General features: G+C 45.6%; 1 protein-coding gene across 1 annotated transcript; it reads right to left on the bottom strand.

The window, feature by feature from the left end:
• Nucleotides 1-39,619: 39,619 nt before the first annotated feature.
• Nucleotides 39,620-138,129, bottom strand: FER1L6 (fer-1 like family member 6). Its single transcript, XM_079795808.1, has 40 exons — nt 138,052-138,129; nt 133,207-133,327; nt 130,492-130,546; nt 130,266-130,397; nt 127,008-127,070; nt 123,534-123,612; nt 122,191-122,347; nt 121,417-121,603; nt 120,247-120,439; nt 116,715-117,067; nt 111,494-111,602; nt 110,603-110,786; nt 105,976-106,096; nt 105,286-105,386; nt 101,346-101,436; nt 97,782-97,901; nt 95,260-95,412; nt 88,247-88,424; nt 86,086-86,210; nt 83,797-83,931; nt 79,875-80,024; nt 74,092-74,202; nt 73,703-73,864; nt 72,516-72,696; nt 71,355-71,572; nt 69,763-69,885; nt 67,566-67,605; nt 66,009-66,124; nt 64,628-64,759; nt 63,308-63,433; nt 59,403-59,530; nt 55,516-55,686; nt 52,920-53,080; nt 50,929-51,071; nt 49,495-49,583; nt 48,972-49,070; nt 46,677-46,918; nt 45,170-45,333; nt 41,353-41,453; nt 39,620-39,817 (listed from the first exon to the last, which is right to left on the bottom strand). The coding sequence occupies exons 1-40, from the start codon at nt 138,125-138,127 to the stop codon at nt 39,634-39,636; spliced, it is 5,574 nt and encodes a 1,857-aa protein (XP_079651934.1). The 5' UTR covers nt 138,128-138,129; the 3' UTR covers nt 39,620-39,633.
• Nucleotides 138,130-144,179: the final 6,050 nt, after the last annotated feature.

Genomic DNA, 144,179 nt, shown 5'->3' with positions numbered 1-144,179 from the left:
CCAGGCAGTGGCAGGATTCCCAGGTTCTTTTCCCAGAGAGACAGTGCCGTGTGAGGGAGTGCCTGGGAATCAGGAGAGCCGGGATCTGGTCCTTGCTCTGTTTCCCTGGCAACCATGGGCAGGCCATGCAACCATGCAGGGCCTCAGTCTCCCTCAGGGGAGGAGGTAAGAGTCCAGAGAACCTACTATGGTAAGGGGAGGCTAGAGAAGGGACAATGCCTGGAGTCCCATTGCCTCTGTTAGCAGGAGCACCCCCCTGGGATGTTGTCCTAATGGGACTTGCAACAGAGCCAGTTTGGGGCAAAGTCTCAGGTTTCCTCTTGGCCTGTGCACCAATAGGAGGGAGCTCCTGCAACAACAAAGGGAATAAATGGGACAGGGGGAGGAGGGCACCCTTGAGAAAGCAGGCCGCAGAGAATGAGTGTAGGAAAAGGCTAGGGGAGAGGACTCCCATCCATGAAGCACCTGCTGTGTGCGAGGCCATCGGCACGCCTGGTCTCACTCTGGCCCCACATCCACCACGATGAAGAGCGTTGGGAGCTAGTAAGGCAACTTATGGCCAACTGAGGGTCAGACAGACTCGGGATCAGGTCCCAAGTTTGACACTTATGAAGAGATGAACACCCTCCCACAAGATGTCTACCCTCACTGAGCCTCAGTTTCTCCTTTTGAAAAATAGAGCCACATCTCTCAAAATTTGCTGAGGGATGATACGTGGAAAGTGCATCCCACAGCTCCTGGCTCCTAAGGACTTCTAGATAAATGACAGCTATTATGAGCTGTAATGACGGGATTCTCATGGCTGAACATTAAGGAGATAGAGGGAAGACTTGTTTCTCCTTCCCTTTCAATTTCTCCCCTCCCCCCTCCCAAATACCAGTTTCAAATACCTTTCACGCCCCAGGCCTCAGTGACCTGTCCTCACAGGACTAGGTCAAGACCAAGTCCTGAGGCCAGACCCTCTCACCTCACTGCAGAGCCAGGACCAGCGGGAAGGCTCCCTAAGGAAGTGGCACTGGGTGGAGGGGCGGCAGGGGGCATTCCCTCTGCTCCTGAGGGTCAGCTTGTCCGCCTAGAAGACCAGATGGCCGAGCCCCGCTCCAGCCTTTCTGATGCAGCGAATGGGCATTTCTAGCGAGTTCCAGAGCTTTTGCCCTCTCGCTAAGCTGTGAGGACTCCTACAAGAACTGGGGCCTATTAAAGTAACATTGCTGAAGTGGTGTGATGGCAAAAGGCATTGATGCTGCTGGTCTGAGGACCACCCTTGGAGAATTGCTGAGCTAGAGAAATGGGGGAGGGGGCGGGAGACAGATCTGGATCCTTGTGGTGAATTTCTCTTTCTCTGCATGAGACAGCCCCCGAAGCAGAGCCCCACCTGGAGGGGGGCAGGCAAGGACCTGGGGTTACTTAGCAAGTGCTCCTTGTTCACGCAGCTGCAGGCCCTCCCCTGCCCGCTGGCCTCACCTGGGCCTGCTGCCCTCTGTGTGCCAAGCAGGACTTCCTTCAGAGTCACCTTCTAGGGCAGAGCCAGGCCAATCTCAGGTCATCTGACACCGGACTCAAATAGACACCTTGAACATAGACCATTTCCCCCCATGGTGGCTGTTGGCAGGACATCCGACCTGCTACGTGAGGGAACCCTGCTGAGGTCTGGACAGGGGCAGCCTGGGGTTTGGCCAGGGGCTCAGCTCCCTCGGATCCACGCACTGCCCACGCTCCCCTGGGCATGGCATTTGATGGCTCTTGTCAGCTCAGCATCAGATGTCAACGCTGTTTTGATTTCCCATTCCTCTGTCACCTCCTGTCCCAGGCTCAACCGACGTAGCCTGGCACTTCTGGAAATTTTCCGGAGATAACTCTGACTAACTGTGCCCCATCACCCCCTCCTAGCCCTCTGATCTGTATGCCAATCAGCGTGTGAGGACTGTGGGTTTTTTCCACTTTCCTCTTTGGCGGCCTTATTGTTGATACTAAGCCATTTGAGCAAGAGACATTCATTTCAGGAGAGAATTACGTGACATCCAGGAAGTATCAGGAGCGAGGAAAGATTCCATCGTGTGGAGCAGAGTTGGGGCCCCTCACATTTGTGGCAAACCCGCTGGAGTTCCGGGCACAGCCCTGCCATCGGCAGGAGAGCAGCAGGACTCTGCATCCGCAGGGTTCTGCTCTGCAGAGTCACAGATAAGCTGTTTCCATTTTTCCCCCAACTCTGCAGAGAAATGACAAGATCCAGGCCAGTTTGCGCACACTAACTAGAGTTGGACTCCAGCTGAGAGCTCCTCGGGCCAAAGGGGGGCAACTGAGTTTTATTGCATGCCAATTGCAGCTCCCCGAGAGTGGCTGCATGACACTGTGCTAGAAGTTGGAGCTCAGGGGAACTGGCGCCTCGATCTTATAGTCACATCTGTCTTGAATATAGGATGGGAAGATGGTCATTTGTGGGCCATATATTGTCATCACTGACCCAGCTCAATCCTCCCAGCTCAATGGAACAGGGAACTAAGTCCCCGTGAAATGAAAAGACCTTTCCCAGTTCACAAAACTTGTTAGTTGTAGATCTAAGGAGAGCATCCAGGTTTGTTTGTTGTTGTGTTTTTTTTTTCAACATGAATTCAATACATTTCCATTCTCCAAGGAATGGAGGCTTTGGAAATAAATAAGCCTGAATTCAAATCCCCAGCCCATCATTCACCCCCATCATTTACCAGCTGTGTGACCTTGGGCATGCCACTGAACTTCTCTGTGCTCGTTTCCTCCTTTGTAACTGCAATAAAAACACTCATCTCATTACTGGGAGAATTAAATGTGACAATAGCATATGTAATTCAGAGCCTCATGCATGAAATGTTAATTTTTTCATTTTTTAACAGAAAATAATATACATTATTAAGATAAACTCCTTGGGGGCAGTTTGCATGACAGAGCAATGATTTAATTGCATAATTACAGATCTGGTTTGTTCCCTTATGAACTAAGGGTTTGGGACCAGATTGTCTTCAAGATTCCCCCAGCTTTAAAATCGCTATGACTGTCAACAAGTAACTCCAAAGGATTTTTCTTTAATTGTTTCTGTGAGCTGGTACTTGATAAATGAGCCCTAGAGAATTTTTTGGAGTCACACCAAGGTCTTTCCAGGTGCAAAAGCCATTTGCGTTCTAACCTTTTCAACATTGTGCAATTCATGGCCTGAGACCTGGGTGCATCACACTCCATTGTAGTAATGACCCTCCTCTCAGCTGCCTGCTTCGAGCCTTGCAGGGTAGGAACTGGTCTTAGTCATCACAGTGCCCGAGTGTCCACACGGAGCCCAGGCGCTCAGCCCGTGGCGGCTGCCTTCATCTCTAGGGGTGAGGAGAGGGTCCAAGCCTTAGCTGTGGCTAGGGACTTGGAACTTGCAAGGCTTAGAACTGAGTTGGTCTGGACCTCTGGGCCAGTCACTGCCTCTCACAGCCTCTGGACCTTTCCATGCATTGAACAAGGAAGCTGCTAAGTGACCCTGCTGTCCTTGAAGCTGAGGCTAAACAGGCAATTGGGGAAGGCTGCCATCTTTGACGGAGCTGGATGGGGCCACAACACATTGGTATGAACAGCTGTCCCCCCTCTGAAAGCCATTTCGGGTTAACCAAAGCCCTGCCCCTGGGGGGAGGGAGGGGGGAGGGAAAGAGGGAGGAGAGAATCAGGCCCGAAGAGCTGGGCTCAAGTGAGATTTATAAATAGGAACATGGAAACTCATGGAAGAAGCCAAGCAAGGCAAAGGAGAATTGGCAAGTCTCGGCGAGATCATTCTAAGATGTAAATAAGTAACAAGAGAGAAGCCAAATTTCTTGGGGACTCTGAGGGCCATTATGTAAGTGTTTCCTCACACCAGGATCGCAGAAGCAGCTGAGAAGTGTGCAGCTGAGAAGCACCGGCAGGAATAAGAGAAAGCTGTGGTGCTCAGTGTCCACTTGCTGTAGGTAGTTAAACGACAGACGTGAGCAGAGGAGGGCCACGGGCCAGGTACGGGGGGGTCATCAGCCTGGGAAACCCCAGGTGCCTAGTAACGGACTATCAATCACAGGGAGGGACCTTGCCCCCAGGTGACCTTTCCTCCCCTTGCATATCACTGCTCCTGAGGTTTGGACCCCCGGACCTTTCCTCCCTAGAGATAATGTCTAGGCCAGTGGTTGGCAAACCCATTAGTCAACAGAGCCAAATATCAACAGTTCAACGATTGAAATTTCTTTTGAGAGCCAAATTTTTTAAACTTAAACTTCTTCTAACGCCACTTCTTCAAAATAGACTCGCCCAGGCCGTGGTATTTTGTGGAAGAGCCACACTCAAGGGGCCAAAGAGCCGCATGTGGCTCGCGAGCCGCATTTTACCGACCACGGATCTAGGCCTCAAGTTGTATTTCAGCTCCAGACCCAGATAAGCAACAAAACCAGCCATTGGCTGACCTCAGGACCAGCTGCATTGAATAATGGCACCCTGCCCTGGTGCTGGCCAATCAGTGGAGACCACAACCCTGAATGGCCACACCTGGAAAACTGCTGAATCTTCTGAGATCTTGCCCCTAAATCTCTGCCCTTAAAACCCTTGGGATGGAGGACCCAGTGCGCTCTCCCTCCTGGGAGCACACCCCTGCCTTCCCCTCTCTCTCCATGTCCCTTTCCTTCCCCTTCCCCCACCCCCAGGCACATTACCATTAGCTTCCTCACTCACAAGCTCCAAGGGCCCTTCCTTTAGCTCCATAGCTTGTTTCCTAAGCCCATTTCTTCTAGGAATCACTGCTTCTTCCTCTGTCATTTACCCAATACATGTTCTCTCACAGTTTGTGTCTTGGCTCTGAATTCTTTCCTAGCCAGAACCCAAGTACCGAGGTTGCTGAACCCAGGTTTGTTCTGACCCCACTGGCCAGACCCATGGTGCTGGTTCCTGCCGCCTACAACATAGTCATTTATTTAGGCAACAAACACCTATTCGTTGCCTGGTGGACACCTGACTGTGCTGGGGCGGGGAAAGAAGCATAACGAAGGCACTGTCTCTGCTGCCAGGAGGCTGGAAACAGCCAGGGAGAAAGACACATAACTAGGAGGCAGTTATAATTATCGCCGTGCCGTGGCACGCACTGTTTTGTATCACTTCGTGTTTCTCATGGTGGACATCCACTGTGTTGTCTGCCTGGGGATCTTGCACTCCTCTGCAGCAATGCAGCCCCTTTCTTTTGTGGGTATTGTCCCCCAGCCTATTCTGCTCTGAACAAGCTGGATGTCTCCACCTCCCTGGCCCTAGTGACTGACAGTCAGGGGAATGGGCACGTGACTCACTCAAGTCAGGCAATCAGCGTTCTCCCCTGGTGTCCCTCTACCTGGAGCTCAGAAAACGAAGCCCCATTTCTCTCCAGAAGGGAAGCGAAGGGGGAGGCCGAGCCTGCAGAGCTGAGTTTCCGCTTCAGAAAGGCAGGCAGTTTGAGAGAATAAAAGTGACGGCCACGAAGAAGCCGAGAGAAGATGCCACCCTCCCTGCTTTCACCGTCTGCCCTGCTTCTCCAGTTCAGAAACAGTAGCTAAAAGCTTCCCCCTTTTTGTCTCAACTAGTTCAAATTCAGTTTCTGTAGTTTCTGTCACTTACAATCAAGGTTCCTGACTTACATGCCCATGCCCTACCCTCAAGATAGAAAGGGAAGGGAACTGGCATGAAATACTAGGATGGGCCACGCATTATTCCTGACACCTTGCAATGAGCTCACTTAATTCTCAAAGTGACCTGTGAGCTATGGATCAGTGGCCCCGTTTATAGCTAAAAAGAGAGAGGCTAAATAGCTTGCTCAAAGCCACAGAGCTAAGAGCGGACACCTAGACGGGCAACGGTGCTAAGCAGTGGGGTAGGAGGCAATCAAGAATCCTTTCTTGTGCTCAAGTAGCTCGTGGGATTAAGCAGACAGTCACAAATAAATATTTATAGGTTATGGTAGGATTTTTGAAAATAAAGGGGAAGGAGGTAGAGAAAAGTACCAGCTTAAACTGAACGATAACGGATGAGGGTGAGCTGTCTGCAGAGCAGAGGGACGTCGGAAACAGGTGGGAAGAACAGACACTCAGAGGCCCGTTGGTTGGGAGCAGCGAGTCCAGTTAGGAGGAGGCTGCGACAATAGACCAGGCTGGAGGTGGCAACGGCTGGCACGGACTTGGACCATGAGCAACGGAAGGATTTGAGGGAAATGTCAGCGTTGAATGCAGCAGGATCTTCTCATGGATTAGACATGGTGGGGAGGAGAAATCAAGGCCGGCTCCCCAGTTCAGAGAAGTAGAGAGCCCTCCCCATGCCTGGGCTGACACCGTGGGGTGAAGAAGGGGACACAAGCGGGGGGTGCTGCAGCTGTTGGCAGTGGGGAAGGGGAAAAGAACTATGAAAATGTCTTGGCATTCTGATTGCCACCGGGGACCCTGGCTAAGTTGGTGCAGTGGGAAAGAAAGCCAAAGTAAAGGCAGTACAATTTATCCTGAAAATGGAATTCCTCAGCAGGTTGGATAACCCTGTTCCAACAGCAATAGCTGTGACAATAGCTCCCAGGAGGCATATTGTAGAGCACAACGCTTTGCACACATCTTTGGTACTTGGTCTCTTTTCAAAGGAGGGAGGATGGGAGGGAGAGGGAGAGAAATATTCTGCTTCTCAGAACTGTAATCAGCCAGCATCCTCCACTGAGAGCTCCACAGTTTGTGGAAGAGCAAAGCTCTTTTCTTTCCTTTCTCAAGGTCTTCTGAAAACTATGCTAGACAGCTTAATCCATTAGCTGTGATTTACTGCTTTCAACTAATAATAGAAATAAATAGAAATACCCTCCTATCTGTTCAGCCCAGACCCCAGAGCCTCCCCTGTCATGGCCTCAGCCAAAGAACAAAGGGCCATGCGGTAAGGATGTGAACTGAGTACCACACAGCCACTAGGAGTGCTCGGCACAACTCCAGGGGGCGTGGTTCACACTGTGCCTGCTGTCCCCGGGAGCTGTGTGTGCTTCACCTGCAGGATCACACCCTGGGGAGAACTTCCATTTGCGCTCCACGCTGGTTTCTTAATGGTTGTGAGAGTCTCTGAATGAGTCTCTGTGGACCTTAGTTCTGTTGGCTATCAAATGGGGAAGAAAAAATGGATCAGATCAATTTTTCCAAAAGCATGTGTGCTGGAAGGCTTAATTCTATAGGCTATGATTAGGACTTACGTGGAAAACGGGCTCCAAGGCAAACAAACAAACAAACAAACAAACAAACAAACAAGCAAACTGGATTTGAAAAGCTAACATGAGTTTTTCTAATGGGGCTGTAAGATAATAATGTACCATATGAAACAATGAAAGTGGAATTAAAATGACAGAGTTTGACATTTTGGGGCCAGGAGTGTACTTTTATTTTTCAAAGAATAACTGGTTATTCATCACTTTGTGGCCAGAGTGACAGTTTTTTAGACATTTTTTTCAACTATAGATTATTTTGCAGTTATTACACTAAAATTAGAAAATACAGATCAGTAAAAAGGAAAATTAAATCTACTCCAGGAGTAGAAATCTTGATAAAATACTTCATTTAAATGTAAAAACTGAAATCACCTGCCGTCCCACAGAAATCCACATGAGTAACATTTTGTGTATTTCCTTTCAGATATTTTTGTCTCTACATATCTGGGTATTGCCCAGATGGGATGATGGTGTTTGGCAGAGACCCATGATCACAAACTCCTGAGTCTTGGTGTCACAGGAAAATACATGCAGAGAGGACGAGGCCAGACAGCACAATTACACTGAGACTTTTGCTCTGAGTCCTATGATGCCCTGGTGAGCTGGTGGCCTTCTATCCAGGTTGCATGAGCCCCAAGTGGTGGACACAAGAGAAGGCTGGGAGACACTGTGGCCCTTCCCCTGTGCCACAACCACAGCTGAGTGCTTGGTGTCTTACTACTTCAATGGTGAGGAATATGTGTTCGGAGACAGCAGGAAGACCCAGACCGGAGTTGGCCAACCTCATCATCCGGGCCTCTCTAGAGAAGAGATGGGAACACCCCTCGCCCTGTTGCAGCAGCAACCTGGAGGAACACAGAGAATCCCCACAACTGAATCCAAGAGGGAGAACATGCATGTGGGCAAAAATGGGATCATGTCATTCAACAGTAGTCATCTTTTCCTGGTGTCATTTATCCTGACGATGGTGGAATGACCACTCTTGGCCTATTACCCTTTAGAAATATCCCCTTAACAAGCCTCAGAGACAGCCAGGCCGGCAGCAAAGAATGACAGAACTGTTTGGAAGGTCTCCCACATTCTAATCAAAGGGTGGGAGTGGGAAGTTGGCAGGGGGGTCAGGAAGAGGGGCTGCTCTCTGAGGGCCCTTGACAGTGTGGCCAATCTCTCTCTCTCTTTTTTTTTTTTAAATATATTTTATTGATTTTTTACAGAGAGGAAGAGAGTGGGATAGAGAGTTAGAAACATCGATGAGAGAGAAACATCGATCAGCTGCCTCTCGCACACCCCCTACTGGGGATGTGCCCGCAACCAAGGTACATGCCCTTGACCAGAATCGAACCTGGGACCCTTGAGTCCGCAGGCTGACGCTCTATCCACTGAGCCAAACCGGTTCCGGCTGGCCAATCTCTTTGAGGAGTAGGAGCTCCATCTCTTAAACCAGTGTCTCTGAGGCATAGAATACCCACTCCTGGTTCTATTTACCAGGATTTAAGATTATCTATAGGCAAGGCATGAAACAGAGTGAGGGAACAATTCCCTTTTCAATTTCCTTTCAGTCTCTCCAATTTTATCTAGAGAAAGTAGGCCTTAGGCGCTGTGTCTCCAGCACACCACACTATCTAATTAGAACTGAATAATATTGCTCAGGTTTCACAATCATTTTGAGCTGCCCCCAGTTGCTGCAAGGATTACAGCAACAGGGAAAAACCTTTTTCCATTTATAATAGTCATATACTGTTTCCTTTTTTAAAAAATCCTATATAATAAAAGGGTAATATACAAAACAACCAGGAACGACCAGTTGCTATGACACACACTGACCACCAGGGGGGCAGATGCTCAATGCAGGAGCTGCCCCCTGGTGGTCAGTGCGCTCCCACAGGGAGAGCTCTGCTCAGCCACAAGCCCGGCTGACAGCTGTGAGCGCAGCAGCGGTGGCGGGAGCCTCTCCCGCTTCCTTGGCAGCGCTAAGGATGTTCTACTGTGGCAGTTGGACATCCCCAAAGGGCTCCAGGGCTGCCAGAGGGATGTCTGACTGCCAGTTTAGGCCCGATCCCCTGGGGAGTGGACATCCCCCGAGCGGTCCTGGACTGTGAGAGGGGGCAGGCGGGGCTGAGGGACCACACTGAGTGCATGAATTTTTCATGCACCAGGCCTCTAGTGTGTGTGTGTGTGTATATATATAGATAGATAGATAGATAGATAGATAGATAGATAGATAGATATAGATATAGATATAGATATATAGATTTCAGAGAGGAAGGGAGAGGGAGAGAGAGATAGAAACATCAATGATGAGAGTGAACCATTGATCGGCTGCCTCCTGCACATCCCCTACTGGGGATTGAGCCTGCAACCTGGGCATGTGCCCTTGACCAGAACCAAACCCAGGACCCTTCAGTCCTCAGGCCAATGCTCTATCCACTGAGCCAAACTGGCTGGGGCTAATGTTTCATTTTAAAGTGAACTTAAGTTAAAACTTAAGTGACTAGACTTAAAGAAAATGACCGAGTAAACAATCATATGGGTGGCAGACGAATAGGACACAAATCATGAAGCAGGAACACAAACCACTGAAGGCCAGGAGAGACGGTTGAGGAAACAAACTTGAATGGAGAGAGGATGCACAAGCGGGGTGTTCTCTAAGAAGGAAAGGTCCTCCCTGCCCACCTCCCAAACGGACCTTTCCAGAAAGACAAGGATGCACATTGGAGCCAGGTGTGCTTTCCCAGGGGATGGATGAGACCCTTCTCCGTGATTCTCGGGTGCCGTGGGGCAGGAGAGAAGAGCTGGATCTGGGGGTAGAAAGAGAAAAGGCAGTGCTAATGGCTGGCGGAGCAGGAGTGGATTATTTGCGATGCAGCTTTGGGGAGAATCGGATCACTGAGGCGATGATCCTGTGCCTGTCCTGGGGAAGGCAGAGAAAACCAAGGGAGAGATGGGTGGGTGGATGTTTGCCCTTCCTTACACTCTCTCCAAAAATCAATGGAAAAAATGTCCTGGGGTGAGGATGAACAACAACAGAATGGTAGACACAGCCTGTAGATGCCACATCTTAGAAAGTCTGGCTGACTAACAACAACAGCAAAGATACCTTACAGAGAATGAGCTAGAACTTGACCATTTACCAGATATGACATTAGGCACAATGCATGGGTTACCTCATTCAACCTTTGAGGCAGACCTTTGAGACATATACCAAGCTCTGGCACCAGCAAACCTCGGTCTGCATGCAGGGTGACTTGGATAAGTTAGCTAACCTCTCTGGGCCTGAGTTTCCTCCTCACTTTTAAATGGAATAAGAATGCTGCCTTCCACAGTGCCTGGCACATGTCGATAGTAGTGTTTTGTTGAGTTGAACTGAATATTTGTTAGTCAAGGAGACTCCCAGCCCCTTTTCTCTTTGACAGACACTTGGTGCCACCCCAGCTCTGAAAGAGGCACCCCCGTTGTCAGATGTTAGCTGGGCATGTGGGACCCTTGGTGATGCTCCAGAGTAGGCCTTACTGGGTTGCAGGAGAGAAAGAAGGAATCAGACTTTCTAATTTGGAGTAATGAGCTAATTGACATTTCTCAAAATCATTGCTAAGTCATTATTGAAGAATCCAATGGTCTGTGTTAATGAAGAGAATGGACGTTACACAGTAATGACTTTGGCAGGAGCTTCAAACTCGTCCTGAACTTGGGCTTTGGGAGTGACCCAATTGCCTGGTAAACGTTGTCTCCTTTTCCTTCTTTCACTGCCTTGCTGTGGAGGGGCTAGGAAAGTCTCGAGAGGAAGAAGGAGACTCAAGTTGAGATCAGAGCAATTGGAAGACTTACCGTTATCCTGCTCTAGTTGTCAGGAAGCTTCCACGTTCTGATCATTACAATTTCTGCTTTCCTCCATGAGAGTCATGTTCATTGCTGTCTCCCGGGCACCAAGCACAGTGACTGGCCCACCAAAGCACATGCTCGATACATGTGTTGAATGAATTAATGAGTGACATCCTGATGTAGTCATTTTAAACTCTGGCTATAATTCAACAACACCATGGGCTTAAAAAAAAAAATCTAGTCCGACCAGTATGGCTCAGTGGTTGAGCATCAACCTATGAACCAGGAGGTCACAGTTTGAATCCCAATCAGGGCACATGCCCGGGTTGTGGCCTCAATCCCCAGTGTAGGATGTGCAGGAGACAGCTCATCAATGATTTTCTCTTATTATTGCTGTTTCTCTCTCTCTCTTGGGTCCCCTTCTTTTCCTCTCTGACATCAACTAAAATATATATTTTAAAAATCTAAGTTTTTAGATTCTCCATCCTGACAATTCTGATACAAAAAGTCTAGCCCGGAAAGGGCACGTCTTAAAATCTACCCTATCTCTGGAAGGATCCACAAGAAATGAGTGACATTGGTTGTTTCTGGGAGAATTGAGTGCTTGGGGGCCTCAGAGGAAGATTTTAAACTGAATATCCCTTTGCATTTTTATTATCTACTCAGAAAGGAAAATAAAATTTAAATTAAAGATGAAAAAACTGCCTAGATAATTCTGATGTGCATCTGGGGTTGGAAACTGATTGAAGACAAATTGTTATTTTTAAAAAGGAGCTGGGACAGGGCTGCACTGTTGACATGTGGACTGCCGGTGCTACTGAGTAATGAGTGGGCTGTTACTAGAGCAGACTAGTAGGAGAATTTACTCCCCCAGATGTATCGGGCCCCTAAATCAACTCGGGACAGTGCTGTCTGTCAGACCAGGTGCTCAGGGGCTTTGCAGGCCTGAGCAAAAGAGTAAAATGTGTTTGAATAAAATAGAAGTTTCCGGGGCTCTGAGACAGCCAAGCATTCAAGAAGCCAAAATGTCCACCCTTATTTGATAATGGAAAGCATACCCCCCCACCCCCAAATCAGGCACATTTTCTTTTCTGGCTTCAGAATGGCAAAGCTTAAGAGAATAATGTCTCGCATTGGGGAGGGCATAAGGAAATAGGAGTCTTATGCACTGCTTGTAGGAGAACACAGGGCTACAGTCTCCTGGGGAGCAATTTTGCAATTCAGACCCAAATCCTTAAAGTCATTCCATGCTACCTTTGGGCTCAGTATAATCCTGAATTTATCCTATGGAAGTATTTAACCAAGTGAGCAAGTTTATATACATAAAGATGTTTATCATAGTATTTATTATAGTGATTGCATTCGTTAAAAAACTATAAATAACAAAAATGCCCACCAATATAAGATTATTTAAATTATGGCACCTACACACAAAGAAATGCTTTGCTGCCATCAAAAATGTGAAAAGAGCCCCAGCTTGTTTGGCTCAATGGATAAAAGCATCAGCCTGCAGACTGAAGAGTCCTGGGTTCAATTCTAGTCAAGGGCACATGCCCAGGTTGCAGGCTCGATCTCTAGTATGGGGCGTGCAGGATTGATCAATGAGTCTCATCATTGATGTTTCTATCTTTCTATCCATCTCCCTTCCTCTCTGAAATCAATAAAAATATATTTTAAAAAAATGTGAAAAGAACATGATATAATATTAGACACTCATATTCACAGATACAAGATAGTTAACAAACTAGGGCCAGAGTATGGTGCCACTTTTATGAAATAAACGTATGTATATATGCTTGGGGAAGAAAGGATATAAAACTAAGACATAAGCTAGAATAGTAAAAATAATTTTATGGAGTATTATCATTTAACCCTTTGCACTCGCTTGCTTTTTTCTCGATTCCTTTATTCTACTCGGGATTTAATTTTTTAAATACCCCAGATTTTACAAAGCACGGCAGTAGAATAAATAACTGGAGTTTCTTTTCATACAAACTTATTTATTTGGATTTTTTTGTATTTCAAATTATTGATACGTTCAAAGAGTAATTTTAATCTCGACATCCGAGTGCAAAAGGTTAAGATGGACTTTTATATGCATTTTAATTTTTGCTTATGTTTTAATAATGGTCATGCAATGAATGTTAATTTTCAAGTAACCACTGACATTTTAAAACATAAAACCTGGATTCCTTTTCCTCATACCACGTAGAAGGGTTTTGGTTGCAAGCAACAGAATCCCTACGAAAAGATACTCAACAACTAGGATATTTACTGCTGTATGTGGTTAGTCTGGTGGTGGGTGGTTCCAGGGTTAGTTCATGGGTAAGGGTTCTGGGTCAGATTCTTAAGGGCATTTGTCCTCATAGTCACCACATGGTGGCCACTGCACCGGGCACCACATCTGTAACCAACCATGTCCTAGGCAGGCAGGAAGGGGCTTCTCCTTGATCTTCTGTTTGGACCAGAGGCAGGTTGTTTTCCAGAAACCCTCTAACAGGTTTGTCCTCAGCTCCTCTTGACCAGTTTTGAGTTATGTGCCCATACTCCAGCTACTCAAGAGGCGCCCACCATTGCAGTTCAGGTAACCTCTGTCAGGAAGGGAGGATAGGAATGCGGTTAGGGTGCGTCAGTGTTGTCACTGATGACTAGGGTAACCCTACAAATTGTCATCTAAAAGGGGACAACTTTGAGAATGAAAGGAGGGCACTCAATAATCACCCTGAGGCAACAGGTATAAACCAGGACCATCCCAGATGCCCCAGGACCCATGGTCTAATTACAACCAGAAGCTGTGTGACCGAGCCGATCCTTTCATCGTCTGGAGCCCCATTGAATCCTTTATAGGGTATGACTAATAGTGTCAACATCTTAGGGGTGTGGTGAGGATAAAAGAAATATCATCTGCAAAGCTCTTACACGATACAGAGCAATTAATTTCTCCCAGGCCCCAATACTAGCACCTTAGACTACCATAATTAAACAAAGGTCACTTCCTCCCGTGGCCTCATTTTCTGGTCTGTGTGGATATAAACAACCGTGAGGTAATTGCATTCAAACTTTTATAAGGTGCATATTAAATTCATTGCTTTCTTGTGCTGTGGGGAGACCAAGGAGGTATTGCATAGCCATTTTTCTTTTTAGTTTAATTTTTATTTTCTGAATAACTTACCCAGGTTAGCCCTCAATGATAGTTTTAGAGATTCTATTTTTATGCCTTTGGAATAGTTGTTGTATAGGACTTCGAAACTTTTAAATTTTAAGCTATGGATCAAAGTCAGTGGCAGAATCCTACATCAGCTCAAGTAGTATTCCCAAATCCAGGTGATCACCCAGAAATGGGCAGATCATGAAGCTGACTGACATATGTCACTTCTACCTTCCTCTATGCAAGGGTTTTGGGGTCTTTTCAGTCTAGATTCAAATCTCAGTCTCACCACCTAGAGAGCTGTGTGACTTTTGATAAGCCATTAAACTTCTCTGATCCTCAGACTCTTAAACTGAGAAATAGGAATCATAATAGTGTTCATCTCACAGGATTATAATGAAGGTCAAATGAGATATGCATTTGTTCCTTCCTAAGGTGGCTCCCAGGATAACAAATGTATATCCAAATGCTTGAAGAATAATGTGAGACTTAAGTCTCTTGAAAGAGGAGGCAGGAGAACAATGTTATAGCAGGCAACGCAGCAACTCTTCCTAAGCCCTTTTAGAATATGGCCCTCCCCAGAGTCCCACCTGTGCCGCGCCGGCACGGCCAAGGATGAACCTGAGTGGGGGCGGCTGAAAGGCTTAGAAAAGACAGACAAGAGAATGAAAGCTGGGTCTTGGTGGGACGCTGCTCCCTGAGAGACAGCGCCCCAACCCACAAGCCGTGTCTTTATTTTATAGCAGATGCCACGAGGCAAAGTAAGGGCATAATCAAGATGTTTACAACATTCTTGTGGGTTTCAATCCTACTCAATCACATGCACCTGAACTCTATCAAGCCCACCTCACTCAGGCACGTGGGGCCACGTGTTCGGACCGTAGGTTCAAGCTTACAACTACAGCTGTTGGCTATCATTGTGCTGGGAGGGCTCTGCCTCCAAGCTGGGACGTGCACGTGGCCACGAGAGGACTGTGCCCTCTCATCAGTCCAAGGCTTGAACCTGTGCAAACGCTGTAGCCGCGCCCCACACCCACCCATCACGGTACCTCTTCCCGTCGCCCTCCCCCATACTGCCTGCCTGGAACCCTCTTTCCAGACATTTCTTTTGCTTATTCTGTTATCTTGTTCCCACAAAAAGGTCTCAGGAGCTGAAGAGCACAAAGTAAGAATCCTCTTTAGGGCCCTGGCCGGGCAGCTCAGTCGGTTAGAGTTGCGGGTTTGATCTCCTGTTAGGGCACATACAAGAAGCAACCAATGAATGCATAAATAATGGAGCAACACATAGGTGTTGCTCTCTCCCCCTTCCTCTCGCTCTCTAAAATCAATAAATAACAACTTAAAGGAAGAATCCTCCTTAGAAAGGGGGAAGACCAGAAATGCTGCGGATATCCACCTTACACACATTTTGTTGTCCTTGGAGTTGTTCCAGCACAAGGCCATTGCTAGGAAATGCGAGTTCTTTTCTTTTTCCTCCCGATTCTCATTCGCTCCCTGCCTCTCCTTCTGCAGTCCCCTGATGAGCCCCCGTGCCCTCAATTTTCCTCTCTGTCACCCCACCAGGCCTGTCCATCCTGATGGGGTCCCAGGGTCCACAGTTCTCTTTCCAGGTGCTGTCAGGCCTTTATATCCCATTACTTCTCAGGAGGAAGGAAAATGGCTAATAAGACGTGAGTTTGAAGCGAATGCCTGACTGTGGACCCAGGAAAAAAAACTGAGTTTGGGAATCAAAAATCCAGTGAACGTTGGTCAAACAACAAAATCAACTCTTGCTGTTTTCAGCAAGGAAACTTATTTAAAGGTATGAGCAGGCGCAGTCTGGGGAGGCGCAGAGAGCTCTGAAGCTAAGCCAGGGTCAGTGCGGTGGGAGCTGCCTCAGTGAAGGGCCCGTGGCCCTCGCCACCCTGGCGGGACACGCCCCGCTCGGGACTAGTCCCCAGCACCAGGCCTCCTCCTCAGCGCTCACTTCTGACCCAGGCCTTGTGTGCATCTAGCTGGCGGGACCTAAGTCACCTGTGTGCAGTGAGCCGCAAAGGATTGTGGGCATGTGACCTATTTTGGAACGGGCAGGGCTCATAATGTGAAAAAAGGGGTAGATGAGAGGTTCAGAGATTGGAGAACCATAGAGACAAATGCCCCTAAGAACCTTCTCCCCTGACATTCATTGGTCATGCCACCATCAGATAGATCTCTGAACTTTCGTGTCCACACGTGTAAAATGATCAAAACCTGGTGAGGGCAGAAGGGATGAAGAATCTATCTCCCCCTTCCCCCCGCCCCCCCAAATCTGGTTCTAACCACTAAAATGCAGCCCAAAGAGCTGGACAGGGATGCAGTGCCAGCTTGGGAAATGACAGCTGAGCAGTGATGAATAGCCACCCGCGCAGAGCTCTCCCAGGCGACTTCCAGGGGGAAGAACGTGGTGGGCGGCACACCTCTGAGCAGGCACACTCATGTCCTGTGTACCTGGTACGCTGGGCATCCTCAGGATGCACCAGTCTCCGGTGGAACAGCCAGACACTGGCTGGCCTTACTTAGGCAGGAATCAGAAAATGTGAACTCCCACCATTCCTGGGCACCAGGTTTGAACAGCAGGTCGTAAGCCTTCAGGAATCCTTCAGCTGTCCACTGTGCCTGCCCAGCCACAGCGACACAGACAACAGAGCTAGAGGTCGTGGAGTTCAGAAACATGCCTTCCTGTGCTTGGCACGGGGTGAGTGGTGAAGGAAACACAAGGTTTGAAACAGAGCCAGAAGCTACCAGAGGCTACTCGGTGTTCAATTATTCCAGTCATCAAACGTCTAAAATTGTACCTGTGTATTCTGTTCTCATTAATGCCTATTCAAAACTAAGTACTCTCCTCCCAGGAATAAGTCATAATGCAATGCATACACTTAGGAATGCACCTTACATTTTCCTTTTATTGATGGGAACTGAACAAAATGGAACCGGTGGAATTTTCTGTGTTTGTAGGATCCAAATCTATAGCAATGAGTGTGTTTTTGTGTGAAGTCTCGTGTTCATGGACTTCCAAGTGTCAGATTGCCCCTTAGCACATCTGACACAACCAGTTCTGATCACATCTAAAGGCTCCAAATGACGTAGCCTCAAGAAGCAAGTGTATTTTGAAGGCATTGGGTGCTAGTTATCCTGGGACGCCAGCCATTACCAGCACAGGGGTTGGTCCCCGTTATGCCAGAGGCTAGACAACTCAACTTAATATAGTTTGATGGATCCAGTTCCGCAAGTTGAAATGAAGCAGTGATATGAGGTGGTCACTAGTTCAAGTTGGGGAAGTGGCACACTTGGAGAGTTCTTGCCTTCAAGGACTTGGAGTCAAAAATCCTTTGGAGACAAATGCAAATCACTGTCATTATTGTTCATCTGTTGAGCAGCAAGATGGTCAGTGATGAAATCTAAGGGGAACGACCGTGAAGAAAGCCCTCTCGTTCCTCCAGGTTCAACCCCTATCATCTTGCATTCATCCTACCCGTGACTCATTACAGCCCGACTGTAAAGTGAGTTAATTATAGTCTGACAGGGACTGATTTTGGCATGGAAGAGAAGGCCAGGATAAAAATAGGCCAGGGCGCGCGCGGTCTCTCTCTCTCTCTCTCTCTCTCTCTCTCTGAACTCTTATATTTGTGTATATATAAGGCTAGTACTTATAGAACAACAATTAAGTCATGCTTTCAGTCCAATCACTATAACAACCATGCATTTCTGATGGATGGCAGATGCTTTTTCAGGAAACAGGCTCAAAAATTCCAGAGATATTAAATGACCTTTTGAATGACTGAGGAAACCAGGTGTCAGTAAGATGAGAGCTGCCCCCCACATCCCCATCCTCTGCCTCTCTCAGTCTGGCCTGGTACCCAGGTCCTGCCCACTGGCTGCTGCCCTACAATGGTGCCACCTGCCATGCCTGCAGTCTACCTGGTGGACCCTTTCAAGCTTCTAATGATAGTGTTTTCCATCTTCCCTTGTACTGCCTAGAAATATAATACTAATAGACACCTATAATTGCTCTCTAAATGATGAGTTTCACAAGAAACTAAATAAAGGTAACTTTTGAAGAGCAAATACTGTGTTTAGTTTACTGGATTGTCAGTTTAAAAAATAATACCCAGCCCTAACCGGTTTGGCTCAGTGGATAGAGCATCAGCCTGCGGACTGAAGGGTCCCGGATGTGATTCTGGTCAAGGGCATGTACCTTGGTTGCGGGCACATCCCCAGTGGAGAGTGTGCAGAAGGCAGCTGATTGATGTTTCTCGCTCTCTGTCCCTCTCCCCTCCTCTCTGTAAAACAATCAATAAAATATATTTAAAAATAATAATAATACCCAGTACCATTGAAGGTACAGAGGGCTGCTGATAGTTTCATAATTATTGCAATCCTTCTGCCCTCTGGAGAGCAATCCGCTGCACTTTTTAAAAGAAGCTTTAACTTGTACCTATCCGTTAAGTTAGCAGTCCATAAATTTAGCCAAAGGAAATAATTGAGAATATGACACATATTTGGCTTCTTGAATGTTTACTCAGTGTTATTTGAATAGAAGAAATTCATTGGGAGAGGAGCAAAACAAAACACCTTTATATTCAACCACAGACGATTGAATGAATTTCGAAAGGCTGAGTGTGGACTAGTTTGAGAGGGATAAAATCCGGGGGGGCCACAGTCTTGAGGGGGGGGTCACATCTTCATGGGCTTTATTTCCAATAACCAGATATTCACAGTGAAAGTCAAGAATTTTCTCCTCCCCCTTGTGGCTCTAGCAGGGGGAGGAGAAAAGTAGCTATTTGGAAATATGCCAGAGCATTCTACATGCAAAGGCCTACCCAGAAAGGGAAAAGACTACCAGGCCCTTACTCCACCTGAGGGAAGGGCATTTGTCAGATGCCAGATCCCTGTAGCCCTCCTGTTTCACTCAAGGTGGGGGGATGGAGAGAGATTAAGAAACACTTGTGAAGGTCACAGTCCAGGGACATGGGCACACTAAGTAACTGAGATTTAATAAGGTTACAGGATACTCCACTCCTCACCACATCTTACTGTCACTCAACAGGACTCCAGTATAATAACAGTGGAGAACAGCTCAAAGAGTGGCCAGGTGCAGACTCCATTTAAGGAGGAGTCCTTAGGGAAACGTGAGGACAAGTACAGGGACTCTACAGGAGCTTGAAGGTTCTGGCACCCACAGCGATAGCAAATATTAACACAGGCTAATTCCTAAACAGCTTCGCATAGAACCTCACAGTAAAGGCCTATTGACTTCAGTTCCTCTTAGTCAATACACCATGTCCAGCCTTCAACAAAAGAATTATAAGGCATGCCAAAAGCCAAGACAAAGAACATAGTCTGAAGAGACAAAGTAAGCATCAGAACCTGACTCGGATACATTACAGATGTTGGAATTATCGGACCAGCAGTTTCCAATAACTACGATTAATATGTTGAAGGCTCTAATGGACAAGTGGGCCACGTACAAGAACAGGTGGGTAATGTAAGCAGAGAGATGGAAATCCTAAGCAAGAACCCAATGTCGGGCAGTGAGGGGGCAGGGAGGGCCTCAGTGGGAGTTCAGTAAGTCGACCCCAGTGTTGGTGGTGGAGTGGGCCGGTGCTGGACGGGGCAGTGAGGACAAGCAGAGGCCAAGAAGGCTGCCAGCTACGCCAGTAAGGGACAGTGAGCACCACCCGGGGGTGGGGCTGGAAGAAAGGGGGTGGGAGATTGAAGTTTAACTCACAAAGGAAAGTGGGTTTCGGAGCCAAATGACTTCAGGGAATTACCCAGGTCCTCACTGGGTATACAGAGGGTCCTGCTCGGGTCAGAAGAAAGCATTTGCACCTCCGTGCCCTCTGGCTACCTCGCTGCCTCCAGCTGGGGAAGGGGTTCTGTTTCCTGGGAGTCCGCCCGTTCCAGTGGGCGGAGAGCAGTTGGGACTCCACGAGGTTGTCAGAGAACAAAGCACTCCGCTTTCTCAGCAGGGGAGCTTCAACGCCCACTGCCTCCCAGGGGCAGGACTCAAACTCCCCAAATGCGCACACTGTAGGCGCAGACACGGGTCCGGGTGATGGGTAGTCTTGGGTTTCCGGGAGGTTCATGCTTTTTGTTTGAGTTGGTTGGCTGAAAAAAAAAAAAAAAAAAAGCCCAAATCTTCCTTTGCCACGCTCAGATATGGTAGAACCAGAATGAGCATGTTTTCTGTATTTTCCCTCTTTAGCCAATAAGGGTTTTTTAGTGGGATTTCTGAACCATTATTTAAATTTGTGTTTTAGACTTTCACGTAGATGTGCAGAAAAAGGCTTTTTTTTTTTTTTAAAGGAAACTCAAGCCCACAGGGCAGCCTTTTGTTTGAAGGCTGGTTCTGGAACATCACCAACAAGCCCTGGTGTGCCAACCCCAGGCTGCTTCTGAGTAGAGTCTTCAATTCTCAAGCATGTGGTTTTGTTTGTGGCATTTCTTAAAATGTTGAATAATTAACAAGACTTGGGCTTTGGGAAACCTAAACTTGTTGAGTGCAGAGCATTGTTAGAAAAGGATGCCGGTGCATTTAAACAGGCACCTGCTGGGGTTTTCCCATAAAGTCCTCTTCCATCGGCCAGATGGAAGGAAAAAGTTAAGAATTAGACCATGCCAATCATTTACTGAGCACCTACTATAAGCCAGTCACTTGAGATACGTCATTTCTAATCTTTACGTGACAGGATGTTAACAGGAGACTCGTTTGACTCGGTTTTCACAAAGGCAGCAGTATGTTGGTTATGAGGACAGGGAATGAGACCTCCCCACACGCAGGATTTACAGTGGAAACAAAGACAACCCGTTCTGTCGCTGCCTCCCTCGCCTGGTTGGAAATGATGGAAGGCTGGGGGAAGACTGGCAAAGAGAGTGGGGGCGTCACCTGCTGGCCTCAAGCCTCCAGGGACTCTCAGACCTTGGGTCTCAGCCCCCTCCAGACCAGAGAGCACAAATAACCTGCTAAGTGACAACTGTCCTCTTCTCCCACGTAGGTCCCACCTCCCCTGCGTGATCCTGGCGGCAGGTCAGAAAGGAGGAGCAGCTTGGGAGCAGGAGAAGGTGACTGTGAGACAGCAGAGAGCAGGAAGACAGCCTCTCCTTGCCCAGGTTCCCTGAAGCAGGCCTGAGTTCGAAAGGGAAGCTAAGTCACATTCAGAGTTTGGGATTACTAAAAAGGACTGGATTTTTGTCATTGCTGAATTGAGGCTGTATTTGTAGCCTTTAGACCATCAATTGTCTATGTGTGAGCAGAGTACATATGGGCCTGCAGGACTTATCACTCACAGGCGTGGGGAGACCACCCCCTCCTCCGTCCCTCACCCCCAAATCACATTTAAATAACAACTAAAGCATGTTTTGATCACAGTGCATCATCATGCTTGTGTAGCACACCAGTTACCACCAACTATGTGGGATTATGGTCCCCATTTTATAGATGGGAACATAAAGGCCAGCAAGGTTCAATACTAGAGCTGGGCCTCAGTTTTCGATTTCCCTGTCCTTCAATCTGCATTATGCTATACTGCTTTTGGTTATTATGCCAAAAGGGGGGAGTTATGATTTTTTTTTAAAGCTAGGGGTATTTTGTTTGTTTCATTCTCGTCTGCATGAAACCACATAGGAACGTACTGCTCCTTCTGCACCCACAGCCTCCCGGGCTCACACGGAGCACTGGGTCTCTTTCCATCTCGAGGGTCTATTCATCCACATCAAAACCTGAATTAATAAGTCAGAGAATTGAAGAGCCCAGGTTTTTTCATACATTACAATTATTTCTTATAACATTAAAACTGATAGATTCTGTCTGAAAAATATAATTTAAGACCAGCTACAAAATGAAAGCGTATTAATTGCAACCTTCATCAGCCAGAACGAAACAGTATCCAGCATATAGAAAAATTAATTTTTACCCATTCAAAGCAAAAAAGACAATCCACAATACATTGAAAAGAAATTGGGGGAAAAGAGACGAGTGTTTGCTTTAGAACATTAGTCACCGAGTTTTCTTTGTCTGTCTACAAGTAACAAGGGCACCAAGTCCATTTTCCATTCCATTTGATTTGCACAACTTGAGGTAAGAGACTTCTCAGCAACCCATCACCTCCCAGCACCTCAGTGTGTACCTGCAGTCTCTCTCACAGCTTCCCATGGATGTCACCTCCTGGTGGTGGGTGGATAACAGGGATGAAGAGTGGGGCTCAGCCACGCTAATCTGTATGGGGGGAAGCTATAGTTTTTTCCTCCTGTGAGTCTTTCTTTAAACTGCTCAGTCAGAACACTTCACTTCTGACACTTTTGGTCACCAAATGTGTAGGGGACCCCCCCACCCCCACTCCAAGCAGTTCTCCATGACACCAGCTGCCCTACAATTTAACTCAATTCAAACACTATGAATGGCAGATCCCACAGGGTAAGGGCTCCGTCCCACAAGGCTGCCCCCACTTCAGATGCCAGAGAGTACACGCAGTAGGTCCGAAGGGTACCCCCAACTTCTGTCAGACTTGGCCACAAACCTCAAATTCCCACAACGCCCTCGGGGTTTGATGAGTTTGCTACGGTGGCTCAGGGAACTCAGGGGAACATTTACATTTACCAGTTTATAAAGGATATGATAAAGGCTACAGAGGACAGCCAGATGGAGAGATATAATAGGGGGAGGTCCGGGAGGGTCCCCGGTGCAGGAGGTCTGTCCCTGTGGAGTTGAGCGTGTCCCCCGCCTGGTTCATGGATGTGTTCGCCAACCCGGGAGCTCCCTGAACCCCATACTTCTGGAACTTTATGGAGGCTTCATCACAGAGGCATGATCGATCAGTAACTTCATTTTCAGCCTTCCTCCCGCCTCAAGAGAACCGGGCGGGGGGAGGGGGCTGAAAATTCCAAGCATCTGGTTATGACTCAGTCTTTCCGGTGACCAGTCCTCATCCAAGAGCCATCCAGGAGCCCAGCCAGAGTCACATGCGGACAAAAGACACTCCCACCACCCAGGAATTCCAAGGGTTTCAGGGGCTCCATGCCAGGAACCGTGGGCAGAGACCAACATATACTTTCTCCGATCTCATACCCTTCTTGCACGTTCACTTGTGCCAGGGGCTCTACACACACGGGGAGCTGGAATCCTGCGGGAACCACGAATTGTTCCCATTTCCCAGAGCACAAGAAGCAAAGAGGCCGTGACTTGCCCATGCAAGGGACCCACCCTCACTGTGTCCACCAGTCACACTGCCTCCGGTGAGTCCTGGCATTCAAGTCACAGGCCTGCCGGCCCAGGTTGGATGAAGAGGAGGGAGGAATGTCATCAGCCTGCAGCCGTGTGACCACAGCACACCCAGCGTGCCCAGCGTCAGCACCTGGAGCACTGCCCCGCCCGCCCCCTTTCCGGACCTGCAACTGGGTCAGCCTCTCTCCTCCCCTCCACACTCCCAATCAAAGTTGTTCATGTACTAGAAATAAATGCAAAGTGAGCTAAAATTAGTTTGGCTTCATTCTCCAAAGGCCATCTTTCCCCTTCCTTGCAGCGAGTGGATTTACATAAATTTATTCTGAGAGGAAATAATCACTCAGCCTTCGAAAACAACAACAGCAGCCTCTTTAAATATGGATGTTTTGCCCTCTGTGTCATCTCCGGCAAACTGATCAGCAGCTCTGCTCTGGGCTCTTTGTTCTCCCATCCACAATGGGGGACAGAAATCTGTACAAAATGGGGAGCAGGTAGAACAGGAAACACGAGGGAGCTGGGAGCGTAGCAGCACAGAAAAGCAGTAGCGTCTTCTTCCATGGCCGCACCTTCCTAGTCTACTTGGCACCCATTAGACCAACTGGAATGAAAGGGGCCCCCAGATTATCTTCTAAACTTGCTGTGGAGGCAGGATTATACAACGTAAGACACCCTGGATCCATAGCCAGATGGGTCCGGTCTCTTTGCCCCTTTCTAACTGTGACCTTTCCCATGTGGAAAACGGAGATAATACAGAGCCTATTGTAGTGATCGCAAAGATATGGTTCCTTTGGGTTTTGTGTGTTTTTTTGCAGGGAGGAAATTGTTTTAGGATTGCATTGTGCCGTGAGAGCACGGCCAAGGGTGAACTTGAGTGGGGGCGGCTGAAAAGCTTAGAAAAGACAGACAAGAGAATGAAAGCTGGGTCTCGGTGGGACACTGGACACTGGACACTGCTCCCTGCTCCCCCCCCCCCCCCCCCCACAACCCGTGTCTTTATTTTATAGCCATATTCCACGAGGCAACGTAAGGGCATGGTCAAGATGTTTACAACATTCTCATGGGTTTCCATCCTACTCAACTACATGCACCTGAACTCTATCAAGCCTACATCACTCAGGCACGTGGGGTCACGTGTTCGGACCATAGGTTCAAGCTTACAACTACAGCTGTTGGCTATCATTGTGCTGGGAGGGCCCTGCCCACCAAGCTGGGACTTGCACGTGGCCACGAGAGGACTGTGCCCTCTCGTTAGTCCAAGGCTTGAACCTGTCCAAACACTGTAGCCGCGTCCCACATTGCATGAGTTCAGGAATGGTTGAGAAAACACAGTGGTAGTTCCAAGGACAGGCTCTCTTATCAAGTTACAACCTATGGGCTTGTTGGCTGGTTGATGTGCTCAGGATGTCCCACCTTCTCTGTTGCAGCTTAAACCTCATGGTGACTGAACTGGTTTTCTGTGTGAGCCAGATGCCAAGACTGTGTGTATGGGTTATAGGGTTTCTTTCCTGGACATGTACGTCCCCTCGCAGGAGTTGAATGTTCCCCAGGCGAGGCTCCAGAGGGGCAGTGGGTGCTCTGGGTGACTCTCTGGTGACCCCCTTTTCTCGAGGAGCATACTCAGCCCTCAGGCTCCGTCCCTGTGCCTCCCATCCTTACTGGCTATGGATGGTTTTTCTAGAAGTGTCTACCTGACCCAAGGTGGGCTAATAGAATATCTTCCCTGGAATTTGGAATTTTCAAGAAAGGGGCAGAGAATGGGGTTCATGTGCACGTAGCCCCAACAATGAAGGCCAGTGACCTGCTGCTGAGTCCTTGCCATTGTCTGACACACACTGCTTCCATTCCTTAAGTATTTGATGAAATTTGTCAGTGACACTATCTGGCTTTGTGTGAACATATTTTTAGATGATGGATTTAATTTCTTTAATAGATATAGCATATCTGGCCCAAAGAAGTTGTCTAGTTGCTGAGTTCTTCGCATAAAGTTCTTCATAATATTGCCTTATCCTAATGTCTTATCCCCTCATTTGTTCAAAATATTAGCCATTTTGTCTTCTCTGCCTTTTTATTTTTGGCTTTAACTTTTCTGTTTGTTTTCTATAGTTGTTAACTATTTCATTGATTCCCGATCTTTTGTTATTTTTCTTCCTTGTACATTGGGTTTATTTGCTTTTCCTTTTCTAACTTTTAAAGATGGATAATGGATAATTTATTTTAAAGCCTTTGATTTTTATTGATATATAATTATGATATAGCATTGTGTAAGTTTAAGGTGTACAACATTTTTTATTGCAATAGGATTACCACTTAACATTAGCTATCACCTCTACTACATTACAACATTCTTTTTTTGGTGAGAACAGTGAAGATTTAGTCTCTTAGCAACCTTGAAGTTTATAAAACAGGATGTTGACTGTACTCGAGATGCTGTGGATAAGATCTCCAGGACTTATTTATCTACCAGTTGCAAATCTATCCTCTCAATCATCTCCCCAATCCCCCCACCATAATATAATTGTGGATTTCTCTGCTTTTATGTTAGTTTTGACCAGGGTTTGCTTCAAGAATTTTGAACCTTTGTAATTAGGCACATACTCGTTTAGGATTGTTATATCTTAATGAATGGATACTTTAATTATTTAGAAGTGTCTTTTTATCTCTAGCAATACTCTTTATCTTGCCATCAACTTTGATATTAATACAACATACCAGATCTCTTGTGCTTAAATTTTTCATGGCGTAACCTTTTTCTATCATTTTGCTTTAAAAGTATCTGTGCCTTTTTATTTAAAATGCATCTTTTACAGAGAGCACCTAGTTGGATCTTGCTTTTTCATCCAGTTGGACAATAATCCCTGCCTTTTCATTGAAGTGCTCAGTCCATTTTCATTTAATGTAATTACTTATATGACTGGGTGTAAGTCTTGACATTTTGCTATTTGTTTTCTATGTTACATTTGTCTTTCATTCCTCTGTTGAAACTTCCCTAAACTAAGCTAAGGGCAGGTCACCTCATCAAAGCGGAGTGACATCATTAGGAGGCTCAGTTCTTGGGAGAAATGCCTTCTTCCCACTCACTGTTACTTCCCACTCACTGTTACTGCCCTCCCCATTGTCCAACTAAAAGCCCTGCACGTTTTCCCGAGCCCCTCCTCTTTGGAGGACTGTGAGCTTCACTTTATTCCCCGCTAGTCCTATGGGAACCCCAAAAGCTCTCCTCAGCTTCTTAGGCTCAGCTTTTGTTTTTGGTAATCAAGAGTCTGAGTAGTCAAGTGCTCCATTTCCTGACCTCACTCTCCTTGGCTTTGTCAATTCTCTGGCTCAGTGGCATCCTGATGCCTTTAAAGGGCCTTCTTTATACTTTAGGTCTTCTCATGGTCCTCAGGGGAAGGTCCCACACAACCTTGGCAGTGATTGCTGAAAGCAAAACTTATTTTCATTATTATTTAAAGAAAAACCGATTCAGGGATGTCGTGATCCCATCTGGAAATCTGCCCTGTATTACTTAACTGCTATATAACTTGGGAAAGTCAGCCCCCTGCCCTGAGACCTGGGTTCCACCACTGGCCAAACACTCAGAAATATCTTGTCCTTCATGTGTTTTGGGGACCTTGCAGGGGTTAACCCTGAAAAGGGTTTTCCCTTTTTCTGTTGTCAGATTCCCGCCCCCCCCCCCCCCAAATTTTATGGAATGAACCTGAGCCATCAGTCATTATGTAATTAAGTTTCCAAGGCAGTCACTGATTTTTGTTACCAGGAAGGGTCAATTCATTTGGTTTAACCATAGTGTGTTAGCAACAGCAAAACACAATTTTGTTCTGGGCCCATCTCTCTAAACAAATATATTTTATTTTTATTTATTTTAGTTAATCAAGGTTTATTGCCTAATCAGTGTGTTATATTTATGTTGTTGCTTTCTTGAGGTTGGAAGGAGTGACATGTCATGATTTATTTACTTCTAGAGTTTGGTTCCACTGGAAATATACAAGGGACTTTTTGTTTCCATCATCCGAATCAAGCTTTTTATCACTTTATGGATTGCAATTTTGATTTTTTTAATTACAAAAGGAATGTAATATAAGAAAGCAGCCAAAGCAAACAGAACCCAGAAGGAAGGGAGGGAGGAGAGAAGTTGGCTTGGAGGATGGAGAATGAGGTTTAAAGAGACTTTGAGGGACAGTGTGTTATGGGAAGGGCAATGGGCTGGGAGTTAGGAGACTGAGGTTCTAGAATCAGGGCTTCTCCTAACAAGCTGGGATGATCTGGGGGGGGGGGGGGGAGGGGGTCCCGGAAGCTCAGGGAGGTGACAGTGGGAGGGAGGACATTTCTGAGCGAAGTCCATGTCCAAAGAGGTGAGGGTCTCTTTCCCAGCTAAGTGAGGGGACTTCCAACGAGTAGACATCCCAAGCCTTCTTTGCACCTAATCTCAGATCAACCTACCAGTAACTTCCTATCTCTGGTCTTCAGTTTTATATTTGTGAAATGAGGACATTAAAATCCAATTTCTTTAAGGCCCCTTGTAAGGGCTAAAATTTCAAGATTTTTGAAGGGATTTTTAAGGTTTAACTCAGTTTTAGGAGCTCTGGGAACCCTTTGGAACTGATCTAAAATTTCATATTTGTGTACAAATGTACATTTTTGGGGATGAAAGTTTTCTTAAAGCTGTTATTTGATTTTAGGACGTTCCATTAGTGCAAAAGATTAAGAAAAAAATGAATATTTAGTCATAATTCATTTGATCATAGTAATAATCTAACAAGCATCTTAGTGATTATCTTTTGTGTGTTCATATGAGTATACATCTGAGAAATGTTTAGTTAGTAAATCAACAAAATTTATCTTGTTTCTCCTGGGATGGGTTGAATTGGGGCAAGTGTCAGAAATTCTGGGTTCGAGCCCTACCTCTGGTACCTGGCAGTGAATCTGACTCCCGTCTCCTCAACCAAGAAATCCAAGAAATAGCTTTAACAGAACGCACCCTGCTTTCTTCTCAGGATTGCTCCCTCCCTTGGTAAACAGATCACACACCGCCTGGATGTTCGGAACATGGGCTTCAGCTGTGAAGACACCAACAGCTGCTCCCCTGGAACGGCAGACCCGTCGGGAAGCTGTGCTTTCAGTTTTTCTGGGATAAAGGCTACAGTGGGGTTGAGAAGTGGGAGATATATACTGTGATGCACCTCAGATGGGAACCTGAACAAATGGCTTGATTTCCCCTCCATTTGTTTTTTAATATTTTTGTTGATTTCAGAGAGGAAGGGAGAAGAAGGGAGAAACACCAATGAGAGAGAATCATTGGCTGGCTGCCTCCTGCATACCCACCACTGGGATGGAGCCCCCAACATGGGCATGTGCCCTGAGTGGGAATTGAACCTCGGCCTCCTGGTTCATAGGTCGACGCTCAACCCCTGAGCCACCGTGGCCGGGCTCCTTTCCTTCCTTATGTATTAAATTGAACAAGGGAGTAAGAAGTGTTAGACAAACCATGTCTCACGGTGCTTCCTGAGTGCAGAGAGGGACAGAGGCCGGCCCGGTGGGGTTTCTCTAAAGGGAGCCGCGTGCATTTTGAAACCGACCTCTGGCTTTGGAGCCGCCTGAGACGGGCTCCCTGGAGGCCGCTGCGGAGACCTCGCACGCCAGGTGCCGGGTTGAGCACGGGAAACGTGCCCTCATTTCAAAAGCACAGAAAATAATAAAAATAAAAAAGTAAAAGCGTGTGACGGCATACTAAGGTGAGGCAGGGCAGTCTCTATAGACCAGAAACAGGGGCGCATCGCAAACAGCCCTAAACCCGCAGCAGTGCATGCATGGGGCCTGCGGGAGGCGGCACTCATAACCTCGGAGATGAAGGAACAATCAAATCCATGGGTTTTTATAAAGAACCGTGATTATGAAGCCAAAACAGGCATCGATTTGTTCTGTTAACAAGTGCAGCCTCTGGAGGCTGTGGTTAAATATGAAGCGATAAAGAGAGAAAATGAAAGGATAAGAAACAGAAGGGGACGAGAAGCACACTGCACGCCTAATAGGAATTAAAAAGGACAAATACACTGCTGGCGAGGGATGTGGGAAGATTTCTTACGTCAAAAATTTTCAGAACTGAAGAAAGACTTGAGCTCTCAATATGGGGGGGGGGGGGCGGGGGGAATTGACCAACTGGAATAAAAAAACACACCCACACAAAATCCCAAAGAAAACCAAACCAAACCTGGTCACAGCCAAGCAGTGCCTCAGAATAAGCAAATAAAGAGGAAATGTCACAGCCACCAGGAGAGGCGGATCACGCCAGCGTCTCAGTGGCCACACCCGAGGACAGGAGACAGGGAGGCCCAGCCTCCGCCAGCGGGCCGGCACCTTCGCACCTGAAGGCTGTTAGCGGGCCGCCTGCACGTGGGGCGGAGCCAGACTTCCTAACAAGCCTGCCGGGTGCGAGGGTGCCCTGAGGTTTGAGAACCCCCGGGCTGGAGCACTGTCTGGATAGATGTCCTGGGAAGGGCTTCTCCGTTCTAAATGGCTCCCTGTTAACCTCTTTCTTCCTGCAAAAGCTTGGAATATGACTTGCCTAATTTTGGCCATTTTTACCAAAACCTGGAGTGGCTTTTAGGGACAATATCTTTATATGTTTCTATTGATTTTTGCTGAGAGAGAGAAGGAGGGGGTGGGGGGAGAGAAATCATTGTGATAACCCCGTGGATGGCAAACTGCAGCTCTCCAGCCACATGCGGCTCTTTGGCCCCTTGAGTGTGGCTCTTCCACAAAATACCACGGCCTGGGCGAGTCTATTTTGAAGAAGTGGCGTTAGAAGAAGTTTAAGTTTAAAAAATTTGGCTCTCAAAAGAAATTTCAATCGTTGTGCTGTTGATATTTGGCTCTGTTGACTAATGAGTTTGCCGACCACTGTGATAACCCAACACTGATCAGCTGCCTCCTGCACACCCCCCACCTGGGGGGAATGAGCCCACAAGCCGGGCATGTGCCTTATCAGGAATAGAACCCGCAACCCTTTGGTGCCCGGGATGATGTCCAACCACCCGAGCCACACCGGCCAGGGCACAAGGACAATATCTTAACCCGGAAGAACAAAACGACAGTGGGGTTGAGTTGTAACTCGTAGGGCAGGTGGGGTGGAGCAGGAGGGGCTGAGCTAAGACGTGGTATTTGGGGAGCAGGTGGCTTTCCAGCAGCCACCACATTCCCCGGGTGCTGCCTGCGTGGGGGGTCCTCCAGGGGGGGAGGGGCCTCCGTCTGCGTGTGTCTGTGTGTTCAGGAATTCCTTGGCTCCAAGACAGAGCTTGGAATGGAGTTTGCAATAAACTGACCTGCAGCGGGGGATGAGCCCCGCCTGCCCGCCTCTCAGCCCCTCCCGTGACCACTCATCAGGGAGGAACTGGACTCCCTGCTGGCTCGAGTGTTTGCTGCCTGGCTTTTCTAGGTCCGAGTCCAGTTTCTTAACTGAGGGACTTTTGTCATTTGTAAAGTATTTTCCCCTTCGGCTAAAAAGAAAGAAAAAGTGAGTTTCTATCAGTCGCCAGAGGAGAAGCGGTTGGAAGCTTTGCTCTTCAGTCCTAGCAGAGATCAGAGTAAGAGGAGTGGGTGGAGGCGGCCTGGATGCCTACAGCAGCACCATACGCGTCGGTGCAAGTTCCTCAGCCAGGGACTTGGCCCCTCGGGGTGCAGGAAATAGAACACACGAGTGACGGTCGGTAGGTGAGGCACGCTTATTACGAACAAAGCAGCCAAAAGCTGGCCGGTTAGTGGCACCTTATATACCTGCTCAAACAAGCGGCCTTGTGCCAATTAGTGACGCCTGTGCTGTGTTAGCATAACAGGTTACATAAGGGTGCGCTTGCGCAGTACGGATAGTGCAGCTGCCGTGTCCGTGCCTGCACACGTGTGAATGGTGAATGGGCCTTTCACCTCCCGTGTACTCTGCTCAGGGCCCCACAACACGTCTCAGCCTCCGTCCCAGGCCAGATTACCTTTTCATCTCCGGTCTCCAGCCCCACGCACAGAGGTGATGGAGGTGGTCAGGAAACGCTTTTTGAATAAATGGATGGATGGATGGCTGATGAATTTCTTCAGTGTCTAGTTGCATTGGTTTCTATGCTTCCTGGCACCTCAGGCGAATAGGTCAATGCCTTGACATGCTATTGCAGATCTTTAAAGAGTCCCTGAGCGCCCCATCCTCACTGTTTTTGATCACGCACCCCTCCCCAGGGCCCCACTTTTGAATGAGGAGTCTTAGGGACATTTAAGGCCATGCGTTCAGGAGGTAGCTGAATTGGGAACCAAAATCCATCTCTTAGATCCTCTCCTCAGGTAAGCAGATAATAGAGCAAATTATGTCTTCAGCCACGCTTGCTCAAAAGGTGGGAAATGCTACTGAAATGCGGGACAGAACATTAAATCATAATTTCAACTCAGAGGAGGTACTGGGGGAGGACAAAAGAGTGTGTTTTGAGAAAGTCCCGATAAGAACTTCGGTTGATTATGATTGAGAAGGGGAGAGCAGTGAATCAGATACTTCTTTTAAATTGCAGGACTACCCCTGGGTGATCTCAAGGTCATCAGGGTAAACTTGGAGCACGTTTCTAATTTCCCTTACGGTTCTGCACCCGCCCTCCGAGGGGAGGCCAGGGGTAAGCAGAGCCCAGGCCTCCCCACGGGTTTGTCTCTGTGTCCGACTCAAGCGGCCGGTGCCTGAACCCTCCAGAGAGACCTGCGTTGCCAACATCCCTGGATGCAGGGCTCGGGGACAAAGCCGCTCCCTGCCGGGCTCTGAGTGGGAAAGGGGCATTGGTCTGCTGTCAGCTGGGCCGCAGCCCGGCTCTGGCACAGAGAAGCTCGCAGCCCCTGCAGGAGGAATCGCAGCCCTGGGAGATGGCAGTGGTTCCAGCTGGAAACACAGGCTTCGTGAAAAATCAATTTGCTGAAAGCTAATTTACTGAAAGCCAGCTCACCAAATGACCAAGTTGCTGCATTATTGAAGAGTTTTTAGGACGTTTCAGTTTCACCCTTGCCCTGCCCCTGCCCTCTGCTTCTATGTGAGCGATGCTGATGTGGGGGAGGGGGCGAGAGAATGTTCTCAAACATGGGTTACCACAGTCTATCCTTCTGTGGGCTTCTGTCCCGCCTCTGCTCCCAAACCTGGCCCGTCCCTGCCTCTTGCTCCACCTTTCCTCCACCATTTAAACTCAAATGGGTGTGTTTTTCCTCGAAAGTCATTTAAGATCACCTGTCATTTTGGAGACATGCAGGCGCCAGAAAACCTGACTAATAAATAGGTTAGGGTCCCCCCCCCCCCCCACCCCTTTGTAAAAACTTCGGCTTCAGTCCTCCTGTGGAGAGATGGCTGCTGTAGCTCCAAGCATCACATCTACATCCCAGAAAGGAACCAAAGGGTAAGATCAGAGGCAGAAAGCTGTGCCACGCCTTCTGTCAGGTACACCAGACATTTCAAAAGCGCCAGCCAGCAGACTTCTTAACGCCTGCTACTGGCCAGCACTTGTCGCACAGCCACACCCATGTCACCTCTGCCCACACGTCCGCTCCCACCCTTGAAGCTGGAGGTGAAATGATGGTGGGTGAACTGTCCTAGGCCTGGTTTAAGGTTTTATGTAAAAGCTTCCAGGGTTGTGTGAGGGAATAAGAGTTTTTAGGTGGCTGTGATCTTATAGACCGAAATGGGTCAAGAGTCCCAATTTGGGGGTTATTACTGCAATCCCATTTCTACTCATCAGTCATGAGGACCTGAGGAAACTCAGTACGCAAGCATGAATAAATAAGGCAGGGTGACAAGCTCATATTGATTCTAGGGACAGACAAAATGTATCTGGATCACAGAAGTACAGAGTGCACTGGGACCTGGCAGAGGAAAGGGAGCCCCCTCCTGGTGGGGAGGACCGACACGAGGAGAGCGTCATAAACTTTACTGCTTATTTTTAAACTGACACCAAGTGCAAAGTTACTTGTACTTAGTGGCCGGCCGCTGGTGCCCCTGCAGGCGGGGGCCCTAACCGCTGAGACTCCAGCTGTGCTCCCCTGAACCCTGCAGGAAGACGAGGGCTGCTGGGGTATTTCCTAAGAGCCCCAAGTGAGCGCTTAGAGCCATGAGTGGTTCTGGAGAAGGAGCTCCGGAAAGCCATAAAAATGATTCACCGCTCTCTGGATTTTGTTGTTTTATTAAAAATCAGTCAGCTTACAGTTAGCAAGCACTTTCATTAAATCATCGTAAGCATCACCAAGACTGGCACAGGCAGAACATTGGATAATCCTTTAGAGAGAAAATAGTCTCTAGCCAGCATATTATGATGTAGTAGCTATTGTGTTGGGAATAAAGAGAAAAGAGAGTTTTGAAAACAAACAGAACTTCCTGGTAATTAACTCTGGCACCTAATTATTTAATCTGTAATTGGGAACACTCATAGCCACGTGTCGTAAGCATTGCTATTACTCCCCAACATCTGGTTCTGCTCTACTTCTGGGTGTGTGGGGGAGGGTATCTCTTGAAGTTGGGCATGTCCACGTGACGCGTTTTGACCGAGGAAATGTGGGTGGAAGTGTCTTATGTTAATTCCAAGTGGGAGCATTTCATAGTCACTGCTGGAGGCTCATTGCTCTATTTTTCTGGCCCAGCAGTTGTGGAACTTGTGTTGATGTGAAGGGTCCATATGATCGAAGCAGCCTCCCTATTTTTCTGCCCCCCCACCCCATTCTTTGTGGTGGCTTCCATCGTCAAGGTTGCCTCATAATTCAAGAAAGCTGGTGGAGCCGCAGCATCACACCCGCACTCCAGGTGGGATGAACACGAAGAGCCGCCAGTGGAGTGAACCCTCCGGTGAGCCCTACCCCTGCGCTCTGCGCACAGAGCCTTGGCTGCCCGATCTCAGGAGCCTGGAAGTCGTTCTCTCTGAGCTCAGCACATTGCTGCCCCCATAGAGCTGGACCTCTGTGACCGAGAAAGAAGGTGAAATGGAAATCCGGTATGCAGCCAGCAGGTCCTGGGATGACCAAGTGCCTTCTACCCTGCCTGCTTCTTCACACAATTAAGTTCCAAATCTAAGTTCTATGTCTGACCTATAAAGAGCCCAGTTAAGCCCGGCCGGCGTGCCTCAGTGGTTCAAGATCTATCTGTGAGCCAGGAGGTTGCGGTTTGATTCCTGGCCAGGGCACATGCCCGGGTTGTGGCTCAATTCCCAGTGTGGGGCGTGCAGGAGGCAGCTAATCAACGATTCTCTCTCATCACTGATGCTTCTATCTCTCTCTCCTTCTCCCGTATTCTCTGAAATCAATTATATATATTTAAAGAGTTTAGTTAAATGTCTGCACTCCAGAGGTTGTTTCTGCATTGGGGTGGGGAGATTCTCATCACAAGAAGTGGCAAAATGAGAAAAAAAAATCAAGAAGATCTGAGGTAGCACTAATGAGAGATTGCTGTTACATTTTCTTAACACCAAACCTGATGATTCAAGTAAACGGAGACGTAGACATCCGCAGTGTTGTATAAAACACATTTGAAATATTCCAGGGGTTTGGCTGAACCCCTAAGGCACGGGTGAGCCTTCAGAATTTATTAAGGAATTTCCTGAGTGGAGGCAGTCCCGCCCACCTTAAGTCAGTCATTAGACAGCCTCTCAGAAAGGAGAAGGCAGGGGCAGGAGAGATGGTTCTGGACTTGGAGCTTAGATCTGTTACCAATGAGCTGGCTGATTTTGGAAATACTGGAGCTGTGTCATTGTCTGCAAAATGAGACAGGTGGGAGAATTAGTGAGAAAATATGGGTATTACTTTGTAATCTGCAACAGCATTCAGCAAACTTTAGTTGTTTGTTCCTTAAATAGTAAGTAATCATTAATTTGGAGCTAATCATTAAGCAATGTAAGACAGTAAACGAGATACTTTATGAATGTTCCTCTATCTCTATCCCCAGTAAAGACCACCACCCACCACCACACATGCCCGCACACAGACAATCCTATAGGATGGATATTATCTTCATTTTATTTATCAGAAAGACGAGGTTCAGAGTGGTTGAGTAACTTGGTCAAGGTCACATAGCTAGTGTCTCTGCCCAAGTTTCACTGCCATTATATCCGTTTTTCCACAGTACAATGATTCAGAGAAAATTAAGAGTGTTCTCTTTTCAAATCGCCCTTTACAAATCATGGAGAGCAGAGACAATCAAGTGTTCTCTCTTGATTTGGAAGGAAGTACTGCTGTGCTAAAGGAACGCTGACTTTCAGAGTCTGACTTGGAAACTCCTGAGTCAGAGAGGTGGGAGGAAATGGCAGCGGCTTTTCATCACCATCTCCACATGTGCCTCATCCATCCATGTGCCTCATCCATCCATGTGCCTCATCCATCCAGTGTGCCTCATCCATCCATGTGCCTCATCCATCCATGTGCCTCATCCATCCATTGTGCCTCATCCATCCATTGTTTTCATGAGTCAAGGAGGGATAGAATCCCTCTTTTTGTTTCCTGAGACAACTGTCACCTGAGAGGCTGAACAATGAATGGAAACATCTTGTTCCAGAGAGAAAAGATGTGGGGCCTCCTTCTTTCATTCACCATAATCATCCCACCAACTTCCAAAGCTCCACTGAAATGACTTCCAAGTTGGGCTGAATTGCAAGGCCTGGGTGATGAGACTCAGTGTGGTAGACAGAATAATGCCTCATCTCTCCACCTCCCCCCAAAAAATCCATGTCTTAATTTCTAGAATCTGTGAATATGTTACTTTACAAGGCCAAGTCTTTGAGGATATGATTATGAACCTTGAGATGGGGAGATTATCCTGTGTTATCTGGGTGAGTCCAATATAATCACCTGGGTCCTCAAAAGCAAGAACTTTCCTGACTATAGTCAGAGAGAATTGACTTCAGAAGAAAAGCACAGAGAGATGTAACATGGTTGGCTTTGAAGATGAAGAGGCCACAAGCCAAAGAATGCCGGCAGCCTCTAGAAGCTGGAAAAGGACAGGAAAGAGATTCTCCCCTGGACCCTCCAGGAGGGAAGAGGTGATTATATTGAGATGTTCTTCCTGCTCCCACTATTTTGTCTTAGTTTGATCCTTCAGTCTAGAATTACATTCGTGTGTGATTATTTGAGTAATGTTTTCTCTCTGTCCAACTCCAGGCCCCATTAGAGCAGAGATTTACTTTATCTGATTTTGTACTTTTGTGTTCCCAGTGCTGATCCCCACAGCTGGAATGAGGATGAAGTGCAATAATTATCTGCTGAATAAATAACCACCAACTGGCCCTGGCTGTGAAGTCAACCCTCTATTTGCCATTTATGTGTCTTTTAAGAGCAAGAGCAAGAAAGGTACCAAATGTTTCAACTACAGGAGACACAGAATTGGATGTCCCATTGTGTGGGTTGTTTGGTGGTGGTGTTGTTGCTGGAATTAATTTTGCTTTGCTTAATTTGAGGGAAAGAATTCAAATGTAAAACACATAAACAAAACCACTAGGAAACAGATTTAAGCTGTAAAAAAAAAACTTTAACTTGCCAAATGAATAAATTTAAATTAATCTTATTTAAGAACACAAGTAGGGACTGTAACAACTCCTTGGGAAATTAGTTTTTAAATATGTTTATTTTAAAACTGCAATATCTTCAGGGCCAGGGCTGCAAAATTAGGCCTAGAACATTATGGTATTTTTTTCATTATTGTACTTTTTTTACATGCAGGGTAATAACCTATGTATAGAACACCAGACATAGCTGATTCCAAAATTATCCTTGCTTACGGCTTCTTCTCACATATTTATGATGCCATCTGATCTGAAAGTGCTTCAGACACCTGTGCTCAAGGCTTTTCATCATTTGGACATTAAAGCAAAGTTGATGAGCTCTATTTAACTTGAAAGGATTGTCCATTTTTGGCTTGTTTTGACTGTGGATGTGAGCAAGGTACATTGCTTTATCTAGACTTGACTTGTCATTTCACTGTCCAGAATCTAGCAGAAAGTATGACACCTTACTTCCAAATCCATCCTAAAATAATCGTGTTCTTTTCCTTTTCGAAAAACGCAGATGTACATTGTGCTTTTCTTTTTCACTTAACAAATATCTGTTAAATTTCTACTATGTGCAGATTCTATGATAGTCATTGGGGCAGAGAGGCAAGGAATTGAAATCTCTGTCCTCACGTAGCCACCATTCTAGTAAATCACAAATGCCAGAATCCTGTTTGTACATGTCAGATTCTATATATTTTTTATAAACTGAAACATGTATAATTTTATTAATCAATGTCATCCCAATAAATTCAATAATAAAATAAAATGTTCTAATTGTGCTTTTTCTTAAACCTCATGCATGAAACATATGTCCTACCTGGTGCTCTTCTTGGACACCCCACAATTTGGAGACAAAACAATATTTTGAGAAATTACTAGAATTCAAGATTCATGGCAATCTTTGTCTTATCTCTGTTGCATCCCCACTGCCCAGCACATAGGAGACACCCAGTCAATATTTTTAAATGAACATATTTATTGAACTTTTTACACTAAAAATAGTACATTTCTATTTTAAAAGTTTTAGGAAAAACAGACAAACAAGAAGGAAAAAAAAGATACAGCTACTTAAAAATAATCACTATTAACATTTTGTCATATTCCTCCATTTTATTTATGCACGTATATAATATTTTCTTTTTACATAATGCTATACATACAGTTTTCTAACCTATCTTTTTAAATTTTCAATGTACTCAATGCATATATTACATGCCCTCTAGTATTTTTGACTGCCTCATTATTGGAGATGTTATTCCACACCTTATGCAATTAATCCCACTAGGAAACGTGGCCAATGCCATCAATGCTCTCTTTGCCAGCACTTTGGGAAAATAGGGCATCATGGTTACTAGGACGTGAGTATCCAGGGCCAGAATTCAGTGAATAACACTAAGTTTAAAATCACACTTCTTTGATGAACCAAGAACATTCTGGAATGACTTTACATGTGGAAGTAAACATCCTTTATTTTAGAACCGTTACATATGTGCCAGGCTAGCTAAAGAAAACAATAGCCATCATACTTCCGGGATCAAGAGGGGAACCCCAATCAAGACTCCTCAATACCACCAAATAGCCCCTCCTGGTAGAAAGAAGAAGTGGTGCCATATTTATTTGTGTCTGAGGCTGAACATCCCAATTCCTTTGTTCCCTTATTTTAACTGAGGACACCGGCCCCTCACTTTCACTCCCTACTTTAGATGGGGCAGCAGATCCTGATTGGGTTACTCTGAAGAGCCAAGGTTCACTTTCAAGAAAAACCGGCCCCATCTGACAAGTGCATGGGCTGTTGTTTCTAAGACTGCTTTTGAAATTAATCGTAGCCTGGGCGTCTGACAGAACCACCACAGAGGGTGGTAAGACTAAGTGCTGCATGGTGCCAACGGTGGTCATTCGGATCATGATCTATGGGTCGTATCTGGTGGGGCTATGTCCCTGGCTACAGAGAATTCTCACTGGTACTTGGGGCTCTGCCCCTGCCTCTACACACATACTCAAAATTATATTTTATACACCAAGTTCCCACTTGGAAATTGCCATAGAACATAAATCCAAATGGATTTCTCTGGAACTCACTACCTCTGCCAATCACAGGCTTTAATGGAAAACCAGCCTCATCTCATCTCTAGATGGGAATTTCAACAATGAAATATTTTAGGTGATTTGCATGAATTTTTCTCCAAGTTGTTTCGCAGCCTGAATAAGTAAGTGTGTTTTGTAAACTGTAAGGATTAAACAAGCTTAAGATATATGGGACAGGTTGAATACCTAGTAGTTGCTAAAATGTTTATTTGCCCTAAAATTTTTATTTGAAAGAAAGTACTTCCAAATAAAATCTCAGACACAGAATTAAACTTTTCAGAATAAAACCAGTTACATAGAGAAAACATTCACCTAAGTCAATTTGAGGTCACTGTGGATTATTCCATGCTGCCCATGGCTGAAAACCTGACTTGAAGGTAATGTGTACAAGGTGGTGGCGGGGGTGGGTGAGGAGGGACTGCTCCCTTCCCGTCTCCGCCAAGAAGAGCTGATCTGTCCCTGGATGTAGTGAAGGTTCTTAGGCCTTCGGGTCCATCCCATTAGCACCCAGCACGGCGCCTGCACAGAGCACCCTCTGTATTGACAGGTGAGGAGAGGAGAGGATTGGTAGAAAGGGAGGGGCCGGGTCCTCCCTGACCCTCTACGAGCCCACCACAATCTTTCGGCTGATGGCTCCTGGCAAAGTGTAGATGAAGAGGACCAGGAAGATGATGAGGATGATCAGAATGAAAGCGATGATGATGTACTTCTTGTAATTCTTCCAGATGAGGTGGTACAGGCACTTGAAGGGGCTCACAAACCAGGAGAAGGAGGTGTCTGGACGGCTGAGAGAGAAGCGAGAGAAAATTAGGGAAGGGCCCATGTTGTCCACATGTAGGATTCTCTAGGCCTCGGGGAGAATTTCAGACTCCCGCTTCTCCACAAGGAGAAGCCTGACAACAGGAGAGGAAGACTGTGTTGCCTTAAAGCAGAAGCAATCCAGCATTTGGGGCAGTAATGACTCCTCATCATTTATAGTTTGGTCCAGAGGAGGGCAAGTGTCTAGTTAGAACCCAGACAGAGATCTGAGTGCCCTCCATCTGACCAACCCTGACCAGCTCAAGCCCCACCTCTTCCATGAAGCCCACCCGGATCACCCCAGCCCATAATGATCCCCCTCATTTCTAATTCCTACCTTACCTATCACTTCTCACTAGACTTAGCCCCTTTTGAACTTAACATATTTGCCTTCTACACTATGGTAACTATTTTATGAGTCTGTGTGTTCTCCCTACACAGATTGAAGGCTCCTGGAAGCCAGAGATTATGTCTTATATTTCTTCAGTGTTCTTCATAGTAGGTACACACTGTAGGAATGCAATAAATAATTGTGAATTAATCTGTAAATAAGTTTCTAACACTATGATATATAAAAGGTAGGTTCTGTAAAGGGACCACTTATCTTGGGACACTTGTGGGTTGGGGAGGGATAACACAAATACAATTTGAAAGAGTATTTTGTATACATACTTCATATTTGTATGTATTTACTTTTTAATTGATATATAACCATGGATTAAATTGAATAGAGTAACTCTTCTAGTAATTCTATTTCTGGGAATTTACTTTAAAGTAATAATTCATAAAGGGGAAACATTTTCCTATTATGATAGTGAAAAAAGGGTAGATATAAGTTAAATATTCAATTATGGGGTGGTAACCAATTCAATTATGGCCATTAAGGAATATTGCCTAACCATTAAAAATCCTAATTATGACAACTGTGGCAACAAAGCAGAACTTTTCAGCAAAGCATGCATGAAACATTAAGACAATTTTGTATGCATGATCAGAGAACAAGTAGAAAAAAAATCATGTGACATTCACATAAAAAGTGAGTAAAGAATATATGAAATTCTTCTAGAAAAGCTTTTGTGGTAGTATTACAGAAACAAGCCTTCTCCGTTTGCCTCTGTATTGTTTTTAGAATATTTTTCAATAGAAACGAAAAGCTATGTGGATTGGAGGCGCCTACTGGCTGCCTCCTGGCTTCTCAGTTCGCCCAGAGCAGTGGTCGGCAAACTGCGGCTCGAGAGCCTTGGTTTGCCGCTCTGTTGACTAATGAGTTTGCCAACCACTGGGATAGGGGCTTAATCACAAGGAACAACAGCCTGTAATTATTGGAGTCTAGGTCAGTGGTCAGCAAACTCATTAGTCAACAGAGTGGCAAACCAAGGCTCTCGAGCTGCATATGGCTCTCGAGCCGCAGTTTGCCGACCACTGGCCCAGAGGGTCCTCCAGAGAAATGGCCCATCCTCTGCGAGGGGGGCTGCAAAGGGCCGTTCCCATTTCTGATGCTCCCACCCACGACCCCGCTCACTTGGGCTTGGCCAGGGGCTCTGGCTCCTTCCGCGCTTTCCCGACAGGGTTTTTCTCAGCCTCCTCCGCAGTAACCAGGTGGAACTCGGCCTCCACCTTCCCCTGCACAAAGACAAAACTCCGTTTCTAGTCACAAAGACCTGCTGGGGCATCCCCAACCTTCTAGAAAAGTGTTACCATGTGGGAGGTTGCCAGGAAGTATTTTGACTATCCCGCTGCTTTATTGTGAGAAATGCTGTTACCTGTTTGGTCCTGGGAGAAGCCATTTTTATGATGGACAATAAAAGCCCTGAAATGATGTTCCTGCTGAGTTCTGTGAGAGAGTCCTACATGTACACCGACACACATTGACTGTCACATGTGCTATTTGGTTTGTAGTCACTTAATTTGTGAAGAAATATTAATTTTATAGAAACGTACAATAATTAGGAAGGGGGCTGCTTACTTAAGTGGCGGGACCTTTTGAAATCTGCTGCTGTCTTCCTTCTCTGTCAATGATTCTCAAGAGGAAATAGGTGGGTGTGTCTCCATATCTGCTGAGTGGCTTTTCCATCATCCTTCACTGTTTTACTGTCCCTACTAACTGTTTCATAATTACCCTTTTATTCTACACTTGTGATGTAAGTCTCGGATTATCAAGGAATGAGACAGGACCTCTGCAAAAGGTAATAGTCTTTCTTTCTTGTTTATTCACTCATTTACGACTGGTGGAAAGGCAGCCACTGTGGAAAAATTAAAAATGGAACTGCCGATTGACTCAGCGACCCCATCTCTGGGAATATATTCTAAGAATCTCAAAGCACCAACCAGAAAGAATATATTCACCCCCATGTTCATAGCAGCATTAGTTACAATAGCTAAGATCTGGAAACAGCCCAAGTGCCCATCAGCTGTGGTACATTTACAGGGTGGAACACTATGCAGCTGTAAAAAAGAAGGATCTCTTACCCTTTGAGACAGCATGGAGGGACCTGGAGAGTGTTATTCTAAGCAAAATAAGCCAGTCAGAGAAAGACAAGTATCACATGATCTCACTCATATGTGGAATCTAATGAACAAAATAAACTGACGAACAAAATAGGTCCAGAGACATGGAAGCATGGAACAGACTGCAGAATCTCAGAGGGAAGGCAGGGGAGGGTGGGAAGAGATCAACCAAATTAAAAAATTATATGACTATATGCATAGCCCATGGACACAGACAACAGTGCGTGAAGGGCTGGGGGTGGGATGGGAGCTGGGTTAAGGGGGGAAATGGGAGATATCTGTAATATACTCAACAACAACAAATGATAGTTGTTACCTTTGACACTATTTCATGGATAGAAACACATAATTTAATGAGAAGCATATCCTGCCCATACAGAAAACACCCAAAGATGTCCTAAGGACCCATACTCCCCCAGGAAAATAAAAAATGTGAAGAAAAGAGAGGCAGAGATTATACAGTGAATTCTTCCCCAGGCACAGAGTCACGCGTTAGCATCACGCAAAGCCTGGCCCTGCCTCCCGTGCTGCTGAGCGGCCCCACAGCGCTGACGTGGTGTCACGCAGGCAGCAGGCACAGGTGCTTACTGACTATTCTGATCAATGCCGCTCCTCATCCCCTCTCCACACAGAGCATTCCGTCATCAGCACTCAACCAAGCAGCACGTGAAGGTCTTAAGCTAATCATAGCCCCCAAATGTAATTTTTAATCAGAGCTGGGGGGCAGGGGGAGGGCAGAACCTTTAGAGAGACTATTAACTTAATGACACCTCTGGATGGAAGGAAAGGTCCTGAAAAGACTAGATTTGTTGTTTCTGCAAATGTTATTTATGGCTTCAAACTTCACCAGGCCTGGAGAGTGATGCCGGGGAGGCTGAGCAGAGGCTGTGTTCAGGTCAGACGTGCCTTCTTCAGCAATAGTGCTTGCTTATTCACACACACCCTCACGGGCATGAGAGGAGGCATTCTCGTACAGTCATGGTGGGGACATATGCTGGCAAAATCCTTTAGGAAGAGGATTACACACATACATACATAGATACATACCTACACAGGTATATGCATACACATATGTATGTGTGAGTGTGTGTGCATTATCTTCTAGCGTCATACCCTAGACCTAGGAATTCCACTTCTAGATAGCTAAATTAAGGAAATAAATAAAAACTTAGAAAAAGCTATCTGCACAAAGCACAGTCGTTATTCTTTTGGATGTTCAAACTGTCCTATCTGTCACCAGGAGATGTCCCAGACACATCCTGTGTTTTATCTGCCCTAGACCCGGAGTCAGCCATTTCTCCAAAGATGCCTGGTTTCTTTTAGCACAAACTGGCATTTAGAAACTGGACCCAGGTGCTGGGAGTCCTTTGCTACTGGGCGATTTTCACCTTCTCATCATGCTTTGTTCTGCCCTGCATGACCCCTCATCCCCCTCAGAGAGAATTAGATCCCTCCCTCCTCTCTCTTCCTTTCTGCGATGAACACTTTGAATATTTAGTGCAGGACTGCACTGTTGATACATCTGTTCCGACCTCTAGACTCTCGGCTGGTTGAGGGCAGAGGCCAGGCTAACTTGGTTTCTGAATTCATCCATTCATCAATTAATTCATTGATCGAGGGTCTATTATGTGCTAAGCTGTGAAGCCAGAACTGAGTCCAGGGGTGGCATGTAACAAACCCTCAAAGTACTTAGGAGGATGGAGAAGAATGAGCCTCATGCCCTTCATCCATTTCCACCAATCAGGGGGAGTACACTGAGCATGGAGGGAAGAGGAAAACTGCCAGGAAACACAAGAAAACCAGGCAGCTGCCATTCACGCAGTCAGGCTCAAAGGGCATCCTTGCCTCCTATCCACTGGGAGGGGGAGGGAGAGGGAGAGAGGGAGGGGGACAGAGGGAGAGAGGGAGAGAGGGAGAGAGGGAGAGAGGGAGAGGGAGAAAGAGAAGGAGAAAGGGAGAGGGTGAGGGAGAGGGAGAGGGAGAGGGAGAGTGGGAGGGGGAGGAGGAGGGGTGGAGGAGGGGGAGGGGGAGGGGGAGGGAGAGGGAGAGGGAGAGGGAGAGGGAGAGGGAGAGGGAGAGGGAAAGTGGGAGGGGGAGGGAGAGAGAAATAGCTCTCTATCCAGACCGGCTAGCAGAAGGGTCCTGATCTGACCTGGATGGGCTTCTGCCGTTGGGCACAGGAGCAGAGGGGAGACCATGCCCCCCGCCAAGAGGAGGTCAGCAGCAGAGAAAGGAGGCCACGGATGCAGCCCAGTCCCGTTCTCCACTTCACCGACCACTAGGCCTCCCTCCTCCCTGGCGGCGGCTGTAGGAAAGGGCAGAAGAAACGTTCTTCCCAGTATCTGTGAAAGGTCTGAATTCCTGCATGAGCCACACAGTAGCACCAAGGGGCAGTGCAGGGACAGGGTCAATGGCCCTCCCCGCGGCCACTCTCTCGAGGGCATCTCCAAAGGACGGGTCACTTTTTAAACGGAGATTCCTGTTTGAGGGCGAAAGGATGAGGTATTTACGTAAAATTACATCAGTTAGGACTTGATGCACAATTTCAAGAAATGTTGGGGGGGAAACTAATGCTGGGAGCATAAGTTCAAGCCAAAAGGACAGAAAGCCACCCTGACAGAGATAGCTATTCAATCAAGAATGCCGAAATATGGACGGCTTAATGCATTTAGTGTTCAAAATCCTGCTTCTCAGCAGAACCTTTGCCCTACAGGGCTCCGTGTCACTCACTGCAAGGCGCTTCACTTGAAGTTTGCAAAATTACTCATTTAAAAGGCTTAATGCTCCCTGCCTCCCCTGCCCCCGCCCCTTCTCCTGCAGCTGTCACTTACTGTGAGTTCTTTGCTTTTAGCAAAAGGCCACCAGCCCCGCACGCGCTTTTGCTGGAATATGGAGATCTTGTTCTCATCACCCGCATTTTCAAACTTGCTGAGATCACAGGCTTTGGCAGACTTGGCTGCCCGGGGGAAACTATTGAGGTTCATTTCCAGGGAGCCTGTGAAGAGATGCCCAAAGCAGTTATGGAAGGGCTTTTAAAATCAATCACCACTCTTATTCACCCATTCATTCATTCATTCATTCATCCATCATGCCTTCATCTACCCAATCATTCGTTCATTCATTCATTCATTCATTCATTCATCATCCATCACCCATTCATCTACCGACCCATCCATCCATCCCTCACTAGTCATTCATTCAGCACCATATTGGATCACTAGCAGGTACTGGGGATACAAACATGGCCAAGACATATTTGGTGCCCTGACAGCATTAACAATGTGGTAGCCGGTAGGAGACAAGGGCAGAGCTACAATATGAAACTCCCAGGCCTCCTCAGTTTCAGGTGTCATTGCTGCTGGGCATCTCTGCTCCCTGACTGTAGTCTGAAGTGCGTGCCTGTCTCTGAGCCTTCCCCGGCCTTGGCACAGATCAGCCTATGAGAACCCCTCCTCCCACCACACCTCCCTCTTTGAGTCCACTAAACCCCTCCAGGTCAGGGACTAAGTCTTACTGTCTTTGTGGTTACTCTCCAAGACCTTAGTGGGCTCTCAACAAGATATTTTCAATGAATGAATATAAGGCAGACTAAGATCTTGTGCACCAGAGCCATGAAAGCACTATATATCTCTCTGATAACCTTTCCCTAGTACAAAGTAATATTTGTTCATTGTGAATATTTAGAATATGCACATAAGCAAAACAAAAAGAAAAAATTTCCATCATTCTCTATGGATTAGTCCTTATCCTTATTCCATCATTTTCCTTGACTGTCTCTGTCACTTTTTCATATACATAGAAACATGTTTTATATAAACATACATTTTACAGAAAGGGGACTTTTCCTACATTCTTTTTTCACTCAATGCATCCTGCACATTTATTCAACTCATTAAATATTTGCTGTGTTTAATGGCTGCAGGGTTATCACTTATTGAGTGCTTACTATGTATGAGGCACTATGCTTAGTTTTTAAATTATAGTAACACATATACAGCTCCCAATACCCTCTGAGATATGCAATATTACTACCCCATTTTTATAACTGAGCCAAACTGAGACACAGCGTGAACCACAAATTAGCTCAAAATTTAACAGCTCCTTCATGGTAGAGCAAAGATCAACTAAAAATTGTTTGAATATGTATCTTCCACCATATGGAAGCTCCATAACTTATTCAGCCAACCCCCTCTGAATGGCTATTTGGAGTGCTTCCAGTTTTTTACTACCATAAGTAGCACTGAAATTATTACCCTTGTAGCGAAATCACAGCAAGCTCCCCCAAGCCCGGGACACAACGCTTAACATGCATACGAGCTGATGAAGCCACTGGCTCACCCAGAAAGTCATCCGAGGACAGCCTTTCAAAATCCCAAACCTGGAGCACCAACACAGCTGGCGTCTTACACTCCATCTTCTCCAAGGAAAAGATGTTCTCCCTCTTGGTGATGACCATTTGCTTCTCAGCCGGGAGATACTGAAACGGAAACAGGAAGCGCCAGTTGAAGTTCCCCTCGCCAGTCAGGGAGTTGTAATGCACGTCTGTCTCCTGCTTGTCATCCTCCAAACCCTTTATCCACCTGAATAAAAGTAGAAAAAGAATTAAACACACGTTCTTCAGGCACCAGTATAATCGAGAGTGATTTCACTAGTTTCCATGTGGTCAGAGATCATAGTTTTAAGATTATGTTATCGTTAGATTTAGATGGAAGCTTCCACTGATTCTAAAAGAGGTTCAAGGGCCTGAAATGGAGACAGACCCTCATTCTAAGCCGTGTTGGGGAAGCATTCAGTTGTTCATGGGTAGACCGGAAGTCCCATGCAATGAAGAAGGAACATGCAGGACATGTGAAGGTAGAATCTGTTTCCTTTTATCCTGGGAGCCCTCTTTGTCAGGGGTGCCACCTCTGTACCTGGTGTTACAACAAGATTACCTACTACATCAAGGCCTCTAAACCTGGCCTAATTTAGACCTGTGATTGCAGGGCTGTAACTGGCCACCTTCTTTCTGGTTGTGGGTCTCAAAAACCCAGCAGGCCTGCATCAGTGTGGCCTGGAGGGTACCAGGGCTGCTTGCACCCACCTGGGCTCCAATCCTGGCTCTAGCACTTACTAACTGTGCAGCCGTAGACAAGTTATCTAACCTCTCTGTGCCTTGGTTTTCATCTGGAAAATGGAAGCAGTGACAGCACCTAGTTCATAGGGTTGTTCTGAGGAATTATCTTATATAATAAAAGCCTAATATGCTAAGTGTCCGACCGTTTGACCGTTCGACCAGTCGCTATGACGTGCATTGACCACCAAGGGGCAGACGCTCCAACTGGGAGGTTAGCTTGCTTCTGGGGTCTGGCTAATCAGGACTGGGCGATATGGGCCGGACACACCCTGGAGCCCTCCCACAGTCCCTCCCCGTTTGGCCAACCTCCCGCATCCCTCCCTGGCCCTGATCATGCACCTGTGGGGTCCCTTGGCCTGGCCTGAGCCCTCTCACAATTCGGGACCCCTAAGGGGATGTCGGAGAGCCGGTTTTGGCCCGATCCCCACAGGCCAGGCCAAGGGACCCCACGGATGCCTGAATCCGTGCACTGGGCCTCTAGTAGGAGATAATACGGTAAGTGCTTTTGTGTACCCCATATTATATATACAGTAAAACCTCAAAATAACAGACTGATTCAGGCAAGGGATTGTATGTTAAATCTGAAAGTCCGTTGTATAATAAAATGGGTTTTTCAAATGCATATGTTAAAAAAATTGACAAATTAGTTTACCTGTTTTACTTATGTAGACGTGTTTGTGTAATTAAAATTAAATCTGTATGAGTTAAAGTTTAATCTCACAGAGAAGTTTTCTGTATGTATTACTGTAATTTTAAATTTATACTGAATAGGTCTAGTAAACTCAAGCATTCATCAGTCACTGTAAGTAAGCAAAGGCACACGGCTGGGGTATGGGGGTAGGGGGTGGGGTAAAAGGGACAAGATTTAAGGACATAATAGAAATGGGGCATCAATGAGGAAGAAGGCTTCCTGCTTGGGGAAGACAAAGAGATACCCAGATCAGGCTGAGATGAGTTTTTTTCTGGGGAATACATGTTTATGTCACTTTTGCTTTTGATTCTTTACTCCCTTATCTCTCTCCCTGACTAGAGGCTAAAAGGAAGCCTACAAAGGCATTGTGTCATAGCCAAGGTGTAAGAGAGACATAAAATCCTCGCTTCCCTGAGTCCTAGGTTGGTATCTTTTTTATCAGTAGAACTAGTGAACAGGAAGTTTTAAGTTTTACCATTTGTATTAGTCTTACAATCTTATCACTTAATCTTCCACCAATAGCACCACATCTCTCTACTTCCTTCAGATGTAAATGTATTTTGAATGTTAATAGAAAAGCCTAAATATACAATATTTAACTTAAAAAGGTGTTTATGTAAGATTTCCTCACAAAAATATTTTCATGTGACCAAATAAGACAAATACTTGACAAAGCAAGTGCCCTTATCTAACAAGGTGAGTAAGATGAACTCCTTTTGTGGGATGTGGGTGGATTAGCTTCCTTGAGGCATAGATTTGCTTAGGGATTAATTAAAGATGTGAGGAGGGGAAGAATAAGGAGGATGGAGTTTGTTAATGACCTTACCCTTTAACATAAATATCACTTGATTTTTGTCCTGTGAAGATATTCTCATCCTCTAAAATGACATCTTCAGTGTTCCAGATGGTTACTCTCAATTCATATCTGGAATAAGGGAAGGCAGCATTAGGTTGAAAACTATGAAAACTAGTGGGTGTCTATGGGATGCTTTGAGTCTGTAAGTTTCTTCAACTTTACCAAGTTCAAAAATATCAACACTTAAGGTCTTTGCTCTATCAAAACCAAGTGTCCCAGCTGGAATCACCAAGGACATGAATTTCTCTGAGAAGATCCTCCTTCCATTAACCAACATTTTTCAGAATGTAGAAGCTCAGTAATAGCCCCTACCATAGAACATGGACCACCACTCCAATCTCTACACCACCCCCTGCTGTAATTGGCCAGGTAGAAAGTGCAGTATAATTATCAGGTGCCAACTGATCAATGTAACACGTGAGACACCAGCTCAAATGTCAAGATCAGTCTGCTACCGTGGTCTCTCCCCCGAAGAGACCTGCAGTTGACTTACCCTTTGGGTTGCCTTGGTGAAATGTCAACAGGAGGTCCAGGCTGAGGCATATCTTTGGGAAACATGTCCACCCACATCTGCAGGCGGCCCTTATTAAGAAAAGACTTCCTTTAGCTTTGGGGGGTGAGGGGAGTGTACCACATGAGCAATTGATCATTCACAGTTTTAACAGATCTCTTTACAAGAAATGGATATTAAATACAGCTTAGTCACTTTATACATGTTTAGAATATTTGTTGACAAAGATAGAACTGGCATTATTAAAAATATTTTTTATTAATTTCAGAGAGGAAGGGAGAGAGAAAGGTAGAAATATCAATGATAAGAAAGAATCATTGATTGGCTGCCTCCTGCATGCTCCCCACTGGGGATTGAGCCTACAACCCAGGCACGTGCCCTGACTGGGAATTGAACCCTGATCTTCTAGTTCATGCGTCAATGCTCAAACACTGAGCACCAGTTGGCTCACATAATGGTGACCTCTTCCACTCTCAAAATGGCCACAGTTTGGATAAACAATTCTATGATCATCTCAATTATGTGAGATCATTTATGTAAGGGACCTAGTACATAGAAGGCTCTTAATAACATTTATCTTCTCTTCTCTTCTAAGCCCTACCCCGGATTTCTAGTTATTTTTTTAAATCAAGTTTCTTCTTACCAGTTCTTCAAGTTAAGCCACTATCTATTGCTTCTCTGGGAAAACTAATGGGCTGTGTGCTTACTGATAGATTTCTTGGCAAGAGCTTGAACATATCCAATGGATTTTGAAGTTTCTCAAATGTCAGAATTCTTCCAAAAGAGTTTGGCAGCTCATTCATAACAAGGAAAAAGCACTGAGTCCAACACTGACTCTAGGGCAGAGTTTCTCGACCTTGACATTACTGACATTTTGGGCTGAATGATTGGTTCTTTGTTGTGAGAAGCTGTCCTTTGCAATGTAGGATGTTTAGTAGGATCCTGTCCTCTGCCCCCTAGATGTCAGTAGCCCCTCCACTCACTTGAGGGAACCAAAAATATTTGCAGACATTGCTAAATGTCCTAGGGCAGGGCAGTGTGCGTGTCACAACTGTCCCTCTTTGAGAACCATTATTCTAGGGCAGTGGTCGGCAAACCGCGGCTCGCGAGCCACATGTGGCTCTTTGACTCCTTGAGTGTGGCTCTTCCACAAAATACCACGTACAGGCATGCACATACAGTGCGATCGAAGGAGTACCCTAATTAAGTTAATACAATGTACCTACCTATATAGTTTAAGTAAAAAAATTGGCTCTCAAAAGAAATTTCAATCGTTGTACTGTTGATATTTGGCTCTGTTGACTAATGAGTTTGCCGGCCACTGTTCTAGGGCACACAAGATTAACTTTTAGGGGAAAAGTCACATTCCTTGTGGATGAACACTTGTATCGGGGCCAGATCTGTCTTGGCCACTACCTGCTCCATTCCTGGCTTATCCTTGTGGTACAGCGGACGTGTTTCTATGTGCTCAGGAACCAGCTTACACCCAGCCTCTGGGATGTCATTCCAAGAGTGTAAAACTTTGAGGGCCAAGTGCTCGTAAGACTCCACCGTCTCATCTGCATGGAAGAAAGAAAAACAGAGAGACTGGTCAGCTGTGTGTTCCTATAAGGGGACAGTGATGGGCTGTCAGATGCATTTTAAACACACTTAAAGGTTCCTTTAAATATATTGAGACACAAAAAAAAGCCAGCAAAAGAGAAAAAGAACAAAGAGAGAATGGAAAGAGGTGGGGGTAGTGAGGTAGGAAGGGGAAGGATATTGGAAGTTCAGAGAATGAGACATGAGATGGGTTGATAAGAAGACCCAGAAAGTAGTCAGGGACCTTGGAATATAGGTCTCCTTGAATCAGATTTCTGCGGAGTCTGCAAATCACTAGCTGGGCTTCAAGGTTCTGGAGAGGATATGTTTCTTGGAGATACAAAACTGCTTGTTAACACCGTAGTGTGAGAGGGCCTGGGGATCAGCATGACCCAAAACAAGGTGGTGAAATGGGCACAATATATGTTCATGGATGTTCTCTGTGTTTTCTTGTTATTGCTTGGGATTTCCCTCCTACCAACTCCAGCTCAGAGAAAAGGTTCTTAGATCCGTCATTTACCAAAGAAGGTAACTCATGATAACAACTACTGGCAGAAACATTATTTGCAAACATTATATGGCAACAATTGTTGAAAGGATCAAAACTTCTTGACAAAGATTGGAATGGCTAAAGTTGACATAGGAAATTGAGCTTTTTTTTTCCCATTAAAAGGGGGGGGGCACAAAATAAATCTCCCAATAGTAGTAATTATAATCAGTACACGTTGATAGGGACAAACAAGCAATCAATGGACTAAATCTTTGTCATGAAGTTTAATCCATCAAGAACTGATCTTAAAGATAATTTTAGATTTTTGGAGGGCAAAAATTGTTTAATCATGAAATACAGGATAGTGATCAAGAAACTAAATAAAGCATAGTGTGAAAGAGAATATTCGTCAACATAAATTAATCAATATGTCATAAACACACTATCTAAATGTTAATTAATTCTGCATTTAAGAACCTTCAAGAAGTTTCCGAGGTCAAAACAACATGGTAAAAAGAAATCTTGACATCAGTTGGTAGGATCAACACAACAGTGTCCAAATATCCTTTGGCATGTCCTTAACTGGGCTCTTCACATCCGAAGATGCACGAAACAGACAAGGGTGACAGTACAAGAATTGTTCTGATCATTAAAATAAAGGTGACTTTTCTTCTCATCCTAAGTTTATGAAAACTCCCTGGGATCTCCCTGTAGATGCCATGATGTTCCTATGGAAAATCTCCCTCTTAGTGTTGAAAGAGAAGAGTTGTTGGTATATCATTTATGGGGGTAATTTTGGTTGTGTCCAAGGTTTTATTGTATATAACATTGTTTTTAAGGTACCTTCTGCCACAACAATTCTACTTATGTGATCTCTAGAAACGTCAGAAATGTGCAAAAGTATGTATAAGGAAGTGCCTGGTAGCATTAAGTGTCAATGCAGAAAGTGGACACAATGTAAATAAATGGAAAAACCATAAAAATGAATATTATCTGTGATCATTTCAAAGCACAAGGGAGAATTGTCATAATCTATTTGAAACAGAAAAGACAGGATGCAAAAGTACATGACACATTTATAATTCTATAAAAATGTGATATATAGCACGCACACACACATGCACGCAAAATGTAAGGAAATATACCAGCATGCAACATGCTTTTCTCTGATTTGGGGATTATAAGTGATTTGCATTATCCTGTGTACTTTTCCATATTTTCTCCCACGAGCATGCATCACTTTTACAATAGATGACCACTGTCCCCGGCCACCAACACCAGCAGAAGCAGGCTTTTCAAAACAGCAAAGTCAGGGGGCTGCACTGGGGGAAGTTACCCGAGTCCTCTTCAGTGAAGACCGTTTTTCCAGAAAAGACCTGGCTTCCGATCTGTATTTTCCCGGGATGGAAGTAGGGCCCATCCAGCTTGTTGTCCTTGCAGAGCTTGGTGAGGATTTCCGTGGGCTTGGACGTGTCTCTCCAGGCATTGTATCCTTCTCTGCAAAGTGGAGGGAGGACACAGAGAGGGAGGCCTGGCTTCCCCTGGAAGGTCACACTCCATGTCCCTATTCAAAGGGCCCCCTCAGATCTGTGTGGTTTCCTTCAGATTCGACTTGCCAGTCTATACACTTGGGCTAGCGGTTTTTGTTTTGTTTTCTCTCTTTTCTGGTCCAAACCTCTGCATATGATGCTTGTATGAAAAGCAGGACTGCTGAATAGCTTGTCATAAAAATCTTGTAAGTTATTTATTTTTTTAAAGAAATGTACCTTAAAAAATTTGAAGCGAGATTCATATAACATAAAATTAACCACTTTAAAGTTGACCAAAATCAGTGGCATTTAGAACGTTCACAGTGTTGTGCAACCACTATCTCTATCTAGTTCCAAAAAATTTCCATCACCCCAAAAGAACCCTGTGCCCATTAAGCAGTTCCTGCTCCCTCCCGCCTTTGGCAATCACCAGCCTGCTGTCTCCATGGATTTCTTTGCAGGCTGTTTTTGCTCTGCTTCTAACAGAATAGCCATTTGGCTGCTATTTATTCTTAGAGAAAGAAGTCTAGCTCATTCTTTCAGTTTCTCTGCTTCTTTCCTCCCCTCTGCTGCCCCCACCCCCAAATCATACTGTAGACTCAGGACAAAGGCAGAAAGTCTATGCGTGTTGTTTCTCTAATCAGTGATTTTCCTGGTGCTGAGTTTCTAAATCTTTCCAACCCTTTCATCCCTTAAAAAGAGCCTTTTGTTTAAAGGTTATTAACTGGCAATGAACTGCTCTCTAAGAGCCATGACCAAGATGAGCTTGGATTTCCCTGCACATTGGGACCCAGGATTCATCAGAACATAACTTGTCTAAGCATTTAAATCAATCAAAACATGGCTACAAAGCCATTGTCCTACATCATGCCGGAGATGAGGGCCCTGGAGTGACCACCCAAGGCCAGAGCCACACACAGGCCTCCAGACACAGGTGCTCTTGTCTTACTCTAAAACCTTTTCAGTGAACAAAGGTTGTAAGCTCGCTGACTAAACTATTTTGCTGCTAGGTAGTTCCACTGTCTGGAAATTCTTCTGAACAAAGGACACACCACGCTGGCCTGTGGCTTCCTGCCCCGACTTCGGAGTTAGTACAGCTAATTATGCTCTGAATGGTACCCTCTCCCGTACGTGAGGGTGATGAGAATACCTCGGAGGCTTATATAGTCACTGGGGTCCCAACACTGAACTGGCTTCCTAGGCTCAGAGGAGAGGAGCCCAGACATAGACACGTGCCTGAAACCATGCCATGAAGGGAACAAGCACACAGACTCCGTTCATGTGCATCTAAATGGGGATAGCCCTCCTACAGAGCCATTTGGACGAATATACTAATTTCAATGGAATAATCTATATCTACAGAGGAATACCTAGCTAATTGTCAGAGGGGTGTGCAATGGCTTTTGTATGCTTATAGCAGCAATATTTCTAATGAAATAAGAAAGAAAAATATAAATGTCCTAAAGTTCACAAAGGCAAACTGGTCATATCATTTTATAATAAATTCGTATGATGGAACACCATAGAGTTAGTAAAATAATTATGTTGAAGGATGTTAAATGATATTATAGAATGCTTATGATATAAGGCTTAGTGAGACAAGTATTTTACAAAATTGTACAGAGAGTATAAATCTAACTTTGGGGGGAAATAGAATAGAAAAAAATACTAAAAGGAAATACATAAAATTTGTTTACATAAGTTATCTCTGGATGGAATAATTTGAGCATTATTTTATACTTTCTGTATTTCCTAAATTTTCTACTATAAATACATATTATTTTATATTCATAAAAATATTTGTAAAAGTATACCACGAAAATCTAATGAACATTTTTATATTTTCCTAGCTGAAATTTGTAATTGTAATATTCTAATTTTTTTCTTTAAGATATCAGCTACATTAAAAAAAAGATGGTAGTCTATACTTTCAAATTAAGCAGAATTCAAAATCGTTGTAAAGAGTGAGAGCTGGGCCCACACTTGCTCCATTTTTAAGTTGGGGATAACAGCTCACTGGGTTTTGAGAGAACTGACTGAAATACTCTATGGAAAGTGCTTGGTATGTCATAGGTGTTGGTTATAATTAACTGGGATGTTGGCATTTGTGTTATAATAATCCTTCTTCTTCTGGCATGACTCCCCTTCATGGAGCTCTGCCCACCAGGCAGGGCTGATGGAGTGAACACATGCAATTCAGCTCCTGGCTCTTGGAGGACCTTCCCACCATTGCCTCCCCAACCCAACCCCGCTCTAGGGCAGCGAGCATTTTCCTCAATCCAGCCCTGCTGATGGGGAGCCCATTTGAAGCTGAGCCGTGGCTGGCCTTCCTGGAGCAGGCAATCGGAGCCTGCAGCCTCGGGACCTGGGGAGACCAGCAGTCTCTGCGGGGCAAGAACTCACATCTCGTACTGGCTCTGCAAGCCGCAGATGGCTCGGTGTTTGCTGTAAAAGCGGTTCTCCAGGTCGATCCTGGTCTCGCCAATGAGGTCATCTGTCCCGATCATGTCATGGTCGTAGATCAGGACGGAGAGCAGGGACTCCTTTGGGAACGTGGCCTGGATCTCAAATGACCTGCGGTCCAAGCAGAGGCTTTGGGAGTCAACATTTGTGACGGGGGACATTTCCCAGCTTCGCATTTAGCTAGCCTGATAGTCCGCATGAAAGCACTAAACACTCAGGAGATATTTATTTGGTTTGATTTTTCACTAGGACACAAACAATTTCCAATTCTGTTGTCACTTTTCAGTAGCCAATAATCTCCTCATTCATGGGCCATCAGTTTCCGTCTTTAACTAGGGGGGCAGCTAGACGGAGAGGAAAAACCTTGGGTTTTGGTCTCAAACTGATTTTCATACTTGGTTTCGAATTAGTACCTTCCTGGTTGTAAAACATGGGAAAGTTTCTTCATCCCTCTTAGGCTCCTTATGTGTAAATGGGGATAAATGTCTTCTTTATAAGACAGCGTGGTGGTTAAATGTTGTTTTTACAAAGTGCACATTTTTACTTCCAGGCATTGAACTGGCGCCCACTAGATGCCATTCCCGTTCCCGCCCACTTTTGCTTCATCGGGAAGTACAGCTGCGCTTATTTGAAATGCGAGCCCTATACAAGATGGACAAACCCTAAAGCAGGGGTCCTCAAACTTTTTAAACAGGGGGCCAGTTCACTGTCCCTCAGACCGCTGGAGGGCCGGACTATAGTTTAAAAAAAAACTATGAACAAATTCCTATGCACACTGCACATATCTTATTTTGAAGTAAAAAAACAAAACGGCAAAAACACCCGCATGTGGCCTGCGGGCCGTAGTTTGAGGACGCCTGCGGCTTAAAGACTAGGATGGCAGGGCTGGAATGCCGTCTCTACAAGGTTTGAGCCCCAAGAACAGAGACCCGCCTTCTTCCTCTCCGCACTGTTGGAGCCTGCAAGTCCCCGCAGAGAGTAGACAGCAGTGTTTCCTTGAGCCGCCAGGGACCTCGGGGGTCACCACATCCAATCCCTTCACTTTACAGAAGAGGACGTTACAATAAGGAGAACACGAGTGACTTGGCCAGGAGCATAAGTCAGGCCCAACTCATAGAAGTGCCAGTTTTCTGACTCCTAGTTCTGGCTCTTTCCTGGATGCCACATCAGTGCAAGGTGTTAAAGGGACATCCTGCTGTTGGATTTCCTGGGACAATGCATTATCCATGCGACTGAGCATTAGAGAAGCTAAGAATTAAGCCCTGCATTTTAGGGAAATGTCTTCCTGAAAACCAAATCAGGACACACCAATGTTTGTCTACTGTTCTCGGGGCAACGTGGGCCCATTATTTCCCACGTGCCCACGGGCCTGTCTGGGCTGCTGCCCGCGTGCTCAGATCCACGTGGCCCTGACTCTCACTCTCCGGTGTGGCAGGAACTGCAATCACAGCACAGCCTGAGCCAATTAACCCTCCCCCAGAGAAAACAGCAGCCAGCTCCACAGCCTCTGGGACTGTAACTGACTAAGGCAGCGAGCATGCTGTGTGGGGAAGAAATTAGCATCTTCCACCTAAAAACATAGTACTGCCTCCCTGGGGCTCCAAGATTTGGAATCCAAACAGTAATGAATTCTAGAGGCATCTCACAGGAAGCCTCCAGCTGCCCATGTCTGAGCCTAGTTGCCACCAGGAAAGGACTTAAGTGCTAACTGCCCCGGCAACCATGCGGACTCAATGCCTCTGTTCCAGCTCCCTGAGCCGTGTGCTCGCAGATTAACCTCTCCTGGATCTTCACTGGGCTGTCTCACCTTCTCTAGGTCCAATGGTGGTTGGAGAAATGCACTGGGAACTGGGTAAAAACTGAGCCTTTGAAACATTCAGTACCTCTGAGCACTGTTTCTTTGTTCAGTTATTTTTCTCTTGCTCATCCCTTTGTTCACTGGACATTTATTACACATCCACTATGTGCCAGGCACTGTGGTTACTAAGAAAACAAGGAACCGCCAAAGTCTGCAGACAGATGCCACCTCAGGCAGATGCAGAGTGTCAGGCCCTATTAAATCCCACCGGAAACTGACTGGAGGTTTGTCCACCCATCTGTTCATTCATTCGGTCATCATTCATTCACTCATTTATTCATTCTACAAGTACTCATTGGGCATGTGCTCTGTGCCATGCCCTGTCCTGGGTGCTGGGGACATGGCATTGAACAGGCTAGACTGAGTCCCTGCCCAGTAGAGCTTACATTCCAATGGGGAGATAAGCGACAACCAATAAACACATAAACATGTCAATTCACATCAGAGGCCATAAGGAAAAGCAGGCAAGGTGCCAGGGATCAGGGGTGGAGCCTGTGGCATCCTCATTCAGTGGTGAGGTCCCAAAGAGGGAGTCCCCAGACCCCACCCAGGTCGGGCCCAGGAGCCCGCTGCTCTCCCTGCTGGAACACTGCAGGAATGAGCCAGCAACTTTTGTCGCTGAGTCACCATTAAATACCCTTCCAACAAAGCATGCACACGTGGAGGCTTCTGGAAGAGTCTGCAATGCCCAGGCGGGAGAGAATATTGCATCACCCCCTTCTCCTGTTTACCACAGCCGTCAGTGGGTGTATTACACCCAGTCTAATTCAGGGCACTGTGGTGAGAGTAGCTAATAAAAAGTAGCTGCAAAGCACTTGGCAAAATGAAGTGCCAGTTGCATAAACGGCAGATGATGATAAAGGTCACCTCTGGATCAGGGAAGCGAGGGTGCGTTTCCCTGGCATTGTTGTAATCATCTCATAAACCAAACAGGCACAATCATTTATTTCATTTCCTCGGGAGCAGGAAAGTAGAAGGGTTTGGTGCTCATCAAATGTCAGGGGGTCCGAAGAGATCGCAAATGTGGAAGTGAATTTAAATAAGGCTGATGGAGATTTCACTGCACACTCCTGTTACTCGGGAAACAAGGAAATTAAATACACTTAACATATATCCGTTGCTGAAATGATTATTGAGAGAGAGAGGAAGGGTATGTGTGTTGAGTATCTCTTACAGGCTAGCAAAGACTACAGTGAGATTCTATACAGTTAATCTCCTAAAGACGCCGCCTGAGAGTCAAGTCACTGTTGTTGCTTTACAGATGAGGAAAACCAGGATCAGAGCGGTGAAGCCAGCCGCATAAAGTTACACAGCCTGTTTGTGGCAGAATGAAACCCGCATCTGCTTGACTCCAAAGTTAACAGCAACCAGGTGCACCAGCTCAAGCAGGGAACACGAATGTGCAGCACACCCGTTAGCAGACAAATGGGGGTGGTAGGGTTTCTGTGAACGGGGGAAAGCCTGGTTCACCCAACATGCACACATGCAATGCTTCTTAACACACTTTGCAGGAAAACAAAGCACAGTGGGGGACACAGTTCAACCTTTTTACTTGGGGGTCACCTCAAATGAGCTGCAAAATGATATGATGGCAAATCCCTTTGGCAGGAGACAAGACAAAGGTGTGGCCCCTTCTCCTTCACTGAATGAGCTTCTAAACCTCTCTGGGCCTTGGTTGCCATGTTTGCAGAAAGGACACCTCCCTGTCCAAACGCAGGAGGCTGAATCTAGGAGAGATGAAGATCTAAGAAAATCATTATTGGAGAACCGCAGGCGTGGGGATCACCATGTACCACCTTATACCTGAAGGGACCAAAGAATGTGGCCTTTCTCCACAAAGCGGAAGTTACCATCTAACCTCCTGCCACCATGCACTCAGACACACAAGTGTACGCAGCAGGCCTCCCCTCCACCCCCCCCCCCCCCACAGATGCACAGCAGGAGCGACCCCACCCAGATGGCCACTGACCTTCCAAACACTGGGTTCAGCTGCTTGGGGATGTATTTGTCTCTGTCCTTGATTTCCGTTTTGCCAAGCTTGACCACAATGTAGGGATCCGATTTGCCATCTGGATCGGCTGGGCTAAGATTAAATGCCTGGGGGCGAGAAAGGACATCCCCTTGGTCCAGTGGTTCCCACCCCTGGCTGCTCACTGGGATCCCTGGGCAGTTTAAAATACACAGATGCCCGACTCCCATCCCCAGGTGTTCAGATTTGCTTGGCCCTGGGCTTTGGGCTTTTTAGAAGCTCCCCAGATGACTCTAGTGTACAGCCAAGGCTAAGAACCACTGCATTGGCCTCCCCACGTTGCTGTTAAGAACTATCAGCTTTGCCGAAGTTCAACGATCTCTGGAGTTGTCTCCCCGGGGAAAGCAGCGCTTGGCACAGAGTCATGAGGAATTTGCTGGGCCAGGAGGCAGAGGCATGTATTTGAGTTCTGGTTCTGGTTGAGCAGTCTGAGATCTGTCAAATCAGAGCCCAGAAGTAGTGGTCTCTGAGTCCATGACCCCATCAATCTTGCATTTAGCACTGGCTGATTAATGATCTGTTTCTCACAGTGAGCCTGACTCCAGAGAAGCTGGGCAATAAACCATCACAAGCAAACATTTTTTTTTTTTAAATCCTCACCTAAGGATATGTTTTTATTGATTTTCAGAGAGAGAGAGAGAAAGAAAGAAAGAAAACATACATCGATGTAAGAAAAGAAACATCAATCAATCGGTTGCCTCCCATATGCGCCCTGACTAGAGATTGAACCAATAATTTAGGTATGTGCCCTGACTGGGAATCGAACCCGCAACCTTTTGGTATACAGGATGACGCTCCAACCGAGCCACCCAGCTAGGGCAGCAAACATTTTCTAAGAGAAAGTGGGGGTAGGGGGCCAGTGAGAAATGATGCTGAAAAGATGGAGAAACTCTGTAGAGATGAGAGCTGAGTGAGAAACAATCCATAGTCAGGACTCTATCCTACAGATGGGATGGCATGAGCACACAGAGCTATATTTTCAAGGACGTTCATGAGAACATGCTTAATAGCCACATTTGTAGACAATCTACATGTCAATTACTTAAGGGGAAACTTAATCCAAAATGGTCCCTTCATCACATCGCCCAATTTTAATCATCCACGTAGCAGTTATCTCTGACTTTCATCTTAGTTTCCTGACTCTTTATTTCTATTTAATACATTCTTAACCCCCCACCACCTCCAGCTAGTATGTAATCTCCAAGAGAGCAAGGCTACTGTCTGTCTTGTTCATTATATTATCTCCAGGACCTCGAATACAGTCTTCTTAATATTTGTTGCATGGATGAATAAATGGATGCTAACATTAATTCAGAAAAATGCTAGGTGGCTACTAAGAAGAATGAGGAAGACCTGTATATACTGATCTGGGAAAATGTCCAAGTTGTATTACTAGCTAAGAAAATAAAATAGGAGATCAATATGTAATGTATCAAGCAGGATTCTGTTAAATAAATGCTGGGGAGGAGCTGTAGATGAGTGGAAATAGATATGGATTTATTTGTATATGCATGTGAGAGTAAGTTATTTCTGGGGGTGGAACTGCAGAGGGGGGAGATTTTTCTTTCTTTTTTATGCAACTTCTAAGTAGTATTATTTTTACTTTGTTGATGTTTTATTAAATGAAAATATTTTTTAAAAATATATTTTTTATTGATTTCAGAGAGGGAGAAAAAAGAAGAGAGATAGAAACATCAATGATGACAGAGAACCATTGATCGGCTGCCTCCTGCACACACTCCCCCCCCCCCCCCCCCTCCACTGGGGATCAAGCCTGCAACCCGGGCATGTGCTCTGATTGGGAATCAAACTGTGACCTCCTGGCTCATAGGTCAACGCTCAACCACTGAGCCACGCTGGTCAGGCAAATGAAAAGATTTCTAATTAACTTATGTAGTTAACTGATAAAATCTTAGTGTGAGAGAGCAAATCACACAATCACTATTATTAGAAAGGTCCATGGAAAGCATATACTGTCCATAACTGCAGTGAATTTATCCTACATCCTGCTACCCAGGGCCGCCACCCCTGCTCTTCACTTGGCCAACTCCTACTTGTCCTCAAGTTCCAGCCTAAGCCCTCCCTCCTCCACACTCCTTCCTGAGCAGGAAGCTGAGATGCATTCCTGGCCTTTGTCTAAAGGGTACTGGACACATAAAAGTGGGCTGTGGATGTTTGCTGAATGAATCAATACATAATGGTCCTTCCCCCATCTCTGTGGTCCAAAATCTTTCTCCTTCCTTGTTCTGCTCGTACCTTCTATTTCTGGGTTGCCCAAAATTTGACCCAGAGAACCATAGTTCTGCAGGGTTTTCTGTAGAGAGGAAAAAGTGTGGGGCAATAAGTTTAGAGGATGCTGTTAAAGATTCGACAGTTAAATAGATTTCTTTGCTTCTGGAATTCTCAGAGCCTTGAATGTGCTAATGAGCCTTGGGGACCTCAGGGGTTGGTGAAGGGAAAAAATATTATATGCACCATTTCTCAAATTTATTTGTACCTACAGTCCGTTTCCAAGAAATTATCTCTCCCAAGACATGAGTGACCCCCAGAACAAAATTTAGAAAAGGTTAGTCTAAACTATCCCGTGAGTGGGTGTTTAGAATAGACTACCCAGCATTGCCAGTGACTCTTTACAAGTGCTTCTCATCCCGAAATCGCTAGTAATTAGAACATGCCTGGCACATACGTGGTGGTTGTGGCGATGATGATGAAGGAAACATGTGAGTGGTGCAATGGAAAGGAGAAACTTAGTTCTCCCTTAGCACAAAGAAGAATTCATTTTTGTTTTATGCTTCCTTTATGTTTTTAAAAAAGGATGCAAGCAATGCCAGCAGAGAGTTAATAAAGTAAGACTACCGCAATCAAATAAGATTATGGAAATCAACTCCAAGTTCAGGAGATGAAAACAGATACATGAACCACAGACAACTGCTTGGATTGAGAATCAGACTTGGCCCTGAGCTTCCTGGCAATCAGGCCCCAACGTTTCACAATTAAAGCTTAGTGCTTGCATATTCAAAAAGTAGGGCAGAGAATGTTTTTCTCGGAAATACATTCAACATGAAATTTCTGACTGCCACAGTGCAGAGGCCTAAAAGTACAGGGGGGTGCGGGGAGGACTTCACAGTGGCAGCTGCCCTGTTCGTCTTTCTAACAGTCTTGCCTGGGAGCTTCCTGTTTCCAGCCTATTTGATTTTCTTCCCAGTTAGCAGGCAAATACAGAGAGCAAATAAAGCTGCACACATAAAGCCTGGAAAGCCAGCAAGTAGATGTCCACGTTGCCAACCAAGCTTCACACCCCTGTTGTGGAAGAATTGTGTCCTCTCAAAATTCACACGTGGAAGCCCTAACCCCCACCGTGACTGTACTTGGAGATGGAGCATTTCGGGAGGTAATTAAGGCTAAAGGAGCCTTAAGGGTGGTGCCCTAATCCATCAAGACTAATGGCCTTATAAGAAGAGGGAGTGACACCAGATCTCCCTTCCCTTCCCTTCCCTTCCCTTCCCTTCCCTTCCCTTCCCTTCCCTTCCCTTCCCTTCCCTTCCCTTCCTCTCTCTCTCTCTCTCTCTCTCTCTCTCTCTCTCTCTCTCTCTCTCTCTCTTCTCCCCCCCCCTCGATGTGCACGCAAGCGAAAGGCCATGTGAGGGCACAGCTGGAAGGTGGCCATCTACAAGCCAGGGAGAGAGGCTTCCCCAGAAACCAGCCCGGATGGCACCTTGATCATGGCTCCCAGCCTCCAGAACTGTGAGAAAATAAATGCCTGTTATTTAGGTGACCCAGTCGGTAGTGTTTTGAATGGCAGCCCGAGCAGACTAAGCCCCTCAGAGTAAACAAGGGCTGCTCACCGCCACAATGTACACCCGGATCATGACTTTGACGGGGTGGTTGGGTGGAATCCCTTGCTGGATTCTCAGCTGCCCGTTGTCCTCGGTGCTGGAATCCTCGGGGCTTCTGTAAATGCAGAAAGAGCCCTGGAAACACAAAACACCCATTGAAACGAGATGGTCATGTCCCACCAAAAGCCACAGAGGGCATAACAATGGGAAACTGAGCACAGCTGGGGGTCAAACAGGAGCACTGCCCTTGCCCTCTGAGTGTCCTCAGAAGTTCACGTAGCCTGCCTGCATCTGAGCTTCTTCACGGCACATCAGTGAATCGGTGTTAGCAGGGGAACACCTCCCCACAGTGCTGTTCTGTGAGGAGCATGAATAGGAGCGTCAGATGGGAGCGCCTTTGGCATGTGGGTGCTGAGCCAATGCTTCCTCCTGTTATCTCATTCAATCCTGACTGCAGTAATTCCACTTTTAGGCTGTAACCAAGACTCAGAGTGGCCACGTACTGCTCAAGATCATGAAGCCAGTTAGCATTATAACCAGGATCAAAATCCACATTGGCAGACTGCAATACCCATATTATTTCCAACACACGACACTGCATGTAAAGGGCCCGGCATGCAGTAGGTTCCTAGCGTGAACTACTACTCTGTGTTGCTGACACTGTACCTCTGCCAGATGAAGGGTTTGTGTTGTTTGATTAGTTTAATCATCCAACTAGTGGGTTCATGTAACTTACACATTTGGTAGGTCAGGGGTGGAAGAACAAAGTAAAGTACAGTGATTTTTTTTTTTATTGTTGTTTAAGGTATTATAAACAGTAGTACATATGTTTCCTTTTTTCCCCCCAATTGACAGTGATTATTTTTTTAAATATATTTTTATTGATTTCAAAGAGGAAGAAAGAGGTAAAGAGAGATAGAAACATCAATGATGAGAGAAAATTATCGATTGATTGCTTCCTGCACACCCCATACTGGGCCAGCAACCTAGGCATATGTCCTGACCAGGAATCAAACCATGACCTCCTGGTTCATAGGTCGATGCTCAACCACTGAGCCATGCCGACCAGGCAAAATTCAGTGATTCTTTAGGGTAACAACTCTCTCTTCTTATATTTCACTAGTCTGACTTCCAACCCCCTTCACTGCCCATGTAGCAAGTGTCTCAAAAGACTGGTGCTGGGTCCTGTGAGGCTCTAGAGAAGATCTTGTATAAGATGTAGAACTTTCCTTATACACATCCCACATCACAATCCCATTAGTAGAATTGAGCCGTATCTGACATTTATGGACAGAAGGATCAAATAAAAGAGTTAACTCTGGAACTTGCCTTAAACTTTCCTATGACTCGGTCTCCATCAAGGCCATGGTCATCTTCTGTGGACTTGCCTCTGAAGAGCTCAAAGGTTTTCACCCAGTCTTCAAAATTGCTGAATTCACTCTCAAGGTCGCCATCATATATCTTTAGGGAGAAGAGAGGAGAGTGTGCTCAAAGGAAAGAAGACCCAAGATCGATTTAATGAAAAATGCCAAGATTCTCCAAAGCCAGACTTGATAGGCACCCCTTGGAAAAATCTAGAGGCTGCTGTTAATTACCCTTAGCAAAATAAGGAATATGACGGAATCAGCATTCTTGGATCTGACGACCCCTCCAAAATTTATAAAACCTTTTGATAAACTTTGAAATTCCAAGAAATGTATAGCTAAACCAAAATTTTTAAAATATAATTTAAAAGTATAAACATGACAAATTTTTAATAGCTAATTGATGTCTTTGGCTTTTTTGATATAGACTATCATATTTTTGAGGTCATTCCAGTTAATATATGTTTCTTAAGCATCTAATTCTTAACATATATAAAGTGATGAAATACATATATATTTTTAAATATTTTTATTGATTTCAGAGAGAAAGGGAGAGGGACAAAGAGATGGAAACATCAATGATGAGAGAGAATTATTGATTGGCTGCCTCCTGCACACCCCCTACTGGGGATCGAGCCCGCAACCCAGGCATGTGCCCTTGACCAGAATTGAACCCTTTACCCTTCAGTCTGCAGGCTAATGCTCTATCCACTGAGCCAAACCAGCTAGAGCTGAAATGTTTTGTTTTTATTATAATGCATTTAGACATGAGTTTTCCAAGTGGGAAATTATATATACACTTTAGAAATGCAAAATTAAATTTAAGTTTGGTAATATAATTAAATAACTTATTCAAATTTTCTATCAAAATTATTTATCTAAATTTGTTATCGAGATACATAATTTTCATACTCCTAGTTTTCATATTCACCAATATGCCTCTAGCTAATAGCCTCTGGCTAACGTTAAAATTGGTCTGATGGAACTGACTTCAGTTAGAGTTAAAACTCCTGCTAATTTGAGTATATACACATCTGCATGATGATGACAAGCTTTAAAAGGTGAGCCAAGGGGAATGCATGCACTGTCGATGACCTTGCTGGATGCAGGCTAACCAATGTAAGTTATGCCCCTTTCTAACATGAGGATGTAGAAAATAGAAAATTAGCAAGCTCCATTGCCTTTGCTTACATGCTTGTTAAACCTTATTTCTCTGCATCGGTGATTATAATGAAGACAGAGTAAGTTAGTTCAGACAGACATGACTAGGATTGACTGAAGCACCAACAGGACCCCCTTCTGAGCTTCCCACCCCTTCCCTGGTGGCGATGGCTGTGTCCACACACCTTCAAGGTGGCCAGGTTGGGGATTTCATCTTCTTTGGGCTTCTTCTTGAGCATTTTGTCTTTCTTCTTCTTCGGGCCATCTTCTATATTCACCACGACCTCATCTGGTTTTGCATCTGTGGATATTTAGTGGAAATTGTTAGATTCTCACAGCTGCTGAGATGAGAAGAAACAAAGTCAAGCTTCCTCTTTCCCTTTGTTCTGGCATGTGTCCTGACACTTCTTTTCAAAAAGAAATGGTAACATTTTGCTGTAGGACTGCTATAGTCTGTGCATTACAGAACCGGGGGAGATGCCACTCACACAGTAAAGCAATGCCAACAGATCCTCTGGGGCCAGACAGTGTGCTGTCCTGTCCTGGTACATGTAAGAACTCCTTAAACAAGGCATAAGGGGGGTTGAGGCAGGGAGATAATTTTCTCAGTCATCCAACTAACAAAGAACAGACTCAGGATGGACTGACTCCAAAGCTCTGAGTTACATTGCCTCTCAGATCTGTTTATGAACTTGAGATTCATCTAGTTCCGTGGTCGGCAAACTGCGGCTCGCGAGTCACATGCGGCTCTTTGGCCCCTTGAATGTGGCTCTTCGACAAAATACCACGGCCTGGGCGAGTCTATTTTGAAGAAGTGGCGTTAGAAGAAGTTTAAGTTTAAAAAAATTTGGCTCTCAAAAGAAATTTCCATCGTTGTGCTGTTGATATTTGGCTCTGTTGACTAATGAGTTTGCCAACCACAGATCTAGTTCAATAACCCAAGGCTCAAATATGTTAAGGGTCTTGCACAAAGTCACGAATGTAGTTAGAGAGATTGCTCAGTAATTTTTTAGGAGCAGGCTCTAGAAATAAACTGCCTGAGACAGACTTCTAGCTCTGCTAGATTCTAGCTGTGTGAATTTGGGCAAGTTGCACAACCTCTTTGTACCTCTGTTTTACCATCTGCAAAATGAAGCCAGTACTGCTATGTCATGAGATGGTCTTAGAATGACATATGCTAATTAGGAATGGTCTGAGGAAGAGCCTGACTCTAGTTCTCCTGCTTCCATCGGTGTCACCTGAAACTGAGCACTGGCTACTTGGTGTTACGGTTGTTTGTAGGCCAAGACCTTCCGTTGGCTTGAATCGAGTTTGAGGTCATTTCTAATCCCAGGCCTCTTTCATTTATTTCTGCCAAACCACATCCATCCAATCCTTGTAAACTGAGTTTGGGAAGCTAAATCCAGGTCACCTCTATTAAAGTTTATCATGTTGGTGTTGGCCTGTCATCCCAGCTCACTTCTATTTTTACTCTGCTGTTTCCACACTCAGATTGTCAATGTAGGGACATGAGCCAAAGGGTTGATTTCAGCACTGAACTAGAGTTAGGAGACCTGGGAGCTGGTCCCAGTCCAGCTCAAATCAGCTACATGACCTTCTTAAAGCACTGTCGTCTTACTGAGATTGTTTCCTCACCTGGGAAATTAGGGAATACAACTCCAACGTACCTCCCATTGCTTCCATTTAATAATTCCCCAGTGGCCTTATTCTATGTTTAAATGCTCCCCAGAACAGCTACTTACCTGTATTGTCTTTTTTCTCTTTGGAATTTCTCTCCTTTTCCTTTGAGAAAAGACATAGACCAGATTACTGACACTGTCGTGCCTCATTTATTAATCCTGACTTGCCAAGAGTTATAATTCAACTAGTAGCCCGTTTGCACGAAGATTCGTGCAATAGACCTTCATTCACCCCCGGGCGGTGACCTTGGGCTCGGCAGCACCCAACATCCTTGCTAAGGATCGCAGGAGCCGACCCCCAGTGGTTTCCTGCGATCCATGCAGGCTCCCCGCTGGTGCCCAAGGCCCGGAAAGCCTCGGCCCCTGGGACCCCCTGGGAAGGGCGGGAGGGGCCGGGCCACGCCCCCCCCCCCCCCCCCCCCCCGTGGACGATCAACCCCGGGACCCCCGGGAGGGGCGGGAGGGGCCGGACACGCCCCCCGGGACCCCCGGGGAGGGGCGGGAGGGGCAGGGCCATGCCCTCCCAGGTGGACGATCAACCCTGGGACCCCCGGGAGGGGTGGGAGGGGCGGGAGGGGCCCGGACACGCCCCCTAGGTGGCCGATCGTCCCAGGCACCCCCCGGGAGCGGCGGTATGGGCCCGGACACGCCCCCCCGGGGTGCTGATGGGCCCGGCCACGCCCCCCCGGGGTGCCGATCGCCCCAGGCACCCCCCGGAGCAGCGGCATGGGCCCGGCCACGCCCCCCTGGGGTGCCGATGGGCCCGGCCACGCCCCCCGGGGTGCCGATCGCCCCAGGCACCCTGGGGAGTGGCGGCATGGGCCCAGCCACGCCCCCCAGGGTGCCAATCGCCCCAGGCACCTCCGGGAGCGGCGGCATGGGCCCGGCCACGCCCCCCGGGGTGCCGATCGCCCCAGGCACCCCCGGGAGCGGCGGCATGGGCCCGGCCACTTGGCACCGCCATCTTGAACTTCTCAACGGCGGATATGCCACCCGGAGTCCCGCCCCCAGCCTCCTGCCGGCCCAATCGTGGGCATAGCGGAGGTGCGGTCAATTTGCATGTTTCTCTATTATAAGGTAAGATTATCTCAGCCCTCTGCATTCTCACAGATGCCATTTTAAGAGTATGCAAACAGTCCCAAAGTTAACCCCCAAGTGAAGCCTCGCTGTAAAGACCCGAGACCAAGGGCAGTGAGATGCCCTGCCCTAGAGAAAAGGTGCCCACACTTCCTAGAATAGTGCCACCAAGCGGTAGACTCCCCTGTCCTCCATGTGCAGCCTTCTCTCAGCCACTGGAAAACAGCCCCTGTTCCCCCTGTTTTCCCACCTCCCTGAAGCATCTTCCATCGGATCACCTCAGTCTGCGGCTGAGTTTACCCGCTGGCATGTTAGGTTATTGGGTTGGTCCCAGTGACTGGGCAGGTTGTCAGAGAAAGGGGAAAGGGCTGAGCACTCACCAGAAATGTGTGTCCATTGCAACAAAAGGAGGGAGGTTGGAGGCAGGGACTAACACTTGGTTTGCTTATTTAACTACATATCAATCTTCATGGATGTCCCTAGATGAAGAAACTATGCTCTTTCTAAACTCAAGAATCAGAAGACTTTCTATTCAACTGCATATGGTGATATCTGACTAATTTTCCTTTCCTTTCTTACTTGGAGATGAGACATCTTACCAAATTCAGCCACTGAGCTTCGGTTGATTCTCCAGACCCACTCCCCACTGGTTCTCTTCAGCTTTATAACTCAATCTCTTTCATGTTCCAGTGCACAAGGCCCTGCTCTGGCAATGCACTGATCAGTCCCATTTGCTAAAGCCTAGACCTCTGACTTTACTTCCCATATGAACTTAGAATCCTGCTGGACACCTGGAGCCCTTGGAGCTGGGGATGTCCAGGTGTACCTGGAGCCCCCATCGCTGATGCCCACCTGTCCAGAGACCCCGTTTCTCCTAGCTGGACCTCCCTGAGTCTGACTGCTGGACAGATTCTCCGGATGCCATGCTGGAATGAACATCCTTCCAGCATTTTACAACAGAGCTGGTGTCCTAGGGTCAGCTCCAGCCAGAGGGTGGCTGTTAGCAATTCTGGGCCCCTGGTCCTTCCAGACTTTGAACCCTTCTGCAATTCACAGAATCACACCTGAGTAGGGCCTACCTATAGTGGATTTAAAAGAGAGGATAATGTGGAATTGGGAAGGTGGTGGGAGAGACAACTTGTTTATCGAGTCCCTTGATCGTCACCACCAGGGGAGTCTCTACCTTCTGTGCTTTCTTCAGGGAGGCATAGTACTTGGACCACCAGTCAATGACGTTTTCAGCAGATTCATCTGCTATGGTCCTCTTCCTCCTTTTGGTAGACCTCCGGGAAGGTTTCCTGGCGTCCTGGCAAAAGATGAGGAGGGATTGTTAGTTAGGCCCCGTGGAACTGCATGGAGCTGCTGGTGGCTGACTGGTTTCCTGAAAAGAAAGATGCACTCTGGGAGGCGGATGGAGGTGCTGGCAGGTTTTGTGGTTGCAGCTCTCTGTACCACTTCAATAAATGAAAGTTCAACAATCTGTCCATTCATTCATTTTTTGAACAGGCAAGCATTTATTGAACAGATGTGAGATACTGTGCTTGACTTTGGGGAAGTGGACGCAATCCCCACCTTTGGGAACCTTACAGTTCAGGAGGGGAGACTGACTTATGATACAATGTGGTATAGTGGACAGGGCATTAGCTTCAGACAGACCTGGGTTATAAGTCATTAAGCAATTAATATAAATTTGTGACAATAATACCTGCCTACTTCACTGTCGTGAGGATTAAGTGACATCATACAGACAATTCTCCTTTCGCATCATTTCTGATTTGAATGGGTACAAATAAATGACACCTACAACCTAAGTGATGGGGTAGGAGAGGTAGTGATACATGTTTTGCAGAAAGGCCATATTTATTGGAGAAGACAGTTGTCCCATTGGAGGAGGCTATCTTTGCAAACACATCATGTACCCAATATCCGTTCACTCTCTCGGACATCTCTTGAGTCCCTGTGATGTGCCAGGCACTCTATCAAATGCAGGGAATGCAGAGATGTTTATAAAACTACTTTTGACCTAGTGGGGCCCACAGTTTTATGGTGACAACAAACACTTAAATTGAGATTTCTAACTTAAAGTGGCAGGTGCCATGCTGGTGGGAGAAAGAGGACCTCTCGAGGTGTCATAGCGGGTCACGCTGAGCCTGGATGAGATGGGAACAGCCTGAGCAAACATCCACTAATCTACGTTATTCTGCTTTCTATTTCACTCTACCATTTTCTGGGCAAGCAATCTCTTAGGACTTTCTTAAACTGCCTCCTTCAAGTCAATTGATGCCCAGGACATTGTACTTAAGTTTATGGCACAGAAAAATAAATCCCATCCTTGGCTTATGGTTCTTTGTATATATGTCCATCTCCCCTTCCAGAATCTTAGCTAACTGGGGATGAGAAGTCTCACTTTTCTTTAGAGTCCAGAAGACACATCTTTTTGTTCCACATGCCCTTATACTAAGTTGGTTCTAAATATCTGGGGATTAGTCCTAGATGTGAAACCATTATCTTTCCAAGTGAATAAATTGACAAAAGTTTCTGTTCAATTAAATATTACTGTTCTGTTTGACTGGCACTGTTGATGTGTCTGACTCAATAACAGTGCTGCAAAGTGGGTATCAATATCCCCATTTTACAGATGAGGAAACTGATGCTCAGAAATGTGAAGTTGCTTGCTCATGGTCAAACATCTAGTAGGTGGGAGGATTAGTATCTAGAGCCTCCCATACAAACTCAAATGAGCCTTGTAAATATGAAGAGGGATTAGATTCTGACCTTAGCTTTTCCATCCTGTGGTGGTTCCTGGGCTGCAGGTGGGTGTTCAGCCGCCAGCATAGGGGATGAGTCAGGGATGTCAACCTGACTAGCTTGCTGAACCTGGGCAGAGTCAGGTACCACTGTGGGAGGTGGCTCAACGTCCACATAGATGTGATCTGTTGGGGGGTCCTGGGAGGAGCTGAGGGACCCAGAGGGCTCAGTGGCTATTAGCGAATCTGAAATAAGCAAAATGAAAGCACATCAGGTTGAGGAAACTGGGCTATAGTACAGGGAGGTCATTTCAGGGACCCAACACTGGCACCAGGCAGCTCTGGATGCAAATATGGCAAGTTCCTACCATCTCTGAACCTCAGTTTCCTTATTGACAAAATGGCAGTGAAAATGCCCATGTCACTGGGGTCATAAATGAGATCAGGATGTAAGGCATTTGATGCCTAATAGCTAATCAATAAATGGTCACACTTATTATTGATCCTCAGAGTAATTTTAATGAATAGAGGTCATTTATCACAGCATTGTTTGTGGAAGTGGGAGTTGAAGGCAGCCTGGAGTCTAATATAAGGGAAAAGGAAAAGCAAAGTGAGGTAGATGCAGCGGGCAGTGGTAATAAGCTAATGTACACACAGCAGTATGGACAGATCTTAAAACACAGCTTTGAGTGAAAGGAGGAGGAAACCAAATGAAGGTTTTGGCACCATTTCATAACCGTAAATAAAATGGATTTACATTTTACAAGAACTGGTGGTGTGGGGGCTACAGTGGGGAGGGGAATGGGAGTGGGGACAGGAATGAGGCACGGGGGACGGTGGATATAATGAGCAGCTTTGAACAGACTGATGATAATTATACATCATGAACAGAGAAGTGCAATTAATTCAACTCTGTGCACCTGAGATCTGAAACAGACCAAATTAAAGTAACAGCAAGCAGAGAAAACTGTCAGGGAGTGGAGGCGGGAGGGAGCTTGAGGAAGACTTCTCAGAGGAGTTGACCCTGATGCCATTCTTAAAGCAAGACTCTGGCAACTAACGAAGCAGAGGTGGCACTTAAGGAGCAAATTCTTCAGAAAGATCCAGCTGACTAGGGGGCGGGAGCGGGGACATCTTTGTGCGGGTCCCATCGCGGTCCACAGCCCCAGAACCAAGGGGAGCTTCCTACCTTGCCCAGCTTGGGTTCCGTCCACCTGTGAGGAGGGGGCGAGGGGCTCCCTGGATTTACACAAGAACTGCTTCAAGCAGTTGATGGTGTAGGTGCCCACCAGGGTGCTCCTCCCGAAAGCCCTCCAGTCCACCACGCAGATGCTCAGGGGCGGGTGCAGCAGCTCATTCTCAGGCAGCTCCTGCGGGGAGAGGCCAGCAGGAGGTCAGGGCACTGCCTGGGCTGAGCCTGGCTGCTGGTGCCCTGCTGACCTGCCTGGGGGCAGGACCAAAGTAAGCCTGATGCCCTTCCTCCCGCTGTCCCTGCCTTGTCATTCTCTTCTTCCAGGCCACCCCTGCAGCTTGCCAGAAGTCTGGAGCAGTGCCTTCCCAAGCCAAGGAGTGATGACCCAAAATGGGAAGAGCCATTCAAAATGGAGCTGCGGGTGAGGGGCCCACTTGTTTCCCCGGTGCTCCTCCATCCCCCTCCCCCAAAGCTCAGCAAAGCTCAGTGTGAAATGTTTGCACACAGATGCACATTCTTTCATTCTAATCTTTACCGACTTAGCATATGTGTCCACTGGCATTGACTGGGCTGGACAAAGCAAACTCCTCACAATTAGCTCCAAATCAGAGCACAAAAATGTATGTTGAAATACTGAAACGAAAGGACAGATGCTAAAAAAAAAAGTCACTGTAGATAAAGCATAAATTCACATATAAATGACTGCCGTTTTATGCATAAATAGTTTTTTTAAAATGTCACTATTAAAATGAGTTTTGTGAGGGTATGTTCTCAGCCAGTGGTTCTCAAACTTTGATATGTATCAAAGGGTTTGTTAAGCCAGAACTATCTGGGTCCCAGCCCCCAACAGTTTCTGATTCCGTAGGTGTGGGGTAGGGCCTGAGCATTTGTGTTTCTAAAAGGTCCAGGTGATGCTGATGCTGAAGGTGATGAAGCGGGTGGGGGCTGCATTTTGGGGACCACTGTGAACCCGATTTGATCGACTGTATGATCTAACCTGGAACCTTCCAAACCAAACCAAACAACAACAAAAGTCTATTTATCTCATTCTGAACTGGCTTTTCACTAAGTTAGACTGTCCTTCCTTGCAGGTGGGGGGCAGCCCAAACTCCAAAACATCTCCCCAAGACAATCAACCTGCGAGCATGAAGGGCGGGAGCAGGAGGGGAATGAGGTGCACGCACCACTTCGAAAGCATCTGCCTGGATGCTGAAGTTCGGGTTGTTCTTGTAGCTCTGGATCACGCAGGACTTGACTCCTCGTCCCCCGCACTCGATGAGAACCTGAGGACGATCCACCGAGAGCAGCTGCACCTTCTTCATCTCTCGGACTCCCCAGAAGAGAACCTGAGGCGAGGACCAGCAGAGCTGTCACTCCACGGCCCAGGGAGGAGCCAGCAAGGAGGTCCACGGGCTGCCTGGGAACTACAGTACGTTCTTCCGGGAAAGGACTGAGCAGCAACTCGAGGGCCCATCTGATCAACTATGTCTCCTTCCAACCCCACAACTCCCCTCGTGCAAGGCACCACTGCCCTTTAGTCCCAAAGATCAACTTGACCCTTCCCTGCGCCTACCTCCACTCGGTATTTACTCAGCACTGGCCGAATGCTGGCAGGAACCGGGTAGATCTGGGTGACATCTGGTGGGTCAATGGGAGGGAGCCCTTGCAGCCCGGATGAAGGGACCTACCACAAAGAACAAGTGCTGGTTAGAAGGTCAAGGACAGGCAAGGACCTCATCCGTAAGACAGTCGTTTTTCACCCAGCCCCCAACCTCCTCCCATCTGGCAACTGTCAAGTTGTTCTCTGTATCTATGAGTCTGTTTCTATTTTGTTTGTTCTTTTATTTTATTTTCTAGATTCCACTTATAACTGAAATCATATGGTGTTTGTCTTTCTCGGAAGGATTTAAGAAGTACAAAGTGGCAGTTATAAAAACAGCCATAGGGATGTAAAGTACGGCATAGGGAATATAGTCAGTAACACTGTAATAACCATGCATAGTGTCAGTTTGGTACTAGACTTATTAGGGTGGTCACATCATAAGTTATATAAATATCTAATCACTATGCTGTATGCCTGGAACTAATATAATAGTGTATGTCGACTGTAAATTGAAAAATAAAAAATGACCCATGAATAGAAGGTATGCATAGGCAGACAGGCCTCATTTCAGTAGAAAGACATTCTCATAATTAAATCCCTTAATTCCTCGCCCTACTTCACTTACAGACAGGCTGGATCAGTGGTCGCCAACCGGTGGTCCGCGGACCACTGGTGGTCCGTGAGGTCTGACAGGTTTTTGACCGCTGGGCTGGATAACAATCTAGGCAGGAGCTGAGGAATGCTGGGACCTGGACGTGCCAGTGGGGATGGCGAGGAAGGGCATGCATGTTTTATGTGTAGCTGGACTGGGGTCATTGATGGAAAATGGAGAACGAGGGAAAGGGGATATTTCTGGGACTGTCCCACCCAGTGAGATACACGTGGCTCACTGATGAATCTGAGTTGCTTCCTTTTATTTTTTCCCTCATTCACCTGTTATCACCACCAGCCAAATTATGTAATTGATTAAAACCCTTTCCTCCATAAAAACATTCAGCAAAGACAATGTTTCCAGCTTAAAATGCAACCAAGATGATGCATTTTACCACACTTATTTATTAACTGGCAAGTGCATTCATTCACAAGGGTGGCCCTCATTAGCGAGCACTTAACGATGTGCCACAAAGTTAACAGGTTAATGAGCTCTCCGTAAGATGGGGGGTGGAGGAAGAAAAGTAGCTAGCTCCTCACGACCTGATAAAACGACATCGAAACTCCAGCAGTAGACTGGGGAAGGGGATCAGATAGAAGCTGACCCTTTGAGACTTATCCCCCATGTTGCTACAGAGATTCCTGGTTAGTCAAATAGAAACCACACCCAATCAGTGAAACAGAAAATGAAGTCTTTTAGAGGCAGGCCTCCAGGGATGAAAATACGTCATTTCCTGTGCATTTGGAGTTAACCAAACTGCAGGAGGACAATCATCTATATATATAAAAGCCTAAGCAACCGGCCATGACATGCAATGATCACCCGGGGCAGATGCTCAACGCAGGAGCTGCTGAGCGACAGCAACTTTTCAGAGTGCCCTCTCGCACTCTGGGACCCCTTGGGGGATGTCAGACTGCTGGCTTCGGCCCAATTCCCGCAGGCCAGGCCGAGGGACCCCACCTGCCAGAGGGACCCCGCTCACTCCGCAGGCGCCCTTCAAGCCCTGGCGCTGCCCAGGTGCTGCCAGCCGGGAAGGGACTGCGGGAGGTTGGCTCCAGGGCGTGTCTGGCCCATCTCACCCAGTTCCACCCTGCTGGCCACCTTCAAATTAATTTCCTTTCAATGTGCACAAATCTGTGCATCAGGCCTCCAGTCCTATTAATAAAAGCCTATGTAGTCATGACACCCTCTCGCCGTGATGCCCTCACGCTGTAACGAGCGATTACCAGGAGGCTGCGTGTGCAGTGGGCCCACATGGGTGGACAGGGCTGTGCATATTCTTGGGTGGGCGGGGGCTTGAAGCTATGTGTGCAGAGGCAGGTCCCACAGCTCAGCGCGGTGAGGCCGGGGGTCTCGCGGCTCCGAGGTGGGTCCTGTGGCTCTGGCCTACCTCTTTGGGGCAATCCATTGAGAAGCCCTGGATGGGTGGGTGGGGCCTACCTCTTTGGGGTGATCGATTGCGGGGCTCCCACACTGTGAGAGGGCACAGGCCAGGCTGGGGGACCCCGGGGACCTCTACTGCTTTAATAAAATCTCACACAAAGGACTTAGAAAGGGTCGTCCTCCCTTGTGCAGGCCACCAAGCACTGCCTTCAAGACCTGGCTCAATACGGGTATCTTTCAAGAAGCTGTCCCTGATTTGATCCCGGCCACTGGGGCCATTCTCCTACCCTTCAGTCCTTGGAACGTTGTGTGTCCTCTCTAGAAGCTTAGTGCAGAAACTCATGACTGAGCCTGGACACCAGGCTCTGCTGTGTGACCCTGCATGAGTCTCTTTCCCTCTCTGGGCCTCCAATATTGGGCCAGATGATCTTTGAGTGCCTTGGAAGTCAGATGTTCAGATGTTCTATGAAGCATTGTTTTGGGCAAGGAGGTTCTCCTCACCGGGGGCGGGGGGGGGGGGGGGAGTGTTTGTCTGGCCCAGAGGAGGTGTTTGTTTACTTCATTTCATTCTCCCAGTCCCACAATTGGCATTCCACATCCAGTGGGCTCTTGATAAATGTTTATTGGCTGCCTGACACGTTAGCTCCATATGCCCGACAAAGCCTAATTGCTCACCACAACCTGCAAAGCACAAATATATCACCCTTTCTTTTTCACAGACATATTCTAGTTGGCAAGGGCAGATGTGGTCAACTCAATTATAAGAAAGCTCAGAAAAAAGCAGACAGCAGACACCGCGAATGCCAAACAGGCTCAAGACAATGAAGGTGCAGAATGAACCAGATCAGACAGGGGAGCTGGGAAATAACGAGGATGCATGGCCCGTGCTGCCTGCCGGCGAAGAGGTGAGCGATTTGCCTGCAAAACACCACCTCACTGAGCAAGCTAACTGCCCCTCGAGCTCCAGAGGTAAAGGCACAGAACAGCTGGGATGGGGCAGAGGACGGTGCTCTGGGTGGTTTTTACAAAGCTCCGCATGTCTGTTTGCTCATCCCGGGGCTGCTGAAATGCCGGCCTGGCGGAGCTTTGTTCCACGAGTGCTTGAAAGATGCCCTTAGTGTTCAACACCGGCTGTGAAGCTCACTGCGCGGTGGAGATTAAACGGCTTTGCTCCCAGCTAAGCTGAAATGCTTTCACAGTGAAATGGGGCAGCTGCTGGTTTATAAAAGTACATGGTGTGTAGTGTCCCGGTGCACGGGGCCAGGGAAAGATAAAGAATTGTTATGAAGGCAAAATGGTAAGAATCAGGGGTGGGCAGGATAAGCTGGCCCAAAAGCCAGATTGTTGTAACATCCCAGTAGAGACAAAATATCAGGGCCTCCAAGGAGGGCCCCTGCAGGGCTGGGATGGGACCTAGGGTGCAAAAGTCAGGGAGCCGCCACTCTCAGAGTCATGCATGTGGGCCTTCCCATAGCCCGAATTAAACCGCAAAGAGGCAGCGTGCTGGAGGGCGGAAGAAAGCATTTGACTGGGGCGGGGGTGGGGAAAGCTTCCTGGAGGAGGCATCTCTGGCTCTGAATTTGATGATGACCTTTCCCCTAGAGAGGTAGGTGGAGTGTGGAGGTTGGGGTGGCAGAGTGGGAGACATTTCCGAATGGGGTAACCGCATGACTCAGAGTAGCCTGGCACAAAGAGGCCATAGTGTGTGTAGTCATATGTTGAGATGTGAGGCTGAAAAACAGCTTGAAGCCAAATTTGGGGAGAATTTAAATGCCAACCTATAATTTCCTATGGGCCAGATTTTTTTTTGTATGTGTGTGTGTGTGTGTGTGTGTGTGTGTGTGTGTGTGTGTGTGAACAACTATAAAGAGTTATTATACAAAGAAAAAAAAGTTTCATAGTCAAAAACCTTTGGAAAATCCTAGATCTTCTCAGAGTCCTCACCATGATAATGGGCATTTCCAAACCCCATGAGGGATATAATCTGAGGCAGTTCCCAAATTTCATTTCCTTTATTTGGGGGGACTGCATTTGGTGTTAAAAAAAGCAGACTTGGGGAAATGTTTCTGGAGGTAATAAGCAGCAGGGAGCCACTGATGATTTCTGAAGAGGAGAGTGGTGTGGTCCACTCGTGTTCTGGAAGGACCATGGAGGATAAAATGAACAAGGAAAGGGCAGGAAAGAGGCTGAAATACCAGGAAAAGAGGCCAACGCAGCAGTCCTGAGGGGAAGCAGGGTCTGAGAGAACAGGGAAGAGGGATGCCGTCCAAGGAACGGCGTGGCCTGGCTCTAGGTCCTGAGCGGAGAATTAAAGCTGAGTCTGAATTTTCAAGGCAGAGTCTGGGAGAAGAACAGGGCCATGGGCCAGGACGGGGATGACAGGGGTGGGAAGGAGGCAGCTAGCTTGGTCAGGGATGGGAAATAGAGATTATGAATTCCATTTGGGGCATCGAAACACCAAGGTACTAAATCCTTCTCCTAAGACGGGGGAGTGTTTCAGAAAAGGAGATGGAGAGGCTGAACAGACCATCGCAGATGAAAACTGAGAGCAGTGGGAGACAGATGAAGGCATTTCCAGCTCCTGTCTCTCAGCATGTACGAGATGCACAGGCAAAGACAGCTGCGCTGATGATCAAATTACTTTTTGAACAAGTAATCAAATGAGAAGTCCTAATGGAACCCTAATGAATTTTATCTCTTAGGCTGCTCGCCTCTGACAATGCTTCCTCTATTAACTCAGCTGTCAGCAGGCAGCAGGGTCTCACCTCTATGCTCAGCGTGGAGGAGGGAGGGGGAGAGGCGGACGTGGAATGGAGAGAGCCAGAGCCCTCGGAGGACCTGAAGGGGTCAGGAGGTCAGGCCCTCCGTGACAGACTAGGGGACTCACACTCAGCACTTCAGGAAGCTTCGTGTAATGAAAAGAGTGGTTAACTGAATCCAATTCAATTAACCTTGAGCCTCAGCTTTTCAGCTTCCTCTTTTTTTTTTTCATTACCTGCTGGTGTGGCTCAGTGGGTGAGCATCAACCTATGAACCAGGAAGTCATGGTTCAATTCCCAGTCAGAGCACATGCCCGGGTTGTGAGCTCGATCCCCAGTAGGAGTTGTGCAGGAGGCAACTGATCAATGATCTCTCCCATCATTTATGTTTTTATCTCTCCATCTCCCTTTCTCTCTGAAATCAATAAAAATATATTTTAAAAAAGTCAAATGTATTGGGGAAACATTGGTTAATAACAGTATATAATTTTCAGTTGTACAGATTATAATTTGCTGTGTGTGTACTACCTGTGAAATGGGAATCAGAATATTCCCATTCCTATCTCAGCAAGACGGAGGGAGGTCTGGAGTGATGAAAGGCGTGTGAGGCAGCAAACACAACGCTGGGCACATGGTAAGCCCCACAAATGTTTGCTCCCTTCCTCTTTGCTACCCTCTCATGGTCCACAGGCTGCTCAAGGACCTGCACAGACATTGTTGGCTGAACCCGTAAGAACAGTCCATCCTGGGATTCTACCTTCTAGCGCAGGGGCGCTGGGAATAGCCTGTGTTCTTGGGTGGCACCTCCAAGATCCCAGAAGGAGACACCTCCAGACCCAGGACAGCAGGGAGGGACCGGACACAGTTTCAAGGACGTGCCCTTCCGGGGAGGCCGCTTCCCTGGCCAGGTGGACTGGAGAGACATCGACCAGTGCGGGTGTCACCTCCACCTCACTCACCTGTAACAGCTCGAACACGGCCAGGAGGTCCCCTCCAGAGAGGTTCCCACAGAAGATGGGGTGATAGCACAGCCTGGGCGCCTCGTAGTCCTGGTCGGCCAGCTTCACGACAGGAGCAGCCACCGTGGCTCCCAAATATTCCGGCTTTCCCTGAGGCAGAAAAGAAGTGACTTTTGGGCCTGATTGCCACCTACCTGGTCCTAGGCTTCATCAGCACAATTTTGTAAACAATCTTCACAAAACCATCAGCCTCAGTATCTCCCTCTTGCTACCTCATACACCTTTCCAAGGACTGGGCTCCCAGGGAAAACTCTAATAGGATCACCTTAAGGATTCCCGGGCCCAAGACTATCTTAGGGGTTCCCTCTCCTCAGCATAGAGAGCTCAGTGGAATAAAGTTAAAATAATCATCTAGGGGAGCCCAGCCGGTGTGGCTCAGTGGTTGAGCTTTGACTATGAACCAGGAGGTCACAGTTCAATTCCCAGTCGGGTGCATGCCCAGGGTTGCAGGCTCAATCCCCAAAAGAGGGTGTGCAGGAGGCTGCCAATCAGTGGTTCTCTCTCATCACTTATGTTTCTATCTCTCTCTCTCCTTCTCCCTTCCTTTCTGAAATAAAAAAATATATTTTAAAAAAATAATCACCTAGGGTAGACTTGGAGGGGAAAAGGAGAAATAAGGTGGCACCAAACATTCCACAAGCTCTCCAGGGCAGGAAAATGTTGTGGTCAGGAATGTGAGCTTTGGGGTCTGGCAACCCTATGGCCTTGGGCCATTTTACTCAACCTTTTTTTAGCCTTATGCCTAAAATGTAATTCAAACTACTATCTGTTAATAAGGCCATGACGGTTGATGTAATGATGTATGTGCTTTGCACAGTGACTGGTATACAATGAGTGTTCAACTCATGGTAAGATGATGATGATGATGATGATGATAAAGGTCAATATGCTTAAGTAACAGAGCAGTTCTACACTATTTTTCTTGGTAGTAAAAGAGGGTGTTAACATATCTTTATATATAAAAGCCTAAGCGACCCTTAGGACCAGTTGCTATGACGTGCACTGACCACCAGGGGGAAGACACTCAATGTAGGAGCTGCCCCAACCTCCCTCGGCCCCTCCCCCCCCCCCCCCGGCCGGCAGCCCCCATTGGCTAAACCATTCCTAGAGACCTGCTTCTGGGTCAGGGTTTCATACATAGCAGAGAAGCTCTCTCACTGCAATCTATTGAAGGTCAGCCTTCGACACAAGGGTTTATCTTGCTCCCATCCACTTCCTTCCCCTGGGGGCCACTTCCTTCCCCAGGGAAGGAGGAGGGAAGGACTGGGGGAACTGCGCGGCTTCAGCATCTGTTCCTTCTGAGCCCGGGCCCCGGTGATTGTAGCCTCCTCTCCCGACCCCGCAGGGGCCTCGGGGCCTCGGCTGAGTCAGGGAACCAGGGGTGGGTGGCGGCGGAAGCAGCCCCTTTCCCAGGGGGGCTGAGGACTGGCTCCCTCCTCGGGGGCCAGCAGTCAACCTCCCGCCGCGGTCCCTCCCCGGCTGACATGCCTGGGGCCTCTGGTTTTTATTTTTATGTATGGAGTGGTCCATAAGTTTAAGAACTATTAGATGGCACCATCTCCTACTCTTCCCACACCTGCTCCCAGGAGCATGGGCCCACGCTCCCCCAGGAGCAGCATGGGGCCAGAGCCTGGGGCTGCTTTGCTTGCTGTTTATCTCAGGACCTCCTGGAATGTGAGCTCCATGCAGGCAGGGTTGCCTGTTTTATTCACTGCTGTGTTCCCCGGGCACAGGGCAAGCACTCGGTACATGTTTATGGAGTGAAAGCTGTTGGGTTAATGACTTCTGAAGTCCAAGGACAGCGCCCACATGCCCTTCTGGGGCTGGGGCTGGGTTTGAGCAGTTGCAGAGCTTCATTGCCTTGGGACTCATGAACCAGCATGTGGCTTGCTGGCTGTAGGAGGAAGACTGGGTGAGGTGGAAATGGGGGTTAGTTCAGCCACACTCAGAAACAGAGCCACCTGCTGGTATCCACTGGAAGGGTGAGACCTGTTTCTAATCTGGGTACAGGTAGGGCAGCTGAGGTGATGTGCCATATACTTATTTTGCCCATGATCTAGCTTAGAAGAATTAAAATCGGTCCTGGAAACAAAAGAGTAGACAGAAGACCAAGCAACAAATTTGCAAAATATGAACTCATTTCCTAGACAGCCAGCAGACCCCAACGAGAGCACCAGGACCGGAGGAAGGAGAGAAAGCTCTAGACTGAAATTGCACGTGTGGCAGAGTCAGAATCTCATCATCGGTGCAAACAGAATCTGTGCATGTCCACGTGCATCTCTCCAGGAGGAAAGTGCAAAACGCTCAGGAGTTTTCTCTCTCTTACGTTTCCTTTTCCTTTAGATGGGAGAATGGAAGCTTGTTTTTCCATAAACGGTTTGGCTTGGGGTGGGGCCCGAGAGCACAGAATAGAGATCTAGGGGGAGTCTGAACAGCAAAGGCAGCCAAGGGAAGCCCACAGAGCGGGCTGGTTTAGGGGGAGCTTTCAGAGATGCCTGATTGTTGTTACTGGTCTTCAAATAAAAATACTTAGGATTGGAACCATATTGTTAGGAACTAAATTAAAAAGGTGTGTGTTTTGTGACTGTCTCTATAGAAAATCTATACTATACTCCCAAGAGTAGAACTCACATTCCATAAATATATCTAGCTCCAACTTTCAGCTGGGGGGGTTGCACCGAGACTGAGATAGAGATAGAGATAGAGATAGAGATAGAGATAGAGATAGAGATAGAGATAGAGATAGAGATAGAGATAGAGATAGAGATAGAGATAGAGATAGAGATAGAGATGGAGATAAAGGAGGAGGAGGAAGAGGAGGAGGAGGAGGAGGAAGAGGAAGAGGAGGGGGAGGAATGGAGAAGTAGAGTATGTGTTTCTAAAAGCATACAGTTACACCAGCCATGCCCACATGTAGGTACAGAAACAGTAGGCACAGAAGGTTAGGTTCAAGTTCTGCCTCTGCCTCCAGCTAGCTGTGACCTTGAACAAGGCATTTGACCTTTCTGGGTCTCCTTTTCCTTCTCTAGGAAGCAAGAGGGCAATCTGTGCTCTCCAAGGTGCCTGCTCACCTTCTACAATTTTCCCATCCTAATTTCCTCATGACCTTGGATCAAGGTCACAGCTGCCAGGATGCTCTGAGGTGAAGAAGCTTTTCGGAACAGCTGTTGTATTTAATATATTTGTGCTTCTGCAACTTCCCGAGGAGGTAGAGACAGCAAATAAACAAACATTGCCTTTCATTTTAGACTTCTCAATTTAAAAAGATTTGATTTGTTATTTTTAAAAAAAATCTCCAGTAAGCTTTTGAATCTATCCAATGTTTCAGAACACAGACATCTTTGGAAAGGAAGAGGTCTGGTCAACATCATAACAAAAAATGGGATAGAGATGAATGCATTGTTGCAGGTTTCGGAAGCAACAGCCAAGAAAAAAATAAAGACCCAGCTACAAAGGCTGAATTGGTGACAATACCCATCCATTCCCTTCCAGCCAGGCGAGATCAGTAAACACCTCCTGTTTTTAAAAGGCATGGACATTGTCATTATGCAGCAATGGGACATGGAACCAGCTGGGGCTGGGCACACGTGGGGGTTGCGCTATAAAGTATCCTATTCCTGAACCCGTGTGTGACAACCGAAGCTCTGTGACCCAGATCCTATTATAATTGCAATGTAAAGGGAACTCTAGTGAAAAACCCTTTAGTGCAGCAAATGGTCACCACCCATTTTCCTGGTCCTGCAATTCACTGCTTTCCCGGGTGGGGATTGCTGCCAGGCACGTCTGGGTCCTGAGCAGTAACAGGCTGGTTAAATAACGTAAGTAAAACAAAGCGCGGTCAGCACTGTCCTGGGCCGCTCACCACCGCGTCGCTGTCATACAGCTCCACCACCACCAAGGGCGGGGACTCCTCCAGCTCCCTGTGGTCTCCATGCAGCACCAGGTCATTGAACAGCAGCATTTGGTTCCAGGTCGGAGAGAGGGTCTGGGAAATGACCTGGAAGGTGGGGCGGAAAGAAAAGTGAAAGATCACTCAGCCAGGGTGTGAGGGTTCCGAGGTGCATTCAGTGGATACCTATGAATGGCAAAGAGGGCACATCCTCGCCATCACTGCTCACTCACTCCACATTCACGGGACAGTGTGAACCGATGCACTTCTAAGTGCTAGATGCTTGTGGGTGAAAAGATCCCTGCCCTGCAGACGCTTAAACAAGTTTTAGGGGTAGAACCCCTATGGTGTTTAACACCCTGAGCATCTAATACGTCATTTCAACTCCATCCTCCTTCGCTGAGCACTCACTCTGTGCCAGCTGCTGCCCTTCACACGCACTGCCTCTGGGAGGTGCACCCAGTGATCCATTCGTATGACAGACCAGGAAACTGAGGCTCACATGTCAAGAGCCAAAAGTGGCAGAACTGAGATTTGACCCGGAGCTCTGGTACCAAAGCCCAGGCCGCCAAACTCAACCTTATCAAGCAGACGCTAATATTGTCTCCATTTTATGGAAGGGCAAACTGAGGATGGGGGATATCTGGTGATTCTTCACTTGTGAGCAAATACAATTTTGTTATCAAATCCTCTCTCTCAGGACAGGAAGCAGAGCATTCTGCACTCTTCTTGTTTTCACGCTCATTCTTTAGAATGGAGTCACTTCCTTCTGAGGTCTCTCTCGACTTCCCTCCTAGACAGAGCTAAGCCCTCTCTTCAGCGCCTCTTTTTTTTTTCTTTGAAGAGAGAGGGAAAGACAGAGAAATATTTTTAAAAAATTTATTTCTTTATTGATTTCAGAGAGGAAGGGAGAAGGAGAGAGAGATAGAAACATCAATGATGAGAGAGAATCGTTGACCGGCTGCCTCCTGCACACCCCCCAACCTGGGATTGAGCCCGCAACCCAGGCATGTGCCCTTGGCTGGAATCGAACCCGGGACCCCCCAGTCCGCAGGCCGACGCTCTATCCACTGAGCCAAGCCGGCCAGGGCTCTTCAGCGCCTCTTGGAGGCCCAGCAATTCAGGGTTTTTCACACGGTAGCTGTCTGTCCAGAGGACTGCCTGTCTCCACGCCCAGATCACACAGTATGCAGGGCAGGGGCTGGCCCCCCCTGCCCCCCTCCCACTCCCCTGAGCCCAGCATGGGGCCTGGCACAGAGCAGACACCCCACAGGCGCTGGTGAAGAGGACACCCCGCTGGTTCACATTATGATCCCAGTCTGCATGTCATAAATCAAAATGCAATCTCACCCGTCAACCAGATCACGGCCTCACTTTGGGAAGAAATGTCAGCCTTCGTAACATCAACCAACGTAATGGCCACCATTCATCAATCACCTATTCTCTTAACTCTGCTTCTTCACAGTGCCCTATTTTAAGATGGCAGACCAAGGTTTAGTGAGTCAATGCAGCTAGAAAAGAGATGAGCTGGGATGAAACCTCAGGTCTCTTTGTGTCCTCTGTCTTCACTCCCAGAGACAAGCAAATCCTTTACGGAGCTTCCCTCTCTCAGAACAGCCCATCCTTAGCGAACAGAGTAGGTCCTAGCAAATGCAATCCGATGAGCAAGCCTAGTGGACTTGCGCCGATTAAGAACCCTTTTCATATTTCCGCACTCAGGGTACAGAAAAGGGAGAGAGCACAGAGGAAAGGATCCATCTCCATCAGGCCTCACAGCATCCACCAGGAAGTTGTATTTTGCAGAAGAAAGACACACTGAATTGCAGGGATGTTGAAAGTACACACAGCCTCCCTGGCTGGTAAGTGCAAAGCGTCAGGCCAGCCTAGGCTTCCGGTCCGAAAAGCTGGAAAACCTCCCCCACCAAGACCCCTCAGTAACACTGGGTCTGTGTGCTGACTTCCCGTTCATTCATTCCCCACCGAACTTGGCCTTGTGCCTGGCACTCCAGCAGGAGCCCTCGGTGCCAGGTTCAGCTTTTCCTGCCACCCTCCCTTTGCCTCGGGGACTTGCTCTCTTGGCTGCAGGACAGCAGGTCACACTGGAACAACAGACCTCGTGTCCGTCCTTCCGTGCTTTTGAGTCTGAAACACCTACATGCCCAGAGACACGGGAATTTGCCATGTGCCCCTGCCTTTTCTTTCCCAGGGCCTGCTGCGGATCGGCCGTGGCCCAGGAAGAAGGCAGGCGGCTGCCCTGGTTACCTTTGTGGTCTGGCAGTGGGAAAGGAACGTGACTTTGGCAAAAGGGTCTGAAAGTCCGTTGCTGTCAGCCGCGATGAGGCCCCGGGCTTGGTACATGTGCGCCCTCAGCTGGAAGATATGCCGGTCTGTGGACAGATAGCGGAAAGGGCGGCGTTAATGGGCTTCTAGGCGTGTGGGTGTCTGTGTGCGACGTGCAGCTGCGGCTGTATGCAGAGAAAGACCATGGAGCCACGGCACCACCAGCCCCTGAGACCGAAATGGATGCAGGAAAGAGGTGGTGTTGACGGCACTCAGGAGCCAGGCATTCTCCCTGGTGCTTTCACAACAACCCTGTGAAGTACATATAATTACCTCCATCCTACAGATGAGGGAAATGGCTCACAAGAGGGCTAAGATACTTTTCCAAGTTCACAGAGCTAAAAAAAAAAATGCCCAGAGCCTGGGTTTAATTTCTATCACATTCAAAATCACCTTCTCTTTCTAAAATACCACATTTTAATTCCTAGTAAGTCTTCTGTTTCCACTGGTGTGTGTGTGTGTGTGTGTGTGTGTGTGTGTGTGTGTGTGTGTATGTGAGAAACAGGTTTCTCTACAAATGGTTTTTGCTTCAATAAAGTCTTAACTCATCCATTCATCTACTCATCCATTCAGCCAGCCAAGGTCATTTTGAGCACCTACTGTGTACCAGGTACAGTTCTGGTCTCTGAAGGTTCTGAAGTAGTTAAGACAGCCCCTGCCCTTGGAGAGGTCCAGGGAGAGAGGGTAACAGATCACAAAACACTGCAATCACAGTGACAGGAGACAGGACCAAGTGTTCTGAGAGAGATACAGACAGAGGACATGGGAGGTTAAAGGCTGGAGCGAGCACACCTGTTTGACGGGATGGGAAGCGAAGAGAGGGCCGCAGTGGAGGTAGAGCAGGATTCAATGGGGGAAGGCCAAGTTGAGAAGTTCCCAGCAGGGAAAGTGTACTACTATGTCACTCCATGAAACATGCTGCAGAGGGCCAGAAAGCTCTGGGGAGAGTCTCTCCTCTCCTCTGATTGTTAGTAGCTGGACCGACTGGGTACCTTGGGTCGCTAGAGGTAGTGTCTATAACAAGAAGATAACCTGATTTGGGTATTTTTCTCCCAAAAATAAAACTCTAAGGACAGGATGGAAAGCAGTGGAAACAAAGCAAGTTCTGGAGATTGTTTGCTCCATCAGTTACTAGCTGTGTGATTTGGGGCAATTTCTAAGCATCTCTGATACATCCTTTGTGACTCTGCAAAATGAAGCCACCCAGGGCTGATGTGAGAAACAAGTTAAATCTTCTGTATAAACTGTAGGGCACAATGCTTGGCAGGTGGTAGGTGTTCTCTCCAGAAGCTTGTCTTCTCTGACTGTTGAGCCCTTAGTAGTCAAGGTCAACCACCATCAGAGGAGCTTTGTCCGACAAAGGAAACCCGGCTCAATTCAAAACTCAGCTTCTGGCGAAGTGGAGATAAAACTGTGCTACTCTATCCGAATTCGGCAGCTAGAGATCCTGCCAATTGAAGCAATTTGGAAACAAGCAAAATGCAACTGAAAGGCATTAATATTTATAACAAAACTTAAGTATTATGAAAATGTAAACAGGATAGCAATCATGAAAAATATCTACAAAAGAGAAAGGATTATTAAAGCAATCTGAATTTCTAGAAGCAGCCAAGTCAAGAAGCAAGCTAGAGAAACATGCTGACTCACTGATACCAGTTTCCCTGGGTCCTTCCTGGGAAATGTACATGCCTGCTGTTGACAGATCAAAACCCCGATGCCATGTAAAAGGGAAAATCTGCTTTAGTTCCACAGGTCATAGCAACAGAAAACTCACTGATATGTACTGAAAATACATTGTTCACTTAAAATCCAAACTCAACCTACATAGTCTGCCTACAAAGAAACAAATTCTTTCCATTAACAAAAATACAAATTTTCATTTGAGATGTGTCTAATGACTTCACTTTATTCTTTTAGATCAGATATTGGAAGGTCAGGAAGAAAACTTAGAAACTCTATTAAAAGAAGGCAAGGAAGTTGACCTTAAAATAATGCACAAGCAACATGCATGTCTCCTTCCTCACTGTTTTCTCAGAAGCCCACCAGAGACACCTTATGAGCCTCTGCCCAGCAGGCAGCATACCTTGGTAGATCAGGTTGGCTGGAGGTTGAGTGGGGCCAGCCACTTTGGAGGACATTTCTGTTTCATAGCCGGCTGGCAAGTTGTCCAAAATGGCACTGGAGTGTCTGGCCGAGCCCAGCCACAGGTACACGTCGACTTTCGCTTGCACCGACCAGCCAGCTGGCCGTTTGCTAGGAAGCTGCGGAGAGGTTACAAGGAAGCCCACCTCATTAGAAAGAGCTGATTAGGGGCCCTGCTCTTTGAGAAACGAGGTCCTTCCGGGGTCCCTAGGGACACATCCAGGGGGTGTTCAGAGAGTGGTTCTCAGGAGCTCATCTGGTAGCAAAATGAGACCAATGACCCCAGTTGCCACGATGCACAGCCCCGGAGGTGGATGCAGTTTCAGTGGGGCCTGAAGCTCCAACAGGCACTGTGTTACACATTTCTGATCCCTGCCTCATTTAAACCTCACAGGCAGGTATGGTTATTGCCCCCATTTTATAGATGAAAAAACTCAGGCTCAGAGAGGGTAGGCGAGTTTTCAAAGAACATCCAGCTTTTAAGGGACAGAGCCAGGACTTGAACCCAAGAGAGATGACTTCGGGTCTAGACTCCAGTCTCTGACCCCCACCACCTGCCTCTTCCCACGCTGAGTTGAAATTTCCCTTCCCAGACCTTCCAAGTCCCTGGAGCTCCAGCGACAGCCTCTACCCCTTGGCTTCAGTCAGAAGAACTCAAATGCTTCTTCCATAGGCCAAGCCTCCACATGCTTGAAGAACCTACCTGCTCCACCCTGTTCTTTCCTCCCGCTAAATACTTCTCACTCCTTCCCCCTTCCTCATGCAGTGTGGTTTCTAATCCCCTCACCCATCACCAGGAGTAGGAGACTCCTTGCCCCCATCTAAGGAGACCCTGGCCCCAGACGTGGCTGCATTCAGGATCGCTGGCAAGGCCTTCGCTCTGAGAATGGCAACCTGTCCATATTTTGTTGGCCCTTCTACGTGGCTTTCCTTAGTTTTCTTAGGATTCCCTATCAGTATTGCCCTCTTCCTTCTGCTCCACTTCTTTTCCATAGAGAATCACAAACTCCTACGATGAGAGGGTACGACTTGCTCTGACTTTTCCAAGGCGCCCCGTGGAGAGCCCCTGAACCCAGTATTGAGCATAGTTGTTCACTTTCTTATCTTGCTCTGTGGGTGCCGTAAGTGGATTTTCAGCAACTTAATTCAGCAACTCTGACAAGTGCCTCTAGGAATTGCTGAGGGAGTAGGGTCAGGAGGGCATCTCAGGGACCAAGACAGAGTCCTTGCATCTGGACAGGAGACCAGCTTTCATTCACTTTCTCAAATGCAAAGTCAAGTGAAATGCTACGGGAGCAGAGAAGTGGCAGTAGGTACTTCCATCCCTTCTTTAAGACTCAGTACTTTGGAATTGGACCACTAGAGAAGGCACCCCAGGAAGAGGGAAGTGCATGAACAAAGACACGGGGCAGGAACTGACAGTGGTGATATGGGCTAACATTTACTGGTAGTGAGTGCTTACTCTGTGCCAGGGACGGTGTTGCTGAGAGCTTTCAGAAAAGAAAGAGCTGGGACAGAGAATGACACTGACAAGGCTGAAGAATCCTGCTGGTTATGTGGAGGAGTTTGGGTTTGATTCTTTAGAGAGTGGGATATGTTCTTTATTCAGCTTACAAATAGGGTAAAAGGTCATTTTCTTGTTGGTAAAGACAACCACTCTGCAACTTATAATCCTAAAATTTATAATAAGACAAATAATTCTCAATTCATCACTTCTATAATAATAATAACAATAATAGCTAAGATGCATTAAGCACTTGTTCAATAAAACAAATATTTATTGAGAGCCTAAGGTTATTTTGTTGTAATAAAAGCAATCCCTCTGCCATTTGTAGATATCACAGTGATGTCCCTAATGCCGAAAAGAGGGCTTGGCACCCAGGAAGCACTCAGTAAATATTTGTTGAATTATTTTTCTAATAATAATGTATAACTTTATTGTGTGTGTTTTAACAATAAAGATATGGAGGTTCAGAGTGGTTAAGACAATTGTCCAATGTCAAGGGTAGAGCTAAGACTCAAGCCTGCTCTACCTGGTTCAGACCCCATACTCTTAGTCAGTGGTCCTCACACACTGATGTGTATACCAGTGCATAAGTTACCTGGGCATCTGTTTAAAATGTAAATTCTGATTCCGTAGGACTGGGTTAGAGTTTGAGATTCCACATTTATTTCTCCCTGTTGGTGCTGATCCTGCTGGTCTACCCACCACAGTTTTAAGTATTTAAGTACCAAGACTCCTAACTTACTACGTTGCATTGCTCCAGGCTGGTCTGATATACTTTGCTTCTTGAAATAAAACAAACAAACCAAAAAAAAAATGCATTCACTTCTACTGCTATGAAATGTGTGTGTGCGTGTGTGCGTGTGTGTGTGTGTGTGTGTGTGTGTGTGTGTGTGTGTGTTTGTATTCATGGTCAGAACCAAAAGCTCAGCTAACATCTTGTGAAAACGTTACACAAGAACCAATGTTGCATTCCTAAGTTTGCAGGTTTATGCATCCTTTTTAACATCCATAAATTGATGGAAGAAGATCTGACTTTGGTTGGTGGGCACACAATGCAATATACAGATCATGTATCATGGAATTAAACGCTCAAAACCAATATAATCTTATTAACCAACTAGAGGCCCTGTGCACAAAATTCGTGTGTGTGTGGGGGGGAGGGGTGTCTCAGCCCAGCCTGCACCCTCTCCAATCTGGGACCCCTCAGGGGCAGTTGGACATCCTTCTCACAATCAAGGACTGCTGGCTCCCAACTGCTCGCCTGCCTGCCTTCCTGATTGCCCCTAACTGCTTCTGCCTGCCAGCCTGAACACACCCTAACCACTCCCCTGCCAACGTGATTGATGCCTAACTGCTCCCCTGCCAGCCTGTTTGCCCCTAACTGCCCTCCCCTGCAGGCCTGGTCCCCCCAACTGCTCTCCCCTGCAGGCCTGAGTCCCCCACAACTGCCCTTCCCTGTAGGCCCGGTCACCCCCAACTTCCCTCCTCTGCTGGCCTGGTCACCCCTAACTGCCCTCCCCTGCAGGCTTGATCGCCCCCAACTGCCCTCCCTTGCAGGCCTGGTCCCTCCCAACTGCCCTCCCCTGCTGGCCTGATCACCCCCAACTGCCCTCCCTTGCTGGCCATCTTGTGGTGGCCATCTTGTGTTCACATGGGGGCAGGATCTCTGACCACATGGGGGCAGCCATCTTGTGTGTTGAAGTGATGGTCAATCTGCATATTACTCTTTTATTAGATAGGATAAAGGTCTGGTGCATGGGTGGGGGCCAGCTGGTTTGCCCTGAAGGGTGTCCCGGATCAGGGTGGGGTTCCCTTGGGGCATGGGGCAGCCTGGGCGAGGGGCCTGTGGTGGTTTGCAGGCCGGCCACGCCCCCCCGGCGACCCAAGCAGAGGCCCCGGTATCTGGGACTTATTTATCTTCTACAATTGAAACTTTGTAGCCTGGAGCAGAGCCAAGTCTCCTGCTCGCTCCATGGCTGCTGCCATTTCTGTTGGAATTTATTTATCTTTTATAATTGAAACTTTGTAGCCTTAAATGGAGGCCTGGGCCGGCCAGGGCTGCAGAAACTTGGCTTCCTCCATTGCCAGGGGCAACCCTAGCCTCTTGCTCTCTGCAGCTCCGTGGCTGCCGCCATTTCTGTTGGAATTTATTTATCTTCTATAATTGAAACTTTGTACCCTTGAGTGGAGGCCTGGGCCCGCCAGGGTGTGTGGAAAGCTTGGCTTCCTCCATCGCCAGGGAAACCCAAGCCTCCCTCCTGCTCGCTCAGTGGCCACAGCCATCTTGGTTGGGGTTAATTTGCATACTCACTCTGATTGGCTGGTGGGCATGGCTTGTGGGTGTAGCAGAGTGATGGTTAATTTGCATATTACTCTTTTATTAGATAGGATGTCACCCCAATAAATTTAATTAAAAATAAAAATAAATTTAAAAAACAAAGTGAAATACACAAATTGAAATTGCTTGCAAGACAATGCAGAGTCTCACTGAAGTATCCAAGTTTGAGTGCACGCAGTATTACCGGGCACCACGCTAGGTGCTTGCAGCAGCCTCATCCCATCTTTAGCTTCACAGGCATTTCCAGCCTCAGTGTGTCTTCCCCTGCCTCCTCCTCTTCTCCCTCTCCTGTCTCTCATGAGCCCCTGTAGCCTGACCAACCATAGCGACTTCTTTCTTTTTGAGAATAGCATGGCAAGGCAGGGGGAATAAACAGAGAACAATAAAGAATGCAAAAGCACATTGAAAAACTGTGATCACCAATATATAAACACTTCATGAGACAGAAGGCTAAAGTTTTCACCTCTCCCATGCCTCACTCACCTCCCCTGGGGTCCTGGTGAATGCCCATTGGCTTAAAAGAAAGAGAAATCTTGGCAAGTCAGAAAAGGGAGAGAAGGATGCTAATTCACATGAGCTGTGTTGAAGTTGGTTCCATCAGTGTTAGTAAGAGAAAAGTTTGTTTGCCTTTGGAAGTTTCACTCTGGCAGGACCCAGACACCACTTTCTGCTGCTCCCAGGGAAAGCAGGATGGAAAGCTAGAGGCCTGAGAAGAAGAGACTGGCCCAGGGTGCGGAGCAGAAGACAGGCTAGAGATGGGGACGAGAATGAGAAGGGGTCTCCAGAGTTAATGCCCGGTGAACTGGCACAGAGAGACAGAGCATCACCTTCTGGCTGGGCTCTAAGTGCATACCAAGAGTTTCCTTTTGGTAATGAATGAATGTCCTTTTCTTCCCTTTGGCCACTAGGGGCACTGTGGGTATGAGACTGAGGGGGAGAACTCAGCTTTTGGTGGATGGTGGATTGGGCAGAGCTCAACGAATTCTGTTCCAGCATTGTTAGTAGCATTATGCATATGTTTACATTAGAGAAGAAGAAAGACCATGGAACCAGGGACCACGAAAGCCTGGTTGCCATTATGGGTTTACCATTCCTCAGCCATGTGTGTTCAGATGAGGCACCTTCGCTTCCTTAGATTAACATTCCCCAATCTGGGCTCCTAAGGACGGTAGCTTCCTAAAATTTATAAATAGCTATTCTAGACGAATACGATTGGCAAGCTTGGACTGTAAACATCAAAGATGTTTCCTGACTGCAGGACTTCTCAGAGCCTTTGTGGGAACTGGGAAAGTCCAAGAGAGGGATTCAACTGTAACCTCCCAAATGTGTTTGAACAAGAATATTTATGGAGCCACTCAAAGCATAGCAGTTCTGTAAAATAAACTTTGAGCAAACTATGGCCTGGAAGTTTTAGTTTTACATTCTATCCTTTGTCTTATTGCACTTCCTAATTCTCAGCTGAGAGTCGGGAGTGAGTGGCAGGCGTGTGGAGCCTTTGTCTCCCTGGCACAGCTGGAGCTTTTTTCAGATTTACCAGTTCAGTGAAGAGAAGAGTAGAAAGGGAAGTGAAGGGAGAGGGTTAAAAGCAGGGGCGACAATCACCACAGGACTAAAAATAGTTCTGCTGAGTCATCTTATCAAGATGTGTCATCATGTCTGTAGGATTGAATTCAACAAAATTTACAAAGCTATCACCCCGAGCAATCCTAATGGCAGAAGGAAAATACAGATAAAGAGTAAACCAAGGTTCTCAATCCTGAGTTATGCCTACCGGCAGGCTTTATTTGACAGCCGTTCTTTGTTCTCATTTTAAATAATGCCAGGATACATCAAAATATTTAGGAGGGAGCAACAGCCCACTGATTTTGTTATTTTTAGCACAGGGCCTTTGGAAATGATTTGCTATTTTTAAGATAAATGTTTCTTGTGGATGGAGAAAGCTGAAGAGAAATCCTGATATTTGTGGTGAACAACTTGCATGAAAATTTCCTTTTACAGTTATAATTTTATGTTCTTTTCTGTCATGTGTGTAAAATGATTTTTAAACTTGCCCCTGTAAAGGCAGCACACAATTCCAGAAACATCCTCTGGATGTTGGAGGCCCATCTGTTTGAATGCCAGTGTTTATTGGGTGATTACAATAAATAATCCTATCTAATAAAAGGGTAATATGCAAATCAACCATCACTCCGTCACAAAGATGGCAGTGCCCATAGCCACAAGATGACAGTGCCCAGTCCTCTCAGCCCCACCAGAGTCCCCCAGTCCCAGGGGGCAGCTGCTGAGAGTGGGCAGTATGAGCGGCCTGGCGGAATGCTTGCTTCATCGCCCCAGCGATGAGGCAAGCGTTCCACACCCAGCCGCGGATGGGCCTCTGGGCCGCGGGGGGCCTCTGGGCAGCGGGTGCGGAGCGGCCAGGCCCCGCAGAGAGCTACTGGTGCACAGATTCATGAGCAGGGCTACTAGTAACTTTATAATTAAGGCAAAATACCCAGGGTCTCAAATCTTAAGTTAGAGACAGTAGAATCCATCCAGAGATCATTCCTATGGGTGTCCAATCCTAAGGCATTGGGGGGCCCTGTCTTTATAAAGGGAGCAGGGACCCAATTGAAAAGACTAGCAGAGTTTTATAATTTAAAGCCACCAGCAATCCTGAAATAGTAGTTCTGTGGAATATAAACCTCTTCTCTTGCCGTTTTCTTTGAAATCAATTTTTAAAATACAGAAGAACTTCTGTGAAAAATAAATGCCATGGACAAGTTACATAAGATAATAGGTAGAGAGGAAACTAATAGAAAAATATTCATTCTTCCTAGTAATCAAAGCAGTAAAAATTAAAATAACCTTGAGGTGCACTCACTAGATTAAAAGAGAAAACTTATATGTGTCTGGTGAGATAGAAATTGGAAAATATTCAGTGTCAAGCCAGTCTGTGGAACCACAATTTAAGTCAAGAGGGGGCAAGGGATTCCAGTTGTCCTCAGACCTTAGAAAGTGTTGGGGAAGCATCAGAGATATGGACACACAGTAAGAATGCTGAGTGACCCAGGAAAAACAGAGATTTCTCATCAGACACAAGGTTTTGATTCAAAAAATAATGCAGACTTACTTTGAGGAAATGAGTCTTGATGGTTCCACAGTATTTACCCATCTGCTCCCTGACAGGGGAGTAGAGCAGGTCTTTGGAGGCGATGCGGGCATAGGCCACTCTCTTGTTGTTGCTGAGCATCCAGAGGAAGACATCGGGGATGGTGTGCTGTGGCTGTAGGGATGGAGGGGAATGGATTTGATAGGTTGGTATTTAACAACTGCACGTCCGGAGTTCTCCTATCCTGTTCTCCTTCTGCAGAGCAAACTCTGTGACTTAACCCACCCAGGTACTTAAAACATCTCTGCAATCAAGCAGGTGTAAGTGTACCTTCTTTGAAAAAAGGAAGCTTTAGGTCACGAATTAGCAATAAGGTAAACCCATCTGCCAAACTGCTCACTGTGCTTGAAGGAAACACAAATTGGACCAAAGATTTGGCATCTTTAGTGGCCTGCTTTTCTCCATCTGCTGAACAAACATTTTCTACACCTTCCCATGGATTTTTTTTTTTTTAGTCTTGTAATAGTGATTTAGCTTCAAGCACTGGGTCTCCTAAGAACCAGGTAACATTTCCAGAATCTTCAAAGAAAAAAAACAAAACTCCATGAATGTCTTTCCATTTACTCTCGGAAGGGAAAACAGTTCCACAGGGACTTTGGGCCTAAACTATGATCGCAAGCATTTTAGCTCCATGTGAAGTGTTTATTCAGGAGAAACTTGACTGAACTACACAGAAAATTAGACTTTAGAATTGAGCTATTCAATGGAGGAACTGCAGAATTCCTCATCAAGAGGCCCATTGTGTTATGAGTGTCTGAAATGTACATTTCGGAACCCACGCAGCTTCAGAAACAAAAGGGAAGTATATTGTCATAAACGAGGCTTCAACATTCCTGGGCTGGAAGCAGGTGCTCTGTATTTTGAAATCCCCAGTGGTCTTGTATACCTGGCACCCTCATCACGTATCCCTTCTCTCTTAATATGGAAACAAACATCCCTGTGGACACTTTCCTGGCCACAGGATTGGTCAATCAGAGAGCTGAGGCCCTGGTGCCTGGTTTGAACTTTCTGGATGATTATTAAAATCCCTGCATCTACTAAAAGGACTGCCTGTCTCACTGTTTATTATGCCTTCAGAGAATAATTGATTTGCAACAAGAAATATAACTTTTGAGAACCAAAGAAGCAGTAAATCTGTGCTTCTTCCTGCAACCTTCCCATACAAAACCTCGTGTCTGACAGAAGCAAACATGAGGGCATTTTTATTTACTAGTGGCTCGGTGCACGAATTTGTGCACATTGAAAGGAAAATAATAAGAGGAAATATTTTAAATATCACTATTCGCCCTTTCTCTATAATAGAAGTGTCAACCAAATTCACGATCAACAATGACAGATCAAAACACATGCGTGCGATTGGTGCCAGTGAGAGCTTTATATGTATAGCACATGCACAAGTCAACTTAGCCTTTTATAAATATAGAATAAACTAGCTTAATTAGACCTGCTTTCTGATGTAGCTAAACTTTTTCCAGCCCAGTGAAACACCCCAACTTCTCTTTCAAGTAATTATCAGCAACACAGCAGTAAATATCAACACGAAGCAGATTATTATTGTAGATCACGCAGGGAGAACAAAGGGTAAAATATTTAACTGCAGCAGTGTTTGACTATATTCTGTGCAGTGAGAAAACCTGAAGTCATTTTCAAGGCCCACCAGTTCTTACTTCTTTTCAGTCAGGCCGAGTTTCTAAGCTTTCTAAATCTCCGTTTTTTGGTTAATGAAAAGAAAATAGGATTCCACCGAGTCTCCTATCTATCTACTCCAGGACTTCTGTGAGGATCAAATGAGATGAGGCACGGGAAAACACTTCACAGACATTTAGTTACAGTGTGAAATGTTTCCACCTGGCTATAAAGCCTGGGCTGAAGAAACTGCAATGAGGCTAGTTGTCAGTAGGGAGAGGAAGCCGGTCATTGCTAAGTGACATCATTACCTGGACGGACAGTTAGCATATTAGTCTTTTATATATAGAGAGTGTGTTTGTTTCTTTGGGGGCGTATTTTTAATTATATAAGCAATATATAAATATATCCTTGTAAATAACTCAAATAATAAAAGTGATCAAATAAATGTATAATAATGGCCTTTTTAGATCATTCTAGAAGTCATCAGAAGATAATGGTTATGACTAACTTAACAATGAGAAGCTGACTTGACCTTTACTGAACATGAGTTTCGATCCTCTGTTGAAAACTTATCAAAGATCATGTGCTAATTTTGACTTTTCTTGAGTCCATTAAGGAACATGCTTTTTACTTCTGCTGAATATTCAAGCTTCATTTTTTAAAAAATCAATAAAGCTATAGATGTTTGGCTTAATTTTAAAATCTCCTTTTTCACCCCTAAAATAATAGTGCCTGCTCAGCTCAGCAGAGTTCAGGAACAATATTGCTCTTTCATTGTTATCCAACATTCAGACCTCACTGGGAGAACACCCAGTCGAATCTTCCTAATGAGGCTCGCTATTAGAGTTGATTACCTCGTCCACAAGAAAGCGGATTTTTTCCACAAAATTTTGGGCTTCGTGGATCATTTCATCAAGTGATAACTTTTTCTTCTGCTGCTGAATGATCCCTTTGGCCTTCTTGGCCATCGCATCCTAAAACAAGACAAGAATCAATGCAGATTTTTCTAGAAATCTGGACAAGCACTGCCCTCTTGTAGGAGAATCCTGAAGGTGTTCATAAGCTCCACAATGAGCCACTCATGGGGCTATTTCAGGGCCTGCCACTAAGTGTGCTGCTCAGTTAGTAAAAATTTCATAGGAGTATGGAGGCAGTGAACAGCATCTCACTTCCCTTTGACAGATGAGAAATTGAGGCCCAGAAAAGTCAGAGTCTCTCAAGGTCCCATAGCTCTGGTAGACAAGACCTGAATCTAGGGTTTCTGATACTAACAACAACTATAATAATAGCAGCTAAAATGTACTGAGCTCTTACTCTGTGCTGGGCAATGTTCTGACTGCTGTGTTAATCCTCATAGCAACCATAGCCACCTTAGTGACTAGGGTAGGAACTATTTTTTTTTTTTAAATATATATTTTATTGATTTTTTTACAGAGAGGAAGGGAGAGGGATAGAGAGTTAGAAACATCGATGAGAGAGAAACATCGATCAGCTGCCTCCTGCACACCCCCTACTGGGGATGTGCCCGCAACCAAGGTACATGCCCTTGACCGGAATCGAACCTGGAACCTTTCAGTCCGCAGGCCGACGCTCTATCCACTGAGCCAAACCGGTTTCGGCTAGGGTAGGAACTATTATTCCCATTTGACAGCTGGGGAAATAGAGTAATGCAGCTCTGAGAGGCAGAGCTGGAGTTGACTTCCAGCTGAGTCCAAGTCCTTGATTATTGTGGATGCTTCCAAACCTAGGTGGCATCATTTGAGAAATGCCACCAAGGAACTCAGCATGAGTGATTGAAACACCCAAAAGTGTTTACTTGGATTCACTCGCTCAGTCCATGTTTATGTGCTCAAGGAAAAACCCCAAATACTTAACAGTGATTTCAAAGGCCCTGAGTGAGTTAGCCCTGCCTACTCCCCACTTCCTCCCATAGTGGTTCACTCATCGTGCCCCAGGCACAGTGATCCTCAGGAGGTCCGGACACATGCCAAGCTTGGTTCCTTTCTCAGGACTGGTGTGCTGGGGTTTCCTCTTGCTCAGATGTTCCTCTTAGACTCTGCAAAGCTGGTTTCCTCTCTGGCCTCAACCACTACATTACATGGCCTTTTAAAATTTCCTTCATCATCGTAACCGCCTATCATTTTTATTTATCTATTGTTTGCTTGTTTATCTGTCCTCTCCACTAAAATGCAAACTCCCCTAGGACAGGGATCTCCTCTGTCTTGTTCTTACTGGGTATTCTCAGTGTCTAGCAGAGTTCCCGGCACATTGTAGGTTAAATATCTGTGGAGTGAACGAACCAGTCAATAACTTGATAAGAAAAAAGGGGATGGTTCAGACAGAGGGAACAACTACATATGACGTCACCTAATCGTTGAGGGTTCAAAATTGCTGGAGCATAGATATATGGGAAGGGAGTAATGGGAGAGAAGTCTGGGGTGCTAGGTTGGAGCCAGACAGTAGACAGCCCTGTACATCATGTAAAAGAAATCTGGACTTTGTCTTATGAATGATTAAGATCTCTAGTGACTATTTTAAGCAACAGTGATCTAGTCAGGTTTGTGTTTTAGAAAGCCCATTCTGGTTGTGGTAGGGAGATGGATTAAAGGAAAACTACTGCAATAGTCTAGACCAGAGACATGAAGGCCCTCAGCTTAGGCAATGAGTTTGGGGATGAAGAAGTGGAGTTAGTTCCAGAGTCTTTGAGGGGCAGAATCAACAAGGCCTGGGGTTGAACTGGCTGTTTAGGATGAGAGGTAAGGATTCCAAGTTGATTCTTAGGCTTCTGACTGGAGCAATGAGTGTAGCTGGCAGGATGGGGAGCAAGTTTAGGTGGGAAGATGGTGGGTTGAGTAGGTATGTATATTGAGTCTGTGGTGCTGTGAGACAAGCAAGTGGCATGTCCACTAGGAGGTTGGAAATACAGGTCTGGAGATGAGGAGGTAGAGCTGGGCCACTGCAGAGACATTGAAATCATGGACTTGTTCAGGCCAAGGAAGGGCAGACACTGAGAAGACAGCAGGGCTGTGTGGGCAGTGGCAGTGGGTGACATTGTGGAGACAGGGAAGGGTGGTCCGAGGAGCTGAAGAACTGGACCAGGAAGACGACCTTGTGTACGGTGAGGACCTGGCCTCCCTGGGAGTACAGAAAATGAGTACACAAACCTTCACTTATTTTGCTGGAAAGAAGGATGAACCAGGAGTTCTGAGACTTGAGTTTTAGTCTCTAGACAATGATGAAATAGCTGTGACCTTTAAAAAATCGTTAAATCTTTCTGGGCCCCACTCACATCTCTAAAATATATCTGGCCAGGCAAACACTGAGTCATTGTTCTTTGCAGGATTATCATGGCCTCATATAAAGTGTCCCTTGGTGCCATTGCTGGAACTGAAGTTTGGAGGTGAGAGAAGCCACGGTCTGACTTGGCCTGGCATTTCTCAGTCATCCCTCATTCTGCAGGACACAGAGGCGTACCAGCTACAGCCTGTTCTCAAGAAGTGCTTACATCTTCTAAAATATTTATTTTTATTTTTAAATTACAGTTGACATACAATCTTATACTAATTTCAGGTGTACAACCTCATAATTAGACATTTACTTACAAAGTGATCACCCCAATAAATCTAGTACCCACCATACATAGTTATTACAATATTATTAACTATAGTCCCTACGGTGTACTTGACATCCCCGTGACTATTCTGCAACTACAAATTTGTACTTCTAAACCCATTCACCTTTTTCAGCCACCCCACTAACCCTTCCAGCAGCCATCAAAATGTTCTCTGTGTCTATGGGTCTGTTTCTGTTCTGCTTGTTTATTTTGTTTTTTAGATTCCACATATAAGTGAGATCATCTGGCATTTGTCTTTCTCTGTCTGACTTATTTCACTCAGCATATACCCTCTAGGTCCGTCCACATTGTTGCAGATGACAAGATTTCCTTCTTTTCTATGGCCACATCATATTCCATTGTGTACATATGCACCACTTAGGAAGTGCTGACAACATTTAACACAGTTCTTAATGGGAGGAAACCAAGAAGAGGAAGACTAGTTATTTGTTTTGTTGTTGTTGTTCTTGTTTTTGCTCTCTCAGCTTGTGAGACAGAAGGTCAAGTGAAAGAATCTACAGTCTTTTACAAAATATAAATATCAAGAAAATGAAGAGGAAATCCATCAGAATAGGATGCAGGACTAACTGGTAGTCTCCTAGCTCATTCTTGTAAACATTCAATAAATGCTAGTCCCTTTCCAACTCACCCATATATTCTCTGTTCACTTGTGCCTTTATATAATGCAAATGTATAACCTTGAGAACCTTATCCTCAGGTAGTCTATGACCTATGCCTCATCCATGAGGTTTATTTTTAAAGCACGTTTCAATTCTCTTCAAAGTATAAATAGATTTTCACATACCAGCTCCTGCCAACAGAGCGTAAGTCGTTTCTTATCTAAAGTGGTTTGGTTCAACATCTTGGGCTTTTTTTCTGCCTCAGAGATAAAGGCACTGAAAGAGAAGAAGAATAATTTTGAAACCTACTTAGTGACAATCCATTTATATAATTCTAGAGATTTGCAAATATACTTTCTATAATACAATGATAAAGTTAATGAAGCCACAAAACCAAGATTTTTCATTTAGGATTAAGCAATGATGCACTAACTTTTCTAAGCAACAAAATGAGAATTTTTTCTTATCTGGGAAAAGTGATACCCAGACTTCACATGGGGAACAGATGCTGGTTTTTCCAGTTTTTCCAGTACATATCTATTGTGACTGCTGTCCTAGTTCATAACAAAAATACACAAAATAAAGCAGTTTTCCATCATCTAGCAAATTTAACACACACCAAAAGGGCCCTGAAAATTGTCTGCAAAGCAAATATCTTAGACTCAATATTTCGATGTGCCTTCACAGCTTAAAAATTGTACAAAGGACTGAATAGCAACATTTTGAGGGATAACGTTAAAAATGTGTTCAATCGGAAAATGGTAAAGATTATGAATGCAATGGAAGAAGAAATATACATGGCTTGGAAATATATATGACTTGGGAAAATGAGATATTGTCCATTAGCGATAACCTAAAGGCAATACCATTTTCATCTATTAAAAATGTGGTAGTAGACCAGGTTGGTGAAGCTGTGGAGATGGAGTCACTCCCCTCCATGATTCTAGGAGCAGGTAAATGGTTATAATGTTCAAGAGGCGATTTAATAGCACCAATCAACATTTAAATGTCTATATAATTTGATCCAAAAATTACACTAGACTTCTATCCTTCAACAATAACTGAAAATCTTTGTAAGAATGCATTTATGCAGTAATCTTTGCTGTGGCATTGTTTATAGGAGCAAATCAATGGTGACAACTTCAATATTAGGGACTGCCTCTGACACGCATCACGGATTGAATATTGAGGATGAATGTTATGTCCTGCTACAGAAAGATGCCAGTGATGTATTGTTGAGTGAGAAGGCAGCCTGCTGAACAAAGTGTGTGCTATCATCTGTGAAGAAGGACAGTATTTTTGTGGATGTGTGTGTTTGCAAATGCACAGGAGAAAATCCAGGAGGACAAATTCCAAGTCCTTTCTGGAGAGTGGGATTGGAGAAATAATTGAGAAAACGTCTACTTTATACATCCCTGCATTTTCTTTTTCTGTAAGATGAGCATGTAGTGTTTCTATGATAAAAAAGAAAAAAGAACAAAAGGGTAAGTCTAAGATGCCACATCTCCCCATGCTCTGACTGTGGCAATTGGAGGCCTCATCCAAAACTCTCTTTGGGTGTATGGTCAAGTTACATTTTCTCTTAACTTTAAAAAAAAAATTAAAAGCGTTATATTTTGTAGAGGGAGTCTTGTTTTTACATGTCTATCTTTCCTAGAGGCACTAGGAATTTCATTCCCCTCCCCTCCCAAGATGGACCAGCCCAGGGAGATATGGAGGACAGTTCTGACTTCTGATCTCTTTCCCTTATTCTTAGGGGAAAAAAATTACTATTTCCTCATCAAAATCAGGGTAAATGACCACAGCACATGTTTCTGTTCATTCTTCGTCTTTCAGTCCCAGCCTGCTGCTGGCTGTGGGCAGCCTTCTCACCCACATGGCAAATGGTCTGTCCCTCCTCAGGGAAGCCCAAAGACCAGCTGCTCAACCATGAATGAGTTTGGGGGACCAAGAAGCCCACCATGACCTCAGGTCCAAGTTGCTTTCTCAAATCCAGGTTTACCAGATATAAAACTAACATTTTCATCTCATTCCAACCCTCATGAATATTTTTTCAGGCGATTATGAAATTGAAAGGGGAATGATTATCATCCCAAGTAACCCCCAATACAGAAAAGTTATTGAACTATTAATTTGCCACAGTTTCTGGAAATATGAGATCATGAAGCTTTTTAAAGATGCTTAAAAGAAGTCCTGGCCATTGTTGCTCAGCTGGCTGAGCATCATCCTATGCGCCAAAAGGTTGCTGATTTGATTCTTGGTCAGTGCACATATCCGGGTTGTGGGCTCCATCCCCAGTAAGCAGGCATACAGGAGGCAGTCAATCATGTTTCTCTCTCACATCAATGTTTCTCTCTGCCCCCCTCTCTCTCATCCCTCCCTTCCTCTCTGTCTAAAATCAATAAAAATGTTTTTTAAAAATACAGTTGTTTATTTAAAAAATAATGCTTAAAAGGAATTGCAGGTGGCACTTAGCTCACAGCAAGAGTAGCACTGATATATATTGCTTCTACTATGAAAAACAATAAAGAAATTAAAATAGAAAGAAAAACACTACATACTTATTTTTTTCTTTTCTTTTTTTTAAAGTAAAAATGCTTGGGTAGTTGGGAGATTAGGAAAGCCAGAACTTATCAAACAGAATACCAGAAAGTCGCTATCCCCTATCTACTCATTTTTGTCTTCCAGCAACTGAATAGCCACCCCTTTTCTATTAATTCCATTATGACAGATTCTCATCTTTGCTCCACTCCTGACTTAATTTCAAGAGTTAGTCCAAGTGCGTCCTTGTGTAGTAGACAGATCTAACATGACCCCCAAAGATCTCCATCTCCTATTCTTGTCATTGTGTAATCCCCTCCCATAGAATGTGCACTGGACCCAGTGACTTGTTCATAATAGAATACAGCAAGAGTGTGATGGGATGGCATTTCCAAGTTTGGGTCTGAGAAGACCGTGACTTCCATCTTGCTGGCACGCGCTCTCTGACTCTTCGCTGGCTCACTCTGATGAAGTCAGCTGTCATGTAGTGAGAGTTGGTGGAGAGGCCCAAGTGGTGAGGAACTGAGGCTGATTTCTAACCAATCACTACACAGGAACTGAAGTCCTCAACCCAACAGTCTGAGAACTGAATTCTGCAAATAACCAGCTGAGCGATCTTGGAAGCAAACCCTTCCCGGATGAGCCTTGAGATGACCCAGTCAGTGCCTTGACTGCAGTCTGTGAGAGGCTCTGAGCAAAGGACCCAGCTAGGCCACACCTGACTCATGGCCAACAGAACTGAGTCTATGAACAGAGATAATAAATACTGTGTTAAGTCACTGAATTTGAGGGTTATTGGTTATTCGGTAATAAGTAACTGATACCATATTTTTGAGTCACTGTATTATTCATCTCTTGCAAAAAGAGTCATTAATTGGTTCCTATTAATGTGATATATGATGAATTCTATTAAATAATATTTAATAGAACTTATCCATCTCATTGTCAATATAATTGTTGAGTGTTTACCAAATGCAAAAAAAACCATGCTGGGCACTACCACTGCTGGCATTTTTCTTTTTTTAATATATTTTTATTGATTTCTGAGAGGAAGGGAGAGGGAGAGAGAGAGAAACATCAATGATGAGAGAGAATCATTGATCGGCCACCTCCTACATGCCCCCTACTGGGGATCGAGCCTGCAACCCAGGCATGTGCCCTTGACCTGAATTGAACCTGGGACCCTTCAGTCCGTAGGCCTATGCTCTATCCACTGAGCCAAACCAGCTAGGGCGACCAGGGATCAAGCCCACAACTTTTTTGGTGTACAGGACAATGGGACAACACTCCAACTGACTGAGCCACCCTGCCAGGACACTGCTGGCATTTTTTCTTGTTTCATAAAGAGTTTCAGCAGTAAGTCTTTTTTATCTTCTCTTTTCTTTCCCCCTTTGCCTTAGGTTTTAGTTGTTAATGTTTCAGGAAGCAACAGTAATCCCACTTGTGCCAGCTAAATTACTGAACAAAATAAAGATGGATGGAAAATTCTGAAATGCCCATCTGAATGCATGCAAATGGACTACTTTCTAAGATAATTAAAAGCTGATTCCATATACGCTCAGCCCCCCACATGCCAGCTGGTACCTGCTTTGACTGATGAAGTCATTGAGCACCGTCTTCATTTTCTCCTCTGGTGCTTCCTCTGAAATCTTGATCAATTCTTTCACTTCTTCTATACTTTCTTCCTGAAAACAAACCACAGAGGTGGAGAAATGAGAGGTGAGAATGAGACACTGTAGTGGAGATATTGATTGTAACACCCCAGAAATAATATATAGCTATTTTTTTTGTTTGTTTTAGAAATGAAGGAAGATTTCCCGTTTTCTTGTATCTGAACTGGAAAGTACTCCTGCATGCTGACTTTTAATTTTCCTTTTCTTAACTGGATTCAGGCTGATCTTGTAGGGAACTGTCCACCATGTTAGGGTCTTAGGCTTTTACAGTAGTTGAAACCAGGATCTATCAATTTTGTGGGAGAACTGTCAATCCCCTGCTCTTTGGAGATTAGAAAAACAGCCTACCATAGGCCCTACACCAATAAGAAGCAGAGCAGGGATCTGAATTCAGATACTTTAATTTAAAGTCCAGGGATTTTGTAAAATGTATTCTTATTCCTCTGGGTCCATGTGGTAAGAGGGGCCATGTGTCCTCCAAATGCAATAACTTCAATTTATTTGTATTTAAACTGAGGTCAAGACCTTCTACTGGGTGGATAAAAAATCCTTTGGCCTCCAGGTTCCCAATGATCAAGTCCATGGCCTGTTAGTCACCTACCAGCAGGTCCGCCATTTTCTCCAGCATGTTGGACCAGTACAGCCTAAACGTCTGGTCTCCCCAGGAACTGATAAAGTAGACACAGGGCTTCTTGGCCTCAAATGGCAAGTAGTTGTAATTTCTGTGAAAACATATTAGGACGTAAGTTGGCAATCAAGTGTTTTCAGGCAATTCCAGCCACAGGTTCATGTTTTGTATGTTCTATGTGGGGTGGGCGAGGGGTGTTGACAAAACTATCAAAGTATTATTAATTCCATCCTTAGCCTATACTTGGGGACTCATGAAAAATAAACAATGAACAGTGATGTGGCTGAGGAGAGGGGAGGTACTAATAGCTACTGCTATCAGACTCAGGGCAAAACTGGAAATGATCAACAGAGGGCAGAATTTATCAAGCAAGACTTCTTCAAGGAGGAAGGTTTTAAATTGAGAGAGGAAAGAAGGGGGGAAATGGACATTTTCCCTTTAATGTCTATAAGCTGGGCACTGTGTAAGGATCATTTGAGATAACAGATATAAATGTATTTTGAAACTGCTAGAGAAATGTAAGAGGGTAATACTCTTAATGAGGATAAAAGCATATGCCTCAAACTAAACTTCAGTATCGCATGGCTTCCCTGCCATCCACCCATCCACCCATCCAATATTTATTGTTACCAGGCATTAGTGCTAATGATGTAGGTGACTCACTTGGCTAAGAAGGGACGAGAGAGATGTCAAAGTACCTAGAAGGGGAAATATAGTGCCAAAGAGAATTTTGAGGGGGACAGTGGAGTATGCTTAAATGTGATGAGGAAAAGACAGTTAACAGGATGAGACTGCAGACAGGAAAGAAGGAACGAATTTGTAAATTTCAGTTCCTAAGAAGGGAAGGAATGGGAATGTAGGCAGGTGAGGTGGGAGCAGCTGTAGCAAAAAGTTTCCTCATGACAGCTATATTTGTAACTAGTTTTCCCCCCAACCTCCTTGTAATTTTCCCATAAACCCCAGGTCTGTGTAAAAAAAGAAATGTGGAAGGAAGGTCAAAGCAAATGTCTTGAAATGGGTATGGTGGGACAGACCGGTCAGCCTGTTTGGAATGACATGTTTATGGTGGGGGCGGAGCGGGGGGGGCGGGAGGAAGGGGGAAAGGGCGAGAGAGATGTTTCCATCCCAAAAAGCTAAAGAGAACTTTAGCCTGAAGGAATGCATGATTGTTCTTTTTAGCTCTCCAACCCGAATTTCTTTTGGAGATCATGCCCCATGGTTTGTTCTGTAGAAAATAAACCAGCAGGTGCCCATTTATAAGAGAAGCCAAATAAATTCTTGGCAGAAACTCAGGTTGTTATTACAGCAAGAAAACAAAAAAAACTAAAGAGGTTAGAACCAAACTGCTTGTATGTCTTTTTAAAATTATCACACTGAGAATCCTGCAGCTGAATAAATTCCCTCTCAATGTTGTGCTTTGTTCTAAGGTTTCTTTGGTTTGGATTATTTTGTGCTAATGATGTTCAAGGCCTTTGTCTCTTTGGCTCCCAGGGTCCTCCTGGTCTCACTGGGTCTAGGTTTCTCAGGTAAATTACAGTGCAGATGGAGGACAGCAGATGGGAGGGCACCACGTCGCCAGTGGAAAGAGAAGGCTGCCAGTTTGAATGACTGCCCTGACACACGATCAGCCTTGTGACTTTGGTCAAGGGTAGGCCTGGAATCCGAGAATCAAATAATGACCCATCATTAGGTGTCTGTGCTCCAAACGCATTGTCGAGCTCCAGCCCAATACATAAATTCATGTGAATGCATGTGTTTTGCAAAACTGGAAGGCCCAGAACAAACACACGGTGGTATTTTAAGTGCTATGCTAAACCACCCCTTATAAGATGGTATTTTAATGAAGGCAACAGACAAATAAATTGTGTGTATGTGTGTACACATGTGTGTAGGGGTCTATTATAGACACAGGATCTTCCAATTCAGTTGCTGCCACCCTAGCGTGCCACTATGTGGACAGAACCTCAATATAGTGACTGAGAAACATACAGAAAGGCCCCAAACACTAGCGTGACTTATTTTGGTCTCCTCGAGCCAGCTGCTCAGACTAATATAAGGTCCATCCAAGGTTGCCTTTAGACCATCTCCTCCCTAACCTCCCCACACTATATCCCCTGACATTGTCACCAATGGTCAACAACAGGCTAGTCCAACAAGGTAAGGGATGTTCTCACCACCTGGTCCCAGTGAAAGAATGCAGAATACTTCTGGTTAGTTTCAGAGAAGAGCTTTAGATCCCGTTACAGGATCCACTCACTGATGTCCTCAGTTTTAAAAATGGACAGAGACGCTATTATGGGACTGGGAAATTTGGGGTTCTTTATGGTGTGTGTAAAGGAGGATGGACAGACAAGTATGGCTGCCAGAGAGCCCAAAAAAGGCCCCAAAGAAGATGGTCTATGGCCGTGGTCGGCAAACTGCAGCTCGCGAGCCACATGTGGCTCTTTGGCCCCTTGAGTCTGGCTCTTTCACAAAATACCACGGCCTGGGCGAGTCTATTTTGAAGAAGTGGTGTTAGAAGAAGTTTAAGTTTAAAAAATTTGGCTCTCAAAAGAAATTTCAATCATTGTACTGTTAATATTTGACTCTGTTGACTAATGAGTTTGCCAACCACTGGTCTATGGGAAGGGGTAAGATGGTCCATGGGAGGGGGAGATGGCCCCATGAGAGGGACAGGATTTAGAAAACATGGGGCATGCTCAAAAGGGAGAGGACAACAATTAAGATTATTTTCACTTACTCCTTCCTACTCTTTTCCAAACTCTCTCTCTTCATTTAAGCCCCTTCTCATTCTTTAGGATGTCACCTTTTCTGTGACCTTTCCAACTCGTCAATTCCTCCCTAAGCAGAGTAGTCACCCTCCCCGCTCTCTCTGCTTCCATAATACTCTATGCCCAACCCAGTTATAGCAACTCCTTAACTCGTTTGGAAACAGTTATGAGCATCTATATGTGCCAGGTACAGAGAGGAGCAGAAACACAGGGGAATAGCACAGGCCCTGCCTCAGAGTGCTCACAGTCTAACAGGGACACAGACAAGTGAACATGTCTTCATGCGGTATCATCAGTGCTTGGAGGAGGTGAGTGTCAAGTCCAAATCAGACTTGGGATTCAGGAAAGGGAACATGGTCTTTGTCTTGAAGGTTAATGGGAGCCAGCAGTTCTGAGGAGGGGATTTGTTGCCTGGCAAAGGAAAGAGCGTGTTTAGAAAGACGAGAAGCAGCAGTTTGGGGAACTGCCAGGGCCATTGTGTGGCTGGAGAAAACGTGGAGTTTGGGAAGTGACTGAAGATGTTGGCAGAGAAGTAGATGGGCATTGAATAACCAAGTTATGGCTTCTGAAATTAATCCTGAAAGCCACCGGCCGCCCATGGATGATGCCAATTGGGGAGTCACTGGTTCAGATAGATAGTTTGGTAAGTTTCTTGAAGAACATTCAAGCCAGGTAATGGTTTTTAAATAATGCAGATGAAGATGCCAACTCTCTGAATTAAGAAATGGCAACAGATATAGGAAATACTTAAGAACTAGAATTGATCATACTTTATTGCTGATTGGATGTGGGTAGGAAGAAAAAAGAGAATGACAATTTTGTGGTTAGAAGGACTCAGAGGATGGTAGGACCAGTCTATGAGACTGGAAAGATGGGAAGAGAAGCAACGTTGGCTGCATAAACCATGAGCCTGCTGAATAATCTATGGGATGCCAAGGGGATGCTTGGATCTGTGCCAGGAAAGAAGGCTGTCTGGGGAAATAGATTGAACCCTGGTTCTACTAATAGTGGTCAGTGAGCCATGGGTCCGTGCCCAGAGAGAGAGTTTAGATGGAGAAGAGCAGAGGGTGAAGAGCTCTGGTGATGTGGTCCAATCTCCTTGCATGTAAACGAGAAGAGCAATGTGCTCTTGTGAGAGTCCCTGCAGATCATGAAGTTTTCATTCAAGGCCACAAGGCTCAGAACACAGAGGTCTCTCACTATGTGTGGCTTTCCCTTATTCTCATCAATCCCTTGGTTGGTGCTTGAACCACTTTCTTAAAACCAAATTCTATAATTTTACTTCACTTTGCATGTTGAGATTTTATATGGGTTCGAGATCAGTAAGGGTACATGTAGGTGCTGGCTGTTTTCTGACAGCATTTTCTAGTGGCTAACAATTTTTTGAGTTCTTCAGTTGGACTGTGTCAAAGTAAAATAAGAAATGATGTATTTACTAATGCCACTAAATTGAGTTTGCATAATAGCACATAACTCAGATGAATATAACTGTTAATACGGTTTGGATTGAATTTTTAAATTCTGGCCTTCCTACCTGTTGTGCATCAAAGTTCTAGAATAAAGGGAACTTCAGATCTGATCATAATAATCATCATCATTGCTCTGCCCTTAAGTGAATCACCTGGATGTGTCATTTGGAGAGTTGTTGACATGTAACTAAGGATTCAGGAGAGTGGCACTTACCATGGTGGCCTGACATATGCTTGCTCCCATAACTAAGATTAACAATAATAATAATGTTTCTGGTTTTAGGGAAGAACTGAAACTAACAGTCCCAGAAATTGGTCAGACTCCCACTGTCAGAAACTGTTGCTTCTGGCATCTCCTACCTGTTTCCTTCTGTCACGAGTGGCTTCTCTGGGTGAGTGGTGGAGACCATCGGGATGGCAACCTCCTGCGCTGTGTCCCTTTCTCCTTCTTGCAGCAGCGGAAGGGTGTCCTCCTCAGCTGATTCAGCTGACTTCTTCTTACTCCCGTGATGGGAGCCTCCATCAATCAAGTTCCCAAAATTACCTGCAGAGGCAGTAGCAAGGGGAGAGGGGCCAGGTGTCAGTCAAGAAGCAGAATCAGGCTGCTTGACATAAGGGATCCAAGTTCATGTCCTCCCAGGGTAGGGAAATAAGATCTCAGTATGAAGGTGGGAAGAGCATGGTCAGACCAAAGAAATAAGACTGACAATGACAATAAGCCATCATCTATATCCATGTTATGTCTTCATTTGTAAAAACTACTTAAGTTACAAATTAACTGAATTCCATCTCTGTTTCTTTCTTTGAAACAGAGATTTCCAGATGTGAATTAAGACCTTCTCTGATGGAATATCCTTTCTTGCAATAGTTTTTCCAGATGTGCATGAGCCCAGAAAGATTGCTGGGAGTTATAATAACAGCACCACTATCTGCATGGCACTATGCCTGCACGATCCATTAGACCCTTGAAACAGCTCTATGAGAAATTATCATTATTCCTATTTTATAGATGAAGAAACTGAGACCCAGAGAAATTAAGTGAGCCTAGTATAATGGAGCCAGGTTTAGTAACTCAAATCTGTATGAATCCAAACTGTACTCTTAATATGTTTTTTAAAGTATGAAAATAAATCTATCCCTTATGTAGAAACACAAGAATTTTTACGCAAACAAGGAATTTTTAATTGTTTTCTCAGGAAATGGTTGTACAGCCCATGTCATGTGCCAGGCACTGTGCTTGGCCCCACTTACCAATAGAAACTTCAAAGCTAATGGGTTTATCTCCAATCTTCCGGTCAATCATGGTGGCTTCAAAAAATGCTCCGAAGAGTAAAAATTCCTCATATTTTTCTGGTACAATCTATAGAAAGAAAAAGTATATATGAGATAGGCCTGATTCCTTATATTTTATCATTAGGAAGCTGATGCTAACCTGGTCCAGGGTAATTCATAGGCATTTGAGTCTCAGTGTCAGCCTGAAACGGCATATACTTTCCCCACTAATCAGACAGGAAGGAACCGGGACCTGCAAATTGCACATCCAAATTCAATCATTTATCTAGAATGTAGTCTCAACCTTCAGAGCTTGTACCTTACAACAAAAATGTCCTTTTTAGGATATTTATCTATTTATTTTTATAATTTTTCAATTACAGTTGACATTCAATATTATTTTATACTAGAGGCCCAGTGCACAAAATTCATGTACTGGTAGGATCCCTAGAGGCTGCCAGCTGGGGCCTCCCTCCCTTCCCCCAGCTGGCCCTGCCCCCTGGTTGAACTCCCAGATGACCTCCATATGACACTTTTATTATATAGGATTAGTTTAAGGTGTACAGCATAGTGGTTAGATATTTATATAATTTACAAAGTGATCCCCCCATCAGTCTAGTGCCCCCCTGGCACCATACCTAGTTATTATAATATTACTAACTATAATTTACATCCCTGTGGTATTTTGCAACTGCTAATTTGTACTTCTTAATTCCTTTACCTTTTTCACCCAGTTCCCCAACTCCCCTCCCTTCTGGCAACCATCAGTCTGCTCTCGAGTCTGTTTTAATTTTGTTTATTTTGTTCATTAGATTCCACATATAAGTGAAATCATATGGTATTTGTCTTTCTCTGACTTATTCCACTTAGCATAATACCCTTTAGGTCCATTCATGTTGTCACAAGTCATAAGATTTTATTCCTTTTTATAACCAAGTAACATTCCATGATACACACACACACACACACACACACACACACACACACACACACACACTAGAGGCCCGATACACGAAAATTCGTGCAAGAGTAGGCCTTCCTTCCCCCTGCTGCCGGCACCGGCTTCCTTCCGGCATTTGGGACCCAGGCTTTCCTCCTCCGGCTGCCTGTAGGCACCCAGGACCTGGGCTGCTTCCCTCCTCTGGCCGCCCACAGCACCCAGGCCTCGGGCTGGCTTCCTTCTGGTCCCGGCTTCGTCAGGAAGGACGTCCAGAATGACGTCTGGAAGATGTCCTGTCTAATTAGCATATTACCCTTTTATTATTATAGATCTTCTTCTTATATAACTTCTTCTTTATCCAATTGTCTATTGATGAGCATTCTTTTATTTTAAAACATAAGCTTGGCATATTATCTTTCTAAGATGCTGTTGTGAAATAGAAATATGGAATCACCTTCTGGTGGGTAGGCATTAGGAAAAAAGAAAACCAAAGATGAGATACTCAGGTATAGGATTAAGCCCCTACATTTAAGCATAGTTTAATGGATTATACAGGATGGTCACATGCATTATATGTGTTCCTCTTAACAACCCTGGGAGATCAACATTTGGACCATTCCTATTGCACAGATAAGGAAATTGAGGATACAAAGCTTGAGGCTGAGTTAGTAACTTTCCCAAGTATTCTGATCACAGATCCAGTGCTCTTTGAATTCTAAACATGTGCTTAACTCAAAGTCAGGCTTTACTCCCAGAAATAACACAAGCCCAGATTAAAGGGGTAGAGGGCTAGGCACTCACATGAGCATCAGCCAGTCAGGTGCACACCGGGTGGGCTACACGCACTGTGGTTGCTCTGTGAGGGGTGCAGGGCCCAGAAGCACAACGATGTAAATTGCTTTTACACTGAAAACAGATTTGGAGTTCATCTGCTCCAACCTCTACCTTTTACCTGAATAAACTAAAGCCCAGAGAGACAGTAAGGGGCTGGCTTGCTAAGATCACACAGCAAGTTAAAGACAGCCAAGATTTGAGACCTGGTCTCCACTGCCTTCTCACGCAGCCTGCATTCTGAAAGACTAGACTGTGACAGGTGTTAACCTAAAAATAGAAATCCGAAGTGAGAGGCAACAAGCGCTTATTTGAGATCCAGAAGAATTGCAATGTGGGGAAGCACTGATTCAGACAGAAACCCAAATAGTGTTCCAATTCCAGGGTAAAGGCAAGGGGTTTTTAAGAGAAAGAGAAGGGAAATAATTACATGAATAGAAGAAAGGAATTTCTATTGGTGCGAATAACTTACGTTACTCTTTAGCTGTACATGACTGGTTACTGATTCTAAGGGATGCCTACAATTTTCAGCCTTGTGGAAAGGGGTCTGCCTTCCTGTTAGCTCCACAAACAGTTGTTTGGAAGGCAATGCGGCTCTGGCCCAGTCCCGGGGTTGTTTTGCCCAGTTCACACTTTCCAAAGTTTCAAGGAATAAGACGTATGAGGCAGTTCCATTCTAACATGGCTCCACTTATGCCAGCTTCTCACACAGGTCACCAGACAGGAGCCATCCCAAGATAGCACACAGCTATTTACAAATGACTCCTATTGACATGGAACAGGCTGATGCCTCAGGGAGCAGATGTTGCTGGGACGGGTGACACAGCATCACATTTCTGAGCCAAGAGGCTGAATGAGCCGGAATCATGTAATCTGTGCTTCCTTGTTTTGTGATTGGATTTATTACACTCAATGGAAAAATCAGTAAGATTCCTCTAAGGATCAATGCAGTTGTGATCTCAGAGTTTAAAGAGCCTTGTTCCATCGAGAACCTCGAACCCTGACCCTCAGAGAGCCAAAGGGTTTCCACACCATTAGGTGGAGGTCACCCCTTCCTTCACACAGGAGCCTCCTGCGCCCTCAGCATCAGCAGGAAATGTCTCTGTTGACCAGAAAATGCCGGACAGGGTGGGGGCCCAGTGCTGGACCTTAGTCACAGAGCACACACCCCTCCCACCTGCTGCCACTGTATCCATTGGCTGTAAACCAGCCACTTATCTCACTTTCCTGGGGCCAGGTTTACTCTCTGGGAGGAGGGCAAAAATTACTCAGAGACCTGGAGGGAATGTAGGCTGTGTGGGCTGGAAGAGGGACAGCAGGCTCCACAGCCAGACAAACCCTCTTCAAATCCCAACTCTGCTACTTCCCAGCTGGTGAACTTTGGGCAAGTCATGTCCACTCTCCAGGTGTCCCTTTCCTCGCCTGTGTACTAACCATCACAATGGGGCCTACAGGGGAAATGAGATCATCCATTTAGTACACATAAAACTTACATGTGTACGTGCTACAAATGGCAGTCATGACAAGTATTTCAACAGATTACAATTCATGTCTTAAGCCTACCCATCCTTCAAGGTTCGACTCAAATGGCTCTTCCTTTTGGAAGCATATCTTGACTCCCTGAGCTGGAAAAATAATAATGGCAATGTTTACCAACTGCTATTATGTATCGGATGTGGTATTAAGAACTTTACCTACATTATCTCATGTAATTCTCATAACTACCCTGGGAGGGAGATATTTTATTATACCCATTTAAAGATGAGGACACTGGAGTCCCGTGAAAGATTAAAATATCTGTCTAATGTGACTAATATTTACTGAGCACTTTCTGTGTGCCAGTCTCTATTCTAAGTACTTTGCATGTATTAATTCATCAAATCTTCTGAATGAGCCTATAAAGTAGAGGTTATTGTTGGAATAAAGCATCAGAAGCTTAAGTCACTTGCCCAAAGATTCAAACAGAGGCAATGTTTTTCTACGTGGCAATCCCTGTTTAGAAAAGAATGGCCAGTCTTGACAGCAGGAAATATTGACACAGGGTCAGACTTAGGGGATATCAGCTTAGATGGCTACTAAACTACCCACAATTTCTGGCAAAGTCCAAAAAAGTCAAGTTTCCAAAGTTGGCATGTATTCTCAAGAAACACACAAACACAATCACCTCAAGGCAATGTCATTCTTAACAACAAACTAACAGTACACATTTCCAGAGAGTATTTCCCAACATATAATTTCAGAGGGGAGGGCTGGGGAGGCTGACAAAATACTCAAAATTACGTCACCAACAATGGGGTAGAGCGCTCTAAATAGCTGCGCACTGGTGGTGGGAGCAAACCATAGCATCATAGGTAACAACAACAGCATTGCTAGGAGCTCTGAGCATTTTGCAGGCATTCCCTCACTTACCCCCAGGGGATGCCTATCAGAGAGGGACTATTACTATCCCATTTTGTTGATGACCAAACTGAAACACGAAGGGGTGTTATTAGTAACAGAGCCATGAATAGAACCAATCCCCAGTATTTCTAAGCATGTGCTCCAACCTCTCCCCCACAATTTCTTAAGATTTATTAGGTCCCAGCAGTAAAAATAAGTGGACCTTCCAAGGCTAAGGTCACCCACATGCTACAATCCTTCAGTCTGTCTTTCCTAGGAAAGCACAGCTCTGGGAGACCCGCCATCACCTCCCTTCCCCACCCCAAATGACTGTCTGGTTGATCTGAGAAACACACCCCCACAGGCGGAACCATCCAGGCTGAGAGCTGCAATCCACCCACCCCCTGCTACTAACAAAACAGAAAGTTCTCTCATTTGCTTAAACTACGAAGTACTGTTACTAAACTAAACAGCTGAGAGGTTATTCACAGTTTGTGTTCATCCTGAAGCCCAAGATTTGTTTTCCATAACAGAACCAGGCTGGAAAATGCTAATGTGCTTCATATTAATAAGCAAAGATAAGTGTTTTCTTGAGTTGTGATTTCCCCACAGGCTTGGGCAAGGGAATAGGTTTCTCAATGTCTTGTGTCCCAGCTTGTCACCCACGCTTCCTCCTCCCATCCTTTCTCCCACATTACCTCCCATCCACAGCATGGCTGAGCTAAAAACAAAGCTAAACAAAATAGGCCACATACATAGTTCAGTTGATCACCCCGCCACCCACTCCCACCAGCTCCTCCAGAGAACTTCTATTTCTCTTTTACTTTGGTTTCTATGGGAATTGTGTTTGGGGGGGACACCAAAGGAATTATTGGCAGCAGATGGGTGTGATGTGTGCGGGAAGAGGCAGAGGATTCAGAAAATGAGGCTGAGCCAACACACATTTCCGGGGGTGGGGGAGGGGAGGGGTGAGAGCGCCGCAGGCCTTTGGGAACCTGTGGCAGGTGCTGCTCCGCTTTGGCTTTACTTCACAGGTGAGTTGAGACTTACTTCTGGGGGTACGTCGAAAGGTTCCACCTCGACCTCGGTTGAGTTGGTTTTGTCTGAAGACTGCTGGGGTTTTCCACTGTCCGTTTTGTCACCCTTGTCTTTACTTGAGCCTTTGGAAGATTTGGAGTCTTTGTCCTTTGAAGACAACTTGAGGTCCTTGAGTGCCTTGGAAAATTTAGACTCCTGTGCCCCTCCCGAGAGGATTTCCACAGCAATTTCTACCAAAATTCTGCCCCTGAATGACACGCCTTCTCCAAAGCCTTCATTCATTTCCTGGTAGTCGTCCATCAGACTGTGGTTCCTGGGTGAGCCATACAGGTTAATCCAGGCAGGTCCAAAGGTAGGTAGAAAGCCTAAAAAGATCCCAAACTTTAGTTGTGTGGTTATATTTACAAGTTGATTATTTTTTTGTTTTATGAAAGTTGTGCACATTCACTTAGAAATATAAAATATACAGAAAAGACAAGAGGAAATATTTACAGTCTATGTTATCACCAATAGATAGTCATAATTACCATTTTGCTATATTTCTTTCTAGTCTTTCTTCCATGCAAATGTCTGTACTTGTTCACAGTTGAAATAATCTTATGACAACCAAGATTACTCTACCTAGCAAAGCTTTCATTTAGCATTGAAGGTCAGATAAAGAGCTTCACAGATAAGAAAAAGGTAAAGGAGTTCATCACCACCAAATCAGTGTTACATGAAATGTTGGAGGTTATTCTTTAGAAGAGAAAGAAGAAGAGGAAGAAAAAAGATAAAAAATATGAACAATAAAATGGCAATAAATACATATCTATCAACAGTTGAATCTAAAAATTGAAATAAATGAACTAGGAATCTAATGAACAAAATAAACTGATGAATAAAATAGAACCAGAGGCATGAAACCATGGAACAGACTGACGAATCTCAGAAGGAAAGGGTAGGGGGGAAGGTGGGAAGAGATTAACCAAAGATCTTATATGCATATATGCAGTACCTATTGACACAGACAATAGGGTGGTGAAGGCCTGGGGCAAGGCAGGAACTGGGTGGAGGGGGACAAAGGGAGGGAAAAAGAGAGACATCTGTAATACCCTCAACAATAAATATTTTTTTTTAAAGGGAAAAAAGAAAAAGAAATAATCTTATGTATGCTGATGTGCATCCTTGTCTCTGTTTCATTTGTTCATCAAATTCACCAGCCACCATGCTAGACTCTATACATAGAGCCCAGTGGAGAATAAGGAAAATGAAAACATTAAACAAATGTTTACATCATAGATGTTATGAAGGAGATATACCTTGTGCTGCAAGAACAAACAACAGGCTGATAAGCATGGAGAGGAGTTAGGCAGAGGGAGAAACAGGAGAGGAAAGAGAGATTTCTAGCGGAGGGAAAAGCGTATGTCTTACGAAAGGAGACAGAAGAAGCTGAAAGAGAAAGCCAGAGTGGCTTGAGTCCAGAGAGCAAGCTGTGTGAGATGAGTTTGGACACGTGAGCAAGTTTGGGGGCCCCGACAAGGTCTTTACTCTAGAAATTATGGGAATATTTTAGAGGGATTTAAGTAAAGATATAACATAGTCGGATGTGTGTTTTAAGATCAGTCTGACACCCAACCAGAGTGGCCCAGTGGTTGAATGCCGACCTATGAACCAGGAGATCACAGTTCCATTCCCGGTCAGGGCACATGCCCCGGTTGTGGGTTCAATCCCCAGTTTGGGGCATGCAGGAGGCAGCCAATCAATGATTCTCTCTCATCCTTGGTGGTTTTCTCTCTCTCTCTCTCTCTCCCTTTCCCTTCCTCTCTGAAATCAATAAAATTTTAAAAAATCAGTCTGGCTGCTATGTGAATTGAGTGTAAGAATGGATGTTGGCAAACTGGTTTGGGGACCACATCATCATCAAAATAGAAGACATCGGTGGCTTCTAGAATAATGGTACTGGAGACTGAGAAAGGAAATATTCTGAGATATGTTCTAAACATAGAACTGAAAAGTCCTCAGAATTGTAGTTTGCTACTAGCGTTAAGTATTTTCCTTTCTTAATACATAATGTCTGAGAAAAGACACAGTATCTATGTGAACATCTCCTTGGCAACAGAATGTTCCTTTTTGCCAGGCGGTACAGCATGGGCACCCTGAATCTTGACAGCCTGGGTTCAAGTCTCAAACCTCCGCTCTGTCATTTTTGAGCTGTGTGACCTCAGGCAGGTTTGATAACTTCCCTATGCCTCAGTTTCCTCATCTGTGAAATGAAGATGCTAATAGTCCCTATCTCATCTGTTAGGATTAAAAGAGATAATGTCTATTAAGTGCTTCACATAGGTACTTAGGAAGAGCTCAAGAATATTAGCCATTACTCTTAATTAATATATGCATCATCATGTGCTTAACAGTTACCTTTGTTTTACTGTAATCCATAGTTTTATGCCTAAATGTTTCCTCTCCCTGCCCCTGCAGCCCCATCAACTAGATTCTGTCCTTCCACTGAATAAATTTTAAGAAGCAGAGGTATTGTGTTAAAAAGAATAGAAGTATTTTATGGCCCCCGATGTCTACTTTCTAAACACTGTTCTACATCTCTCTGAACACCATCAAGATGTTCCTGCAAAGCTGTGGGTAAAACCCGTTTACATCTGCTGAGAAATCTGTAGACAGGCAGTGTGCTTTCTGCATAAAGCATCCTGTGGCAAACTGTTCAGCAATATGAGGAGTTAAGTAACAGATATTTATTGAGACCTTCCAATAGGGTCACTCTGTGAGGGGCACAAAAATGCGATTTTGACCTCTGCTTATGCCAAGCCTTCAGTATGTATGTGTATATGCGCGCGCGCGCGCGCGCGCGCGCACACACACACACACACACACACACACACACGCACAAATATATACATCAGTTAGCACAGATTTGTAGTGCAGAGAAAGATTGCTTTAGGACTGAAAGGAGGGAAAGTTGTTGGGATATTTAGAGAATCATCACCTACTGATTTAGGTTTTGTGTATAAAGAGCTTTATTCTGGGTGGAAGCTCTTTCGGCTGACTCAGTGGATGAGCTGGGACTCTGTCCCTCCTTGGCCCTCTGCGTGCACTGTCAGCAGTGCCTCCCTGCCCTACTCCTGCTCCCCTGCTCCCCTCAGTGAGTTGGAGGCACAATTTGGGGGGTCATTTAAACATGGAAAAGCCATTTTCAGCCTATGAGCCATGCAAAAATACGTGGCAGGCCAGATGTGGCCTATGGACCATCGTTTGCCCACCTCTGATCTACTCTAAACACTTCGTTTTTCCATTAAGAAACCTGAGGCCCAGGGAGAGGGAGTGACTGCCTTGAGGACACATAGCGAAGCTCATGAAAGACCTGGGATGGTAACCAGGCCTCCAGGCTCCTGAGTCTGGCTCCATCCTCTGCCCGAACCAATCCAAACCAGAGACCACACAGAACATGGAAGGGCCTAACACAGTGCCTGCTCTAAGCCTCTCACTTAAAAGATGAGGGCCCAATTCAATCATTTCCAGGCCCTGTGTCCAAACCAGACACGTGAGGCTTTACCTTTATCTCCCTCCTGTTCATTGGAGATTTTCTTCAGGTCAATGAAATGGGTTGCCAGCGCTACATCGTTCACGCTGCCTTCATCCCACACTTGGATTTTCACCCTCCGACACAAGGGAGGGAACATTTCCTTGAAGATCACCTGTTCATGCCACACGGGATCGGCACAATTCTTCTGCACCGTGGTTCGCCCCTAAAAACAAAGCCAGGAGGATGGGAGCCATGGAAAAAAAACACGACTTACCCAAGAAAACCCATCAAACCTGCTGGAAACATGAAGTGAGTTCTTAAAAACAATGAACCTTCTTCCAGCCCACACCCGTGAAAATCAGTTACACCCAGCGAACATTACTGATGTCCTACTCTGTGCCTGACACTGTGCCAGGCATTGGGGCAAAGGAGAGTAAGGCTGCGGTCCTGCCCTCAGGAAGTTCTCATCCTCATACTGGGACGAGGGTGAAACTAACACTGTGCTATGAACAGCAGTGTTCCACGCAGCTCCGGGAATGCAGCACATTTAGACCCTGAGTTCATGTTTTATAAAAGTGGGAATCTGTGCAGATCACTTCCCCAGTCTGGACCTCATCATAAAATGGAGTTGATGTCCTATTGACCGCCAAGGCAGTCCAAGTCAAAAATACTCCAGTGTTCACCCTGCCGAGTGGAGGGGTCGGGTAGACATAGAGTTAAGGGCAGAGGCAATATGTGTCAACTGAAGCTTCAAAGCCCAGCCAACCAGGATTGAGCTCCAACCATGTGCCCAGGCCCTGGTACTTCCAATGGCTCTTAAGCAGGGAACAGGGATGTTCAGATTTACACAGGATAACGACTACCTGGGCAGACAGTGGAACAGATTGGGAGGAGGCTGGTAATTCTGTAGGGACGGGTCACAGCTCAGAGAAGTAGCCAGAGGTAAGAAAGGCGGCCTGTCTGCCCAGGTTCTAACCATGATGCCCCATGGCTCCTCTCCACAATCTCCAATGGACAGTGAGTGAGCAACCCTCCCCTTCTTTCTTGCCACATGACTCAGGGCCTCTTTGCGGCAAGTTTCTTCTCTCAAGGCACTTCCTAATTTTGATTTTAACTTCATTTCATTTGACTAGAAATGTCCTAGGTAAAGAACAGGGCTCTGGCCCAGGCCTGTCATTGTTGGTGACAACAGTTCCTCACCATCTGCCCAGCAAAGGAGACCTCCACGAAGGGATCCACGAGGTCCTTGCTGTCACCCACAAATGCTTTGGTGACGTTCGCCATGATGCTGGAGTTCATTTTGGGCAACCCTTCTGCTTTGTAGAGTCTCACATAGAATCTGGCCCAGGGTCTCTCTGATGGAAACCCTTGAGGGATCAAAAGGTTCCTTAGAGGAGGACAAAAACAAAAAATAAAAAAGCGCGCTCACGGAAAAGAATAGGGAGAAAAGCTAGAAGCATGAAGAAGGATCCTGATATGTGACAGAAATCTAAAAAGATTAGGATCTATTGCTAAAATGAGTTTTCTTCTTAGTTTAATGACAGTGAAGAGTATGATTAGAGTGAATGCAAACTCACTTAGGTCCTACAATTATAGAATAAACACTGTCTCCCACGCTGTACCTTACAATAGGTACATTAAGTCTCCCCATTTTATAAATCAGTAGTTGAAATTATAATTCTTACAAAGGAAAATCAGCTAAATTGTAATACATCAGATAAGCTCAGGAATAGCTTGCCTATTATGGGTTATTATAGGAAGACAAGCTCTACTTGGCCTAGAAACTGACTTCCCATTGCATAGTTACACCTTCAGTCAGACACACCTTGATGCCTCAGATAGAGCAGAATCCCATGTGGACAAGCTATAAACTTGGCCATTCTCGTGTACCCATAAGGAAAGGGAGGGAGGGAAAGAGACATGGAATGGGAACATATCATTTCCATTGCCCAGCCCTGGATGCATCTGTCTCACTTTTCTATTTGCTCCTCAGCATCAGAGATTTTCGGGTTGGTCTTTAAGATGTCGCCTTTCCCAATCACGCTGATGTCACACTTCAGATACCCCTTCGTGCCAGTCCTGATGTCACCAGGGTCTGTGAGCAGGGCCCACTTGTCACAGAACTGATGACCTGTAAAAGTGTCCTGACAGCTCAGACATCCTGCACAGATGGACCCAGCCCCACCCAATTCTCTCCCACACCCAAGGTCTCCCACACTCTACTGAGGGATTACCTCACCTGGGCTATTTCCAAGTCTCATGCCACCTCCCTCTCCTCCTTTCCCACCTCTCCTTTACTTCCCATCCTCTTCACCATCTTTTTCTCCAACCAGTCACAAGTATTCGGGAAACCTTTCAACCTGACAGAAATCCCCTAGCCAGAGTTCTAGATTTGATGGAGTAGGAGGACATTAAAGGAGTATAGAAGTCACATATTATTTCACAGGCCATAAATGTGGCTCATGGATTTTTTTGTTTGGCCTACACTTGAAGTCCAAACTTCAAATCTCATACAAAAACCTACACTTCTGGCTTATCCAAAAACAAACTGTTAGACCAGGCAATACAGAGGGCACATTCCACATGACAGCAGAAGATAAAGGAGCTGAGTAGATGCTAATCCTAATAGAATTAGCAGAGCTAATTCAAACTCACATGACCTGGACCCCTGGACATGTGAGTTTGAATCACAGTTGAAGAAAAGAGGTCTTTCATGAGAAGATCTATGTTTATTGTTGGCTTTATTACTTATTAGCTCTTGACCTTGGACCTCTTGACCTCTGAGTTTCACTTTCTTTTAAATCAGTGATAATAATGATTATTACAGCAAATCCTTATATGGCATACCACAGTCATTATTCTGTGCTGGGTCTACACTAAGCACTTTATGTATATTTATTAACTTAATCCTCCACAACCCTATGTAGAAAGTACTGAGACACGAAGAAGCCAAGTCATTTGCCCAAGGATGCATAACTAGGAAAGAGCAGAGTAGAATTTGAACCCAGTCAATCTGGCTCCAGAGCCCATATTCTTAACTTCAACACTTTCCTGTCTTTCTTGATGCTGTCTCACAGCACTAAATGTGACAGAATTTGTGAGAATGGTAAAAGCTGATCAGAAGTATGGACATAGAAGATAATTTTATCATTAGATCTTAAACTGAGGAAAAGAGCCATATCTTACTCAACAGTCTATAATTGGTGCTCAGTGTTACTGAATGGATGGTGAAATGGATGAGCGAATACATGAGTTGACCTCCAGGTGGGGTAACTGGAGAAGAGTAAGAGAGCTACTAGGAGGCAAGGCTTTCTTACCAGGCTGGTTGTACACAGTGCCCAGGTCCACTTTGAAGGCGCCAATCAGGATGCTTCCTATCAGCTTGTGATGAAAGACCTGAGGAGTGACGGAGCAGTGAGCCCAGAAGAACTACATTTCTTTTTTTAGCATAAACCTGTGAAATGGGTTCCTGACACCTCAAAGAGTGTTCTAGGCCTTGACCCTTGTCTGGCCTTCACTCTCCTCTGAAGCACGATGACATTTGGTCACCAAAAACTCAGGGCTGTAAAGGGCGCCCAGAAGAACCTCTTTCTCCCAGCAGGTTTTCAGCTAATCCTTTACTAAAGGACACTTAACAAATCTGTCTGAATGTTCTCTCTTTTTTTTTTAACCAAAATGAACTTTTGTGCAGCCAACCCTTCAACATCCATCTCTGCCTGTTGAAACTTTACTCATCCTTCAATACCTAGAGCAAATGTTGCTTCCTCCAAGCAGCCCTCCCTGATCCCCCACAGCTGAAAGTGTTCCCTTTCTCCACTAACTCACACAACACTTAGCTCACAACTTTCTCAGACAGCTCATCACATAGTGCCTTGAAGCTGTGGACATGTACAATAGTTAGAACAAGGGAGATGGCCATCCTCAATATTTCATCTAACCAGCAGACAGCAGAGTGCCTGGCTGGTTGTAGCAGCTCATTTGAATGCCAATGCTATAAAGATGAGTTAAGTTCTAAAGGAAGGTGTCAGAGCTGGCCCTTGGTTCAGAAACATTGTATGAGACACTGCTGAAGATTCAGAAGGAGTTTAACCTTTAACCCGGAAAAGGGAAAAGAGGAAGGGCAGCGGTATCTTTGTGTCTTCAGATCTTGGAAATACTTCCATGTAGAAGGGTAGGTTCCCAGTGTAGCTCCCAAATTACGGGAAGAGAGATGTCAACTCACCATAAGGAGAGTTTTTATAACAGAATGTCTTAGCAATGGAATGGGCTTTCCTAGAAGTAGTGATCTCCCCATCACTGGATATAATCAAGCAGAGTCCAAGAACCTCATGTCATGAAGGTGGTAGGGAAGGATTCCTGCACTGATGGGAAGTTAGATTAAATGACCTCTAAATCTTCTTCTAATTATAAAATCCTGAGTCGCTTGAATCAAGGACAGTTTCCTACTACCCACCATATGGCCTTGTTCATAATGGGTGTTCAATAAACACTGAGTGAATTAATGAATAAGACCGACTGAATGATGGATGAATAGGAGACTTTCGTAGCTTCTAAACAGCTCCTCTGGGAGAGTCAATAAGAAACAAACTCAAATGACTTCAAGAAATGGAGATGTGACAGCCTTTCCCATCTCCTTTTTCACTTTTTCTTCTCTGACCAAACTTTGCAAGGATGTGAGAGAACTGAGGAAGCAAGGACAACTTTGGCTTGATAAAGGAGTTATTTAGGGCCACATACGCCAAGCTCATTCCAACCCTTCCATGCTTGCAGTTGCTAATGTGGCTTCCCAAAGGCCTGAGCAAGAACACAAATCTGACTCAAGCTATTCTCAGGTCAAAGGCATCTGGGTCACAGTGGGGTGATGGGATGCAAGAGCCCCAAACAGATCTCTAAATAACACAGGAGGCCTCCTCAAATCATCCACCTAGTGTGAGTGCCAGGCAACTGGTGTGGTCAAGCATTAGACTGCCAGCACTCTGGAGCGTCTCACACACAGCATGCTGGGGATCCTATCAGGGGAAGATGGTCTTTGATGCCACCAGGGTCTACTACAGCTGTCTATCCCAACAGCATCTGCTTTTAGCACTCCCTCCTTTTTCTCCCACGTTGAATGTATTCTGGGCATGCTGACTTACAGTTCATGCACTAGCAGAAAACTTGAATTAAATACGCCCCCCTCAAGGCAAGTTTTCCCTTTATAATCTTTGGTCTCTGTCCCAGAGGGTTATTTAGGGAGACCAAAGTAGTCTCTTCTTGTTAGGACCAGTAATAGGCAATACCAGCTTTGATCCTCTGTCTAAAAATCCACTTGGCCCACAGGGAGTCATGACTCTTGTCTATGATACAGTATAAAAATCTAGCTATTAACCATTTATCTGCAATCTAGACAGTCCCTTAGGAGCCTGAGTCTCCCAAACAGGTCATTGCCTGAGCTATGTAATATAACCAAGTCCTGGGCAATGTCCCAGGTCCCAAAATATCTCCTGCACCACTTGTCATCATGCCTGGAATTTAAACATGAAGAATGTTTGGCTCTTGATCATTTTTTCATTCTTCAAGAGTCATATTCTTCAAGTGCCCCTGGGAAAGATAATATCATAATTTCACTGTTGCCTAAGCCTCATGCAGGACTGATATATAACATGTTGTGTGTGTGTGTGTGTGTGTGTGTGTGTGTGTGTGTGACACATAATATTAAAATAAAGATGAGTGAATGATAAAGACAGGCAAGGAAGTCTTCAAGACAAGTTTGCCATCTTTGCCATTCTTATTAGAGTTGGTGTCACTGTTAGGAAAACATTTCCTCATTCTCCACACATTTTATGTTGGCATGTTAAATAGGAATTCTGTCCTTGGGAACAATTTGGAAGACAGTATGTTCCCTGAAGCCCACCACTTTCAAGCATGAACATCCTTACTACCCTCTGCATGGGAGAAGCAATAATTTCTCAAACTGGTGAGATAGATGCAGTGTGTTGTCCAGTGGTTCTGTCCTTTTACAGTGGTATGAAGTTGGTAATGATCCTGTTCGTATTCTCTCATGTGGACTAGTACAGCTTCAACACGGCACTTGCCCTTCCCATTCCTGACCTCCAGGTGGTGGGCCAACCTGGGTAAGACACCTGGCTGGTCCAGAAAGCTCTCTGTCTCTACTCTTCAGACTAGATCTGCGGAGGTAGGAACCACCTGCCAGGGCTGAGGAAGGGTCTATGCAGCAGACCCAATCCCCCATGGGTAGATCTGGAGGTCTACACTCAACAGCAACTAACTATTAAGAAGCCAAGTGGTAACCACTTGCTCCAAATCACATCCTCTAATCCAGCATTACTGATACCTTTGGCTCCTTCCTGATTCTTTCTATTTCTCTGTTTACTGCTAACTAGGAGGGGAAGGGATGTGATTAATTATCATTAGTGTGGCGATCACTCCAAGAGAGAAGCACTAACATTTGCTTCATAAAAAGAAACCAACTCAAAAATGGCAATCCACTGTCATTTGAAGCATCTTTTCCACATTCCCACATTAGTACACTACACAATTCAATGCGTGCTGGCTTGAGAGATTACAACTTGCTTCCAACAAGCACAGAGTTCCTTGAAAAGGTATTCCTTCCAGAACTCCTCTATTCTGGTTATTGCAAGTTCTATCCTGTTGGTTTCAAACTCACCAGCTCACACTCACCCACCTGAGCCTATCCTCTTCTAAGCAGGCTGTGCTGCCCTAGAGAACTCCCAATGCCTAGAATCTCTCCTGCTCCCCCCCCCCACTCCCACCACCAGTCATAGACTTACCGAGATTTTGATGATCTTGTCGAAAAGATGCACTTGAGGCCCAATGAAGTCGAAGACAAAGTACTATAAAACATAAAGTTCATTCTGACTTTAAATTTCAGCCTTGCATTTAAGAACCCTGCCCCTGGAGTAGACTTACATCTGTATTGTTCTAACCAGTTGCGGCATGGGCCTCGATGGCGTGAATGTATATATCGTCAATTGATTGGCCATACCCTTTGGAAGGTCATTTAACTTGTTTTAAACTTTTTTTCAAGTAAAAAAATAAAGAATGCCACCAACCACATCTTTGCACAGGATAAATGAGACTTTTCCTCTAAAATGGACATGAGAAGTGGGATTGTTGGATCATGGTTTATTTTATATGCAGGTAAATATTTGGTAAATAACATGAAGTTTATTTCTGAGGGAGCTAAACCATTTTACATTCCCACTGGCAGCATATAAAAATAGCCATTTCTCCACACCTATGCCAAGCCTTTATATTGTCAAATCTTTTATTTATTTTTACCTATCTAGAATGATGGGTAAAAAGAGTATCTCAGTGTGGAATATAGTCAATAATATTGTAATAACTATGTATGGTGTGAGGTGAGTACTAGACTTATTGTGGGGCATCACTTTGTAAATTATACAAATGTCTAACCACTATGCTGTGCACCTGAAACTAAAAAATTTTTTATTGTCAACTGTAATTAAAAAATAAAATAAGTAATAAAAATATTTTTAAAATGAGAGAGACATGCCTAGAGTCATATATCTAGTTATTGGTGGGCCTGAGACCAAACCTGTGTTCTCCTGGAATTATCACACAAGGGGCTCAAGGACTAGACATTTCATCATCTAAACTGCAGTGAGTATCTTCCAAATGTGGGGTCATATGATTCTAAGGTACAGAAAACTGGAGTGGTGGTGTTTTTTTGTTTGTTTGTTTGTTGGTTTTGTGGATTGTAGAGGTAGAACTAGGAAGTCGTTTTGTGATTTCTTTCTTTTCTTTTTTTCTCCTTTCCTTTCTTCCTTTCTTCCTTCTCTCTCTCTCTCTCTCTCTCTCTCTCTCTCTCTCTCTCTCTCTCTCTCTCCCCCTCCCTTCCTCCTTCCCTCCCTCCCTCCCTCTTTCTTTCTCTCTCTCTCTCTCTCTCTTTCTTTTTTTTGAGCTGCAGGATGGAGAAATGACCCAAGGATGTTAGAGATAAACATGACAGCAGTAGGAAAGAGAGAAGTAACCTCTAACAGCCTGTTTTTAATGGGCAAAACAGAAAAACCAAAATGTGGAAACTGAAAGATGTCATCATGTATTATAATGAGATCTTCAAAATGACAGTCCTTAGGTATCAATGAAAGATTGTAGCATTTCCAGTGCCTTCTGTTTAAGAAAATAGAAAAACGTGTAACATTTCAGGAAGTTTTTCATATATATATGTTCAAATTTTTTAAGAGTTTCATGTTCAGAATTTATTTTATGTGCAAAATTCACTTACATGCCAGTCTTCATTCTCTGATATATGAGATGCTGTGCGTTCCTTTGGGCCAATAAATGAATTCCAATGTTTATTGCCTTCTGCTGAATCTCACATTTTAGACCCAACTGCCTCACACAGGTTCCCCAGCCTGCCGAGCCCACACACATTTCTAGCTGGGAAATATTCCCTAGCCCCTACTGACCAGCTCCTTCAACATCTGATGAACTCTGGGCTTGACAACTAGGGTCAAATGCTGTAACAAATGTTTTCAGTTCAACTGTAACAAAGATTTTTACTTCAACTTCTATGTTTTTGCGTGATTACACTTGGGCCTAAGTTAATGTCAGTTAGACCCAGGACTTGTATGCATAAAGCAGATACTAATTATAATCATTAACAAATTTGCAGAGCTTTGCATCAAAGCATTTTCACGCACATTATTTCATATCACAACCATGCCAAAGATGTTATGGAGGCAGGGAGAGGACCAGAGAGGAGACGGCTGCCACTTCTACTCATGATAAAAGGCTCAGAGGCAGGAGTGATAAAGAGGAAAGGAGTTAACAGCTCTAATGGGATTTGGGTATTTTCTATGCATTTCATTATCCACGCTCTCCTGCCTTCCTTTTCAATTACCATTCCCATCTGGAAAATAATTAAGAGTTTACTGAATTTTTTGATAATTCATAGTGTCTAAGGGAAAACAAAGACCATCGAACACTATTGGAGTATAAATGGTTACGTCTTGGGAGGGAAATTTGGAGGTATCAAAATTTTAAATGCTGTTCATGTTCACCAATGTCACCTCAATAAATTTATTTTAAAATTTCTTAATTGCATATATTCTTTGCCCCAGTCATGCCATGTAAATGTTATTATAAGCAGTGTCCAAAGACTGAAAGAAGCTGTAATATCCATCAATGAGAAATTGACTGGCTTAGTAAATTACAGTGTATTGATGCAATGGGAAACTACAGCAATGGGCAGAAAATGAGACTGAACTGTACATCCTGATTTGGGCTCATCTCCAAGACACATTGGTTGAAAGAGCAAGGACCAGAACAGCGTGTATAGAATGCTACCATTTGTTGACAATATTTATTTGTATTCTCAGTGCTTGCCCAAAATATCTCTAAAACGGTATACAAACGCCTAGTGAGAATGGCTGCCTCTAGGGAGGAGACTAAGGGGTTAAGGGCCAGAGATCAGCGGGACACATATTTTTCATCAAATAGCACTTTATACTCTTTGTATATTTCACCGTGTTTTTTTTTACTGTCTAATCTTTTTCCTTTCGAAAGAGAATGTTTAATATTTATAAGCTTCATGTCTCTCTTCGATGTATTCCTTTACAATTTTTACATTGCTTAGGAAAATACGACTATTTTACTTTCCAAGGCAGCATGCCTGTTTCAAAAGGAATAATTAAATTTCCAATGTCTCTGCTATGCAAAAGAATGTGTATATTCTCACTAACCAACATCCAACATGTTTTTAATATAAACCCAGAGCTTATAATGGATGAAGATGAGCTTATAAGGAATAAGAAAATGGGTCTTACTAAAAATATAGGAATGTATTTTAAGTGAGTGGGAATTTCTTACCTATCCTTTCCATTATCTTTTTGTTTAACTTTATGGACTGTTTGTTAAGGAGGCTCAGAGAGTTTGCCATGGGCTTAGATGAGTGATGGGAAGCAGTCGTGAGAGCACAGGCTTTCTATTTGGCTCAAGAACACCAGAGAGTGGCAGTGGAGAGAGTGTTGATGGAGAGGGTATTGGGGATCCCCATGACTTACTTCATTGTAAAATGGGCTGTTGGTTCCTTCCTTCACTGTGCTTTGCTTCTTCTCATCCCCGACCTCAATGATCACAACTGGGTCAATGTTTTCACCCACCAGTTGGCGGGCCTCAGTGATGGTTATGGCAATCTGCAACACAAAGCAGAGTGTACGCACTCTGGACCAGGCTCTTCACTCACACAAGAACAACTGGGGAAGTTGGTAGGAAGAGTCAATCACTTACTTGATAACTTTGGGATCTGACTTCCCCATCGTGGATCTTAGTCAAAAGTTTTGATCTGTTAAGAGAAAGTTGAACATATACATTTCATCAAGTAAGAACATATTTGAGATCCATAAGTCATGTAATATTTCCCTACATGTTTCTAAGTGCTTTTACTTATGTCATATCACATATTCTCTTTACATTTCTGGGGGAGATAAGTATAAATGGACAAGTGACAAATCTCTCTATGACTCAGTTTCCCCATCCTAAAAGTAGAGCCAATAATAGCATTTACCACATGAGGTGATGGCTACCATTTAATGATATAATGCATGTAAACATTTAATACAGGACTTGGCGAGAATAAATGTCCACTCTTATTGTTAGTATGATTATCAGTATTATTTATTTTGTTATTTCACAGAATGAAAAACTGAGATTCCTCAGCAAGTCAGTGGCAGAGCTGGGTCTCAATAAGGATGTCCCTTGTCTCCTGTCAGATCCTTTCCACAGGACCACTTTGCCATTTCCACTAGATATAACTATCTGAGTTTTGTAATTATATCCGTTAGATATCACCATTCTGAATTTTGAGATTGAAAGAATTGGTAAAAGAGAAATTGGAAAGAACAGCCAAGAGTCTATCTCACTGAAATTTCACATTCCAGACAATTTCCTTTATTTGGACTGTCATAAGTAATTGAAAACAGATGTGCCACACCTGGGATTTAGAGATTGGATAATAGTAGAAAGAGATGAAGAATTCTTATAGTCACAGAAGCAGCAACAGGCAGGAAATGAACTGTGCCTGAGTTCCTTTTAAATGTATTCTCTTGCCTTCTAACAATACCTTCATGCATCTCGACTTCATTCCATTTCTTCAGATAATTGAGTCCAGTAGAGAACAGAGTAAACTAGCAAAAAATCTCAAGTCTTTGGAGTCAAACTGACCTGATTTAGAATACTTGTTCTCCCCAATTTTGTGATGTTAGCCTTAATTTCCTCATTGGAAAGTGAAAATTATAATTTCTACCACAGAGGGGTAAAGGAGATAATGTATGTAAATATCAAAAGATAGGCGTTCATTAATAAAATGGCAAATTTATATCAATCATTTACTATGTGAAAGCTATGTGATTTCCTCAGTTAGAGGAAAAACCAAGGTGAATTAGCCATCCATCATCTTGACCCTTGCAAAGCAATCTATTCAAGAGAGTGGACCAAAGCATTTAAAGAACTAGTAGGTGTAAAATGTGTCATATTAAAAAAAATGCCATAGGAGTTCAAAAAAGAGAAATTCCTGAGAGCTGGACAAGCAACAAAGACTTCACCACAGAGGCTAGATCTGAACTGAGCATTAGTTGGTGGGTAGAATTTCAACTGATTGGAGAATGTTCTGACCAAGGAGAAAAGTCTCTACTCCTTACTTTTTTTCCCCTGCCTTCCTCCATTCAGTGCTATTATCCTGGTGAAATAAATGGCAAGTGATCCTTTAAAAGACACTTAAAAATAATTGACATTTCCCCTATTCAGGGCTTGGGGGTGGTTGTCATGGTGCAGTGTAGGGGGGAGGAGCTATTGCAGTATGTTCATACAAATTTCATGTCTTCTGTTAAAGGTCAAACTCTGAGATAGCACCTTCTCCCTTTTCCATTGGTCACCCACCTCTGCCCCTTACATACATACACTGCCTTCCTGCCACAGCCTTGTAATAACAACCCAGGTTCTGCCACAGGGAAGCACTAATCTTCTTTGAGAAAAAAGATGGGATGGCATGAAGAATTACCACGAGTAAGCAATTGACAGAAACAAACTTGGTACACTGAAAGCATTGATAGTTCCAATTATTGGCTTCCTTACATCCATGCTCTTTGCCCTAAAACAGTCTCCTCTGATGTGGGCTGGTCTTGTGACTTGCATTGGCCAATAGAATGCAGCAGAAATGACTTGCCAATTCTACACCTAGACCTCGAGAGACCTGTATACTTCCACTTTCACTCGGAATTCTGCCATCACCCCCATTGCAACAAGTTCAGACTAGCCTGTTGGGGGATCTGACACCACATGGAGAGCCCAGTGGTCCTAGCTGAGGCAAACCTGGACCAGCCTACCACCAGCCACCCCTCAGACTAAAATCAGCAGAGCTGACAAATGGCCACAGATACATAAGTGATGTATCCGAGACTATCTGACACCAATAAAACTTCCTAATTTGTAGACTCATGAACAATCATAAAGGTTGATTATATTAAACCACTGAATTTAGGGGTTATTTGGAAACATCAATAGCTGACTGATGCCACAAATCTCATGCAGAAAGCCAGTTTGTTCTGACTTTTTTGCCGGGTTGCATAAGAACCACCTTTTCATTTGGGACAAACACGAAGCTCAGACATCTAAGGTGTTGATGAATTAAAAAGCAGGTGAAGGACAGCTCCTGATCTGTCTCCTGTTGCTGCTGTCGTTTCTGAACTGTAAGGGACATGAGGACCTTAACTCAGAGGATTTAACACTGGAACCTGAGCCAGGACCCTGGCCTGCTGAAGGTTGGCCGGGATCAAGAGGCCACAGAGAAAGCTGGACATGAGGACATGGCACTCGGTCTTCCTTAGGCCTTTGGCTCCTTGCAGGCAGTGACTGGGTGCTAGTCTCTGTCCCCTCGAGCCTGCAGGGGTACTTGGCACAGGGGAGGTGCTCCCAAATGTGTGCTTACTGCCCGCATCAACACTGTACCTTCTCTTTGGAGGAGCTGAGGGGACAGGAGTGATGGACGCATCATCATAAATCAAATCTCCTCTCAGTCCTTCCTGGGGAGAAGGGCCCTCTCGTGGTGCTTCTGCTTCACCTTGACCATCTAGAGGAGCAGAAAAGGAAGAAAACCCTGTTAAATAGACATGTAGTAGTGATCTGAGCCTCCATTCTGTGTCCAGTGCCATGCCACAGAGCTGCAAGGAAACCTTTAGACACAGCATGAGGGTGTGGTATTTGTTACAGCAGCCATAGGGAACGAATACACATGTGTTAAGACTATTTTCATGAATAGATACCAAACAGAGTCTTTAAAACACCTCCTCCCTCGCCGGAAGGATTCTGATTTAATTTATCTGGGATGTCAGTTTGTTTTTAATTCCCCAGGTCATTCTATGGTGTAGCAAATCTTGAGAACCACTTTTCAACCAGGTTTTCAGCAAAAACTTAAGAGTGGATGGAACACTCTCTTACACAAAGAGGCTCTGACATGGTGTGGTTCAAAGACCAAACTCCAAAAGGTTTGGGTTCAAATCTCAGCTCTGTCACGTTCTGGCTCCAAGATTTGGGGGAAGTTAGTTAACTTCTTTCAGCCCTGTTTTCCTCATCTATAAAGCAAGGCAGCGTTAGCTACCCCATAGGGCTGTTAGGAAAACTGAATTAAGTATAGATAGCTCTTAGCACAGTATCTGCCAGGTGCATGGTGAGTGTTCATTGTGTGGATTTTAAGTTGAGTAAGTCACTCAGAATTTCGTGGCATTTTCCCCTCCTTGCCTATAAAATGAAAGGATTAGATAAGAAAAGTGTTTTTAAAGCTTTTAAAAGCAACATAATTCTTTCATAAATGTAATTTTATATAAAACTTCAAATACATAACACAAGTCCATTGAAAACAAGCTGTTCTATGTGCCATTGGGTGAAACTCCGGGCAGGCAACATCCCACGGGATCTCACCACCCCCTCTTCAGGCACCTCTGAAGCTGTTTCTCAGAACCTTGGACTCCATGAGACCCAATTGGTAAACTTGTCAGCTTAATCGTCTCTGAACACCTTCCAGTTTTCATGTATTTTGGTTCTCTGATTTTAATCAGCAACGAAGGAAAACGGTGCCAAATCAAATAATTGATGGACTAATGGGTCCCCTATGTCAGAGGAGCTCATGGACATAAGCCTTGGTGGTGTTCAGTAGTTACAAAAGGATGCCTGAATGAATGCAGTCACCTTTGACTCTCTTCTCACTGTGGAAACAAAAGACAAGCCAGCCTGCTGAGACACAGAAAGAACGGCAGCGCCTGCCTGCGCTCCGGTGGCAGCAAGAGCAATTAAGCCTTTCTCCCTACTTAGCTACAAAGGCCTCAGGGATGGGGACCAAATGTTATCAATTCAAGTTTCCAGCGACCATGCTTAGGTACCTCACTTATGCCAGAAACTGTGCTAGGTTAGATGCCAAGGTTGGAACGGTAACAAAATGTGGACCCCCTCCCTCTGCATTGCATGCTGGAGGATGACACAGACCCAGAGGTAGAAAGGTAGTCAGCGTCTTCTATAGCTTGTATGCATGCATTCATTCATTTATTGAGTTACTACTCTGTTCTCTCCAATCTACTCACCATGGACCATCCAGAGTGACCATCTAAAAAAAATCCACCTCGTGTTGCTTCTCTTCTTAAAACCCCTCTGCTGTTTTCCATTGTCCTTAGAATAAAGCTGAAGTCCACTTATGACTCTGATGCTCTGCTCTGTCTGGCTTCCATCTCCTCCTCCTGGGCCACCGGTCCCTCTGTCCCTGCCATCACTGCTTTCTAGTCACACAGGCCTATTTCAGTTCCTTCTCCCCCAACAAGCTCTCTCCTGCATGGAATTTATCTTCACAGACATCCCTCCTCTTCCTGCCCACCCCTTGTTGGGTTCCTTTTCTTCCTTGAAGTTTCACATTAAATATTATCACCACAGAGAACCCTTTTCTGACGGCGCTGAAACAGATTCCCCAATAGTCTCTGTTTCAGCACGCTATCATCTTGATGCTACTTTTCTCAACTTCTAATGCAGTTACCTCATTAGCGCCCGATAGGTAACAGATGGCCCATCCAGAACGGGACCATTTGAGGACTTTTTTTTATAACAGTGTGGGTGTAAGAAAGCCACAAGGGTTGTGCAGCTCTCTGGGGCTCACAGCAGCCAAGCTGTTAGCACTCGGAGGCCCCAACTATGAGGGGGGAGAGAGCACAGCCACCAGAAGGTAGAAAGAGAAGTCAGGTGCAGTCAAGCTTCCCTACAAGGAGCAGCAACCATCCTTCAGTTGAGGGACACCGATCCTGACCTCACTGCTCCCTCTCTCAGATCTCCTGCTGGACACCCCACTGGGGAAGGAACCTGGGTCATGCAACCATAGAGGTTAGCCTCCTGGGATAGAGAACAGGTCCCAGAAAAAAGGTGCAGAATAGATCTGGAGAGGCAAACGGAAGTCTCCTACATAGAGCTGTCCCCCTTCTAGACCATTACCCACCCAGACCCAGCACAGCTCAACTCTCGGCAGGCCTTCCATTGCTATCTGCTGAGTAGCTGAATGAATGGACGATCCTGAAAGGTACCTAATACCTCTTAGTTGGGTAACTAACTAATGGAGGAGTTAAGGTAACTGGAATTTCAGAAAATAAAGGCATGGCCTAGTATGCCTCCAAATATGCAGATATAAGAGCCACAGACTTTAAGAATCTCGAAACATTTCACCCAGAAAAGTCCTAACTTCCCAGGCCAGGCCAACAAGGAAAGACCAATGTGTACTCAGTTCTCTGGACTTTGTTTTGCCATCTCCTACAGGGTGGCCCCTGGCCAGCAGGACGGGTGCTATGTACTTTCTAGGAGGGGCCTGATTCTCTCTGCCCTGTTTGCTTTGTGGGCTGAAGACTCTATTTAGAATGAGCTAGCTCCTTCGAAACGCCTGTGGTCGACTGCCCCAAATCTCTCCCAGCTTGTTCCTTCCTCCCCTGAGCAGTGAGGGCTCCTAACTGGAGGGCAACTCAGGGGGTAAGAGAGCCCAGGCTCTGGTGTGAGACTGACCTAGGCTCAGGAGCCAACTTCTTCAAACTTATTAGCTGTGTGACTTTGGGCAAGCCACTCATCCTCTCTGAACCTCTGTTGTAAAACAGGAGCAAAGGAATCTACATTGTAGAGTAATGAATGATGCATGTCAAAAGTAGAAAGCATCAGGATCAATTAATGTGTCATAAATATTATTTTTCTGCCCTAGCCAGTTTGGCTCAGCAGGTAGAGCTTCGGACTGCAGACTGAAGGGTCACAGGTTGCATTCTGGCCAAGGGCACATACCTGGGTTACAGGCTTGATCCCCAGTAGGGGGCATGCAGGAGGCAGCCGATCAATGATTCTCTCTCATCATTGATGTTTCTATCTCTCTCTCCTTCTCCCTTCCTCTCTGAAATCAATAAAAAAATATTTTAAATAAATTATCGTTTTTTCATAAGGTCCTTGTGCCTTTTTCAAACATGTGTCCCCAGAACCTACCACAGTGTCATAATTTCAAGGACACCAAGAAAGACCCCAAGCCTTTTCTACCCATTCCCTGAGACCTGTAATTTAACTAAATAGACAAGTACTTCTATCAAGCTTTAAGCCTGGTCCCCACTTCAAATGAAATGCTTCTCCTATCTCGTCCCAGATGACTTGGACTCATTATTACGAACACTTTTAGTGTGAATAATTTTCATGTTATTTTATTGTAAGATTGGGTTCTACCTGAGGCAAGGAGCAGAGTTAGGTGGGGAGGGCTATAGGACACCTGCTGCGGATGGCAGTGCAGGGTGAAGGAGGCCCCCAAGGAGATGACAGGGGTTAGAAATGGCCCACAAAGCTGGCCTTGAACTGGCTGCGGTCAGAAGTCTCCCAGGGACCACCCCAGACCTGTCTAATGGAAGCTGGTGTTCCTATTTGATTCAATAAACAGGAATGTCAAGTGGATGCCGGCCTGGCCTCTGCTGGCACAATTCACCCTGTAACTCGGGCTTTGCTCTTGAGAGAAGGAAGTAGCCCATTGTAAGGGCAGGAAGCCAGAGAGCCTGAATTTACCTCCCAACTTGACTGCTTCCTGGCTCCGTGTCTGCCATGGAGGGTTCGTGTCATGGGTCTGTGATCCAAAGGACTTCCTCGAAGTTGGCTTAATGCTCTGCTGTTACCATTTTGAAATTCTTAAACATTTATTAACACTGGCTTTGCATTTTGTTTTTCACTGGGCCCTGCAAATTCCTGCAGCTGGCCTTCCCCACACTTCACTCTTTCTGCATCTCTGTAAACTCCTTTGTAAAACTAGGGCAAAAACACCTACTGGTAAGATAATGGAGGGGTTAAACGAGACAATACAGTCAGAGCCTCCCCCATAGCAGCTGCTATGCTCGCTCTCATTTTCAATCTCACTTGATTCTCCATATGGCCATGTGAGGTCAACCCAGCAACCCACGCCATGTCCGCTTGACAAAGGAAGAAACCAGGACTCAGAGCTGCTGAGTGACTTATCCTGGGCCACAGAGCAAATGGGAACAGAAGCAGGGGCTTGAGTCCAGCTGCTGCTTCTTCGTGGCTCTCCTTCCCCAGCCCAGCAGTGTCCACCTGCCCAACGACCAGGTGACCAGCCATCCTGGGGTGGAAGGCCTTGGGCCCGCACCTGTGATCGGCGGGGTCCAAAGACCCAGCAGGCAGCATGTCCTGCCTCACTCCTATGGAGCGTGAACCCCATTCCCAGCCATGGAGGGGTCCACTCTGTGAGGGCCCCAGGCCCCAGGGTAGCAAGCAGTCAGCTCCCCTCCACCAGAGCCTCACCTTGGGCAGCCTTGTTGGCTAGGATTAACCCCTTCTCTGCTTTATTCTTCTTCTTCTTCAGCTTCAACCCAAACATCCCCTTTCTGAAAAGAAGAAGAAAAACTTCAACACAATCATTGTAACACTGAGTCATTCAGATATGTTAGGAGAAAATAAACACACACACATACAATGACTTCGCCCAGAAGCCGGCCAGCCTCCTCATCCACCCAGGATGAGGATCAAAAGGCAAGTGTCAGGATGACCCAACAAGGGATCCAGACAGCTCTACTTATGCAGAAACCACAAAAACCCCATCTGAACAGAAATCATAAAATAAAATAAAAAAGAAATGTGAAGTGCACCTACAGTCCCACTTAAATGAGGCCTAATTCTAATACTAATAGCACTAGCTGGCATTTTTCCAATTCTCACTCACCTGTGTCACCCATGCAAAACAAATGACATCATCTAATCATGACGTCAATACAGCAGCCCTCTCCCACCCATCTCACAGATGAGGAGCCAAGGCCCAGAGAGGGTAGGTAATGTTTCTAAGGTCGCACAGCTCCTAAGCATCAGAGCTACCACTGGAATCCAGGTTTGCCTGATTTCCCCGAGCCCAGGCTCCAACCTGTGGTTGGCCTTGAGCCTACTGGCTCCTCTGAGCAACATGAACACCCTTTCAGAGCCAGGTTCTCAGACCATTTCCAAGGTCAAGAGGCTCTGGAACTCACTGAGGTCACACTGCAAATACAGAGCGAAGCTGACACATGGTATGTGACCTTAATGTCAGCTATGGTTACTATTGTTATTACTAGCCCTGAGTGGGAAGCCATTTGGGGGCCTCATCCCTGGGAAAGGCCCAGTCCGCTGTCTCTATCAGACAATAGGAGCATCCTGACCTTCTGCTGGCCTCCTGAGAGAATCCCTTTCTGGGGCTGGGAGACTGGAGAGCAGCCAGCTCTGTGTGGGAGAACGGAAAGTCACAGTTGAGAGGAGAGTCAGGCAGGCTGGGAGGCGGCCGTGGAGGAAGGGGGCAGAGGAACAAGGAAGGCCTGGAGGAAGGGGGTGAAGAGAGCAGCGAAGGCTCCAACCCTCTGTGAGCTTTCTGCATTCCTGGAGCAGTGAGAAGAGTGCTGGGACCATCAGTTTCCTGTTTTGCTTACATATTTAGGACTCAGGAGGGGCAGAGTGAGAGGCTGGGATCAGGAACTCTGCAGTTAGATCACCTGGACTCCAACCCCAGCACTATCTTTGCCACCTTGACCAGGTCACTGAACATCTCCAAACTTCAGGGTCCTCGTGTGCAATGAGATAATGAATGTAAAGCTTTTAGTATAGTAACTGGAACATACTGTTGGTCAATAAACATTAGTTATTCTTGTTATTATTCTAAGGAATAGGATTAGGACCAATGAGCAGAAGGTTCTAGGAGACACACAGAAAGCTTCTACTTATTCATTGACTTAGTTATCTGTTTTTTATTCTGTTGATATTCTCCCTGGTCCAGATGAGCAATTAAGGATCTCTCCACAATGGTGCTGTCTGAATAGTGAAACGGACTGCACTGGGTGGGGAGTGAGATCCCTGTTCCTGGAAGTGTGCAAGCAGAGGCCTGAGGACCACTGGTAAAGGATTTTGTGAAGAGGTCAAACATCAGAAAGGGGGTACCTGAGGGGCCTTTTGATACCTTCAGCTACAGTAGAACGGGGGGAAATGGGTTCTGGAACTACCCAGACATGGATAGAAACCTCTCTGAACCTCAGTTTCCCCATTGGTACAATGAGGTAATAGTAAAGTTCCTACTTAACAGGATTGTCGTGAAAATAAAATGAGGCGAAGTAAGCAAAGCATCTAGGAAAGTGCTTGGTATATGAAAAGTGCTAAAAAAACATAACAACCCAAAAAACCACAGGCCAGCTGGCATGGCTCAGTGGTTGAACACTGACCTATGAATCAGGATGTCATGGTTCAATTCCTGGTCAGGGCACATGCTGCGGTTGCGGGCTCGATCCCCAGTGGGGGGCATGCAGGAGGCAGCCAATCAATGATTCTCTCTCATCATTGATGTTTCTCTCTCCTTCTCCCTTCCTCTCTAAAATCAATAAAAAATATATTTAAAAAAAGAAAAAACAAAACGAAAACAAGCAAGCAAGCAAACAAAAAAAAGTACCCTTCTTGGAGGTAGCATTTTCCCCCTTTCATTTGCGATTATCCTGTGATAAGAACAGTAATCCAAGTCTCCTTTTGTCTGAAATTTCTTAAAGGAAACTTCCAATAATAGTTCTTGTTATCCTGTTTTCAAATAAAAGTTACCAGGCAGAGGGCCCCAGGCCAGCACCTTCCAAACCCTGAATTGCCACTGTGGTCCCCGAGGGCTCACTACCATCATCACTTCACAGAGGCAGCATCTGATGTTCTGGAAACTTGGCCAATGGCCTCCGCAGGCTACTTGAAAGGGCTGAATTACTTCCATCCTCAAACAGGAAGTTGCTTCTAATAAGTGCCAGTATCTACCAGAGGGACACACATGGTTCCTCTTCATCATCGATGGCCTCAGGATTCTGCACCGCCCATTGGGCAGCTGGTAACTGGGCTCTGGGCATGTCCAAAGTTGCTGCCATGAAAGGAGAGGAGGAGGGGTTCCCACCTCTTAGAGATAGGCACTCCTGACCCTCAGAAAACAAGAGCTCTTGGCCCTGCTGTCCACTAGAGGCAACTAAGGAAGCTTCAAAGATACTGATGTCGGAAATCACTTTCAGAGATTTCATTGCTTTGGGGAAGACCAGCGAGGAGAAGGCCTGGTCTAGGCACAGCTCAGACCCCCTGCAGAGGAAACCAGAGCCGTCCTTCCAATTGCCCAGAGGATTCACAACCAGCTCAGCTGTCTTGGGTGGGCTGATGTTTGTTTCACAAACACACAAGGTTGTTTGCCCGAACCCCTGAGTCAGTCATCAAGAGTATTCCCAGCCTGACTCCCAGCAGGAAGGGTCTTGATAAAATAGATTTCTCCTCCTCGGCCCCATGACAGCCACAGAAGAGCTCACCGGCCCAGAACGAGCATGCCACCGGCATCTGGGGCAGCACACAAATCTCAGCTCAGGGCCAGCTTTAATCCACTCTCAGTGCTAGAATTTGGGGCTGGTTGCTTAACCCAAATGAGCATGTTTCATTCACATGTGACAGCGGACATCTCTTACCCAATTCACAGGGTGACGTTAACATGCTACAAATGATTGTATTGTCGATGACAAAGAAATGGGCTAGAATATTTCCTAGAATGCGTGTAAATTTTTAAAAAAATGTATTGAAATTTACTATGTGCCAGGAACACCATTTTGCACACATTACCTCCTAGGCTTCCCACAATTTATTACTGGGCAGATTATCCATTTTTACAAATGAGACGTTGTCCGGGATTTCCAATCCATATATTGGGATCCACCGGCAAATCAGGAAGGCTCACCAGGGCAGTTGCCATCACACTCCCCTCTCCAGTCTGCCCAGGATTCCAGCATGGGAACCCTCCCACTTCAAAAAAATGATTGAGGATCTCTGGTTTAGGATCTATTGGATCTCCTCCCAGGGCCACCCCAAGATAAGTCAAGAGACACACAGAAACCCCCATACCAACCTGGTCTCCTCAGGGTGAAAGCTACCATGACTCCGATATCTGTATCCAAACAATAAGAATATGAAACAGTGCACGTGTTAGACTTGCTGCAGCACATCTGCTCGGGGTGGCGACGCTCGCTGTGGAAGCCCGGGGCCCTCACTGCTGGGAGAGAGGGGCATCCAGCCTGGCACATGGAAAGAGCAGCTGGACACCTGGAGTTTGGGTCTCATCTACACACTTTCTAACTAGGTCAGGGGGGCACTTCTCTGAGCTCCAGGCTCCTCTGCTGCAGGAAGTGGCAATAACGTTAACTCCGCTTTTCTCCCTGGGTGGTAGATATATGACTTTGCCAGCCCTCATGCTGATCTGGTAAGAGTCCTACAAATAGCTAATTTAATGTCACATCCATAGCTCAGTGGAGCTGGGATTAGGAAATGGCTTGCAAGCAAGGTCTCTATGTGGTTGTCCATTGTGTCACCAGACTCCCCTACTGGGCTCACCTTTTCTACCTTCAGTGGGGAATAGAAGCAGCTCAGGCCATGGGACAAAGCACCAAGTTCATTGTGTTAATGGGTGTGAACAGTTCTGGCCCCAATGCTCTCCTCCCCACCTAAGAGGACACAGGACACAAGTGACCCCTGTACCTCACTCTCGAAAGCCAGTCATAACCCCCAGTACTTAAAAAAAAAAAAAAAAGATTGGCTGATTTGTGAATGTATTCATGTGAAAACTCATAAACTTAAAAAAATAAATTATGTAGTTAATAAAATTTCTTTATCTAAAGAATGAATTTGCATATAACAGGTCAATTTTAAGAACTAAACAAAAGCAAGCTTTCCCACCATCCTGGGGTTATCTGGAGAGCCTTGGATCCTCTCCCTGGTGCCCTCTGGGAAATCCCTTCCTGGAAATATCCCATCTGTATTTACCTGACTTCACAGACTGGGATCTACTCATTAAAGGCAAACCACCAAACAGAGTAAGAGCTACAGTGTGAGTTTTGACAGAAGATTGTTAAAATATAAATCTGTGTGACATTCTGCCTTTGTCAAAACTGAAACTTTTCTTTCTCTCTCCCTATGATCTTCCCATCACAACTTGCCTGTTCGATATCTTATTTCTTTAGAGCAGTGATGCTCAACTCTGGCTGCACATCGGACTCATACAGGGAGCTTTCTAAAATTGTCCCCCATGCCCTAGGCGGTTTGGTTCAGTGAATAGCACATGGGCCTGCGGACTGCAGGGTCCCGGGTTCGATTCCGGTCAAGGGTACATGCCCAGGTTGCGGGCTTGATCCCCAGGAGGGGGCGTGCAGGAGGCAGCCGATCAATGATTCTCTCTCATCATTGATGTTTCTATCTTTCTCTCCCTCTCCTTTCCTCTCTGAAATCAATAAAAATATTTTTTAAATAAAACTGTCCCCCACACCATGGCGAGGCCCCGTGCAGATAGTCTGATTTCCTTTGTCAGCCATGCAGCTAAGGCTCAGCAGTTCTGAAAGTTCCCGGGGTGATTCTAACATGCAGTGGAGTTGCAGACCCCTGTGGTTAAGTAAAGGAAGTTCAAAAGATAATTTTATAACCAGAAGAAACAATGAAATTTAGGAATCGTAATGTAAATATCTGTGTTTTCCGATGGTTTTAGGCAACCCTGCTAGCGGTTCTCAACCTGTGGGTCGCGACAGATATTTACATTACGATTTATTAACAGTAGCAAAATTACAGTTATGAAGTAGCAACGAAAATAATTTTATGGTTGGGGGTCACCACAACATGAGGAACTGTATTAAAGGGTCGCGGCATTAGAAAGGTTGAGAACCACTGGCTTAGAGGGTTGTCATGAAGATCAAATGAGATTAAAAATGTGATATTCTGTTTGTAAACACTAACGTGCTATATCCTATACATGTTAATTAAATGAAAAATAGGATCAACGTTCTGTGAATGTCCCTTAGGGCTCCCCACAATACAGCCTCAGCCCTCCTGTCCAGCACCGGACTCCCCAAACACTGTACTTCACCCAATGGACAGCTCCTCCTAAATTCATCACCCTTTTGCCCATGAACCCTTTCTCCTTCCAGGCCCTCCACTGAAGGCAACTTCTCCCATCTTGATCGGTCAACACTATAATCTATATTCTAGGCCCAACTCAACTACCTTCTTTTATGTAATGTGTCCTCCAGTTTCGCAAAGAGGAACAGTCACTCATTCTTCTGGATTCCGCTAGCACTTTGTTCTTATTTCTGTTATAGCATTTAGCATACTAGTATATATCATAACCGTCTAAAACAGGCGTCCTCAAACTACGGCCCGCGGGCCACATGCGGGTGTTTTTGCCATTTTGTTTTTTTACTTCAAAATAAGATATGTGCAGTGTGCATAGGAATTTGTTCATAGTTTTTTTTTAAACTATAGTCCGGCCCTCCAACGGTCTGAGGGACAGTGAACTGGCCCCCTGTTTAAAAAGTTTGAGAACCCCTGGTCTAAAACAACCATTCTCCTTTATTAGATGCTGAGCTTTTGAAGGCAGT

This window comes from Cnephaeus nilssonii (assembly GCF_951640355.1).
Source record: "Cnephaeus nilssonii genome assembly, chromosome: 18".
Classification (NCBI taxonomy): Eukaryota; Metazoa; Chordata; class Mammalia; order Chiroptera; family Vespertilionidae; genus Cnephaeus; species Cnephaeus nilssonii.
This window is presented reverse-complemented; position numbering and strand designations above follow the sequence as displayed.

Coding starts and splice junctions, on each gene's coding strand:
- FER1L6 (XM_079795808.1), bottom strand. CDS start 138,127: ATGTTTGGGTTGAAGCTGAAGAAGAAGAAGAATAAAGCAGAGAAGGGG. Junction 69,886..71,354: donor CACAGGATGGAAAAGCTAAG/GTCAGAATCTAA, acceptor ATCTTTTGCCAG/GACGCCAGGAAACCTTCCCG. Junction 49,584..50,928: donor ATAAGCCAGGAATGGAGCAG/GTAGTGGCCAAG, acceptor TTTCTTAATAAG/GGCCGCCTGCAGATGTGGGT.